Source organism: Mesocricetus auratus, unplaced genomic scaffold (genome assembly GCF_017639785.1).
Source record: "Mesocricetus auratus isolate SY011 unplaced genomic scaffold, BCM_Maur_2.0 Super-Scaffold_2245, whole genome shotgun sequence".
Taxonomy (NCBI): Eukaryota; Metazoa; Chordata; class Mammalia; order Rodentia; family Cricetidae; genus Mesocricetus; species Mesocricetus auratus.
In genome coordinates, this window is record NW_024429180.1 from 22,456,922 (window position 1) to 22,601,100 (window position 144,179).

A 144,179-nucleotide genomic window follows, 5' to 3' on the forward strand; every position below is an offset into this window, starting at 1 on the left:
AGTAGGCAAAGCAACAGCACTTTTTCCTCCTACCTCTTTTATATTTGTGCTGCAATTGAAAATGTTGCTCACAGTGGCAGAGGGTCTCCTCCCCTCAGTGAATACTTCTCAGTAATGCCTTCACAGATCTACCCAGTTTTGTCACTCAGTAGATTCCAGACATGATGTCAATATCAAGCTGGTATTCATGAAGAAACACGGTTGTATCTATCAAAGTAATGGTTATCGAGTAGTAGAGTTATAGAAGAAGAGGCTAAAGGAAGAGAAATGCCACCGTTGTTAATATCATAATAATCAAGGAAATAATGTTCCCATGGTCACAGCTCTAGGATTCAAATATTTCTTCCTAGGAAAAATATTTCTCTTGTATGGCAGTTTGAAGATATTGCAGGCAAAACACACAGTGCTCTGGATCTACTCAGAGGAAGGGTGTTTCCCTGGGCAAGTGGCTATATTTCATGCTATCATACTCTAATGCCATTAAACTATTCTGATATCAAATTGCCTTTCTACAATCCTATGCTTATTTAGTTACCATCAAATTATATTTTGATTTTCCACTTAGTTCTTCCTACAGGCTAACATCTGCTGCTTATGTAGATAATAAATATCATTGATATTTGTGCAATGACTTTTTTCCAAGACACTAAGTTACCTGTGATTATTATTTGATCTTTTCTCTTCCTTCTTCCCTTTCTTTCTTTCTTTCTTTTTTCTTCCTTCCTTCCTTTCTTTCTTTAATTCATCCTTTCATTCATTTTTTATTCTCTCATTCACTACTGCTCTCTCCTCCTTCTCCTTCCTCTCCTTCTCCCCCTTTTCTACTTCATTTTCCCTTTTTGTTTTGAACAAAGTTTTGCTGTACAGCTCTTTGTGTGTGTGTGACCCTACTGCCTCAGCCTCACAGATGTTTGGATTACTGGTGTGTCCTTCCATGCCTGGATAATTGGACTTTTCTGTTTCTTCTTAAATACATTGTTTACATTTAAAACAATTTTAAATTTAAATAGATTTTGATCATACTCTTCTCTTCCCTCAAGTTTATCCAGATACTCTCCTCTTCCCTACCTACCCAATCCTGCGGAGTCCAATATTCGTTGGTCAAGTATTCCTGAGCATGAGATCTGCCCTAGAGTGGTTGCTATACCCAGTGTCATTCCATTGGAGAAAATTGATTTTCTTCTTCTAGAGGTGTAAATGAGAGTTGTGTTGTTACCCTTTGCCTTAATGGTTAGGTGTACTTTCATTAATACATTCATTCTTTAAAATATACCAAAATAAAATATACAGAACCAAAACTATCATGTGGAAGTCAGACAAGGCAGACTAACAGAAGGAAAAGAGCATAAGAGAGAGCACAGATTCAGAGACCTCCTCTCTCACATACTTAGGAATCCCATGAAACCACTTAACCTTAAGCCACAATATAAGCACAGAGGATCAGTTACATAACTATGCAGGTACTTTGCACGCTGCTTCAGTCTCTGTGAGTTCATCGGAGCTTGCTCATGTTTGGCTTGAGGGTCTGGTTTTCTTGGTGTCCTTGAGCCCCTCTGGCATTTATTCTTGCCTCGTCCACTTCTATGGGGTTCCCTAAGCTCGGAGAAGTGGTATTTCTTGGCTACACCCCAATTAGGGTTGAATGTTCAAAGTCTCTCATTATCTGCATAATGTCTGTCTGTGAGTCTCTATACCTGTTCCCTTCTGATGCAGAAGGAAGCGTCTCTGATAACTGAATGAGACACTGATCTATCTGATCTATGAGTACAGCAGAATATCATTAGAAGTCATTTTATCGCTACATTTCTTTCTCTCCTTTTTGACCAGTATTATTTGATCTTGCCCTAGAGCCCTGGGTGGTATAATCTTACATTCTTGGTCACCCAAGCACTGTTGGGTGTGGATTCCATCTCATGGAGTAAGCCTAAAGTTAAATTGGTTGGTTACTTCCACAAGCTTTATGCCATGATTACTGTAGCATATCTTGATGATAGTACACCCTTGTAGATAAAAGGTTTGTCTTGATGTTTGTTTCTCTTTTTAATAATGGATAAAGTACCTTCCTATATTTTTAGACACCAGAACATGGAGGTGAAGGTTATATGTACACACTGATTTAATGTCTACATGTTCAATGAGTTGTGTAGGTGTTGCCTTCAGCAATGGAGTCTTGATGTCGGTTGTGGACATCAATCTATTGTTTTGGAAACAGCCTGGGTTGTTTGGGGATTATCATCGAGCCCCTTTGATCAACAACTCAATTAGATAGATATAGCCTAAACTCAGCACTAGAAAATCTTTTTTTTTTTTTTTTGGTGACAAGAGATGACCAGTTGAGGAGCTGAGTCTCTGTCTCCCACATTATTTGTGAATTTCATTTGATATATATACCAATGGAAGTTCCTTCTGCATTATGTTTCCATACTACCATTCAAATACCCCTTAATTTTAGTTGTCTCTTCCCATATTCCCTCCCACTACCACCTCCCTTTCTGTATGACGATTAGACTTTTCTTAAATCACTCTACACTTTAATATTTGCTTCTTGAACTTTTCTACTCACTGTAGCAGTTACACTGAAATTTAAGTTAGTATTTGTATGCCTTCCTGTATGTGAGATGGGAGGGGTCTTTCAATATCTGATTATCTGTTTCTCTGACCACTGTGAATAACAAGAAGTTTTCCAGTTGCTTACAGTTTTCCAAATTGACAAATTGGCTGGATCCTAAATATCTGCCCGTGTGTGTGTGTGTGTGTGTGTGTGTCTTTGTGTATGGGTGGTTATAAAATTAGAAAGAGAATAATGATGGGAAGAAAAGATAATAAGGAAGTTGGCACAGAGGGAAGGAAAAGAAAATAAAAAGGATAATACACTATATGAATACGGTAGCAGAAGTGGGACTATTGGAGAGAATGAAGAAAGAGGTCTAGGAAGAGGAAGCAGGGGAATAGGAGTGAACATGATACAAACAAGGCACATTATGAAATTGCTATAAGAAAAATCATTACTTTGCATGCTAACTTGAAAAATACAATAGAAGTGGAGAGCACATATTTATTGCCCCGAGCAGAAGCTCTAATGTGGCTTCCCTAACTGAGCGCTTGCCCTGATATGCAGACTCTTCTCTTTGTGGCACCATGAATGATTTAATCTTTCTGGATACATTTTTACTTTACCTTTTAAAAGTAAGAACTGAGCTTCTCTTTCTTACTCAGTCTTGAGTTGATCTATTTCTTTAATGATTGTCATTATTAGGATGTCATTTTGATGCCTAGAAACAAAACTCATCTAAACTTGATGGCCCCATAGCTGGTTCGTGGACTGTATGATAGCTACAGTTTGTCCTATGCCTTTGCACTTTTGACTGAAAGATTTTGATAGAGAAAGAGTTGCTATGAATAATATATCCTGTCCTCCTTGTGTGTGACAGGTCTCTGAATGTGCTCCTTTGGTGTCCCATATTACTAGAAATACATGTAGTTTTGTGTTCTAGTCATTGCTTTGCTGTATGACTGAAGTTTCCACCTCATTTGGAAATGTTTATTGGACCATTTACCTGTCCTCACACATGTGTATGGTTAGATTCACTTTCTCAACACTTTATTTCTATATGGTCCTATTTCTTTTCCCTTTCTAGTGGTCTTATTTTGAAGATAATTAATTCTAGTGGAGAAATATGTTAACTTAAGGTATCTCATGTCAGCAAAAGAGGCTATACCACTAAAAATCAATAATGCAGAGGATGAAAAATGAATTTAAAGGGGAGGACATTATAAGCAATAGACAATTAATTAAAACAGTGCTTAACAACCTGAATTATGAGCCACCACTTGACTAGGTAATTTAGTTAACTGGCCCATAATGAAGCTCATTTATTTGCATATTTTGAGGCACTTTTGTCCTATCACATAAGAGATGAGTAGTTGCAACAGAGGCCAGATATTATGCAAACCGTGAAACATTTGCTATGTGGTCCCTTACTGATAACATTTAGACTACCTGACACCCATGATGAGGATGGAGAATAAAGCTGAGTGAATAGTGAATGAGAAGCAAGGAACAGCACTGAAAAATTACATAGCAAATTTCTGATAAATGTTTGACAAGTTTGCATGTCCAAACCCATTCAATATTTAGAATAGTTTGCTACTTAGAGCTCCAAAATAAATGTCAGGGAAAAACAACACTATTTTATTCAACCCATTTGCTAGACAATAATAATAATAATATATTCATTTAGACACATTGCTTGTGATGACTAATATTGACTGTCAACTTGAGAAGATCTAGAAGTACCCATGGGGAAATATATCCCTACTTATAGTAATTGAAAAGGCAAATCCCGTCTGAAATTGAAGGGGCACCTTCTGCAGAGTCCAGATATAAGGAAGTTCTAGGGAAAAGTCTCTTTTCTTTATCTGCCTGCTTTCCTACCGCTGGTGGTTCATCATTTCTTCAGCTGCTGCAGCCACTGTTACTCCCATCCTTTGCTGACAACAGAAACCAGAGTATTCAGCTTTCCAATGTGGATTAAAGACCAGTGTTTCTATTAGAAACTTCAACATCCCAGTGCCAGGTTGGGACCAATAAGGTATCTAGTTTTTATGGACTGAGCATCTACAAGGTTCTCAGCCTCATTACTATGAAGACAGAGACTGTCAGACTACCCAGAAAATATTGTGTAAGCCACTCTAATAAATGCCACTGCAAGGTATCCATTGTATCAGTTTTGTTCTTCTAGAGAACTCTATGTAATACATTGTTTATCTTTCATATAAATTTCATGACTGGAGGTAGAAACAGAGCCACCCAATCAACTCAATGGCAAGTAAAATGCATTAACTCCAAAGTATTGAGGGCAGAGAGCGGTCAAATGTCCAGTGAGGGAGATCTCCATAGAACTGGAGGAATGGACAGACCCACTTCTCCGAGGGACAGAAACCAAACAAAGTCAAACCCCAAACCAAAAAACAATGAAGGAAAAAAAACCTTTCTTCAGAGAAATATGGCTAAGTAGGCAGGTGGGCCAGCAAATAGATGGTAGGCAAGTTGACTGACAGATTTAAGAGTTTTATTGTATTCCTTGAAATTCTCTGTTCACTCTATTTCTCTTTTTGTTGTGCCCTTTCCCCTGCTATGGCATTAACATGAACTCTCATAGGAGAGATTACATAGAACTCAAATGATAAACTGTGGATACTTTGGTTTCCAAGTTTCTAAATAGATTCTTGAGATTTGTAGCAGAAAGATTCAGGAAAGCCAGGGTTTTGACCCAGAATTGTCAGAGCGTTGTATTTTAAAAGGTTCAGCACAGAAAGTATGCAGTTTTTGCTCTCGCGGATATTTTGGAAGTAGAGTAGGAGCTTAGGTCTAGAGACCATGTAAGAGCCATCTAAGCTGGTTGAAGGGTGCTGCACACAGCATGATTCTGTTCCTGGAACTCGTGTGGAGATAGAGCCTACCTTTGGAATAAGGTGAAACTAAGCTCAGTTGTGTAGATTTTTAGAACCTCAAGGTGCAGTGGGACTAAGTGTTGCTAAGAGGTACTGTGTCATGTGTTTCAGAGATTGACTTGGTAGATAGGAAGACTTGCAAAGAAATCCTGTATTGATCGTGTTGTGCTGGTTTGAATAGGAATGGCCCCCCATAGGCTCCTATATTTGAATATGTGGTCATTAGGAAGTACTGCTACTTGAGAGAAACTAGGAGGTTTGGCCTTGTTGCAGTAGGTATGGTCTTGGAGAAAGTATGTCCCTGAGAGTGGGCTTTGGGATTTCAAATGTTCAAGCCATGCCCAGTGTCTGTCTGTCTGTCTCTGTCTGTCTGTCTCTGTCTGTCTGTCTGTCTGTCTGTCTGTCTCTCTCTCTCTATCTCTATCTCTATCTCTATCTCTCGCTCTCCCTGCTGCCTGATGACCTGAATGTTGAACTTTCAGCTACTTCTTCAGCACCATGGTTGCCTGCATGTCACCATACTTTCAGCCAGGAGGATAATACAATCAACCTCTGAAAATGTAAGCCAGTCACAAATAAATGTTCTCCTTTACAAGAATTGCAATTGTCAAGTTATCTCTTCACAGCAACAGAATGTTGAGAAGACAGATATACAGCAGCAGTCACCACTGTGTTTCATGAAGCTTTGTAGAGTTTTACGTGAGTAGCCAATTGTTTTCTTTCTCACTCAAACAGAGTGTGGTTTGACTCCCAGGGTCCCCAAAGGCCTTGTTCCTGAAAAGAATGGAATGGAGAAGTCATGTCTATTAGAAAAAGACTAAAGACTGTAGAATGTCTGCTTAAAGGCCAACAAGAATAAATGCAAAGTGGAGTATGCATGGATGACACACAGTACAGCTGTGCCTGAACTGATTGGAACAATTTAGATGCGATTGTGGAAATCAAAAAAAAAAAAAGACAGAAAACCAAACTGATAGATAAACGCTTTTTTGAGCAAATTTTACATGGGCTCTGAAATGTATGATGAAAATGATTAGCTTCTTCACTGAAGATGATTGTCCTAAGATTAAAAAACAATATTTAAAAATTATGTAGCAGAAGTTTTGTGCTCTCAACATTGGATCTTGCCATTTATATATTAAAAGGATTTCTGGAAGTTCTTCTCTAGCTAACAGGATTATGACCATTTTCCTGTTTGTATAGATTTCATTTCACACAGTAAGAAATTGACAGTGAATAAACTCTGGGGGTTTGGGTTGGCTGTGGGTGAGTTTGCACAGATTGTGCAAGAGAAATTGGACTGTTTTTTATGCACTCACAACACAACCCTCAGTCATGACTGTACTCTGGTAAAAAAGGAAGAGTGTTTTTCTTTGAGTGTTCAAAAAATAGGTTTCTTTTTAACCAGGAAGTGTGGGGCACTTGAAAGTGCACGTGCAATCCAGACTCCTGGGAAAGATGGTACAACAGAGGGGCATGTTTGTTGTTGCTGTAATTCATTCATCCAGTGAATTAGCAAGAGAGTATATGGATATAAGTGGATTGTACTTGTGGTTAAATTAAATGTTTGCTCCCCCCAAGCATCATTGTGATTCTAGACACCATTCTTATCCACTATACAAATTGACAAATGAATCACTTCATTGCTTCTCTATTCTAGCACTGAAAGCAACCAAAAAAGGAAATCTCATCTAAGCTTTTTTTTGCATGTGTGTGTGTGTGTGTGTGTGTGTGTGTGTGTGTGTGGTGAAGGATACACCTTTAATCCTTTGCTTAAATAATGAAAAGAGCCTTGAAGCTGAGCAAGAGTTTCTTTTTATGACCTAATAGAGAACTATTTTTCCAATAAGTATAAAATACCTTTATCAATATTAATTTTCACTCTTATTGATGATTATATGAGCAATTTGTTACTATATTGAATACAAATGTTTGAGGACACAGTAAAACTTCTGACATGCATGCTGAGGGGAAAGTGCCTATCCAGGATATTTAACAACTGATTCAGAAAGCTTTTCAGAAAAATTGAAAGTGTGTTATTTTTGAGTTGACATGATAACACATTTAGTAGGATAATAGAGTACATAGTAAAATGACATGAAATGTACATGTTTTGATAATTCATTCAAAATAAGAGTTTGTGCTGGGCTGAGGGCTAAGGAATTCACAACCATGTATTAGCAAGTAAGTATCTTGGGAAGTATAGAAATTTATTCTTTTGAATATGAGAACCAAGAAATACATAAGCCAGTTTTTCATAAAACTAAATGAAAAGACGCTGGAATTAAGATGTTTTTCTTTCTTCTACTCAGGTGCATATTTCATGTGTAATTATTACCCAAAGGAGGTGCATTACATGGCTGATTTAGGCTGGCCAAGTAGAAAGAATTTTATATTTCAAAGTTCAGTTGGAATAGGCAGCGGTAATTTATGTCTTTTCTGCCAAGGAAACAAGAAGATTTAGGAAGAATATTAGATGAAATAATAGCTTAAAATCTTCCAATATTACTAATAAAATTGCCAGCACTGAAAACTAAGACTGGAAGTAAGGGAACTTCATGAAATTTGTAAGACTGGAGTTCACAATAATTTTTCTGTCTTAGCAAATTCATTTTTACTATTTTATTTTTTTTATTTTATTTTTTATTTTTTAACACGGCGTCTCTCTTTTAAAAATAAATATAGAATTCCACTATCATATACACTCTCTTACACAATTCTTGCTCTATGCTAATTCAGTGCTACATGTGTGTAACAACACGCAAGCATACTATCTAGGAAAGTTCACCCACAGTAGGTACATTTGGTAACATGTGGGGCAGATATGGGTAATAGTACAATAATAAAAATACTAATATATCTATCATGTCATCATAACTTATTTTTGACAAACTGAGTGTTTAGTTGTATGACAAGAACAATTTGTGATATACACTATGTTATTATTCTACAGTATGTTAATGAAATCTGTAAAATGCATTGTAACCTAAAGTGATAATTAACACAATAAAGTAACATATTTCCTAAGGTGGTCAATAAATTACTTGCATTCTCTTTCCTCCTAATTAGTGACTAGCATTGTACATTGCTTGCTTTACTCTTTGTCTAACTAAGGTGTACCTAACCTACTTACTTCTTTTTTTTTTAATTTTATTTTCCAGTATAAATTTAGATAAGAAACAAGGTTGCTTCACAAGTCAGTTCCAGGTCCCTCTCCCTTTCCCTCCCTTCCTCCCGTGCCCTCCCCCCAACACCCCCCTCCCCGTTATCCCCTCATTTCCCCAGGGAAGGAAGAGGTCAAACTTTCACTGTTTGCAGACAATATGATAGTCTACATCAATGACCCAAAGAACTCTACCAGGGAACTCTTACAGCTGATTAACACCTTCAGCAAAGTGGCAGGCTACAAGATCAACTCAAGAAAATCAGTAGCCCTACTATATACAGATGATAAAAGGGCTGAAAGAGAAATCAGAGAAGCATCACCCTTTACAATTGCCACGAACAACATAAAATACCTTGGGGTAACGCTAACCAAACAAGTGAAAGACCTGTATCGTAAGAACTTTGAATCTTTAAAGAAAGAAATTAAAGAAGCCCTCAGAAAATGGAAAGATCTCCCATGCTCTTGGATAGGTAGGATCAATGTAGTAAAAATGGCAATCCTGCCAAAAGCAATCTACAGATTCAATGCAATCCCCATTAAAATCCCAGCACAATTCTTCACAGACCTTGAAAGAACAATAATCAATTTTGTATGGAAAAACAAAAGACCCAGGATAGCCAAAACAACCCTGTTCAACAAGGCAACATCCGGAGGCATCACCATCCCTGACCTCAAGCTCTATTATAGAGCTATAGTCCTGAAAACAGCTTGGTATTGGCACAAAAATAGACAGGTAGACCAATGGAATCGAATTGAAAATCCGGGTATTAACCCACACACGTACGAACATCTGATCTTTGACAAAGAAGCTAAAAATATACAATGGAATAAAGAAAGCATCTTCAACAAATGGTGCAGGCATAACGGGAGACTGGCATGTAGAAGAATGCGGATCGATCCATGTTTATCGCCATGCACAAAACTTAAGTCCAAATGGATCAAAGACCTCAACATAAATCCAGCCACACTGAACCTCTTAGAAGAGAAAGTGGGTGGTACCCTTGAACGAATTGGTACAGGAGACAGCTTCCTGAACATAACACCAGTAGCACAGACAGTGAGATCAACAATTAATAAATGGGACCTACTGAAACTGAGAAGCTTCTGTAAGGCAAAGGACACAGTCAGCAAGACAAAAAGGCAGCCCACAGAATGGGAAAAAAATTCACTAATCCCACATCTGACAGAGGGTTGATCTCCAAAATTTACAAAGAACTCAAGAAGCAAGTCTCCAAAACACCAAAGGACCCTATTAAAAAGTGGGCTGCAGAGCTAAATAGAGAGTTTTCAATAGAGGAGTCTAAAATGGCTGAGAGGCACTTGAGAAAATGCTCAACATCCTTAGCCATCCGGGAAATGCAAATCAAAACAACTCTCAGATACCATCTCACTCCTGTCAGAATGGCTAAAATCAAAAACACCAATGACACTGTGTGCTGGAGAGGATGTGGTGAAAGGGGGACACTCTTCCATTGCTGGTGGGAGTGCCAACTGGTTCAGCCACTTTGGAAATCAGTATGGAGATTCCTCAGAAAAGTGGGAATAAACCTACCACAAGACCCAGCAACTCCACTCTTAGGCATATATCCAAAAGATGCCCATTCATACAACAAAGATGTCTGTTCCACTATGTTCACAGCAGCTTTATTTGTAATAGCCAGAACTTGGAAGCAACTTAGATGTCCCTCACCCAAAGAGTGGATAGAGAAAATGTGGTACATCTACACAATGGAGTACTATTCAGCAGAAAAAAATAATGGAATCATGAGATTCGCAGGCAAATGGATGACACTAGAAGAAACCATCCTGAGTGAGGTAACCTATTCACAAAAAGAGAAACATGACATGTACTCTCTCAGATATGGATTTTAGACATAGATCTGGGGAGTGCCAGCCTACAATCCTATTGCCAGAGAATCTGGGAAACAGAAACTTTATTTAGTGGCTGATCGAAGAAGAGGCAGACTCCCTTGGTTAAGTACTGAGCTGAACTCAAGAAAGCCAGTAACAGAGAGGGAGGACTGATGATCAAAGGGATTAAGACTGGGCTGGTTTAACCCCCAGAAACAGCTGACCAGACAAAGGTTAACTCTTGAATCCCAGGCATCAGCCTGGGAATCCAGTATGGGACTGATCAAGACCCCCTGAATCTGGGTGTCAGTGAGGAGGCCTAGGGAATCTATTGAGCCTTGGGCAGCAGATAAGTACCCATCCCAAGTATACACTTGGACTTTGGACTCCCATAGAACAATGTGAGGTGCACTCTCACCCTGAACTCTTGGGGAAGGGTCTAGGCCCTGCCCTATATGAAATGACAGACTATTTTATTTTTGAGGCTTGTTTTGTAGGATTTTTCCTCTTCTTCTTGATTTCTTTATTTCTAGACTTCCTACCTTCTTTAAGACAAGTGAAAGTGGCTGGCAGGTATAGGCGTACATATACCAGCGCCATGACAGCTTTTTAGACAAGAGCGTGGCAATGCAGCATTTGGATACGGATGTCAAGCAAATGCTATTTTAATCATGCTACACTTAATGACTTCTTGCTCATGACAGATTTTGCAACTTTAATAATTCAATCCTTGATCTTCCAAATAGCTCTCTCAGTTTAAGAGTTGGATATTATTGTTATTTGAGGCATTGTGGATTTGGTATTATACATGCAGAAGATGTCAAACCAGACCAGGAAAAATAAACAAAAGGAAGTATGAGTTCTTACTTGAAACAGAAGACAAAGTGACAGAGCAACACCCAGACTGGCTCCAGTGGAGAGAGATTATGTTTACTGTGGGCACCAGTCAGTCAAGTGTTTCACTCCGACAGATCCTAAGGCATTCTTATCAAATGTTGACTATATTAAGCTTTTTCAGGCTAGTTTCTAGAAAGTTGAAAAAGAAATCCAGCGAGTCTAGACAAGAATCTGGTCTTTATGTCATCATTAGCTACGTTTAAAATGAAAATATCAATCATGACTATGTTTATTTTCAACTAATTTTTTCCTTATGCATATGTATCTTCCTTGTATGCATGTGTGTACACCATGTGTATGCTGGGTGGTCAGGGAGGCCAGAAGAGAGTGTCAAATTCCCTGGAATGGGAGAAACAGATAGCTGTAAGCCCCTATGTGGGTCCTGGGAACAGAACTTCGGTTTTCTATTAACCACTATTAACCACTGAACCATCTCTTCAGACCCATGCTTGAGTATTTGAAGACAATATGAAGTGGTTCCTGAACACTTAAAGGATAGCCACAGTACATCAGGGGTTGTGTTCAACATGAATACAGAACACACAAAAAGTAGCAAAGCCCTCTCTGCCTTCCTGGTGCTTAAACATGTGGGAGATCAAAAGAACACAAGTGAATTATCAAACTAATTTCAATGAGCAAGTGAAATCTAGCTGGGAATTAAGGAAAGCAAGTGTGATGAATTAATGGAGATGTGAGGGATTCGGGACCACTGGAAAGGGGCTGCCAAACTTTAGAGCTGAAGGACTCTTAGGAACTAGGCTGGATGCAGTAAGGATTCCAGAAAGCAAAGAGATGCATGTGCAGAGGCGGAAGTAGCACCAAGTTATCCAGACTCTCAAGCTAGGCTGACGCTCTGATTCATTTTCCTTGTGAAAGTATTGAAACAATTTAATTGGGCTGTTACAGGTTAAATGACCAGTGTTCATTAAGCCAGCTGCTAGAAGGAAAATGGATTAGAAAAGCATAAAAATATGCACAGACTTATAAATAGTATGGGGATTGTACAAATCCTATCTGGTGAGAGAGAGTCGTGAGCTTATTTGAGGTAGACCTGTGTTCCCATTGATGGGCCTGCTTGATGGACAAGTGGTTATACAAGAACCATGCCTGCACAAAGCAATGAATGCCCTCCAGGGTAGCTTTAACTTTCAGAGCCATAGATGCCTAATGGAAATGACAATTACTCTGGAGAGCATATTGGCTTCCTAGAACTGCTGTAACAAAGTCTCACAAACCAGGCAACTGTGTTGTCGAACAGTTGTATAAACACTAAACTCAAATCTATCATGTAGGATGTAGAAGGATTGGTTTCTTCCACAGACTGTGAGGCAGGAAATGCTCTATACTGTTGTCTAGCTTGTTGCAGTTTTTAGCCACCTTTGGTGATTCATCACTCCCAGAAGCATCTCTGTGATGACTTCTCTTCTCAGAGCACTTGCTCTCTACCGCCTTACAGACTTCTGTTCATGTCTCCATGTCCCAACATCCCTTTCAATAAAGACAGTGATCATGATGGATTCTGAGTATAAGCTCATCCTAATTAACTGAAAATGTAACAATTCTGTTTCAAATATGGTCATATTGTGAGTTTCTGTTGGTAAAGTTTCAACACAGAAATCTTTAGGATGACACAAAGAGTCCTCCAACCTTCTTAGAATGTGAAACAGGTTGACTCTGCATAACCAAGTCTTGACCGCACTTGCCTGTTGTGAGACCTGATAGAGGAATAGCATCACCCTCCCTTTCAGTGAGTATCAGTAAAGACACTGCCTAATGGTGAGAAATGGCCAAAAGCTTCCCATTATGTTACATTGGTTGTTTTTCTCATAATAATCTCATTGCTATATCTTGAGTGGTCCAAAAATTACAGGCTTTCTTTAAAACATATAGAGAACAATTTCCAGACATCTCTTTAAATGGATTCAATTGCCTATTGAACACGGTCATGAAAAAAAGTACACCTGAAAATAAAAATGTACCAACTTTGATCATTTTTCTCTCAAACATATAGCAATTTCTATAGTGCTGAATTTATGTCAGCCAGCACAAGTAATCTACAAGTTCCTTAAGTATCCTTGAGAATATGCATAAGCTCTATGAAAATGCTGTGCCATTTTATACAAGGGCCTTAAGCATCCCTTGATTTGGAAACTTCAAGGAGAGGGGTAGGTTCTATATACTAAGGGAACAATTTGTAAGAGCAGAGTATAGAAAATAAGTCATAATTTCACCGCCTAAAATAACTAGCCCACACAATGAAGTCATGCTTACTTAAAATAGAAGTCATGGGAATGGAAGATGACACAACTGTTTAGAGAACTTACTTCTCTGGCAGAGGACCTGAATTTTGTTCCCAGCACCCTTGTCATGTGACTCTCACCCACCTTTAACTCCAGCTCCATGGATTCTGACACGCCCTTTTTGGGTACCTGCTCTCACACATGCACACATCCTTCCTACATACATAATTAAATACACCATAAATCTTAAAAAATAAAATCAACTGTATAAACAGTTTATATTTTGTTTTTTCAACTGAATGCTATTATGAATCTTCTAAGATACAAGATGTTTCAATACTATGCTTTCTTTTCAGCGACTAAACATATGATATCTTGTTATCAGATAAGTTATAATTTATTTAGTCATTTTCTCTGGTTGCTACTTGGATGATTTCTATGTTCATATTAAATTAGACAGCGAGGGATTTTGTGCATAAATCTCATACGCTGTTCTAATTATTTCTATGTACATTACTAGAAGTGGGGCTGCAGGCCATATTTCTAAAGCCATTGATATTTACTGCAAATATAAGTCCCCTAAAGGGTGATTTATGTGGTGCCCGTTGTCAAATAATACTTATTTTGTTGATCCCTTGTCGACATGGAACAGACAGAACATAAATTCTAAATTGGGGAACAGAATATTTCATTGCCAGTTTTATTTGTTTTTCTTTATCTGAAGTTTCAGGGAATGTTCACTTTGTGATTTTAGCAAATTTCACTTCATATTCCACGTTCATTTAAAAATAATGCTTTTATCTTACTTTTATTGATTTATCATAGTTCTTTATCACTTTTTATGACATAATTTGTGCTTTTCCAGACTGTCTTATGCCTTCTAATTTTGTTTGTAGTTTGCTTTTAAAATATGGAAATGTAATTTTTATGCTGTTGAGTGTTCGAATCTTTTTTAAAATGATATTTTCCTTTGATTATTTGCTTATAATTGCTTTATCAACTCAAAATGTGTTAAATTGTTTTATTTTATTATTCTTGTGGTTAATTTCACTTCGAAGTCACATATTCAACTTTTTAGACTGCCTAGCAATCATGTTTGTGTGCAGAGCTAGGAAGGGAATGTCTTTCCCATGAAGATTTAGACAACAAACATATCTAAGGTTTATATCACATGATACTTTTCCTGTCTGTGTTTCTCCTATAATAATTCTTTTTAAATATTTGAATTTTTTAATTGTGTGTATATTCATGCCTCCTTGTGGAATGTCCATGTGAGAGCAGATGTAGGTGGAGTTCAGAAGAGAACATCAGATACCCTCTTGTGGGAGTCATGGGTCGTTATCAATGGCCTGATGTAGCTGCTGTGAATTGAACTTGGGTTCTCTGAAAGAGCAGCAATCCTCTTGACCACGGAGGCATCTTTACAGCCCCAACACATACAAACTCTTCAAGTAATAGAGTTGGGTTGTGGGTTCTACATTTTCATGGAAGGACCTTCAACATCTTTCATCCATATGATCATGAGCTTTATATTTATTGTAGCTGTTAATATCCCTTCTAGTTCCTGAAAAACATTACTTCTTGTTCCCTGTAGGAAACTTAATTTAAAATCACAATTAGCAGTAAGCTAATAGCAGTGCCTTCCTTTGCTCAGAGTGCCAAATGCTCAGACACCTCTGGAAGAGCTCTGGTACAAAATTGCTTTTGGACCCTGGAAATGGCTACAAAGTTGAGATCCCAGGAGTGACCATTTTGACAGAAGGCAAACATAGTGGCCTTTGACCGTAGAAAACCATCCATCAGGCATGGAATCATTAATTTGCTTTTTATTCTTACCATGTAACAGGAAGTTGAAGATGTCCCTCTCTTGAAGACTCCCTAGTTTGTCTCTGGTCTAAAATATGACCATAGTTACTGTAGAATTTTAATAACATTGAGTGACTTAACATTGATGCATTGACTATTACTGCCACTATTTTCTCAATGGCAAATAATTCCAAGAAGCTCAGTTAGAGGGTGGTTACTAACACAGGATCTTTGCTGCAGGCATCTGTTTCAGGAATAAATGGGTAAAGTTTCATGACTGTGTTTGCTACGGGAGTGCCTTTTTCCAGTCTTCAGAAATTAGACATCCCTGCCTTCAGCCAGACAAGAACAGCGCAGTAATTAGGAATCTGAGGTCGAATGTGATAGATTTTCTGGGAAAGATATTTAGTGACAAGTGTTTTTTGCACAGAGATTTGATTCCAAGAGTACTACAAGTCTTGCAGTTGATTGTAAAATGAGATTTTATAAGTGTATTTGTGGCACGTTGATACATTTCAAGGTTCTCTTAAAAAAGTCTTTTAAAACTTAAAATTGAAAAGATGTCTTTTCTTTCAAAGTAGTCTCCAAGTCTGTGAGACTGGCTTAGAACTTTCAATTCTCCTGCTTCTGATTCATGAGTGCTATGATATAACCCTATTGTACCGCAATCCTCTAAAATTAGGGATGTTTTTAACCAGTAATGAATGATTATCTGTTGATATGTTTGCTCTGTAAATAATGTGCCTAAGTGAAGAAAACCAGCTTTGGTGGTGTTATTGACATATTTATAGAAGACCTAATAATAAAACTTTGATGATTGCATTCATTGCTGTAGACAACCAATATATAGGTTGGTGCTCTATTTCCATTTATAGTTGTTATTCCATCTTTTATTTTTACTTTTGGTATGACTGAATATTTATTTGATTTGTTTATTGATTAATTTATTTTTTCTTGTCCCAATGCTGAAGTTTAACACATTTCAATACCTTTGTTTAGTTCGCAGACATTATTTTAGCTTGTTTTGTTTTGTGATTATTAGATAAATATATGGTTTTTAAAAATAATTTATTTATTTTTCTGTGTATGGGCCTTTTGCTTGCATGTATGTCTGTGTACCATGTGCATGCCTAGTGCCCATGGAATCCAGAAGAGGGCATTGGATCCTCTAGTTCTGGAGTTTCAAATTGTTGTGAACTGCCATGGAATAAAACCCATGTCCTACAGAATAATAGCAAGTTCTCTTATCTGCTGAGCCATCTCTCCATCTCTATGTATATTGCGGTTTGGGAAATTGACCTAGTGCTTCAAGCATATGAAGCAAATAGTACCCCACCATTGAGCTGCACTAATATCTAGTAATAAATTTGTCGAATAGAAAAGAAAGCCTTAAAATGTGTTATTCTTGGGGTTTCACATTTTCTGGATGTGTTCTTAGCTCTACAGAACACCTCTCAGGAGAAACCTGCCTCAATATTAGCGTGTCTGTCTATTGTCTTCGAGAGGTCTCTATTGCGTTTGTACCTTCAATACCTGATTGTGTACTGCCTTGGTCCTTTAGAAGTAAAGCATAAGGAGACATCTCTGCCGTGCCTTTCCAGTGTCACTAGGAACTTTTTTGTGTACATTTGAAAGTCAACAATGTTTCTTTTATGGTCATACAGATATCTGTCATACAGAGACTAATTTTCTTAGCATTAAATACCATTGTTTGTTTACCAACCTGCTCCCAAGTTTACATTTTGAAGACATTTCCCATGGAGGTATCTTTATAACATCTTATCTAGAAGCTGTACGCTGGCCGTTAAAACATAAGAAAGGATCATGGAGATGGGGAGAGATCACTTGCTTAGAACATGTAATCAGTACCTAGTTCTTCTTTCTTTCCATGGCAGATGCAAAAGTGATATATATGCCTTTCCTAGGGGTCCAAAGGAAACTTATCCTATGGTGCAACACTTAGGCTCCCCTTTCAAGCTATTGTTACATCTGAAAGTAAGAAACGAGAAAGTAATTTTATTTTCTTTGAGGAAACACGCACAGAATTTTAGGACTACACTCTACGGTTTAAACCCTTTATTTTATAGATTAGAACAGTTCAATTTGCAAGAAACTGGGTCACTGGAGTTAATTCTTCAAGATAGCCAAATAGTTGGAACTACAGCACAGATGCACTGCCTCATAATTCAGTACATTTTCTAATTGAGACAACGTGTGCTCCCTGTGACTTCACTCTTAAGCTTCCTTCCCAGTTGCTACCTTCTGGTTAGGAATGTCTCTAAACATCTACAAAACCCTCAGTGACTTTGCAGTTTTGCTGTTATCGTAATAAATACTTCAGATGATAGAGGGTTTGAAATGCACCCTTTGTGTCAAGAACAGAACTTTTTCTTTTCTTTCAGAGTGATATTGAAATACGTTTTCTCCATAGAACTGACCCTATTGGCAGGGGTACGGGTTACCCAGAGAACGTGAATGCACCAGATACAGCCCTGCTCCTCATCTTCAATATGGTGCTATGGGTTGGGGAGAGATGCCCTCCTCTCGCCTCACCGCCTGTGGTGGGTGGGAGAGCTGAACTTGAGGTAGTAAGATCAGGCGAGCTGTCCCAGTTCCTCACCAGTTGCAGCTCAAGATAGTGACCTTTGTACCTTGCCTCAGCAACACATTAGAGCTGTTCCTAATGGGAGTGCAGGTGTAGAAAAGCCACTCCTGAAGGCATGAGAGCAAAAAGAACTGTGCCTGCCCCTTGCTCGTTTGCTGCAAGGGGTGAACTATCAGAACAATGCTAGAGGGCTCACCCTGGTGGCGAAGATGGGGGAGAGCTGGTAGGCAGACCAGGCTCAGAACCAGGGTTATGGGTTGACCCACCAAAGTATCCACCCAACTACGAACTGTGGGAGCATGTGAAGGGGATGGTTCTAAAAACCCCAAACAGCAGGATCTCCACAAGAAAGAGCAGCAACAGGGCAACTAATTAATAAAAACCTAGTTGCTAATGTCTATTAACACTATTGTGGTTATTAAAAATGGTTTTCAACCTGACAGGGTGTAGCATCACCTTTTAGACAAACATCTAGGTTAGGTTAGCCTCCAGATATGTCTATGAAGGATCACCTAGATTACATTAGCCTCTGTGCATAATGGTAAGAAATTATCTAATTTAATTTAGCCTCTGGCTGTGCTTATGAGGGGTGGTACACATTGGATTAGATTAGCCTTTGTAAGGAATTGTCTGGGTTAGGTTAGCCTCTGGGTATGCCTGTAGAGATTATGTTGATTAAGGTAATTACAGTGATTAGGTTAAAATTAACTGAGCTCCAGCATTCATCTCGCTGTTTCTTTACTACGGTTTCAGTGTGACCAATCACTTCATGCTCCCATAGTCATGACCTTTTATCCATAGTAGACTATATCCTCAAAGTGTAGCATGAATAAAACCCCTCTTCCTCAAGTAGCTTTTGCCAATGTATGTTGTCCTAACAACAGGAAAACTAACTAATACAACCAGTAATCCCAAACTCTTTATTACATTGTAGAACTTTTCAAATTCAGACTTGAATAAATTCTTCCCTGCAGGGGGGTGATGTCTTTTTATTTTTTTAAAACTTTTCCATAAAGCCAGATTTTCAACATCTTCCCAGTGAAATTTCCTCTTTAGATACTCACATAATTTGTGTTCTGTTGTCATTATCAGTGATGGCTTAAAGCGAGGCCATCTCTTTCAGCCTGATGCCACGAACATCTGCTCTTTGATTGTAATATGCTACTTTTATGATTTTGTCTCAAGAATTCTGGGTTTTATTTACATATGTCAGATTACAACCTATAAAACTTGAAGTGAATGCTTAGCACTAACACTTTCAAATGATAATAAGATATATACAGGCACATGCTAATAAATCTCCTTCCTGTTAGATTATCCCCCGTGGCATACTAATTCATGGGCCCTCAGCAATTCCACAGAAGATAGGTAAAGACTGAGAGCAGGGGAGCTTGTCTCAGACCTCACTCTAATTTTCCACTAGAGCATAATTATAGTAGAGTTTATTGTGCAGGTTAAAAGGCATTATTGTGGTATGGAGGCTGTAGGGAAAGAATCTGATACATCACTATGACTATTGAGTTATTCAACTCAGAAGAAATGTTACTTTATGTCTGTCTTGAGTCATCTTCCTATAACATGGGTTCCCTTATTTTTCCATGTCTGTCTCTCTAACGGAGAGCTTATGATTCTCTTGCTGAAAACTGAATCCCAAGTTTGGCTTGTACTTTACTAAGCTCTAAATTACTTGAAAACACAGGTACAATTTGAATAGATATGCCCCCATAGACTCATGTTTGAATGCTTGGCCCATAGGGAGTGGCACTATTAGGAGGTGTGGCCTTGTTGAAAGGAGTGTGTTGCTGTGGTGATGGGCTTTGTGGTGACGTATGCTCAAGTTAGACCTAGTGTGGCAGTCTCCTTCTGCTGCCTGCTGCTCAAAATGTAGAACTTTCAGCTCCTTCTCCAGAACCATGTCTGCCTGCATGCTGCCTTGCTTCCTGTCATGACATTAATGGACAAAATCTGGGAAAATGTAAGCCAGCCCCAATCAAATGCTTTCCTTTATAAACATTGTCGTGGTCATTCTTTCTCTTCACAGCAATAGAAACCCTAATTAAGACACCAGTATTATAGAAAAATTCATATTTACTATTTTTATTTTAAGAGAATTTTTATGTTTATGCTTTGTACATTAATCACAGGTAGGGAAATGCAATAAACCATAGTAAATTTATAGAAATAAAAGAACACCCAAGATATTAGTGGCTACAAAGTAGATTTCAAAAATTTAATGAGTATAAAGTACTAAATAACAGCCAAGAAATTCTGTTTAAATATTGAGAGAGAAGAAGGAGCCACCATCTCTTTCCATTGGTAAACCTGGCCATTCTGTTTACAATACTTCTTGAGGAAACAAAGTTTTAGACAGGGTAACAGCATATATGTCAACCTGTCAATCCTCCTGCCTCCACTTTTCTGTCCCGGGGCACACCCAGCATTGAAAATATTATATTAACATAGGCTGTTTGATGGTTTTCCAGTTATTCATTATAAGAAATAAAGACTTCATGACTGAAAGCTCTTTTCAGGGATCAGTTTTGTTAAAATTCAGAAAGTGATATGATACATTGCTACCAATTGATCAATTATTGACTCACTTAATACGATTGTTGCTTCCATATTCGTTTTTAGTCCTGATATAAAGTTTTTTTGAAATCCAGTAGAACCTGGTGGCTATAGTCTACTTGAAACTTCCCTTCCTTATGGGATTTTGCTATAAATTAATCATTACTCAATCCACTGACTCAAAACCCAACTGCACAGCTCACACTTTCAGGCACAGTGCAGACAAGACTCATGTAAATTCATTCCTCAAGAATTTTCTTTAAGAGAGCCAATCCACAACTCGTATAAGAAAACCAAAGGAGACCAGGCGTTGGTGACTCATGCCTTTAATCCCAGCACTCAGGAGGGAGAGGAAGTCAGATCTCCAGGCCAGTGTGATTTATAGAGCAAGTGACAGGATAGGCTCCAAAGCTACATGGAGAAACCCTGTTGGAAAAACAAAACAAGGGTACTTAATAAAGATAGAATCCTGCAAATATCCTTCTCCTTCCTCACTACACCCCTACCCCTATCTCTGAGCATCTCACCTCTAGCTGTCTCATGCAACTTTCATCAATATACCTGACCTCTCTTGATATCACTGAGTAGTATGTTATTCTGTTTCACAATTTGGGTTATATTTTCTTTTATGTGTCACCTGACAATTTGCCTGAGACAGGTTTCCCTCAGTCCAGCTCACCTAATGAATGACTACCTTGGAATTTGACAATGATGAAGAAAATAAGCAGGACAAATTAAAAAGAAACTAAAACCTAATTCATGATACCCACAGTTAATAATCCACCCTACCAGGACAAGTACCTCCTTAATTAACCCCAAATGATGAGTTAGAGTCCTGTTAGTGAGGGTCACAGCAAGGATGATTTTGCATATTTATATCCAACTATAAACTCTAAAAGCTGTAAAAGAAGTATCACAGCCCAGCTTTAGCTATCAAAGAGAATTTCCCACAAATATTTTAACTCAAACAAATGAATTTTACTTAAATTAGTAAGTAAAAATTAGAATGACGTGAAAAGTTTTCTTTCGCATGTGCATTATTTAGATGAGCAGAATTAGAGTGGATACCTAAGCATCTGGCCATTTTAATATCATGAACATGAGATTAATAACAAATAGCTCATCTGAGCTTCAGTACAATATTTGTTAGTATGAAAACATACAACAGAATGAAGAACAATCTGGTCATGTAAATTCCCAAGCACTGTTTAGCCAAATAAAATGTATACACCCTGCATTTGATGCTTTTTGGAATTTAATAATTACAGAATATTAATGGAACTAAACAGAATAATGCTGGCCATGTCCATCATAGTTTACATTGTCTGTTTTGAAAGTAGACGCCTATTGGTTTCGCAAAAGTTGTTTTACCTAGGGTTTCAGTTGCTGTGATGAAGCACCATGAGCAAAACAACTCTGAGAGAAAAGGGTTGACTTCACTTACACTTCTAGGTAACAGTCCATCATTGAATGAAGGCTGGCAAGGACTCAAATAAAGGAACATTAAGGCAGGAGCTGATGCAGAGGCCACAGAGGGGTGCTGCTTACTGGCTTACTCCTCGTGGCTTTCTCAGCCTACTTTCCTATAGAACCCGGGGCCACAAGCCGTGGAATGGCTCCACAGACAGTGAAATTAAATCATCAGACAAGAAAATGTACCACAGGCTTGCCCACAGACCAATGTGGTAGTAGCATTTTCTCAATTGAGGTTCCCTCTTCCTAACTGTATCTAGCTTGTATCAAGTTTACATAAAACTAGACAGATAGCAGTTAACTTTTATGTTCAACTCTTCTGTCTGAGTTTCATATATCAGCAGGTGCCCTAATTGCCCTGCTTGGGTATCTTGTGTCAGGATCTCTAGATGAACAATTCTTTTTTTTATTTTTTAAAAATTCTTATTTAATCAACAGACCCTGAGGGAGAACAAAATTTATGGTTCTTGTCCACACAGTCAAATGAGGCCTACAATATTTAGTTTTAAAGTTTCTCTAAAAACATGATTCTAAGAATACAGTTCCTAATGATGGCTTTCAGCTTGTAGTTCTTAAAAGCTGAAAATATATCCACAGTGTTGATTTCTATGAACTATTGCTATTTTATAATACTGAAGTTTTACATATGTCTAATTAAACATATTGTGGTTCTATTCTCATACTTATTAAAATGCACACACACACACACACACACACTGAACACACACAAACACACACTTTAATTAAGAACATTTTTAGGGCAGTGAATGTAGCTTGGTAGTAGGGTACTTGCCTCCTGTATAGCCTTGGGTTTTAACTTCAATGCTGCAAAACAAATAAACAAAACTAAATTAGAATCTTGTTACACACAGATTAAATCATTTGCCAACATATTTTTCTAAGTGTTGTAAGAATGCACGCTGAGAGAATTCATGGAGTCTATGCAATGCTCAGAGTAAACTATGTGCTAACACACAGACGTGGAAGACGTGATATCAGACATATTGTAGAACAATTTCAGGGACACTGAAAATCACCAAACTGTGCAATAGTGACAGTGGCAAATGGGAGTGTATGGAAAAAAAGAAATGAAGACAACATCTAATTTAAGTTATCTTAAAACAATAAATCCTGCACTTGGGAATCTGAGGCCAGAGGCCAATATGGCCAAGTCTAGCCTGAGCTAAATGTCACACTCCTTCTCAAGAATAAAATGTATTGTTTAATGAAAAGGAAGCACCTGTTGTCACACTTGATTATTTGATTTGAAGCTTCCTGGGAATTCACATGAAGGAGAGAATGTAATCCAGCCAGTTGTTCTCTGACCTCAATATGATGCCTTGTTAAACTCGCATGCATTCATATAGACACACATGCACACGCGCAAGTGCACACACACACACTAAGTAAATAAATAAATAAGTGTCATTAAAATGTAGAACAAAGAAACATCTTTAAGGCTTTTTCAGGAAAATAGTTTGCCCTAAACAGACTCATGGGAAGACAGTGCTAAAATCATTATGATCTTCTAAATATTCTCAAGTGTCTTTGAAATGTTTGGGCCAGATTCATACTGACCAAAAGGTGTTTTTTATTGTTTTTGTTTTTTAAAAACTTTTCCCACAAATCCCTTTAATACTGTTCTGAATTCTCATTCAAAATAAGTTCGAAACCCTCAACTGCAGAAATTCCCAGAGACATCTTCTAAACATTTCTATTTAGAGTGTATAATGACCTCCTCCAGAGTCAATATATGTATTTACCCATTCCTTCTAACTCTGAGGAAAATTAATCAAGGAAAAAAATTAAACAGAAGTCAGCTTTTAAGAATTATCCATAGTATGATTAGGGTCTCTGTGAATTATTCACACCAGGTTTCAATCCATACGACACATTTGATAACTGCACTCTTCATGTGTTTATGTTAATAGTTACCATGACAGCAGGTGGTATAATCTTAGATGGAAACTTCAGGATATGTGATCAGCTGTTTACCAACACATCGCCGGTCAGCGCACAACTTCTTTAATGTCTCATAATACAGATCCTGCCCCTGCTACAGTGCACTGAGGAAAAGGAAGCTAGATTCATCCCATGATAATATAGACTACATAAAACTTCAGAATGCATCAAAATAATTTACCTGCTCTCTATTTTTTGGTTGCACTTGATGTTACAAAACACTACAGAAACTTAGCTTGTAGATACACAACATCAGAGGACGGGCTCTATACATTATCAGACAAGTATTTTGGCATCCTCCTTCCCTGATCAGTGCAGGAAAACATCTGCTAATGACATTGCCATGAGACTGACGACAAAAAGCACTGGGCTGGTGTTACTTCCATTTTTTTTTACTCAATTGCTTTCCCAGATTCCCTGCTGCTTTCCGTTTGCCTATGACCCATAAAGACTCCTATGCAGCTTCTTCCTGACACCCGAATCAGAAAGTTGTCCTGCAGTTGCCATCTCTGGGGATTTCCCCGTGGGTCCATTCTATAGATTCCAGTTGGGGTACTTGTTTTTCCTTCCACACATGCACTGGTCTGAAAATACCAAATGTTCACTTCACTATAGGATCTTTAAAAATACTTCCCACTGTAAGGGGAAATATGTATAACTTGATATGAAATCCATAAAAATGATTGAAGCAGCGAAAACAATAAATGGAAATATTAGAATGTCAGCAGTTGATGTTTATAGACATATTTTTCTTTATTCCCACATTATTTATGTATTTATATGTTTGTTTATTATTCGGTTTTCAAGAAATGGTCTACTGTGAGATCTGGCTATTTTGGAATTTGTTTTGTAGACCAAGATGGCTTAGAAATCACAGAGATCTGCCTGCCTCTGCATTAAAGGCAAGTTTGTTCCCTAACCTTGAAAAGTCACCTAAAACAATCATAAGATTACTTGATTCTTAAATGGACAAAAAGCTTCTGATTGTGAATGATATATAAGTTTTACATTTTAATTTCCTTTTGAAAGCTTAATAGCATTCATTATACTTGTATATTCTACATTCTATATTTGTAAATTCTCTCTGTTTTGTTTTATAAGATACATAGTGCAACACAAATATTATTTAGCTCAATTTTCTTATTCTGTATGAGAGATGTGTATATATTTAAAAACATGAAATAGTTCATGGCAAATATATGCAATTTTATTTTTCAGTTGAATAAGTAATTGAGATTAATTCTGATTTTCATTTTTTTAAATGATGAGTATACTCTTCACTCACAACTAAGTTATCCATCCTCTTAACCATTTGACTAGCTTGTCGTTAGTCACAGCTAAGTAAAGAACACTCTCAACCCTGTAACTAGAGTATCCCTCATCTCAGGCTCTCTCAGCATGAATAATATATCTCCACGCAAACAAGGCTCTGGAAACACCCAAGAACTATAAAGTGAAGCCGAATATACAAGGGAGCATCTATGCTTAGTCAGAAGTGTGGATGTATTAGCTGTGTGTTGTAAGGGAGCATTCTTGCCTGCTGTATCACACATCAGCAAGTCACTCCAGTCTTCAAACATTATCGAGAGAACTGATACCATTCCCTAGGTGACTGTGAGATCTGTCTCTCATTAATTTAGAACATATGACAACACTAAACAATCATCCACAAATTGAAATTAAAATTGGAATGCAACAACATAAGATGACTTTGGAAGATTTAGTTTTTTAAAATGTCTAGAGAATATAGACAATAATTTTTAAAGCAATAATAGTAACTAAGGCTTAAGAGAGGCATAAAGTAGGTCCTGAGGACAATTGACCCACATATTCACAAAATATTAAACCGAATATGAAGATAATGTGTTGGGGTTCTGTGTGTGGCTCAGTTACAGCTTAACATGGGAAAATCTCTGGATTTCATCCAAGTCCTGAAAAAAGGAAGATCATTAAGCTAGTATCTTCCTATACCCTGACAATGTGTACACCTAGTATCTACTTACAGTCATGTTATGACTTATTATTAATTCATAATAATAATGAATTCATAATAATAATTTTGACTCAGCAATAACATCACATATTATAAAGTATAAATTTTAAGGTGAAAATATATTCAAAATTTATTTCCTTAATTATTTATGTCATTTTGCTGGTTTCAAGTGGTCTTTTTAAGAAGACATCTTTTTTCATAGGATATGAAGACCTGTAACATGCTATTATTGGTATAAACCTTGACAATACTTACCCTTTTGAAGAAATGAGTATATGCTAAAATTTGAGAATTTCATTCAGAATATATTCTACAGTCACAAACACCATCACTCTCCCGCATGGTCAGTTTTCATCTATCTTCATAAAGGTAAAAGAAACTCAAGGGCTTCTATAAACATAAGCCTTTGAACACACTCTATTGGGCTATACATAAAATTAAAAGGGGAATTGATATAAGACAATAGTTTCACAATGAAAACAAATGACAGGAAGAAATACACCTGTAAGTGTTGTAAGTTGCATGAGCCCATATGACATAGAGCAACAGTGAGTGGAGATAATATGGAAAGGTTTACGAATCAGAAGTCAGTGAAAGAGAAAATACTGTGTATTATCCTCTCCTGATACAGCATCTTTCTGTTGCAATATGCACTTTCTTTCACTACTCAATCAGTCTTTTTGCCTAGGAGAAACTCTACTTTCCTGCCTTCATTTAGATAGTACCAGTCCTTCCTAAAAATGCAGACTAAGTCCTGTTACCTGCATCACTCTCTGGACCAGAACACTCCCATCTTTTTCTCTGATTTGATGTTTTTATTTTTTAGTATAAGTCTTTATAATTTTGTTATTTTTTATCTCATTTTACATTGCAATCACAGTTATCCCTCTCACGCCAGCCCTGGCACCTGCCCCCTTACCCCAGCCCTAGTCCACTCCTCCTCACTGGTAAGGGATTCCATGAGTAGTCAACATTGTCTGGATCATTAGGTTGGAGCAGGGCCTAGTCTCTCTCTCAAGCATTAAGACTGAGCATAGCATCCCTCCATAGGGAATGGGCTCCAACAATCTAGCTCATGTATTAGGTTTATATCATGGTTCCATCAACACTGAACATAGTATCTCACACTAAGGCATAGACTCCAACAAGCTATTTCATGTACCAGTTTTGTATCATGGTTCTACTGTGAGGGGCCCCTCTAATAGTCCATATGTCTCTCACATATGGAGGGCCTAGTTCAGTCCCCTGGTGTCTCCAAAGTTGTAGGTCTAGAGTTCATGAGTTTCCACAAGCTTGGTTAAGCTGCCTCTGTAGATTTCTCCATCAAGATCTTGACCTCCCTTGCTCATATGTTCTCTCCTCCCTCTCTGCCTGAATTCCCAGATTTTGGCCTGGTTCTTGGTTTTGTATCTCTGCCTCTAGTTCCATCAGTTACTGGATGAGGGCTTTGGCTTCTCTGGAGCTGTGGACTTTAGTTTGGTTATCTTTTTATTTACTTTTAATATCCAATTATGAGTGAATACATACTGTGTTTGTCTTTATGAGTCTATGTTACCTCATTCAGGAAGGTTATTTTCTGGTTCCATCCATTTCCTGAAAATTTCATGAAATCATCCTTTTGTACTGCTGAGTAGTACTCCATTGAGTAAATGTACCACATTTTCCTTATCCATTCTTCTGCTGAGGGCAATGTAGGTTGTTTCAAGGTTATGGCTTTCACGAATAATGCTGCTATGTATATTGTTGAGCGAATGTCCTTGTGGTATGATTGAATATCCTTTGGGTAAAGGTATATTTATTCACAATTTTCTTAGAAATCACCATACTGATTTCCAAAATGGCTGCACAATTAACTGTAAATGCAGTAGTTTATTGCTAGTTACATGTTGTGTTCCTATGACTGTAAGGACTGGATCATGCATAGTAGCTACATTGCATATTCTCTAAAAGTCACTAATGAAAAATTTTCTTGGAGTAATGGACAGGTTATAATACTATAGGTTTGAAAGAATAAATGACATAACCTTTTGATCCACACAGAGGTGAATCCTTCTGGGTTTTACACCGCATGAATTTAAGAAATATTTTTCTTAAAATCTTTTAAAGATGAATATTAACAATAATTTTCTCTCTTGGATTTTCTTAGTGTCTTTCTCCTTTGTCACTCACAAGGCAAGGAAAAGAAAAAATGCCAGTATACAGAATCATCCGGTCAGCTTTGCTATTTCCAAGTATATTGTTAAGTAATTAGATAAATGTTGAGGGTGTGATCCACTCTGAAGCAGGTTGCTTCTCTTTCTCATTACTGTTGAAATATTAATTTTCTGTGAAGAGGTTTTGAAGTTGCAAAGGAATTAGTATTGTACCCGACTTAAGTTAAATCTGCTATAAATTCTGAGGAATGTCCATAAACTCCCTCAAACAAACAAAAACTCTTACAGTAAATATCAGCTGTCAAACATGGAATGTAATGGTACCATGAGACCATGCTCTTCAAGAAATACATTTCCAATAATGCTTTATTAACAATTAAATAGAATCAAGTACAAATGAACATATATATGAATAAGAGAGGAAAATTAATCTAAAACCTTGCCACTTATGGGTCACTCAAGTCCCATTTCTTGCCCTTAGCATTTTAGAGTTTAAGTAATGAAAAACCATGACAACAAATTTGCATTACCTACACTTATCACCAAAATGGACATTAGCAAGGCTTAATTATATTAAAACTAAATTATCCTTGCATAACTTTTCATGTAGTATGCCTTCTCTTAGTTCTGACTAATATTTTTCTTAAGCAATAAATTTATACAAACTGAGGTTGTCTTTGTACCTCTGTCAAAGAGACCTGGGAAGATAATGAGGAAAAGCACTCAGAGAGTCATCAAAGACACAAATGGGCTCATGTTTCAAGTCAATGTTCAATATTTCTTTGACTGGAAAACTCAATACATTTTAGAAATGTAAAGACTAGTTTGACTTCTGAGAAATGCCAAATTTCAGCTTAAATTAACCAAAGGCAAAATATGACAATCTAACTAGTTTATGTGTAAAAACAAAAAAAACTAATAATATGAAAATAATTTGGAAATATTTCAGACCATCATATGTCACTGGTCATTTGGTGGGAAATGTTTTATAATTTTTAGACAAGCCAGAGTGCTGTTAAACAATGCTTCCTAATTTTTCATTGAAAAAAGTAAATAAATGATTCCTTAAAAGGAATCTGGATCATCTGTTTGAACTTTTAGATTGTTTTGAACTATATCGGATAATGAGCCAAATTGACAACACATTGGGATTTTTTTTAATTTGTCGGAATAACATCACATTAAATGATGCAGGCAATTGCATAAACATATAAACATTCATTGAAATCACTTTTATACACACACACACACACACAAACACACACACCAGTTTTTGGCAGTTAGAGGTAGACTTTAAACCAACAGTTCCTTTATTTGTGATCTAGGATACCTTTACACATAGTCAGGAAGTAAAGACAGCAAGGAAAGGAAGATCCAACACAAACAAAGTCTCATCCTGGACCCCCAGCTGGCCATGGTTAAACAGAGTTTTCAGTTTGCTGATGGTATGGTAGCAATTTTAATTTCCTCTTACTCTGTACAGGATTTTAATTGTAGTTTTACATTATTGACAGGTTGTTGAAAACTCTCTGTACAGCTTTTCTGTACTTCTAAAAAAATTCAGGTCATGAAGAGTTAAGAAATTATTGAGGGCAGCCAACCATGTTCATGGGTATCTATTATCATAGCACACCATTGCCATAGGTAAGATTAACTTGAATATGAGGCTAACCTATAATTCATTGCAATATCCTATCTCAAGGAAAAGAAGGATGGAAAGAAGGAAAGGAAGGAGGGAGGGAGGGAGTGAAGGAAAGAAGCTAGAAAGGAAGGAAGGAAGGATGACATAAGGGAAGAAGGAAGGGATGGAAGGGGAGGAAAAGAAGAAAGATTATTACACACATCAAAAACCTTTATGTATAAATATACCAATGTTCATCACCTTCAGAATATAAGGCTGGGGACTGGGGTTGGTAAGATGACCCAAGGAGAAAATACACTTGCCACCAAGTCTGACAACCTGAGTTCAAACCCAGAGTCTCCAAGGTGGAAGGAGAGAACTGGCTCCCACAAGTTACACTCCTACATCCATGGCACCATGGCAGGTAGGCACACCCACACATACACACACCCCCCACACACACACATACACACACACACACACACTAAATAAATACAAAGAAAATAGAAACAAAGAAATATCTAAGATCTTTATTAATTCATTTGTAATGAAGTATTTATCTAATTAATGGCAACATAAATAATACTGTATATTTGTAATATTTATGTGTCTGTTTTAAAATTTAACCAGAAGACTAACATCGCTTTACACTTTCACAAACCTTGCTAATGTCCGGCCAAATAAAAGGCAAGTATATGCATGTCTCCTTCTGTTTTAAGTCCACTATATGAAAGTTCCTTGTGTTAAATTCATGTAAGGTCTAGATTCACAGAGTGTGTTGGTTTGAAAGAAAATGGCCTGCAAAGGAGTTGGCACTAGTGGGAGGTGTGGCCTTGTTGGAGTAGGTATAGTCTTGTTGGTGGAAGTAAGTAACTGTGGAGGCAGACTTTGAGGTATCATATGTGCTCGAGTCACTCACAGTGAGACAGTTCACTTCCTGTTGCCTTTGGATCAAGATGAAGGATTTTCTAGCCCCATAAATGCCTGTACTTCACCATACTCCCAACTACCATGCTCCTTGCCATGATGATAATAGACTAAACCTCTGCAACTCTAAGCAACCACCTCAATTAAATGTTTTCCTTTATAAGAGTTTCCATGGTCATTGTGTCTCTTCACAACAACAGAAACCCTAAGACACAGAGGTATCTACTTTTTAAAAGAGGAGCATTTTATTAGAGTTTCCAAACAATACAGTTTTTTATTCTATATCAAATTTTATAAGTGGTAACATCTTAATTACAATGTGGAATTGGAAACCACAAGCACAATTTTTTTCTATTATTAAAATCCAGTGTTCTGTCTTCTATTTGGAGAATGTCTTTTACCACATATTTATTTTTATTATCAAGTATTAGTTATTTTAAAATGACATATTGACTGAGTTACTCAGGCTTTCTAAATGTTAAAATTTATAAGATTTAAAAAAAGAGGAGGAAAATCTATGTGTTGCCATTTCTACCAACTCATCAGAAAAGTCCTTATACATAGTTGCTATTTTAAGTGACTTCTGGCACATGCAGGACTTCAAAATCCCAAACTTTGTTAGAGTTGGGTTTCAGTACTGGCAACACATACCATCACTTCATCTCTTGAGAAAATGCTAAACTGCAGCCTCTTAAACTATAGGTTATGACCACAGATAGGATCACTTGATTTAATGTCGAGGATTCACAAAAATTTTGGTGATAGTAAAAGGTTTCTGAATACATAACCACCAACAATTACTTCAAAATGAAATATGTAATGAAACTGAAGTTTCTAAGGCAGCAATTGCTGTACTGTACCCTGTAAGTCTTATATTCTTGGTTCTGTGCCTGTGAGCCAGCTGCTGCCAGCAAGCAAGCACCGTGTGAGAGACTGCAGATCCACAATGACTGTAACTCTGAATCACAGTGTTCTTACTGGACACTCCATCTTTTCTGCTCTCATAGGCACACAATGTCTAATTATGGAAAACAAAGACAATGTTTCCTTAACATCATTCTTCAGCATATAACTATCAAATTAGTATGTCTTTAGAAGTTTTGTATTGTAATGCTCGATTTTAATTTGTTTCTTTTATCTCTTCAGTTTGCTTTTGTAGATGAGTAGGTGGGTTGGCCTTTTTATCTCTCTTGCAGCTTTTTATACGTACTCCTTGTCTTGTGGTTTAGGGATTCTGTCTATAATATGTCACGGAGAGTTTCTTCACTGCTTGTGTCTACCTAGGTTTCAAAGTGCCTCTTACATTTGGATTCCTTCCCCACTCCCATAATTAGGAACATTTCTACTCAAATTTTATTAAATTGATTTTCCATGACTTTAGTCTTATCCAATCTCTTTCTTTGACTGCATGCGTTCTTATCTTTGATGTGCTAGTCCTGTTACAGAGTACCTAGAAGCTGTTACGATGTTTGATTTCTTCCTCCAGTCATGTCTGTTTTTTTTTAATTGCCATCTACAGCTGACATGTGATCTTCTGCTCACATCATCTTATTGATGATGCTTTCCATTCTGTCCTTTTACTTGGTTCCATGACTTGCTCAGTTCCAACATTTCCGATATTTTCCAAAACTTCAAACCTTGCTGACTTTCCCATTCTTTACTGGGTTTCTTCCCTCAAGCTTGACTCGATGTCATCATTTCATTCCTGATTCTTCATATCCTTACTGAAGTTACTGATCATTTGTACTAGCAAACATATGAATACACTGTCTGGAACTTTCCCCCATTGCATGCATTTGTTGTCTTTGAGGAGTTCCCATCTTTGTGAGGTGTTATTCTACCCGGCTTTTTCACACTTCTTCCATATCTGTCATGTGATTTGTGTGTGTGTGTATTGGGTGTATTTCTCTTCTAGTTTTATGGGGGAGTCTTCATAGTGATGAGTTTTAAGGCACCCTAACTCAGGGATCAATCTCCAGTGCTTATGAGAAAGGAGGAGATAAAATATTAGAACAGCAACAGTACAGATTTATACCAGACACAGAAATATACTTGGTTGATTAAAGCCAGGCACTCTACCTCCAATTACCATCAATAAGATAACAGAAACCATACAGAGTAAGTTATGATATTCCAGTTACTTAGAGAAAAATAAAGAGAATACATGAATCAAAAAGGAAGGGGCAGGCATGGGGAAGGGGAAAGAAAAGTCTAGGTTAAGTGAAATTTTTGAAAAGCAGAAGACAGGATACTTGTCCATCCTATCTGCCCTGGGCAGGGAGAAAACTTGGGTCTGCTTGGTGTGCTGGGTGGTCACTTACTATCATGGCAAGCAAATATATGGTTGGGTATAGAAGAGAGAGCGATAGAGAGAATGGTTCATGCCCTACAGACAGGGGCAGATCGGGTGAGTTGAAGAGAGTGAGGAGTGGGCTGAGGTGGGTAATGTGCTTACCACCTGATAACATGGTAATGTTCAAGCCTGGGATACTGCCAGGGACATGTATGAGTTCATGGCCCTGTGGCAGTGTGGTCTAAGAGGATGTCCCTACCTCCTATGACCACAGAAGGTGGAAGGGATAAAGCAAATGAGTTGTCCCTGAAGAGATGAGAGTAGAAGTGGCCTTGCTCCCCTTGTCTGTCACGTGGTGGTGTTGGTGAGAGAAAGATATATCCTCCCTGCCCACACCCTGTGCCAACTGTGGCAGGTGGAGAGCTGGCTCCGCACCTCACCAACTGTAGCATTCAGGAGAGCGGGCCCTGCTCCTCATCTGGGCAGCATGATGGAGCTGACCATGCTGGTGGAACTGGCTCTGAGGAGAAATGGCTCCGCTACTCCTCTATCACGTGACTGTGTGGGCAGGGGAAAAATGCCTCCCTCTTGCCCCTTGCTGCCTCCACTAGGCAGGAAAGCGACCCCTGGGTCGTGAGAGTGGCAGAGCTGGCCCTGTCCCTCACTGACAACAGCACTCCAGAGAGCAGGCCACATACCTCACTTGGGTACCACGGTAGAGCTGACCCTGGTGATAAGGGCACAGGTAAGCCAACCCTGAGGTCATGAGGGTGGGAGAGCTGGTCCTGCCCCCTAATTTGTCATATGGTGGTAAGGATGAGGGAAAGACTTTCTTCTCTGCCCTTCCCCTCCCCCACACCCTTTGCCTCTGTCAGGGTCCCACCTCTCTGTGGAAGGTGGGAGAGCTTGGCCTGCGGTCACCAGAGCAAGAGAGCTGTCCCTGCCTTTTACCAGTTGCAGCACTCAGAAAAGTGTCCATTACACCTCACCTGGACAACACAGTTAGAGCTGTTCCTTGTGGTGTATGTACAGGTTAGCCAGCCCAAGGGAATGAGAGCAGGTGAACCAACTCTTCCCATTGCTGCTTACTGAATAGGATGAGCTAGCCAGGGAAGTGCTGGAGAGCTCACCCTCGTGTTGGGGATGGGGGAGAGCTGAGGAGATGACCAATCCAACAACCACCCAAGGCGTTGAGTTGGTCCATCCCAACATCCTCCCCATCTGTGATCTATAGGAGAACATGAAGAGGCCGGTCCTGCAGACCCAAAGCTGCAGGATGTCCATGGCACAGGGCAAAGACAGGATATCCAAGAGGAGTCCCAGGGAGGACTCAGTATCAACAGTGTAGCAGAAACCAGATGCCTCAAACCAGACCAATGCTCCATGCTATGAACACTTGCAAGTCAAGTACGGACTAAAGGTACAGGTGTGATTCATTGTGTCACACTACAGCTTCCACGATGAGATTTTTCTTTTCCTTTCTTCTAAATTTTATTGTTTGTTGTTTTGTTTGGGGGGATTTCAGGAGGGTAGAGGTAGGGGTACAAGGAAATGAATGGGATAAAGATTCATGATGTGAAAAATCCACAAAGAATCAATAAAAAGTTAAATTAGCAAAAAAACATGGAAGACAGAATAATGACAGCAAAGGGAAAGAAAACAAAATTAAAAATTAAAAGATGCATGAGCAAATTTAAGGAACAGAATGAAAATTTATAAAGCATATAAGCTTGTTTTTAAAACAATAAGAAATTAATATAAGATATAGTAAAAGAGAAACCACAAGGAGACAAAGAACGCGTGTAACATAGCATTACATGTGGAGGCAGCTTCACCACCAGCCCTCAGTTATAGGCAGAAGGGATAGCCGATGTTCTTGGAAATACTTCCCTTCTGTCCCGTTTAAATCCGAGCTGAGCACAGAGCGGGTGAGTGTCAGAGATGCAGCTGCATCACCATGACAGTGCTGTTCTCACCTCTCACAGCCTGTTCAGCCTTGAGGCAGAACACATGACCACTGGTCCAGCAACTCCCCAGTTTATAAACCATGCTGTCACTGATGTCTAAGTAAAGAGGGGTTTCCTGCATATGCTGGGCTACAGGGCAGCCTGTAGGTGCACCGAGTTCTGTCATTAAAGGACCTAGCTCAGTCTTTTCTAATCCTGCTCAGTATTAGCCCCTCTGAAGAAGGAAGGAGGCTGCATCAGCCCTGTGCTGTGAGCTCTCAGTCCTGAATTTGGAAACTGCATGGGAGAACGGTAGTCTAAGGGTTCAGACTAGCCCCTGCCTTCTGGTTTGTGCCTGTCTCGGCAGTGCTTATATCCCTTCCCAACGAGGCCACAGCCACCCTCAGGTGAGTCATTCCCAACTTGTGTCTCCTGCCCCCCAAAACGTCCTGTAACAGTTACATCTAGCCCTCTTCTGACTGGCAGCTACCTCGAGGAGCAGTCTCCAATCTGGGGATGTCCAGGCTCCCAGACTTGTGGTTGTTGAATATTTTCTGACTCCCAAAGTAGGTTAGTGCCACACATCTCCTTTCAAGACAGAACTTTGATATTGCCTTTTCAGGAAGAGAATGTATCAAAATGGCCTTTGCCAATGATGATGCACCACAAAGTTATCACTTATACAAGACACCCTCATTTAAGGCTTATGGAGCTTTCCTACAGCTAGAATTGCCGAGTAGCCTCTTTTTAAACATGGACTGCAAGGCTTACTTTGTGTAGGATTTAGCTTCCTCTCTCCCGAATGGGAGTTGAGTGGACTTGTTCCGCCGTATTTTGGTTTAGACTATTTATCCGAGTCCTTCCACCGTCCTATGGTCTCTTCAGGGGTTTCTGATGTCTTCCTTCCTCCTCTTTTAGTCTTGAAATAGAGTTTATCCTTTGTTTCTCTGACCTATCTCGGTCGTGTCAGCACAGTGGAGCGGTTTCTAATCTGTCCTTATAGCCCACCCCTCCTTTCTGAGTACTCATAACTTCTTTGAGCCCCCTCTAGGGAAGGGAAGAGGACCCTCCAAACCCACCAATCACGTGGGCAGGATATCATGTTTCTTCCCACACTCTTGAACACTATGGAAGAAAGGTTTTAGGAAGAGCAGACAGAACACAGGCATGTGTCCCCTGAACACTCTTTGCCAGAGGCATTGAACAGGGCACAGAACTGAACTCTCAAGGCTGGAAGTAGGCATGGAAACAATGCCTGGAGATTTCTTGTCAGGAAGAGTGTGAGCCAGAGGCAGATAATATAATCAGCAAGCTAGATTTCTGTATCTAACAAAAATACCTGTCAGAAAAAAAGTAAACACATTTTTAGAAAACCGAGGAAATATAGTGCCACCAGAACTGTGCAAAGAAAAATGTGGAAATTTCTTAAAATCAAAGAGAAAGGAAACAAGATGTGAAGTGGGTTGCTGGACATAAGAAAGGTTAGTCAATGGAACTAGTTGGTATCTGTTAACGTAGCTTAAAGAAAAGAAAAAAATTTTTTGGTTTTTACGAGACAGGGTTTCTCTGTAAAATTTTAACTCAAAATGTTAGAAAAGATCCAGAAAGCATGAAAGTACCCAGTTTCTCCATAATGAGCATGGTGGGAATGAGAACACTAAGATGCCCTGTGTAACGTCTCAGATTGGAAGAAGTCAAGAAGCAACAGCACATCCATCAGGGCAGCTAGAGAAGCAAACTCCCAAATGCAGCTCATGATTTTAGGGGTCTTTGGGGATGATAACTGGAAAGATTAGTCAGGTGCTGTTTCATTCCTTTAATCCCAGAACATGGGAAGCAGAGGCATGTGGATCACTGTGGGATGGAGGCCAGCCGTGTCCATAAGGCAAGTTCCAGAAAAGCTGGGGCTACACAGAGAAACCCTGTCTCAAAAAAGAAAAATTGAAAAGATTTAGCAAAACCAAGTATATATTTACATTTTGTTTAGCAATCCAACCTTTAGAGATATAATCTGGTATTGTTCTTTTAACAGTATGAAAAAGGCATTGGCTCATAGTCATCATAGTCACTTATTTGCTGATTTTGTATGAAACATAGTGACAATAAACCAAATACCTATGCTAGGATACTGGCTGCATGAATTATGATCTATAATTAGTAGAGTGTTATGTCACTATAAAAAAAGGATGAAGATCCTTTTAAGATAACTTGAACCTACTTTCAGGATATAGTGTAAAGCAGAAAAAAGCAAATTACAGAAGAATATAGGACTCTGCACTATATATGCATATGTATTGATGTATACATATATATTATAGATAGAAACATTGATACATTATATATATATATATGTGATGGATGGGTAGGTAGTAGTTAGATAGACAGTAGATGCTAACATGGCCAAAGCATAAAAGACAGATCATACCATGGTAGTAATAATGTGGAGAAACTGGAAACCTCTCCCAATGCTAGTGAGAATGTAAAAAATGATGCAACTGTTTTGAAAAAAATAATAGTCTGGTGATTCCGCTAAAGGTTAAATATAGAGTTGTCCAATGAGCTAACGAGTCCATTGCTAATCATGTATCCAACAAATAATATATACTTATTACTCATTTGACAAGAATAAAGTACTGATCTATGTCACAATATAAATAAATCTTGAAAATGTTGTAAGTACAAAAATCAGCAATTCAAACAAAAATATAAAAAGTAGTCATTACCTATAGCTAGATCAGAGGCAGTGAGGAATGGCCAGTAATCACTTGTAGAAACATTTGTATACTCCTACACATTTACTAAAATGTAGACTTTATGTGAGTGAGCATTGTAATAGCTACATTATATCAGAATTTTATTATGTTTAAATAAAATGAAAATTGAGCCTTGGGGAGCAGATCAGTACCCATCCCAAGTATACACACGGACTTTGGACTCCCATAGAACAATGTGAGGTGCACTCTCACCCTGAACTCTTGGGGAAGGGTCTAGGCTCTGCCCTATATGAAATGACAGACTATGGACACCCCCATGGAGAGCCTCACCCTCCCTGGGGGAATGAGGGAATAACGGGGGTGGGTGGGGGGGAGGGCACGGGAGGAGGGGAGGGAATGGGAGAGGGACCTGGAACTGACTTGTGAAGCAACCTCGTTTCTTATCTAAATTTAAACTGGAAAATAAAATATTAAAAAAATTATAAAAATTAATATCATTTATGTAAAATAAATACAGAAGAGATTAAACAGAAGCTAAAGAGGCTCCAGTTCAATAGCCGTTAACAGAAAGCAACAGACAAAGAGTAAAATGTTGATGGAGATGAAGATAGAACACACTGCTTACAAACCTTGAATGCCAGGAGTGAAGCTAACTTGGCCACAAGTTGTGTTCTTGAACTTGGTCCATAAATATTTTGTTGAGGAATTGTACTTTTATGTTCATTGTGAAATTGCTCATGGTTTTCCTTTGTTTAGTTCTTTATCCAGTTTCAGTATCAAGGTAACAATTCTGACTTTCTGACATCATAGGATAAGTTGGGTAATATTTCTTCCTTTTCTGTTTCATGTAACACTTTGTAAAATACAGGAATTAGATTTTCCTTAAAGATTATTCAAGGTCTGGTTTAATAGGCCAGTGGGTAAAGGCACTTGACATCAAGGCTAATGACCAGAGTTTGATTCCCCAGATCTCACATCATGGAAGCACCTAGGACAGAATGGGGTGTGAGGGAAATGAAGACATTAGCATCACTGTAACCATTGTTAATCATGGGAGTTACTAGAGCACAGATACTCTATGGGAGACTGAATTGTGACTGCTCACTGTTGAATACAGTTCAGGGTAATCTTCCATCAAATGCGTCTAAGCAAAAAGCACAGGTGAGTGTATTTCTGAGCAAGTGGGAGAGCCTTCGTTAATTTCCCCCATGACTTAATTGTTCTTCATTGCCCTTTTGCTACAATTTTCTTCATTTGTTTAGAATTGAACACATACTATTTTCCACAGAGTACTGATGCTGAAATCACAAGGGTATTGTTGCAGGTAACAATATCGAATAGTCCCTTTTGTCAAAGTTCATCTTTGATACTGGAAACAAAAGTGACACACGTGCTTCTTCTGTTTGCACTTGAGTGAAAAGGGCTCATTGATCATGGATCTTTTTACAATGAACTTTTCTGAATTGTTTTATTTTAGCTAGGTGTCTTATAAAACAATATACAGTTGGATTTTAAATCTTCTTCAGAGTGTCTGTCTTTTTAAAAATGTAATTTTACAGTTTCCTTTTTATTATTATTTGGATTGATGGCTATTCCTTTTTTCCCTTTGTTACAATGATTGAGATAAATAGATGTATAGATAGATGGAGAGACAGACAAACAGATATTAGATAAACAATTGATAGATAGTTTTTTAAGTATTTCCTCTTAGTGCTAATATTTAAGTAGCTCAAAAACAATAAGTTACTTTAATTATTACAGTCATTAATAAATAAATTAAAATGGCTAGACTTTTATAACTATGCATACCCCTGGATTTAATTTCTGTACTGGGTTAGCATAGTGTTTTTTATGTCACTACTTCTAACTATTTTATATGTTTATAATAGCAAAGTAATTTGTATGAATTGAAGGGAAATGACAATTTAACATTTAAAGGAGGATATAGGAAAGAGTCATTATCTTCCAGATTGCCAATAATTTCAGTTATTGTGTGAGTGACGCCATTTTTCAGGAACATGCCAAAATGACAAAGAAAAGAGAAGACTTTCCTATTATGGTTTCTAGGCTCTTTAGAAAACGCAAAGGTTTTTTTTTCTGCATGTGTACATGCCTATGAACATCTCAAGGGGGTAAACTGTAAAGACAAGAGGGCAATGGGTGGCGGCCTGCAAGGAAACTGGCTCTACAATGTCCCCCAGTGGGCTGTTGGCATCACTAGCCACAAAGATGGTAAAGAGCTAAAATCCTCGTCAGGAGAGCTGATGTGCGGATAAGGCAAATTAAATGCTCTAAGATCCAAGGAGGTTCCTTGAAATCTATGAAAGAACACCATTAGCAAAAGAAGGAAGCTAATGAGAAAAACACCTGAGTTCATGCAAACCCCAGTCAGATCACAGGAACTCACTCTGAGAAATAGAAAGGGCATAACTAAAGGAACCTGTTTTCTGTAGATTTATAGTGGAGAAGGAGTTAAAAATAATAATACAAAAATAGCCGCTTAATGATTGTAAAATATGTATCATTAATTATGTTTGTTTTCTTCTTATCTTGTTACTGAAATACATAGATGAAGTATCGATAGATGATAAATGATAGCTAGATGATAGACGAATGATAGATGGTAGATAGAGAGATGATAGAGAGGTAGGTAGATAAATAGATGATAGATAGATGGATAGATAGATACATGATAATGTTAACGAAGTAGTTGGATAGATAGAAACTCAGTGTTGTTTTTAGTGTTTTTCTTTTTTTGGTTTGGCTCCTGTGATTTAATTTAAAGAGGGATTGCTACAGAAAGAACATTGTTTTTATTCTACACCAAATTAGGACAGTAGTACTGTGACCACAGTTTAGTATTCAAGTAGCTGGCTTTGCTTAAAGAAAGAAAAGACTCAAGTTGACTTAACAAATTCTATTTAATGAAGGTTCATTCAAAGCTCTGTTTTAAGTTCAGACTCTAGAAACTGACTTAGTTAATTGGAAACATTAAGAATCACCAAGGGTTTAATTGCTTTAGGAAAAAAAGAAAGTGATTTATCTCTGAAAACAAGAGCCAAGGGGCCTGGGAGGAAAGAGAATGAGAAAATTTTGTTTCAAGAGAAACATCAGGAAAAATCTTGTCATCAGCTCAACTGGAGGGTTGATAAGAAGGCCTTAGTGTCTCTCAAGCACAATAGAAATTACCGTATGCCAAGAATCCATTTGTTAACAAGATACACAACCTATGGTCTACTTTGGCAAACCAAAAGATCTTATCAGACATGTCAGCTCAACCATGGTCACTGCTTACATACACACATACACACTCACACACACACACACACAGAGAGAGAGAGAGAGAGAGAGAGAGAGAGAGAGAGAGAGAGAGAGAGAGAGAAACAGCATCCTTTTTCCATGCCCTTTATATAGACAGCTAGCAGAATGTATGGTCCAGATTAAAGGTTTATCCTCCCATCTCAAAATATACAGATTAAAAATAGTTCTTCTCACCTCAAATGATTTAACTAAGAAAAAAATATCTCACAGGTGGGTCAAACTGCTTGGATTTTACTTAACTCCAGATTTAGTCAAATCGTTACCACACACATCCATACTGAGTTGCTCCAGTACTGAACCACAAGCACCGTTCTGGTGATCCAAAACACAAAAAGATGGGTAACTGCAAGAAGAGATCCAAATACCCACTAAACAAAGACAGGACAGATATCCACACCCAAAACTCTACCAGTCACCTAACTCAGGATGCCTAGGTCCCACCAAAACAGTATCTCTCCTGCTGCAGTAATGGTCTCTTAGAAAAACAACTTAGATGAAACCCAAGACAGTGGTCTTAAAATGTCAGGAGAATGCTCAAGAACTCCAAGAGGATAAGAATAAATGCTAGGATGAAGACAAGGAAAATACAGCAAATCTTAAAATAAAATAGGTAAAGCAAAGCAAGGGACATTTACTGTTCAAAATAATAGTATTTTAAATTTCACAGGAACTCTAAACATATGCATTTGAAAAACTTGAGTTACTATAGAAGCTTCCCTGTGTGCCCACTGTGCCTGCCTTACACCCAAGTACAAAATTTTATCAGCTCTTCTATTTTGTCTGCATAAGGCCTCTGCCTATGGAATCTGCTATATGTTCTTCCCATAAGAGAGAGTTCATTTTGTTTGAAAAATAAAAGCATTTTTATCTTTCTTTTTTTTTTCAAAACACTGTAATGAATTCATTCTAGTTTATTCCAATTGTAGTCAAGCTGACAAAAGTAGCAATCACGCATGCCATGGATTCAATCTTCATGAAGGAACCAATTTCATTTTTACTTTAGAAAAGTATGAGCCATAGACTGGATTAAGTCACATATGACATTACATTGAGAAAACTTAGTCACGATGCAAAAATATTTGCTGTGACCTCTGTAATGTTTTCAGCATGCTGTAACTGCTCAAGCAACACAAGCATTTAACTTAAATTCATTTTGCCTTGATGTTCCAAGCTCTGCCTTAACCTTGCTAGAGATGTCTGGTACTAAGTTATGAAAAATAGGCTTGCATTAGCAGCAAAGAAAGGAAAGTGTGAAATTGGTAAAGTCAATGTTTTTTTTTGCACAATTCCTGCTCTAAATCATTTGTTTTCATGAGAACTTCCAATGACCTTAAGGAAGGATTGCAGATATTTTAGTCTATTCACAAGAACTGTTCCTCTCTAGAAAATTACACCTTTAAATTCTTAGATCTTTATTCCATAATTGTTTGATCAAGAAAATGAATTTTGGCTATGAAAACTTGGTTAGACTTTTCAACTTTCCTATAATTTATTTAAATATCACTTTGAAATTAAATGGTACTAAAAATGGGATAGATGTTCCTGTAGGCACATGGTACCATACCACAATTATTTTTACTGCAATTCTTTCCAAAATTATGAGTATAGAACCACTAAACTGATCAAAGTATTTCAACATTTTTCCCTTGCCACAAAGGAACACAAGTTTGGTCCACCCAAAGGAAAATGGCTATATATAGGGAACAACCACCAGGAAGAAAAATCTGCACACAATTAAAATCATCATTTCTATGCAAATGAAAATTGCCAGCCATGTGTTTATAAGTTGATCTTAACGTCTCAGGTAAGATGCATTTACCACGCAGTCACCTCTCTGATCTTCACTCTTAATGTCTTGGCCTGGATTCTTTCATCAGAACATGGGTTTTGCATGTTGAACCTGAATAAGTGAGATGCAGAAATATGGAGATACTGATGCATAGAACGTTCATAAGAAAAGCAGCACTGAACATGATCGCTCTACAAGGTCTACCTGCAGCGACACCGGGGTTGCTGAGCATTGAGAAGGAGACAGGAGTCTTAAGAGATGCCCCATGTTTTCTTAAATCCAATAAAATTTTTCCTAATGTTGTTGATAAAACCTGGAATGAGACTGACTGTTTAATATTATCTTAAATTATCCATGCAGATATGCTAAGATGTGGTGACATGTGTAGACTTAAAGGAAGGGCTCCTTGTGCTTTTAAAAGCAAGATTCACTGGTGACTATACTATGAAAATTACTCAGATTTGCATTCAGATATCTCATTCCAGGTTCTAGCAAATGAACACATGCTTAGCCTTTGGGACAGAAAACTGACCTTTGTGACAGCATGCTCTGATTTTAGCAGTTTATCTTGATTTCTCTGGATTTCAGATGCTTTGGAAGCACTGCTAAAATGTAGCTTCATGGACGAATATGGCAGTGCATACATGCTACTCCAGAATTTGGGATCCCAAGGCAGGGAGAGGACAACCAGGCTACATACCAAGACTTTATTTCCAAAAAAAATTGTAAGTGCCTTTAGAATACACAAGTGGAGCTGGGGGATGTAATCAGTAAGGTACTTGTCTGCACAAGAATGAGGAACAGAGGGACAATCAAGTTTAGTACACTCTATTTAAATATATACACACATATATTGGAGAGTAATGACACCTAAGTTAATGATTGACCTCAACAGGCATGTGCAAACATGTGAACACACAAAAAAGCTTAGAAACACACACACACACAACACACACAATCATGTAATTGCATGTTCAAAGGTGCATGCACACAAAGCACACATAAATACACACAGACATGCACTTACAGGGACACACACACACTCTAATATCCTAGTGCACTTGTCCATGCTAATATCAGTCAACCCACACATACACATGCACACATTGATCCACACCTACATAACTACATATGCACATGCATAAGTGTATGCTCAAACGCATATACATTTGTACATCCTTATATAAGTGTGCACTCACACAACATGCATGTAGGCAGTCATGGAAGTGGGCTTGCATACAGACATGCATAACCAAAATGTTGCATGCACAAATGTATTGCACACTTTCATAAGTGCATATGCAGATACATGTAGGCATACACATACACACCAAGTGAATACAAATACATGTAGGAGCATTAGTACACACACATGAATGAAAGAGTGTAAATACCAACACATGCATGAGGTCATACCAATGTAGAAAGATCAATGAACCACTTGTGCACATGCTTGTACCTACACACACTCACATGAAAACACATATGAGTGAACATACAAAACATGTGTGCTCATGCATACAAACACACACTCAATTGTGGACGTGAATGTGCATAAACACACACATGTTCTCTCAAATGTACATACTTATGCAAGTGTCCACCTATTTCTGTATCATTCTCCACTCTCACCCACCTCTTAAGACAATAATAATATCTTAATTTTTTTCATTCTTCTCATTAAAAAACTAAATCCAGCTTGCAGTGAGAATTGGTGTTTGCATTCCCAAACTTGCACTAATCTCAGAAATCTTTTGAACAATGAACATATTGTGTGATGTCATTCCTTTTAATGATTATTTTTTAACTGCACTTGGAAAGAAATAAGTTTTACAAACACTTTAGTAACCACACTTTGTGCACTTCCAGATGATATGATTTATGTCTAGCTGGCATGTTTTATTAATTAGAGTGAGAGGTCATTTGCCTGAAGTAGCAATTATTGAAGTATATCCCGCAGAAGGCAAGCATTGTATGAGAAAGTGATGCATGCTACTTTGCATAGCCAGGTCTGAACTGTTCAAGTCAGCAGGTTGTGCACTCAACTTAATTACTTTTTATGACAAGCCAGAGAGATAGACTTCTGCCTCTCTTTTTACAGGCCAGTAATCAGAGGCTCTGAAAGTTTTGATAATTTCCACATCCAACAACACATAAATGGAAATCGGTATTGTAAATCAGGTGTTTTACCTCTAAAGGCTGTTTTCTTATTATTGCCATGGAAGGCTGTCAAATGAAGTGTGGTCAGGCACAGGGGTTCTCAGGAAAACATGTGATGAAAATTTCTAGCAATAACTTTAAATTCCTGCATAATAATAAACCTCATTTAACAGATTTGATTCTCTTTAATTAGAAGTACCACAGTATCATGTTGAGGAAACAACAAAACGCAATAGCAATCTGTAGTTTTATTTTTCCTCAATCAATATTTGTACATGTTTATATGTAACTGATATTGTACATGTTTTGCCTTTTAGCTATGGAATACAACTGACTGCCTGCTGCTGGGTCACTTTCCCATGCTTTGTGAATATTTACTGGGCTACAATTTAAAGCCACCATTGTTTTTAGATGTGGCCAAACCACTAAGCTCTTGCCAGTGGAATGTGGGTGAATATGATTGCCTCATTTCCAGGCACGGTCCACAAATTTTCTAGATGGCTACACCCAAGCCCATGGGAGCCAAGGAGACTCTGTGAGTCTGAATTCACAAATAATGGTGTGGGCCAAGATTCAAAACATCTGCAGATGCAGCAGCATCTTCCATAACAAACAGACAAGTGTTATAGGAGTTGAGGTGACTGGATGTCTGACTACACAGAAAACAGTCCTGATTCAGTGTCTGAAGAGCTCTCTGCATCATCATGTTGCTCTTGTGTGAATAAATATTGTCTCTGCAGTATTAAGACATTAATATATGAAGAAAATAAGATAATTTAACTAATAACGTTGTGTTTGGTCCATTTAATGCTGTTAATTTTCTTTTATTCCATTTTTCTTACTTTTTTATTTCATTTTATTTTCCAACCACAGTTCTCCCTTCCACCCTCCTCTTGACCCCCACCTCCTCCTACCCTTGTCACCTCCTCCATAGGCCACCCCCAGTCCACTCCTCCTCACAGATAAGGACCCCCATGAGGAATCAACAAAGTCTGTCACAATAGTTTGAGACAGAGACAGGCCCCTCACCCATGCATTAAGATTGAGCATGGCATCCCACCATAGGGAGTGGGCTCCAACAAGCTAGCTCATGTACCAGGTTTGTATCATGGTCCTACTGTTAGGGGACCCTCTGATAGTCTAAGCTTCACAACTGACTCCCACATCTGTAAGGCATAGTTCAGTTCCCGGGCATCTCCACAATTGTGGGTCTAGAGTTCATGAGTTTCCACGAGCTTGGAGCTGTCTCTATAGATTTTTCCATCATGATTTTGACCTCTCTTGTTCATATATTCCCTCCTCCCTCTCTTCAGCTGGATTGCTGGAGCTCAGTCTAAGACTCCTAGCAATAGTAGAGAGGATGCCCAAACTGGCTTACACCTGTAATCAGATTGATGATACCCCAACTGTCATCTTAGAGCCCCATCAAGTAATTATCGGAACCAGATGAGATGATCCACAATGAAGACCCAGGCTACTCATTTTCTTTTGTGGATGATAGGTAAGCAGCTTGTTTTTATGTTGCAAATTTAACCTACAAGTAAAGGCATACAAAAGAACTTTCAGTCTATGATTTATTTTTAATTTATTCCTTTTTCATACATTATATTCCAATTGCAGTTTCTCCTCCCTCTACCCCTCCCAGTCCCACCCACCACCTTCCATCTCCCCCAGATACACTGCTTCTCTATTTCTCCCTCAGAATTCCAGTGGTATCAACCAAACATTGCATAACAATTTACAATAAGACTAGGCACAAACCCTCATGCATGTTTTTTATATATATAGGACTATACCCATTATCCAATGCCTATATAAATGCTATTAAGTACACAGCGAGTATATATAGGGATGGAAAATAAATATATCTGCCATTAACTCTGGCAAGTATAATTCTAGGCTTGGTTCCCGACACAGAGTTCTATTCACTTAAATGCTTATTGCTAATGCTATTTTTAATATTTTTAGTTTTCATTTTAGCTCTATTATTTCCAGTGATTTGCTATAAAAGTATTAATGAATACAATTTTTAAAAATTGATATGATATTATTTAGTCAGTTATTTAATTTCTTACAGTCTATAAAGAATGGCTCTATGATTTGAAATAATTTATGCATAAGAAGTAGTCTTATTAGTGTGAGTACAATTTAAGGACTAATTTTACAATGGGCAGTATTTCTTAAGGAATGAATGAAGTTATGAGACATCTATCTTTTTTTGTAGCATTAACCTTTCTCCCTCTCTATACTGACATCATTCCGTGGACACTCCATTCACATGGTTTAGATGATATTCATTACAAAGCTTTATCATACCCTGCAGTTAAGCAATATCAACATAAAAAATACGTCTCCCCTGGAAGGACCAGCCACAAAGTCTCTGAAACCCTTCGAGTCACTGCTCATAGGACCAAGGACTATTTCCAAACCATCCCCATGCCATGAGATGAATTCTTCTGATTGGCCAGCTTGATGCGTTTGTCATTCTGGGGGAAGAGGGTTGAAGTCAAGGGTTCATTACAGTACATCATCACATTAGACAATGCAAAGAGAAGGAGATCGTGAAAGGAGGCAAAGCTAACTCTGTCTGCATATGTAGACATGTTGCCACGTATGTTTATTACAGGTAACCACAGTTGTTTATTCAAATGTTCATTATAGTATTGTTTATACTAGAAAATATTCATAATTTCTTATTGAAGAATAAGACAAGTAATTAGTAATATACCAATAATATTTGAGGATGTACAAGCAACAGAGTATGTCATATAATATTCTTGATGTACTAATGTGATGGCTAGTTTCATATCAACTTTACAGGGCCAAAGATGCTCAGTTATCTGGTCAAGCATTCTAGATGCATTTGTGAAGATGTTTTTAGATAAGATAAATGCTTAAATATGTAGACTGAATAAAACAGATTGTTCTCCCCAACATAAGTGTGTTTCAGCAATCTGTTGAATGATTGACTAGAACAAAAATTTGTTTTTTCTAGATTGCTGTCCATAGCTCTTCTCTTCTGTTCTTACCTTCAGTGTCAACCCAAGTCTCCTACTTGCTGACTGACAGTGATGTAAGTCTTCAACCTCTATAACCATATCAATTAATTTGCATTACATAAATTAAAATGTTTGTTTCTCAGTTAATTAATCTTTCATTTTTGAACTCTAGTCAATTTATTTTTAAATGCTTTAAACTATATTTCACAAATATATTCTGGAGTAACTGAAGAGACAGAAACAATAGAACATATAGTTATGTATTATTAGTAAAGGGAAATCCTGGAAATGAGTCATTATGTTGTTTAGTCATTGTGCAACCACCACCAAGTATATTCATACAAACCTAAATGGCATAGGTCAATCCCTCAATGTGATATATTGATGCAATCAACAGACATTACAAGCATCATATGGATGTAGCTTCTCTAAGCACAAGATACAGTACTAAAGGATAAAAATTGACTTAAACTTATCATATACCTGTACAAGTACTCAAATAATTTTAGATACAGTTCATCATATACAAATGAAAATGAACACTCATCAACACACACATTTCCTTTCTTTAATACATGGTAAAGTTATGTAACAAATAGATGTTTAAAAGTAAATCTGTCTATGACTGCCTATTCAAATGGATACACATTATTTTACAGAAGTCTTATTGCAAGTAAGCATGATCCTTTAAAATAATGGTAAAATTTGCAGAATAATAATCTTGTAAGTGATGTTACTTTTGCTAACATTGGTAAGTATCATGCATTAAACACAGTTTCTACTCTGTATTTCTATATGGTGGAACACTAGGTTTGCTTATACCAAATATGTGAAAATGCATCACTGCACAGCATTATAAGCAGGTCACTGTCCCACTAGAGGCCAGAATTCCTTAAGTGCTCTGGAAACTTAGATGAGCTTTTTGCCTGTATTAATGAATTAAAGGACACCAGGAAGGGTATGTGACTGTGTGGGGGTGTATATAGCATTAGAAGAACTTACCAGGAATAAAAATGCATGATTGCAGAGGACTAGAAGTCTCATGGAAAGTTCTCTATGATGAAAAACCAAGCAAGCCAGGAATATGGCTTAATCAAAATCCCGAAGCTTCAGAACTAGGAAGAAAGAGAATAGTATATTTATGTTCAAAAATAAAGACATGAAGCCTCCAGGAGACACTGATTCTGGATTCTTGGAGTCCAAATGGATCAAAGACATCAACTTAAATCCAGCCACACTGAACCACTTAGAAGGGAAAGTGCGAGGTAGCCTTGAATAAACTGGTACAGGAGACTGCTTCCTGAACATAATACCAATAGATCAACAATTAATAAATGGAACCTCCTGAAACTGAGTAGCTTTTGTAAGGCAAAGGACACAGTCAACGAGACAAAAAGGCAACCCACAGAATGTGAAAAGATATTCACTAACCCCACAGATGACAGAGGACTGATTTCCAAAACTTATGAAGAACACAAGAAGCTAGTCACCAAAATACCAAATAATCCAATTAAAAATTGGGGTACAGAACTAAATAAAGAATTCTCAATACGGAACTCTAAAATGGCTGATAGACACTTAAGAAAGTGCTCAACAAATCAAAACAACTCTGAGATACCATTGTACTCCTGTCAGAATGGCTAAAATCATAAACACCAATGACAGTTTATGCTGGACAGGATGTGTAGAGAGGGGAACTCTCCTCCACTGCTGGTGGGAGTGCCAATTCTTATATCCACTTTGGAAATCAGAGTGGAAGTTCCTCAGCAAAATGGAAATCAGTCTACCACAAGATCCAGCAATTACACACTTAGGCATATACCCAAAAGATGTGCATTCATACAACAAGGACATCTGTTCAACTATGTTCATAGCAACATTATTTAAAATAGCCAGAACCTGTAAGAAACCTAGATGCCCCTCAACTGAAAAATGGATAAAGAAAATGTGGTACATTTTCACAATGAGGAACTACTCAGCGGGGAAAAAATGGAATCTTGAAATTCACAGATAAAAGGATGGAACTAGAAGAAACCATCCTTAGCAACGTAACCCAGTCACAAAAAGTGCATTTTAGACATAGAGCAAAGGATTATCAGCCCACAATCCACACCGCCAGAAAAGCTAGGAAACAAGAAGGATCCTAAGAGAAACATATGTAGTTCCCTGGAGAAGGGGAAAGGAACCAGATCTCCTGAGCACATTGGGAGCATGGGAGGAGTGGAGCCAGAGTTAGGAGAAAGAGAAGGGGAGAAGAGTAAAGGAAAGGAGAACATGAGGGAGCAGGAAGGTTGAGTCTGGGGGGAGTGAGAATAGAGGAGAGTAAGAAAAGGGATACCATAATAGAGGTAGCCACTATAGGTTTAAAGAGAAATCTGGCACTAGGGAAATGTCCAGAGATCAACAAGGATGACCTCAACTAACAATCTAAGCAATAGTAAATATGTAAAACAAGCTTGTTTCTAATTTAAATTAAAAAATCCGAAAAAAATTCTGGGTTAGAGGGAGAGGGAGAGAATGCATGGGGAAGAGAACTTGCTTTTCCTCTGCCATTCCACTCCCTCAGGGTCCTCTCTTCCCATTGAATGATTCCCACCCACATTGGAGTAACATATCTTACAACATATGAGAACATATCTTACTCATCCCATCCTCGGACTACATATAAATATCCTCCAGCAGCATTCATATATAACACAGAAATATTGTGTTACCATGTCCGTGTTAATGTTACCTACCAACTTGACACAAACTAGAAATCATCTGAAAAGACTCTCGGTTGAATAAGTTTCTGTATCAGGTTGGTGTATGGACATGTCTGTGAAGAATCATCCCCATGGTTAATTGATGTAGCAGAGCTCCAATTCAATGTGAATGTTACCATTCTGTAGGCATATGGTCCTGGGATATGCAGGGAAGCTAGCGACCAAGTTAGAGTGAGCCATCAAGGAACATTCCTCCATGCTTCCTGCCTCCAGGTTCCTGCCTGACTTCCCTCATTAATGAACTGTCAACTGGAAATGTAAACTAAACTTCCCCAAGTGGCTTTCTTTGGAGTGGTCTATCATAGTAACAGGCAGGAAACAATAGCACCAGGTATCCAGATATCTCTTAATTGAGCCAGATTTTCATCTACCATGAATCATCAAAGTATAAGTATCTGCTTTTCATTAATAAGAACAGAATGCAGTAGGGAACCAGTTATTTTCATAAGGTAAGATAAGATTATTGAAAATGTATGAAATATTAAATTTGTGAAACATTTTTAAATTCCTATTTAGAGGTTGAGTTCTTAATAAGGGAAGAGAAAGGGTGTCATCCAGATTTCATTATCTGCAGTGTTACTCAGCAGTTAAAGAGAAGCTAAATGTCATTTAATATTAAAGTTAAAGAAAGTAAAGAGTCTCATCTCAGGCATCTCAAATTCAGAGAGACTGTTACATTTGTACCAGATGCATCCAAAGGAAAAGGACTTTTATATAGTTTCAAATTCCAAAAAAGGCTGACTAGAGGTGCACATTTGTGAACCACTAGTACATAGATTTTAGTTGAATCTCTAAGAATGTGTATATACAGTGAATCAGAGAACTCTGTACACACTGATGTGTAAGAGGAGAGGGTGGAAGGAAGATCCCCAAATTGTCAGAGGGAGAAGAAGGAGTGGCAAGAGAAATAGATGAGAGAGTAAGGACACCATTATGTCATCTAGAGAATAGAGAATTTCAAGAAAGAAAAAGTGTTGAGACTGCTATCTTCCTGTGTTTGCAAAATAAGTGCTTCCCTATCCTTATTACAACATTGTCAATGGTCCAGACATAACCATAGTTCCCACCCTTGTGTACTGTATAACTTTATTGACAGACTTTCTTTTGGAACCACTAGCCTCCAAATAATGATATGGAGATTTGATACTAGTTATTAAAGCTTGACTTTTACCTCAGGCTTGTTCCAAACTAGCTCTCATAACTTAAATTATCCTGTTTTTGTTAATCTACATTCTGCCATGTGGCTATTTACCTCTCCTTCATTCTATATGCCCGACTCCTTCCATGGCAGAGGGTGGCTGTTGGAAGCTGTTCACAAGAGGACAGAGATGCAGACTTCTGCCTGTAGCTCTCTAAGGCTTGTACTTCAGTCCTGCAGACAGTGGGTTCCCTGACCTCAGCAGTGGACAGCAAAGAGTTTGGCCCCCACACTCTTTGTGGGGTCCTGTTTTTCCAACCAATAAGCTGAATCTTTCTCATGTAGCCACTGGCTGCACAAAAACACACCTTTCCTTATTAAGAATTTGGCTGTAGGCAATCTAGAAGAGTGGTTTTCAACCTTCCTAATGCTGCGCGAACCTTTAATACAGTTCCGCGTATTATGGTGACCCCCCCAGTACCACAAAATTATTTCATTGCTACCTCATAACTATAATTGTGCTACTGTTGTGAATTGTAATGTAAATATATGTTTCCTATGGTCTTGGGTGACACTTATGAAAGGGTTGCAACCCATGTGTTGAGAAACACTGTTTGAAGACAACCCTCATTCTCTTTTCCATTAGATGGGGACAGCCCTACCTGCTGTCTCAGGCCGAAGTCAACAGCAGTTCCCCCACATTCAGGATTAAAATGTGGATTATCAAGTCCTTTGAAGAATCTTAAGATTCTGTACTATTCTTTAACGGGGACTAATTCATTCTCATTCTCAACCCCCATCACCACATCTCTCCCTTCCCCTTTCTCCCTTCATCCTCCCTCCCCACCACACACACACTCTTTCTCCACTTTTCAAAAATTGGCTGCCCTCAGCTCAATTTGGCATCAAAAAACTATGACCTGGCTTTTAATATTGGAAAATTTCCTTTTCTCTTTTCCATGCAATAAAGCTTTCTATAGATGTGCAGGAAGATGTCGCCACTGTCTTCTCCACTAACAAGGGCTTCACGTAAATGATGTTAAATCCAAATAATTTAGTGAACTGAGCAGCCTTTACAGATAATTCAGCTCTTCAATTTAAATAAGAAATTGAGTAATCTGTAGCACAGCTCGAGAACAGTCAGTTCTTGGCAGAGTAAAAGGCAGCCTTGTTCTCCAGCCAGCATCTCAGTTCGGGTCTTTCAGGAAACACAGGCAGTAGCCACACTTCCTCAGAGAGCACCTGAAAAATAAGAGCAGTATCCACATACCTCAAGGACGACCTGCAAATCCCACCAGTAACCACACTACACCCTGGGGGCACCTGCAAATCCGAACAATAGCCATGCTACCTCAGGGACCACCTGCAAATCAGAGCAAATTCAAATGGTCACTCTACAGACAAGTGGCAGAACACATCAATTGCAATTTTATTGAAACAGCAAAAATTTAAGAGTATATGGCTTTCATATACAATCCCAACCAAACTGGGCATATTGATTATTTGACTGAGTCTTAAATTCCCAACAGGGGTCTTTTAAGGAGTCTTAAAAGTAATTATTAAAAACATGAATCCCATCCTAGGAAGTGGCATTTCCATGACTTTGCCACCAGTAACTGGTTGGTGGTAATGTTTTCTTTCTCTACAGATTTTCATACAACTCTTAGCAGGAGCTCAAGGCTTTCTGTAGTAGGGCAGTTATACCACCAGTTTTTGTCAACTCTGCTTGTATTTCCTATCCTCTCTGTTAGGTTATGAACAGAATGTAGACATGTCAAGCCACTTTTATCTTGACATGTAACAAAAACAATAAAAGGGAAGTCAGTAATAAATTTACTGGAGAAATATGTCAAATTTTAAAGACTGCATAGATTCTCTCTGGAAACTATGACCTTCCTTTCTTTCAAGGATTTAAAGTTATAAAGTCTTATTTTTAAAATAATCAGAAAATCTCTGGTACCACCAGCATGTCACTGAGTCATTGAGTCTGTCAGAAGAGCCCTAGATCGAAAGACAGATTAGCAAGAGAGAACCTGGCAAATGTGTGTACATTTTACATGTTACTAGACAGATCAGATACTTCCCTAAAGCAGAGGGAAGTAAGCATGCTTATTGTGGTAGGCCTGATGAAGAAGAGGACCACCATAGAGAAATGTGACCTAAAGATAACCTAACCAGAGGCAACCTACAGAGACTTATTTGATCAGATCATTTTAGCATCCGCTTGTGCTCTTTAGTCCCTGAATTTGGAAGACAGTTCTGGAAAGACAGGCTTAGGGTCTGTTTCAGGGAACAGTGGAAGGGAAAGGTGGGCATGGTCTTCCAGTCTCTACTGTTTGCTCAGTGCCCAAGGCCTCATTTGAGAGTAACAATCCCCGAATCTCACCAAAGCCATACTGACTTAATCAACATGCATTGACTTCCTCAAGTAGCCCCTAAAAATATGAATCTTGAAAATTATAAAACATTAAAGGAATAGACTTTTAAGTTCGTTTAACAGTTGTGGCTCTTCCTTTTACTGGCTTATGTTTTGGGCAAGTTGAGTGAATATTTAAGTCTTATTTCCTCTTTGATAAAATGGAGATGTCAACATAGTATATGTCACGAGTGTTTAAAGTGCTTTGTCATAGTTATAGCTGCTTCCTCATATTTTTTGCATGAATTTCCCTCATACCAGAGGGAGCCATATTAAGAGTTGTTTGTTCATTTGTAAATCCCTCCTTGCTGTAAATCCTTCACTTACTCTCCAAAACTGGAGAAATAACAGAAAAATATCTCCAGGCTCTGCCACTTGCTTAGGTCTCCCCATCGGGTCCCCATCATCGCTGTTCTCCTTTATGCCCAGAGCTCTACTGCTGGCCTTAGAGTCGTTCTGTTCTTTCATAGTTTCATCCTTAGAAAGGCTTTCATTATCTAAAGCATCATCTTTTGTAACCCAAATTGTCTCAAGTGAAATATCGTTTTTCCTCATCTCTTTCCCACTCAGTTATTGTAGTCAACACACATAAACACATGCACACCTCTCCATGGTGTTTTCATAGTACACCTAAATAAATTGTCTCACATTGACATTTCTAATTATTCATGGCCACAATGACAATGCATCAGATATAACACCAAATATATCAGGTACCTTATTATATCTTCTACCCCAAACAAATCTGAGATACTTTTATTATTCTTATTTTACAAAAGGGAAGAAAATTATTCTAGCAGAAAAACACAGTGAGCAATGGATACAGTCCAGGGAGGGAATTGGTGGAACAGATTATGGCACAAGTACAAGAGAACGCTTTTCAGTATATTAAAGGAATAAACAAGCTCTGTCTGTAGGTATATGGAGTTATCTCTGAGTTTTTAATGCAAGGTATCTAAAATTTATTAGAGAAAACATTGAAAAGAAAAAATCAAATAATATTCTTCAATTGATAAGAGATATCCCTAATGATTGAAAGGTAAATATATGCTAGTATGCAAGGTGGTTTACGCTTATTCACTCCCACAATATCCTCTTTTGTTAACAGTCCCTCCTTTCCTGATCCCAGTCTTCTTCATAATCGTCCCTCTTCTACTTCCTTCCTTTCTTTTTTTATAAATCTAGATACCACATATGAAGATACAAACACACATGCCATGTTTCTCTTCCTGGATCTGTCTTATTTGACTTAACACTGTGATCACCAGTTCTATCCATTTCCTGCAAACTACCTAATTCCCTTCTTCTGTAAGTCTGACTACAACTTCAATGTGTGCATATGCTATACGTTTATGGCACACTCATTTGATGGACAGCAGGACTGATTCCATCCTTTGGCTGTTTTGAACATCTTAGCAATACATAGGGTGTTCAGACATCTCTGTTGTGTGCTGATACTGATTCTTCTATCTACCTGGGGAGTCATTCAGCAGAATCATGTGGTGGTTTTGTTTGGTTGTTTGGTTGCATTTTTCTTTACTCCATATTGACTCCACTAGTTAATAGTCTTAATGGTACAAGAAGTTTCCTTCTCTTACCTTTCTTTCAGTATTTGTTTTTGATTCCATCATGCAAGCCAATCAGGTTGGGTGACACATAATCTCAAGGTAATCCTGATTTACAATTCCATTGACGGATTAAGACATTCAGTGTGTTTCTCATATATTTAGTGGACGTTTACCTCTTTTGAGAAGCATCTGTGCAGTTCATTTGCCCCCTTGCTGACTTTGCTCTTTTCATATTTGTTTGATCACGTGTTTTGAATTCTTTTTGAATATCAATACCTCATTGAACAAAGACCTGGCAAAGATTTCTCCTCTCCTGTCATCTACCTTTTCACTCTGTTAACTACTTCCTTGTAGTTCAGAAGCTTTCCAAATTCATTCACTCCTGTTTGTCTTCTTGCTATGCTATCAATGCTTTTAGAATCCTGTTCAGAAATTCTCCGATGTAAAATCTCCAGGGATTTTACCTGCGTTTTCCTATAGTATTTTCAGAGCTGGGGCCTTATGTTAAAGAATTTGATTGACTTGGAGATAATTTTTGTTCAGGGCAGAAGTTAAAGATCTCCCTCTTATTCTTCTACATAAGGATACCTAGCTTTAAAGTTATATTTGTAGGAGAGACTGTTTTCTCAAATGCATTTTTAGAATAAAATCATGGAGTCTGCATACATTTATATTTTACTTTCTTATGTTAATTGTTGCATTGGGTGTTTTGGAGTACCCTGCTGTTTTTGTCACTATGGCTCTGTGGTGTAATGTGAATCCAAGGATTGTAGCACCACTGCACTCAGCTTAAAATCACTGTACCTTTTGGGGAGTTTTTGTGCCTTCTTGTAGGATTTTCTTTCCTACTAGAATAACCTCAAAAATTTTAGTGGGAGTTGCATTTATACAACTTTCAGTAATATTCAATATTAACATTGCTGTCCTCTTGTATATAAGACAGCAATTCAATATGGACTGCTAATCCATGTACATGGGAGAACTTTTCATCATTCTATTATCTTCTTCAGCTTTGTTTTTAGAGATTTCAGGTTAGAAGTCTTTAGCCTCCTTAGATTTATTCCTAAATTTCTTTCTTTGTTTTAGGCTATTGTGAGTTTGATGACTCACCTGGTTTTTTTTCCTCGGAAGTTTCATAGGGATACATAGCAAACATACTGTTTTTCATGTTGGTTTGTACTCTGTTGCTTTGCTGAAAGTGTTGATCAGGTCTAAACAACTGGAGTCTTCAGAGTTTTTCTGATTCTTATTGTGTGGAAATAGAAATATTTTATTTTCTCATTTCCTATTTGTATCACTTTTATTTCTTTTTCTTCCCTTATTTTTTAGCCTCAGGGTTTAAGTACTGCATTGAATATGAAAAGATATTATGGGCAACACTTTTGTCTCTCTTATTCCTTATTTTATAATAAATAATCCCAAAACTTTTTCATCTAGTATAATGGTGACTATATTTTTGTTTTACACTGAGGAATATACTTTCCAGTCTTCATTTCTTTAGGGTTTTTATCCTCTTTATTAATTGTTATTCAATTAGTATGTGCTTGTATAGTTTCTTATTTTCTCTTGCTGGTGATATCTAGTTTATTCTGTTATAAGACCCAATAAATTATTTCCCTTCTTGGATTATGATTTCTTTACTCCCTAAAATGTGTCCTGATTTGAAAAAAAATTCATGTGATTCAAAAGAATAAGTATTTACCTACCTGATGAATAGAAAGTTCAATGTCTATTCTATAGATGGCTATTAAGTATATTCGCCAAAGTAGCAATTTTACTCTGAGACATTTACTTGTTTTTTGTCTTGATGAACTGTTATTAAGAATATTGAATGATGCTCTAATACTATATATGCTTAATTATAGATATCTGTCCAATAGTATTAGTTTCATAAAAATTCTGTGATGCAGATGAATATGTGTTTATAATTTCTATGTGCTTATGATGGACTGTCACCATTGTCAGTGTGCAGTGGCCTTCTTTATACATTTTATCTTGAAGTTTGCTTGGTCACATGTAAGCATGGCTATTCCTGCTTGTTTTGGGATTCCATTCACTTAGAATATAATTTTCTCACTTTTGTTTTCAATGTGCATGTCTTTCCCAATAATATAAGCTTCTTGCAAAAATCAATGGTTTGGTTCTTGATTTTTTTCTCAATATATGCTTTTATTTAAATTAGAAACATGAATGTTTCACATGTCAGTCCCAGCTCCCTCTCCCACTCCTCCTCCCTTGTCCCTCCACCAGTCCCCCAGCCCCCCCCATCCCCACATCATTCCCCAGGGAGGGTGAGACCCTCCTTGGGGGGAATCTCTAAAGTCTGTCATTTCATCCAGGGCAGGACCTAGGCCCTTCCCCATGTGTCCAGGCTGAGAGAGCATCCCTCCATATGGAATGGGTAACCAGAGTTCATTCGTACTCCATGTGGAATAGGCTCCCAAAGATCATTCATAAACTATGGTGAACACTGATCTACTACCCAAGGCCCCAGTGATTTCTGTGGCCTCCTCCCTGGCACTACATTTATGGAGTCTGGATCAGTCTCCTCTTGGTCTCTCGGCCATCAGTCTGGGATTCAAGAGCTCCCCCCTTATCCGGTCAGTTGTCTTTGTGGGTTTCATCATCATGGTCTTGACCCCTTTGCTCATCACTCCTCCATCTCTGTCACTGGGTTCCAGGAGTTCAGTTCAATGTTTAGCTGTGGATATCTGTCTCTGCTTCGATCAATCCCTGGATGAAGGTTCTAGGAGGGCATATAAGGTAGTCATTAACCTTACCATCAAGGAGAGGCAATTAATGTAGTCTCTCTACTATTGTTTAGTTTGCAAGTTGGTGTTATCCTTGTAGATCTCACGTTTTCATTAGAAAGTGAAGGTCTTTTGATATTAGTATTATTATTGAAGAGTATTTACTAATTTCCCTTTCTTCCTATTAGAGGATTGTTATAATACTCCAGCTAATGGGCTCTTACCCATGAATATGTGGGCAACACAAATTAGATTCACTGGATTATAGAAACAAAAAACACATTATGAAGTTGGGAAAGAATATTTATGAGTGATGGATCTGGGAACACTTAGGGGAAGAAGAGCTGGAAACTCAAACATTATAGGCTTTTATGAAATTTTCAAATAATTAATACAAATATATTTTAATCAATGTTAATTCTTTGAAATTCTCATTTATTTAGCTATCCCAGTAATGTGATTGATTTTTTTCTAAGTCCTGATAGTACATAATTTATTCCTGTTTTGTACATACTAGCCTTTGAGTGTTTTCTGTGATGCTAGCTTACTGGTTGAGTCCATGCTTACTAAGAAGGCTTTTCTTTTTCTTTCAAAGGTTAACTTTGCTGACTACAGTAAGCATACTTGATAATAAATTTGTTTCACGTAATCAAATACATCCAACTATGCTTTCCTTTTCTGTAGGGTTTCCACCAAAAATTATGTCATGTTTGCCATAACTTTAACTCTCTAAGTTACTCATAATGTCTCTTTGCAGCTTTAAGTATTCTCTCTTTACTCTGTATTATTATAATTTTAACTGTAAACCAGCATAGGAAACGGAAGGCAGAAGTTATCTGAATGAAAATATGCTGGTATCTCAAACCTGAGTAGCAGTTAAACTGAAGTTCATTTTGTAATTCTATATTTTGTGTATTCCCAAATCCATTAAAACTTTTAACTTGATTACCTGATTCTTATATTTAGAAAGGTAACTACTTATATTTTCATGTATTATAGTTCTTTTCCACTAGTATGTGATTGTTTGCAGTGAAATAATGTTTTAAGAAATCTCATTAATGTTTATCAACTATATAATTTAGCATATATTAACTGTTAAGTAAAAAGAGTTATAGAGGAAACTATAAATAAGCTAAGGCAGAGGACATAAAATACCTGTGTGCCAAAGCAGGGCATGGTGGTGGAGATGTGTTTACCAACACTCGGGAGGGTGGGGAAGGAAGGATGGTTTTCAAGACCACCTGTCTCAAACACAAATAGGGAAAAGGGGAGTAGGAGGACAGAAAAGATGACAGAGGCCAACGAAAGATGGTAAGGAGGAGAAGTGGACCCTAAAATTTTATTAGCAGTAACTTCTCTGTTTTCCAAAGCATTGTTGTCTTTATTCTTGTTTTGTTGTATCAGTGCTCAGTCATTTTTTTCATTTCCCATATGGTAGTTTTAAAATTTGTAGAAAACAAAATTATTGCATTACTTCTGAGTCCTCTACCACCTAAGCGCTTCACCTTTGGTGACAGTCCAGTGTCTCCGAAGCGACTGCAGCTGAAGTAGTCGCCACAGGTCACTTGACCTTGGGTTTCAAGAGCTCTCATAAAGGATCAAAATGTATTTTTTCTGCACTTCCTAGCTGACCTGAGTAATAAGTGTTCTATAAGATCCCTCAAGTAAGGAATAGAAGATAACTAAACCACAGGATGGTATTTGTCCTCAATGTTACTATGACATCAGCAGAAATTCCAAAGATCACAAATAAAATGAAAATTAAAAAAAACTAAATGGAAGACTTGAAATAAATGAGCATAAGGGATTATAGAGATTATTTTCCCAAAGTAATTATTCATGAATGTATTCTGAGTCAGGTACTGTCAATTGTGAAAATACTATCCAAACATAACTTGCTAAATGCCTCAGGTAGTGATGAAATTAGTCACTCACTGTAGCTTTAATCAATAAATCGTTTTTGATTTATGAGTCGTGTATCACCTCATAATTGTACAGCATTTGACAGCTTACAAATCACTTATACATACATTACCCCATTTTCATTTCACAACAAGCCTTCAAGAGCACTTAGATTATTGTGTTCATTTTATGCAAAAAGAAATTGCTCCACAGATGCCCCACAGACCTCCCTGTGACACCACTGCTAATGGGCATGTGGAGATGGAGACCCACACACAAGGCCTCTGCAGACTGCTCTTCAGTTATGCTTTTAAAGGACAAGGATACCCAAAGTAAAGAAAAGTCACTGACACCGCTGGAACTTAATATGACTAGGGACAGTACCCCACCAATGTCTAATTTACTTTGTGTGTTACAAGCCAAACCAGTCAATTTCTCATAATAACGTGGGACAGCCTTGTGGGAATCCTAAATCAAGGCATGGTGACCCAGATAAATGAAGAAGAAATGCTAAATGGCCTACCCTGTTTTATGGTCAATGTTCTTAATTCTAAGAACCATATTATAAAGGAAAGGGCATATGCATATGTTACATTTATTAAATTTTCATACTTTATACTGTACAGATATTGATTCTGAATGAAATTCATGGTGGTTTGTGTTTCAGATTAATGAAAAGATTTTGTAATTTCAGAAATGGCATTATACTTCATTTTGTAATTAATAAGAACTTAAATTGTGTAAATGGAGGCTCCTCTCCCAGTCATCAATTCCCAAATAAACACTCTGAGGCCTAATATAAATTATAATTGTTTATCCAATGGCTCAGGCATATTACTAACTAGCTCTCACAATTAAATTAACCCATTTTTGTTATTCTATATTTTGCCATTAGGTTCATAGCTTGTTACTTCATATCCTGCTTCTCTGGTGACTACATGGCAGTTCCCTGACTCTGCCTTCATTCTCTCTACATCTCTGTTTGGATTTTTCACCTGGCTCTATTCTGCCTGGCCATTGGCCAAAACAACTTTATGAAAGCAACACATATTCACAGCATACAGAAGGATATCCCTTATCATCTCCCCTTTCCTGTCTAACTGAAAAGGAAGGTTTTAACTTTAACATAGAAAAATTGCATAAACAAAATAGATATCAAGCAAGAATTACAGTTACAATATTTAGTCTATTTGTATTTGACAAAATTTAAAAAACGAATCTATCATTTATTTTACCTTTGTGAGTCTAAGGTTTCATATCTAATTTATCTTGTATCATGACTAAGGAAAACTATTAGTATAAGTATCTGTGTTGAATTCCCACAACAAGATCATATTTTGTAGAAATCATTATAGACATCCTTATTTTAAAATTTTCTCAACCATGTGCTGTGTCATTCCAATATCAAGTCACCCATTTGTTGATAAATGCCATTGAATAAACTATACATGAATAACTTTGGGCTACTTTCTGTTATGGTGTGGGATGAAACAATTCCAAGGGATTTGTGACCTGGCAATATTAAGACTAAAGCTGAGTGAGTAACATAAAAAGTATGCAGCATACACCTCCCCTTCATTTCTCCCGTCTCTAATGACCTCGGTCATTCAAGAGTGTATCTGGCCATCAATGAGCCCTTCAAAGAAGATTCAGTCCTCTGAGATTCCTAGGACAAAACTAAAAAGTAACAAATCTCAAGGAGCTAGGCTCACCCTTGGCAAGACTTGATAGACAGACACATGTTAGCCTTGGTAACCATGTATTTATCCAGCCAGAATTTGTTGGATTCCTTTATGTGCCAGACCCAATTATAAACACTAAGAAAATACAAGTGAACAACACAGCAGAGTCCCTACTCTCATAGAGAACTGTCTTGGCAAACTAAAGGTACAAACTCTAAGAAGTGCTTTCGAGGACATATTTTTTGAGCATGTGAATCAATAAAGGCCTCAATAGGAAGATGGCTAGCCTGTTTGGGAGCTTTGGTCAAGGCAAAGAGGAAACATTTTGAAATGAGGGTGGATCTGTAGCCAGGCTTTCTTTTGACCGCCAGTCCCCAAGTAATGACACAGAGACTTATTATTAATTAGGAAATCTTGGCCTTAGCTCAGACATGCTTCCAACTAGCTCTTATAACTTAATTTAACCTGTGTTATATTAATGTATGTTCTGACATGTAACTTGTTCCCTATCCTTCTCATTACCTCTCCTGTATGTCTCACTCCCTCTGCATACGGCTCGCTTAACCCACATGCCTCAGATTCTTCCCAAGATCCTCTCTCTGCAAGGAAGTCCCACTTTTCTCTTCCGCTTAGCTATTAGTCATTCAGCTCTTTATTAAACCAATCAGAAGGTCCCTTAGGCAGAAACACATCTTTACAGTGTACACAAAGATTATCCCACAGCACGGAGCTGAACATGACCAAGGTATCAGGTGTTCCTGTTGGCCTCAAAAATCTCTGAAACCACAATGAAACTAGATAAATATACTAAGAAATAATGCCAGCATGCACACATACCCCTAAGAAACACCGTAGGATTCAGCTTTCTGTTAATTTTAATTCTGTGGGGCATCTGCTTTCTCCATCTCTAATCTGGTGTCATTTAAATTTATATTACCCAGAGTCCCTTTCTTCACCTTCAATTTTTCACCTTCAATTCTCTCCATAACTAACACATTCCTATTTCTGAAGTGAACTGAAAATGTGTCCATGTTCACACTCTATAACACCAAGGTATCTTGGGTGAAATCTCTGCCTCCCCATGTCTCAAATCATCGGAAGGAAAAATCAATTCTAAATAGTAAAGAAACCCATTGAAGCTGTGTTGACAGGCCAGTATAAGAGTGCAGATGGAGGGTAGCGTAGCTTCCCCGAGGAAAGGGAGTGTTTCACAGGGGCTGTGATTGTGAACCTGAGCCTGGAAGGCTGAGTACATGCCAGACAGCAAGGCAAGGACGTTTCAGTTACAGCATGTAACTGTTGTTTCCACTCCAGCCAAGGACATTCATCAGTGCTTATCCAGGCATGCACAGGCACTCACATACTCGAACATTTAACTACCCTTTTCCATCTCTTACTTCTACTTCAAGAAGCTTCAATTATTGATAGGAGAGACAGATGACCTACTAATCAGAGACATGATTTATATTGATTATTGAGAGTTCCAGAAGTGTGCAGCAGCAAAATTTCCTTTGCAAGAGGAGAGGAAACAGGTTCTTATCACTCCAGAGGCATGAGGAATCTTTGAATTTTACAGCAGACCTACTGAGCTGACATTAAATAAGACAGTTGCTCTCAGACTAGAGAGTCTCTCAGAATCTGCAGGGAGGCTTAATAAAACCTCAGAGGTATAGTCATTTCATCTTTCTCTGTCTTCATTTCTGAAGCCATGGGGACTCACTAAATCAGATCTCTTGTGACAGAGATTGAATTTAACAACTGGGGAATAAAATCTACCAACAGAGTTAATAGCCTTCTTGTTAAAAAATTTAAAATCGCGTGTATTCCCACTTACATTTCTTCAGAACAAAATTTTGCTATTATTAGACATGCCCTTAGAGACTAATGAGTTTTGATATTTACCAAGGGAAACAATTTTTTCTTAATATTACCAAATTAGTAATGTTCTAACCCTCAAAGCTACAGGTTGTTAATTTAGTGAGATACTTTTAAAGTTTAAGTATATCTAATTATAAATACTTTATGGCCACAGTTTCTTAAGATAAATTCCTCTTCTGAGCATTAAAAAGTAACTTGCAAAAATTATTAAAAGAGTTTTTCTCAGGCCAAAATTGTTTATTTTTCTCTGTACCTATTATTACAATTATCTATATCAAAGGGCAATAGCTAATTTAAAAGAGCAAGCAAAAACAGTTCAAAATAATTTTGTTGTTCAGATGACTATTTTTTAGGGAGTAAATTAGAAGAAATCTCATCATTAAAGTTAGATATCCAGATAGAGAGATAACATGAGATGAGCTGTTAGTTATTATCTCTGCTATATAGTTCAATTACATTAGTAGATGTTTTCATTGTTTTTACCCTGACACTTTAGCACAATAACTGTAAAGGCATGGGTATCTAGAACCAAATTATCTAGATCCAAAACTGAATTTGTTATTCAGCAGCTTGGACTGCTGCAGTGTTCTGTGTTTTGTTTTTTGTGTTTTGTTTTTTTTTTTCTTTTGCCTTTGTTCTCATAAAATACATCCCCGTGGGTACACTGCTTTTCAATGCTGTATAGAATTTTACCACAATCCTGGCAATGTCTAGTCACTCCCAGCTATTTATTGCCTGGTAGTGTATGTGCTTCAGGAGTCAGGCTCAGCTTAACTTAGCTTTCCAAGAGGCTGCTATAAAGGCAATGACTGAAAGTACTTGCATTAGAAAACTTGGCTAGGGAAGAATTAAAGGCACACCTGGCCTGCTTGTTGTGAGAATTTGTTTTGTTTCTTGCTTTCTAATGTAATTTTTTAAATTAAAATGTGATTCCACCACTTCCTCTTCCCTTTCTTTTCTCCAGCTGCTCCCATGTCATTCCCTCTCAAACCAATGGTCTACTTTTGTCACTACTGTTAGCTCTACTTGTGTAAATATACACAGACAACCTGCTGAGCCCATTCATTGTGGCTTGGGCGTATATGATTTCAGTATAAGAGAACTCCTGTGCCTAAGGCTCAGGAAACATCTTGAAAGAAGAATGGAAAGACTCTAAGAACCAAAAGACCATGAAGTCTGCTATGAGATTTTGTTGCCTAAAAATGACAGGAAAGTTGCACTCATGATACCTTAACAATATGGCTTCCAGAACATGGTCAAAAGAATGATATATGGTGAACAATACCTTGGAGAACTGTGAAAGAAACTCAAGGAAGACAGAAAGAGGCTCATTTTAATCTCAAGTGCATTTTGTTTCCTGGATTGTCCATGGGCCTGCATCCATGCCTCCTGTGACAAACAGTTACATTCAGTTTATAAGATTATAAATCTTATCATTCCTGTTGGAAGTCACAATATAGCTATAGAATCCAATTCGGCTGGTGTACTCTGAACCTGAATATGACCTTCTGCCTTGCTTTCATGCTTTCCCAGATACCATCTCTAGTACATGCCAGACAACTGTGTTTAAAGTGATCTGTGCTGAGAAAGATCTGGAAAAGGGCTGCTCTGTTAATAGTTAGTAAATTCTTACTGACATTTATTTACATATTTTTTCTGATCATGTTTTTCTTAACTCAAACAGCCTTCCTTACATCATTGTTTTCTTTGTTTAGTTCTAGTTCAAAAGTACACCGAAACTGAGGTAAAGTTGTCTACAGCATAGACATTGGTCCTCCTCATTGTTTTAGCTCCTCACATCCCAGGTTCAGCAGACAAGATCTGCACAAGTCGCACTGTGTTCCACAGCCAATGACTCCACACAACCCTTCCACTATTCAAAGTGGGGGTGTGTTATGGGCTCCCATGCCTCATTAAATATGTGTTCAAAATATGCCTTCCAAAATCAGAAACTTCATTACCCATTTATTAATCTATCCTTTAGTGTCTTCTTGCTTGGGTTTAAAAACATACATAAAAAAAAAATTAGTGGATCACCCATCCCCCCCCCTCCATCTTTGGGGCCGCTCCCGGCTTCCAGAAGAGCCGCCCACACAGGAAAGAGATCAGCCCCTCCAAGACCCCAACCCAGCGAGCCCAGCTTCAGGAAAGACATCAACCCCTCCAAGACCCAACCCCAGGGAGTCCAGCTTCAGAAAAGAGATCAGCCCCTCCAAGACCCCAACACCAGCGAGTCCAGCTTCAGCATCCCCAGCTTCAGCTGCAGTAAGGAAGGAGACCAGAGGAGACGGAAAGACCCCACCAGCACCCACTGGAAGAAGAGATGGGAAGAAGACAGAATAAGAGATCACTCAGCAATAGAAACACCAACATGACCCCACCAGAATCCAGGGATCCAACACCAGCAAGACCCGAAAAGCACTACATAGATGAACAAGAGGAGACAGACCTTAAAAATTATCTCATGAAGATGATGGAGACCCTCAAAGAAGAAACAAGGAAATCCCTTAAAGAAATAGAAGAAAAAACAAACAAAAAAATCCATGAAATGGGGGAAAAAATTCAAGAAATAAACAAATCTCTCGAAGAATCTAAAGAGCACCAAGAAAAAACAACCAAGAAAATTAGGGAAACAGCTCAAACAGTTGAAGGATTGAAAGCTGAAATAGAAACGATAAAGAAAACACAGAATGAAGGGATGCTGGAAGTAGAAAAGCTCGGTAAACGGTCTGGAACTACAGATGCAAGTATCACCAATAGAATACAAGAGATAGAAGAGAGAATCTCGGGTGTTGAAGACTCATTAGAGGATATAGAGTCGTCAACCAAAGAAAATCTAAACACCAACAAATCCTTAACACAAAATATCCAGGAAATATGGGACACCGTGAAGAAGCCAAACCTGAGAATAATAGGTATAGAAGAAGGTGAAGAACTTCAACTTAAAGGTACAGAAAACATATTCAACAAAATCATAGAAGAAAACTTCCCTAACCTAAAGAAAGATATGCCTATGAAAGTACAAGAATCTTACAGAACACCAAATAGGCTTGACCAGAAAAAGAAGTCACCTCGCCATATAATAATCAAAACATCAAACCTACAGAGTAAAGAGAAAATATTAAGAGCAGCTAAAGAAAAAGGCCAAGTAACATACAAAGGCAGACCTATCCGAATTACACCTGACTTCTCAATGGAAACGATGAAAGCCAGAAGATCCTGGTCAGATGTCCTACAAACGCTAAGGGAACAAGGATGCCAGCCCAGACTACTATATCCAGCAAAGCTCTCAATTACCATAGATGGAGAAAACAAAATATTCCATGACAAAGCCAGATTTAAACAATACGTATCCATGAATCCAGCTCTACAGAAAATGCTAGAAGGAAAACCTAGAGCCAAGGAAGATAACTACATTCACAAAGACACAGGCAATATATAATCATACTTTACAAAACACCAAAAGAAAAAGGGAGGAGAAACTACACAAAATAACTTCACTAACAATAAATCAAGCGCAAACAAGGATCACCAATCAATGGTCATTAATATCCCTCAATGTCAACGGCCTCATCTTGCCTATAAAAAGACACAGACTAGCAGAATGGATACGAAGACAGAACCCTTCCTTCTGCTGCATACAAGAAACACATCTCAACACCAAAGACAGACGTTATCTCAGAGTAAAGGGCTGGGAAAAGATCTTCCAATCAAACGGCCCCAAGAAACAAGCGGGCGTAGCAATCCTAATATCTAACAAATTAGACTTCAAATTAAAATCAATCAAAAGAGATGAAGAAGGGCACTTCATATTCATCAAAGGAAAAATACATCAAGACGAAGTCTCAATTTTAAACATCTATGCCCCAAATACAAAGGCACCTACATTCGTGAAAGAAACATTACTAAAGCTCAAAATGCACATAAAATCTCACACACTAATAGTAGGAGACTTCAACACTCCGCTCTCACCGTTAGACAGGACCTCCAGACAGAAACTTAACAAAGAAACAAAAGAATTAATAGAAGTTATGACACAACTGGGTTTAACAGACATCTATAGAACACTCCACCCAAATACAAAGGGATATACCTTCTTCTCGGCACCACATGGAACCTTCTCTAAAATTGACCACATAATAGGAAACATAGCAAATCTCCACAGATACAAAAAATTGGAATAACCCCCTGCATCTTATCAGACCACCATGCATTAACATTAGAATTCAACAATAACACAAATCGCAGAAACCCTACAAACTCATGGAGATTGAACAATGCACAATTGCACCATCCCTGGGTAAAGGAACAAATAAAAAAAGAAATTAAAGACTTCCTCGATTTCAATGAGAGTGAAGACACAACATACACAAACTTATGGGACACTTTGAAAGCAGTGCTGAGAGGAAAGTTTATAGCACTAAGTGCCCACATGAAAAAACTGGAAAACAGTCATACTAGAGAATTAATAGCACAGCTGAATGTTCTAGAACAAAAAGAAGCAAACTCCCCCAGGAGGAGCAGACGCCAGGAAATAACCAAATTGAGGGCTGAAATCAATCAAGTAGAAACCAGGAAAACCCTGAGAAGAATCAATGAAACAAAGAGTTGGTTCTTCGAGAAAATCAACAAAATAGACAAACCTCTGTCCAAACTAACCAAAAGACAGAGAGAGAACATGCTAATTAACAAAATCAGGGATGAAAAAGGGGACATAACAACGGACTCTGAGGACATCAAGAGAATCATCAGGGCATACTTTGAAAATCTGTACTCCACAAAATTTGAAAATTTAAAGGAAATGGACAATTTCCTGGATAGATATCACTTGCCAAAACTAAATCAAGAACAGATAAATAATCTAAACAGACCTATAACCCCTAATGAAATAGAAGCAGTCATCAAAAGTCTCCCAAACAAAAAAAGCCCAGGCCCAGATGGCTTCAGTGCAGAATTCTACCAGAAATTCAAAGAAGAGCTCATTCCAATACTCGTCAAAGTATTCCACACAATAGAAGCAGGAGGCTCACTGCCAAACTCTTTCTACGAGGCTACAATTACCTTGATACCCAAGCCACACAAAGACACCACTAAGAAAGAGAACTATAGACCAATTTCCCTCATGAACATTGATGCAAAAATACTCAATAAAATACTTGCAAACCGGATTCAAGAACACATCAGAAAAATCATCCACCATGATCAAGTAGGCTTCATTCCAGGAATGCAGGGATGGTTTAACATTAGAAAATCTATCAATGTAATCCACCATATTAACAATCTGCAAAAGAAAAACCACATGATCATCTCACTAGATGCTGAAAAAGCCTTTGACAAAATCCAGCACCCCTTCATGATAAAGGTCCTAGAGAGATCAGGGATAACAGGAACGTACCTGAATATAATTAAAGCAATATACAGTAAACCAACAGCTAACATCAAACTAAATGGAGAGAAACTCAAAGCAATTCCTCTAAAATCAGGAACAAGACAAGGCTGTCCACTCTCTCCATATCTCTTCAATATTGTACTTGAAGTTCTAGCTACAGCAATAAGACAACAAAAGGAGATAAAGGGGATACAAATAGGAAAAGAAGAAGTCAAACTTTCACTATTTGCAGATGATATGATAGTTTACATAAGTGACCCAAAAAACTCCGCAAGGTTACTCCTAGAGCTGATAAACACCTTCAGCAATGTGGCAGGATACAAGGTAAACTCAAAAAAATCAGTGGCCCTATTATATACAGAAGATGAAGTGACTGAGAAAGAAATCAGAGAAACATCACCTTTTACAATAGCCAAAAACAGCATCAAATATCTGGGGATAATGTTAACCAAGGAAGTGAAGGACCTGTATATCAAGAACTTTGTGTCTTTGAAGAAAGAAATCAAAGAAGATACCAGAAAATGGAGAGATCTCCCATGCTCTTGGATTGGTAGGATCAACATAATAAAAATGGCAATCTTGCCAAAAGCAGTCTACAGATTCAATGCAATCCCTATCAAAATTCCATCACAATTCTTCAAGGACCTGGAAAGAACATTAATCAACTTTATATGGAAAAACAAAAGGCCCAGGATAGCCAAAACATCCCTATACAATAGAGGAACTTCAGGAGGCATCACCATACCTGACTTCAAGCTCTATTATAGAGCTATAGTCCTGAAAACAGCTTGGTATTGGCACAAAAATAGGCAGGTAGACCAATGGAACCGAATCGAAAGCCCTAATTTTAACCCACACACCTATGAACACCTGATTTTTGACAAAGAAGCTAAAACTGTACAGTGGAAAAAAGAAAGCATCTTCAACAAATGGTGCTGGCATAACTGGGTACTGGTATGCAGAAGACTGCAGATAGATCCATGTTTATCGTCTTGTACAAAACTTAAGTCCAAATGGATCAAAGATCTCAACATACATCCAGCCACACTGAAACTTTTAGAAGAGAAAGTGGGAGATACTCTTCAACGAGTTGGTACAGGAGACCACTTCCTAAACATAACACCAGTGCCACAGGCACTGAGATCGACAATTAACAAATGGGACCTTTTGAAACTAAAAAGCTTCTGTAAGGCAAAGGACACAGTCAAAAAGACAAAAAGGCAGGCCACAGAATGGGAAAAGATATTCACTAACCCTACATCTGACAGAGGGCTAATCTCCAAAATTTACAAAGAACTCAAGAAACAAGTCTCCAAAACACCAAAGGATCCACTTGAAAGGTGGGGTACAGAGCTAAATAGAGAATTCTCAGTAGAGGAGGCTAAAATGGCCAAGAGACACTTAAGAAAGTGCTCAACATCCTTAGCCATCAGGGAAATGCAAATCAAAACAACTCTGAGATACCATCTTACTCCTGTCAGAATGGCTAGAATCAAAAACACCGAAGACAATTTATGCTGGAGAGGATGTGGAGAGAGAGGAACACTCCTCCACTGCTGGTGGGAATGCCGACTCATACAGCCTCTTTGGAAATCAGTATGGAGATTCCTCAGGAAAATGGGAATTAATCTACCACTAGACCCAGCAATTCCACTCTTAGGCATTTATCCAAATGAGGCAGGTTCATACAACAAGGGCATCTGCTCCACTATGTTCATAGCAGCATTGTTTGTAATAGCCAGAACCTGGAAGCAACCTAGATGCCCCTCAACTGAAGAGTGGATAGAGAAAATGTGGTACATTTACACAATGGAGTATTACTCGGCAGAAAAAAACAATGGAATCTTGAAATTTGCAGGGAAATGGATAGCACTGGAAGAAACCATCCTGAGTGAGGTAACCCAGTCGCAAAAAGACAAACATGGTATGTACTCACTTATATATGGATTTTAGACATGGATCAGGATAGTGCCAGTCTGCACTTCCACAGACTGGGAAACAGGAAAGAACCTAAAAGATATGCATATATGCATAGTACCCAAGAGAAGAGGATGGAGACAAGATCCTCTGAATGGATGGGGAACACGGCGAGGGGAGGGGGAGTGGGACCTGGGAAGAATAGAGGGGGTAAAGAGGAAGGGAGTTGGTCATGGGGGAACAGGAAGTTGAGGGGGTGGGGGTAGAATAGGGGAAGAGGGAATCATAGGATCGAAGACAGATCAGGCACCAGAGTGACCTCGAGTGATCTAAAGGTATAACATCAATTGGCAAGCTAAGCAATAGTGGAGGGACCACCTCGAATGCCCATTCCTGATAATGAACTTGATGTCTATAACCATCCGGGAGCCTTCATCCTGTGACTGATGGAAGCAGAGGCAAACACACAACTAATCACTGAACTGAACCCAAGGAACCCAGTGACAGAGAGGAGTGATGAGCAAATTGGCAAAGAATGGGCTGGCAAAACCAGCAGAGACAGCTGATCTGAACAGGGGAGTGCTCTTGGACCCCAGACCAACAGTGGGGAGGCCAGCATGGGACTGATCTGGACCCCCAAATGTGAGTGTCAGCGAGAAGGCCTGGGCAACCTATGGGGCCCTGAGCTGTGGATCAGTGTCTATCCCTGGTATACAAACTGTCTTCATGTGCCTATAGCACAAAGAGAGATGCTCTCTCAGCCTGGACTCTTAGGGGCGTGCCTTGACCCTACCAAGAGTAAAATGACAGACTCTAGATATCCCCTATGTGGAAGGATTTGGCAATAGGGTGGGAGGGAGGGGGGAAGGGGAGTGCGGGAAGAGGGGAGGGAGAGGGAACTGGGATTGACATGTAAAACAAGCTATTTAAAATTAAAATAAAAAATGAAAAAAAAATTAGTGGACCTTCATTTCTTGTGAACAAAGTCTAGCAACAGCAATTATTCAAATACTTTTTATAAGTTACTGATGACTTAACAGAGGCTAGAGGGAGAGACCAGTGATTAAGAGCATTTGTTGCGCTTAAAGAGGACTGGTTTCCCAGCACCCACGTGATAGCTCAAAAACCTGTAGTTCCAGGGAATCAAATATCATGCTTGGACTTTTGCTGGTACAAAGTGTGCATATGCACATACACACATACAGGCAAAAAATTCACACATGTAACATAAATAAGTAAATAAATAAATAAAATTAACTAACAAAAAATTACAAAAATAAGGTTTATAATTTACTATTTATATATTTAAAAATACTGATACTTATCTGTTTCCATTAGATTTTCCTGTGCAACTTTTTTTCCTTCTTTAAATTTAAATTAGAAAGAAGCTTCACTCCCAGTTCCTACTCCCTTCCCTCCTCCCCTGCCACCTACTGATCCCCTATCCTATCCCTTTTCTGCTCCCCAGGGAGGGTGAGGCCTTCCATGGGGATCTTCAAAGTCTGTCATATCATTTGGAGCAGGGCCTAGACCCTCCCCCAGGTGTCTAGGCTGAGAGAGTATCCTATGTGGACTGGACTCCCAAAGTCCATTTGTGTACTAGGGATAAATAGTGATACACTTCCAGAGGCTCCATAGATTAACCAGACCTCCAAACTGACATCCTCATTCAGGGGGTCTGGAACAGTCCTGTGCTGGTTTCCCAGTTATCAGTCTGGGGTCCATAGGCAATCCCTTTTTCAGGTCAACTGTTTCTGTGGGTTTCTCCAGCCTGGCCTTGACCCCTTTACTCATCACTTCTCCCTCTCTGCAACTGGATTCCAGAGTTCAGTTCAGCGTTTAGCTGTGGGTGTCTGTTTCTGCTTTCATCAGATACTGGATGAAGGCTCTAGAATGGCATATAAGGTAGTCATCAATCTCGTTATTGGAAAAAGGCATTTAAGGTAGCCTCTCCACTATTGCTTATATTGTTAGTTGGGGTCAACCTTGTAGATCTCTGGACATTTTCTTAGTGCCAGATTTCTCTTTAAACCTATTATGGGCCCCTCTGTTATGGTATCTCTTTCTTTTGCTCTCATCTAATTTTCCCCTGGCTCTATCTTCCTGCTCTCTCCTGTCACAGAATTTTTAATAGTCACAAATAAAAACTTTTAATAATTAGGATAAATCCTAAATGGACTGAACTAAGGAAAAAGTAATTCACAGATATATGTACAGCATAAATTTATTTCCCACCCTACATGTAAGCCAATGCAAATTTGCAAGACAGCATGGCTCTACTGACTCATTCACAGACTCATATTTTACTGTATCCTGTGTCATGGTACCCTAAGCTGCTTCAACAAAAGCAGGCCATGGACATGCCGATTTTCCATTAAATAGAGGGAAAGGAAGTATCAAAAAGTGAGGTGATGATAACTGCTAAATTTCCATTGGCTTAAGTAGCTACAAAATCACCCTAAGCTGCTAAAAAAGCAATGAAACATGGTCAGTAGCTGGAGAGCCATAAGTCCACGCTAAGGGCAAAAATACACTAGAGGATACAAGAAGCCTGCAAAGAGTGTAAAACTTATCAGCGTTCCAGGCTGATATAATGAAATCAACTTCAGCTGATGCTGTCCTCTTATGTCCTGGATTATTGCACTATATTTGCAGTCTTGGCTATTGCTTCACAGATGGGGAGTAAGTGCAAATCCCCCTTGAAACATACACATTTGATTACTTACAAAGCAGAATTATTATGAGTTTCCCATATAAGCCTTCCTAGATCTCTGTGATGAATAATCAGAGGATATAGTGTTTTCACTACTGCTCTCTTAGGCATCAATATGCAGTCCCTAACATTCCCTGCATGAAGTCACTATATAAGTATTTTCCTTCCTGAACAAATATGAGACTATTTCTCTCTACAAAATAATGTTAGTCCTCTTCTTTTTTAATATAACTGTATAAAATTCTCTTTTTGAATATTCATGGCTTTTAATTTTCAAATTCTTAATTTCCCAAATTGTGCCTAATTGTGATTTACCAACGGATTATACTCTTCTCTTTACAAGTCTCATTTGGCTTGTTATAGGAAGTATAAGCAAAATTCTCTCTCTAGATGCAAAATGTTGTTTTGAACAAATTATGTCCTTTATAACACAAGTTTCTAGAGGAACCAAGCAGGAAGAGTTTCTTTTTTCTCCCTGACACAGCAAATCTGTGTCTTCTTCAATTTGAATCATCTTAACATATCCTAGATAATTACAGTTATTGTGATAGACTGTATTCTCATGCAACAATTGTGTACTCTAAACAGTCCAGTGACTATCAAAAGAGGGGTTTTAACTATAGAAACATGAAGGCACTAAGTTCAGGACTATAGGTAAGACTTAAAGAATAAGTCAATATGAAAAAGGGGGATGACCAAAAGGACATTGAAAACCTATCAGTGATATCTGTTTATATCTATACACACATAATACTGTATCAGACTGTTCTGAGTAGATTCAAATTTGATAAGTCTAATAATCTAGTCTTCTAGATGATTCTGGGAGGGAAGGAGTTTGGGACCATGTACAGATGAAACTGAAGTTTAAATATGTTAAGTAATTTGCCACAAGTGCTAATAAGAGGACTAGTTAAGATTCTCATTCTAACCAAATCTATTTGTTCAAAAGTGTTTGAATTTAACACATATTCATAGGTTCTTTCAACAATTATAGTCATCATCTCATTGTCAACTACACTGCACAATGTACTATTGTTAGATACAAATATGCAATTTATCATTATTACACTGAAAACATGCTTTTTTAAGGATGATATTAAGTGGTAACTATGTAAAGAAGAGACACTTCTTATTCACTCCTGTCCATGTTATCACAAGGCATAGATCTATCATATCCTGCCTTCCTCAAACTCCTTTCAAATTACACCCCCCTTTTATGGAGGGGTAGGGTACAAGACAGTGTTTCTCTGTGTAACAATCCTGGTTATCATGGAACTCATATTATAGACAAGGCTAGCCTCAAAGTCATAAAGATCCTCCTGCCTCTCCCTCCCAAGTGCTGGGATTAAAAATGTGTGCCACCACTACCTGTCTAAACAACACCCTATTAAGACTTAGATCAAGCAAAGCCTCCAGGATTTCAGTGTGCTGCCCAAACTATCATACTGTAAATTTTAAAACCTGACCTTCACCACAAAAGATTTTATTGAATTTGTTTTCCCAAATAGACAAAAGACTTCCATCTATCAAGGATTATAATATATTTATATAGTAAATTTTATAGCACCTGATGCAAAACTGTGTGCAAATGCTCAACAAATACATTAGTTCACTTACTAATTCATTAAGTTCTAGATTTATTGTTCTTACTTTATGTGTGAGTGTTTTTGCTCCCATGTATGTATTGTGCCACATGTTTTCCTGATGCTTGCAAAGGTCAGAAGGGGAAATCAGGTCCCCTGAAACTGTAGTTTACAGATGGCTGTGAATCACCATGTGGTTTCTTGGAATAGAACCTAGATCCTCTGTAAGAACAACAAGTGTTCTTAACCACTGAGTCATCTTTCCTGTTCTTTATTAACCAATTTAATAATGTCAAATACTTCTCTGAGACTGGAAATAATACTCTGAGATTATCTAATATTTGATTGCGTAAATTATTTGTCATGTATTGCATTCACTTAATGTCCAAATTGCTTACTTCTCCTCAAAATAAACGTATTAATATCCTGCAGTTAGTTATTAGTACAGTTTTAAAAGTGAAGGCTCTAGTTTCAACTCTTCAAGTTATGAATGACCTAAACACAATAGTAAATCTGACGTGCATTTCTTTAGTATTAATTTCGAAGAATTCTCTGAAAGTCTTCTCAGTTAAAAGTTCCAGGAGCATCTGAATAAAAATTGAGTGTTCCCTCTGGTTTCTAGAAGGCTCATCATAAATGCTGAGAAGATAACCCCTAATATAGCACTACTCAATCTACTGTGCTTATAATGCAAGGCATTCAAAAATGGAATATTTTTATGTGCTGAACCAATTTGATTTCTATGTATGATTTGCCATTCATATTTTTTTTCATTTTCCACTCAAGTTTGATTTTAATAGTGATGATACATAATGGCAAACATGTGAAGGAAAGCAATTTGGAATTTCAGTCATTGTTATTCTACACAGAAACAATATGCAACCATGAAATTTTGTTATTAAATTTTACACTGTGATAATATTAGAGAAAGAAGAAACTGGCTTTCTTGACTCTACTTATTAAAGTAGCTAGGGAAGGTGATGACAACTTTCAGTGATTGTCTTTTCCCAGACTAGAGATTTCCAGACTGCAAATGCACTGAACATGTCCATTTTGTGTGTTTGTGTGTGTAGCTTTATATCCTCTAGGTACAGTCAGTACCCTAATATGCATGTTCTCCTTACGTATTTCATATGCTAGTCTTTGCATGTCATACACCGTTAACTGATGATAATTTCATGAATGATCAAGAAATATGTGGTCTCAACCATAATACTTGGGAGGAAATCCTACAAACAAATTGATCACACCTAACTTTAAATTTTAAGCCCAAGTAAGATGTTCATAGTATAAGGGGGTGCAGTAAGTTTCTTTCTCATGCTATCCTCATCTGTAGAGGACCTAAATGCCAATAGGGCCTTATGTCTGAGCTTCTAGAGGAATGAGACAAATCACTCTGGAATTCAGAATCATTGCCGTAAGTAGCATTGTGTAAATTGTATTGAATGCATATTACAAAGCCATTAATGTCACTAAGTTTGCCATACACATTATCTCATTGAGACACCATTGCACACCTCTAAAGCAGAAGTTTCCTGTCTACATTATAATTGTAAAGCTTGTGCTTAGAACCCTGGAGCTATAGTCTGATGGGGAAGTCCTGTGCATATGTCAATAAAGCACAGTTGGCCAATAGGGAAGCAAGATAGGTGGAACTAGGAGTTGAAGAGGATTCTGGGAAAGAGAGACACAGGCAGTCATGATGTAATTGCCATAGGACTAAGAGGTCCCGACCCTTTCTCTGATAAGGGAAATACTTAGATTAACAATTATGGGGTAAATACTTAAGTCAGAGATAGACAGTAAATAACAAGCAAATGGCCAACAGCTTCGTAATTAATATAGCCTCCTATGTATTCATTTGGGACTGATACAGCTCTGGAACCAGGCTGGCGGAAGACTTCACTCTACATATAGTGTCGGCATGTGGGATTGAATTTCCACATAGAATGACAAAAGCTTTAAAGGAATATTAGAAACAAAAGAATGGAGAAAAGCATGGGTTCTTAGTAGCAGCATTTTTCTCAAGTGGGCTCTGTTTTGCTAGCGACAAGCAGAGACTCACGCATCTTGCTTAATGGAGTCTTCCTGACTCAGCAATTAAAAAAAAAAAACCAGCAAGGTTCTTTTAGGAGGTTCTGCTAACAATTGAATGGTGTACACAAGCATCTGGCAGTGGCAGTGACCACCTCTCCAAGCCGGCACCATGCTGCTGGATGTCAGCATAGACTGAGACAGTGAGCAGGAGTCAAGCTTAAGCCTGCCATGTTGGAAAGCCAGCGGCTGTTTCTGCTTTAATTTTAGCAATGTTCTTTAGCCTATATACATGTGGCCAGAAAAACATAAAAGTTTTACAGTAAAGTCAGATTCAGATGAAGAAAAATATAGGTAGACTTGGGAGACTAAAAGAAACAAGATATTGGAAAAAATAAAAATAAAATAGCTGGGTCTGGTGGCACAATGCCTTTAGTCCCAGCACTGGGGAGGAAAATATAAACAGAGAGTAGCTGGGTGTAGTGGCACATGCCTTTAATCCCAGAACTCATGAGGCAGAGGCAGGTAGATTTCCAAAGAGATACCCTGTCTCAGAGAAATAAATAAATAAATAAAAGTAAAATAAATAGGCTAATATAAGCCACATATAGATGGAAAATACATAGAAAATCTGGATACTGTATACTATTGTGATTTTCAGTTGTTGAGTGGCTAAGGAAGGAACAACTGGAGTTGAAGACAGTTATAATCATATATAACAGAACAGAGAGGGACAAGTGATGAGCAAAGAGGTCAAGACCATGCTGGGGAAACCCACAGGAAGAGCTGACCTGAACAAGTGGGAGCTCACAGACCTCTCTCTGACAGCTAGGGAACCAGCATATGATAGAACCAGGCCTTCTGAACATGGGTGTCAGTTGGGGGGTGGGGGGCCTGGACAATCTGTGGGACATCTGTCAGTGTGACCAGTATTTATCCCTAGTACACAAATGGACTTTGGGAGTCCGTTCCTCATGGAGGGATACTCTCTTAGCCTAGATATACTGGATAGGGCCTAGGCCCTGCCCCGAATCATGTGACAGATTTTGGTGGTTCCCCCATGGAAGGCCTTACCCTCCCTGGGAAGTGAATGGGGGGGGTGTTATGTGGACTCAGTGGGGAGCATGGGAGGATGGGAAGGAGAGGGAACTTGGATCAATATGTAAAATAAGATTGCATCTAATTTAAATAAAAATATATTAAAAATTAGAGCCAGGGAAATTTTCTTTATATCCAACAACATGAAACAGCCCTGTTGTTTGTCCTTTAAGTTGTATTTCCAAAATTCATATGATGATACACTTGTTTTGTGAAAAGAGATGACATTTGTTGAGTACTATGTGTCTCTTCACTGTGAGCTCTGTTGTCCCATTCAGTTCCTAATGGTAGGCTATGATGGGTGACGATATTCTTGTCCTTTAACTTACAGGTAAGAAGCTGGGCTTCAGGCAAGAGAAGGTAGACACCAATATTCTCTGAAGTAAGTAATAAACCCAAAATTGGACCCTAGGAGTGCCTCCTCCCAACCATCATGTTCATTCATGCTGTCTAATTTAGCTTGTCACATTGGTGGAAATAGCTAACATGTTAGCAATTTTTTAGGCAATGATAGTCTAAAACTACCAAGAGTGTATCCTATCACTCACCTTCTAGTAACTAACATTATGTAAATAGGAAGTATATTTCATTTATGTGTCCAGTGTTCCCAAATCTGAGACCAAGAGTATAAGTATAAGATCATTCACATGGCTGAAGGTATGGTGTGTTGGTAAGAGGTTGAAATAATTAATCACTTTTATTAATTCTTTAAGAATTTTATACAAGTTTTGATCATGCTCATATTCCCTCCAGCAACTCTTCAATGGTATTTAGTCTGGGCTTGCATATGTCTTGTGCATACTGTCACAGATAATGTGAATTCATATGAATTACATGAATCTTAAAAGTGAAGAAATTTCCAGTCTCTTGTCAATGGGAGATATGTATAGAAAAAAATGTTAAAGGAAGGACAGAAAGTTATGAGTAGGTAGTCTCTTGCCAGGCAAAGCAAGAAAGTAGCTTTTCCTCAAAAGTCCCCAAAAAAGGAAACAGCTTTGTCAATGATGTGATTTTGGCTTATTGTGACCTGAATCTTAACTCTCTTTCTTGTTATTCTTTGACAAGTTTATACATGTATTTTGATTATATTTACCCTCCATTACCTTCTCTTAACTTTCTCCCACACTCTCTGTACCCCTTCTTCCCAACAAGGCTCACTCTTACGTTCTTGATTTATTTATTTATTTATTTATGTATTTTTACTTTACTGGCCCACTGAGTTCAATTAGCGTATCTTGCATAAACGTGAGTGTAGAGTTATTGACTAGAACATGGGCAACACATCAGTGCTATGTCGCTGAAGAAAAATGACTTCTTGTCTCCCAGAAGCCGTTAACTGCCTATAGATTACCCCAGACCTCTCCCCAGTACATGATGGAATGCTGACAGGCTCAATCTAGTGTAAGTCTTGTGTATTGATCACCATAGTTGCTGTGAGTTTATATGTGCAACCAGAGGGAAAGAAAATAGTACAAAAATGTGGAATGGGGGTAAGGAAAAGTTACAAGATGAGTATGATATTCTGGCATACTTATAGACAAGTTTTCTTTTTTACTTGAGGCAAAATGATTATTATGGTATTTATGTTTAAAGTTTATTAACTGTGCTGTGCATAAGTACATATACATGCATGTCACAGTGTTACGTGAAGGACAGATCACAGCACTCACAAGTCATGATCTACCACATACCTTTTTGAGGCAGCATGTCTCTTCTTACATCTGCTATGCTACATATTCCAGGCTAACAGACCTACAAATTTCAGGCCAACTCTCCTTTCATGGTCATTTCACTGAAGGAGTATGGGGGTTGCTGATGCACAATACTCCATCTAGACTTTTCAGTGGATCCGAGGGATAGAACAGCTTGCCAGGTTTACATACATGTGAACGCTTTACCTAGTGAGTCATCCCTCATCCCTATTATGATATTTATTAATGCTATTCACCAAATATTTCTTGTTCTCTATCAGAGTGCATGATAAGACCTGTTCAATTCTTGTCCAATAATCTCTGGTGGAGGTGATGTATTTCACCTACAGGTGAAAACTATAAAATTAGTGCAGAGAGCTGAAGACATAGATCAATTGGCAGAGTACTTGTCTAGTATGCATTAGGGCCTGAATTTGATTGCTAACACTACATAAACTAGCTACAGTGACATGTACCTGTAATTGTAGCCCTTGTGAAATGGAGACAGAAGGATGATCAAAAATTCAAGGTCATCCTTGGCTGTACAGAGTGTGATACCAACCTTAGTCAAAAGAAAAACAGTGTGTGTGTGTGCCCACCCGCGCATATGCATGTAACAGCATTTACAGGGTCTTCAGCCATGAAATGATAAGACATGAATCAGGGTCTCTAATAAATCTGTGTTGTGCATGTTATGGAAATAAAAAACAAACATTTGTAACTGAAAGCCAATAATATCCTAGATGTGTTTGCTACAACTGCATAACTTACACCAACTTCACATAAGCAAAAATATACCTTATTTGTCTTTATTTTTTACAACCTGTAGAGAAATACAAGTCTCAGTTCTGAACATCTATAAACCGAATACAAAGGCCCCCACATTCGAAAAAGAAACAATAGTAAAACACAAATCACACATTAGGTCCCACACACTTACAGTGGGAGACTTCAACACTCCACTCTCAGCAATGAACAGACTACCACACAGAAACTAAAAAAGAAACAAAGTAACTAGGAGAAGTTATGACCCAATTGGGTTTATAAGACATCTATAGAACATTCCATCCAAACACAAAAGAATATACCTTCTTCTCAGTGCCACATGGAACTTTCTCTAAAAACAACCACATACTCAGCAATAAAACAAACCTCAACAGACACAAAATAATTGGAATAATCTTCTGTATCTTATCAGACCACTTTGGCTTAAAATTATAATTCAACAATAACACAAATTGCAGAAACCCCACAAACTCATGTAAATTGAGCAATGCTCAACTGCATCACTCCTGGGTAAAGAAAGACATAAAAAAAGAAAAGAAAACAAAGACTTCTAGAATTCAATGAAGATGAGAGCACAACATACCCAAAATTTTGGGATACTCTGAAAGCAGTGCTAAGAGGAAAGTTCATAGAACTAAGTGCCCACATGAAGAAACTAGAGAATTAACAACACCTGAAAGATCTAGAACAAAAAGAAGCACACTCACCCAGGAGAAGTAGATGCCAGGAAATAATCAAAGTGAGCTGAAATCAATAAATTAGAAACAAAGAAAACAATACAAAGAATCAATGAAACAAAGAGTTAGTTCTTTGAGAAAATCAACAAGATAGACAACCACTTATCCAAACTAACCAAAGGCAGAGAGAGAGAACACACAAATTAACAAAATCAGGAATGAAAAGGGGGACTTAACAACAGACACTGGAGAAATCCAGAGAATCACCAGGTCATACTATCGAAACCTGTACTCTACAAAATTTGAAATTTTGATGGAAATGAATGATTTTTCTGGATAGATATCATGCACCAAAATTAAATCAAGAACAGATAAGCAATTTAAATAGACCTATAACCCCTAATGAAATAGAAGCAGCCATCAAAAGACTTCCAGCCAAAGAAAAAAAATAAACATTCAGGGCCAGATGGTTTTAGTGCAGAATTCTACCAGAAACTCAAAGAAGAACTAATACCAATGCTATTCAAATTCTTACACATAATAGAAGCAGAAGGATCATTTCCAAACTCTTTTTACAAGGCTACAATTACCTTAGTACCCAAACCACACAAAGGCACAACGAAGATAAGAACTGTAGATCAATCTCCCTCATGAATATTGATGCAAAAATACTCAATAAAATACTGGCAAATTGAATCCTAGAACACATCAGAAAACTTATACACCATGATCAACTAGGCCTAATCCCAGGGATGCAGGGATGGTTTAACATATGAAAATCAATCAATGAAATTCACCATATAAACAATCAGAAAAAGAAAAAACACATGATCATTTCATTAGATGATGAAAAAGCCTTTGACAAATTCAATACCCTTTCATGATAAAGGTCTTGAAAAGATCAGGGATAATAGGAACATATCAGGCAATATACAGCAAACCAACAGCCAAAATCAAACTAAATGGAGAGAAACTCAAGGTGATTCCTCTAAAATCAGGAGCAAGGCAAGGTTGCCTACTTTCTCCGTATCTCTTCATTATTGTAATTGAAGTTCTTGTTAGAGCAATAAGAAAACAAAGGGAGACCAAGGGGATACAAATTGGAAAGGAAGAAGTAAACCTTTCATTATTTGCAGAAGATATGAAAGTCTACCTAAGTGGCCCAAAGAATTCAACCAGGGAATATCTACATCTGATAAACACCTTTAGCAACCTTTCAGGATACAAGATTAACTCAAAAAATCAGTAGCCCTACTATATACATATACAAGGTGCTGAGAAAGAAATCAGAGAAATATCACCCTTTACAATAGCCATAAACAATATAAAATATTTTGGGCTAAGTCTAACAAGACAGGTGAAAGACATATATGACAAGAACTTTGAGTCATTAAAGAAATTAAAGAGGATACCAGAAAATGGAAAGATCTCCCATGCTATTAGATGTGTAGGACCAACATAGTTAAAATTGCAATCTTACTAAAAGCAATCTACAGATTCAATGCAATTCGTATCAAAATTCCATCACAATTCTTCACAGACTTTGAAAGGCCAATTCTCAACTTTATATGGAAAAACAAGAGCAGGATAGCCAAAACAACCATGTACAATAAAGGAACTTAAGGGGGCATCACCATCCCTGACTTCAATGTCTCTTATAGAGCTATAGTAATGAAAACACATTAGTATTGACACAGAAATAGACAGATAAACCAATATAGTTGAGTGTAAGACCCTGATATCAACCGACACATCTATGATCACCTGGTCTTTGACAAAAAAGCTAAACCCACACAATGGAAAAAGAAAGCATCTTCCACAAATGGTGCTAGCATCACTGGATGCAGACCCATAGAAGATTGCAGATAGATCCATACCTATCAACATGCACAAAACTTAAGTACAAGAGAATCAAAGACCTCAACATAAATCCAGCCACACTGAACCTCTTAGAAGAGAAAATGGGAGGTACCCTTGAACTAATTGGCACAGGAGGCTGCTTCCTGAACATAACATCAGTATCACAGACACTGAGATTGACAATTAATAAATGGGATCCCCTGAAACTGAGAAGCTTCTGCAAAACAAAAGACACAGTCAACAAAACAAAACAGCAGTCCACATAATGAGAAAAGATCTTCACCAACCCCACATCTGACAGAGGACTTATTTCCAAAATATACAAAGAACTCAAGAAGCTAGTCACCAAAACACAAAATAATTCAAATAAAAAGTGGGGTCAAAACTAAACAGAGAATTCTCAAAAGTGGAATATAAAATGGCTAAAAAATACTTGAGAAAGTGCACAACATCCTTAGCCATCAGGGAAACCCAAATCAAAACAACTCTAAGATATCATCTTACTCCTGTCAGAATGACTAAAATCAAAAACACCAATGACAGATTATGCTGGACAGGATGTGGAGAAAGGGGCATGCTCTTCCATTGCTGGTGGGAGTGCTAACTTGTACAACCACTTTGGAAATCAGTATGGCACTTTCTCTGGAAAATAGGAACCAGTCTACCTCAAGATCCAGAAATTCCACTCCTCGGCATTTACCCAAAGCATGCACATTCATTCAACAAGGACATCTGTTCAGCTGTGTTCATAGCAGCATTATTTGTAATAGCCTAAACCTGGAAGCAACCTAGATGCCACTCAACCAAAGAATGGATACAGAAAATGTGGTGCATTTACACACTGGAGTACTATTCAGTGGAAAATAACAATGGAATCTTGAACTTGCAGGTAAATAGATGGAACTTGAACAAACCATCCTAAGTGAGGTAACTCAGTCACAGAAAGACAAACATGGTATGTACACCCTCATATATGGATATTAGACATAAAGCAAAGGATTACCAGACTACAATCCACACCTCCAGAAAAACTAGGAAACAAGGAGGACCATTTTCCATGGAGGGATATTCTGTTAACCTAGATACAGAGCAGAGGACCTATGTCCTGCCCCAAATGGCATGATAGATTTTAATGATCCCTCATGGAAAGCCTCACCCTCCCTGGAGAGTGGATGGGGAAGGGCTGTTGGGGGGTATGGGAGGATGGGAGGGAGAGAGAACTAGGATTGATATGTAGAATAAGATTGTTTCTAATTTAAATACAATTTTTATATATGCATATATATAAATTTATAATAAGGAAAAGAAAAAGATATTGAAGCAAAAAAATAAATAATCTATATTTGAGATACCTCAATAAATCACCCCAAATGAAGTGAATACCACATTTTTCATATTAAATTAAATGAATGAAAGTGTACATATAAATATTATATCCCGTTTACTAACCCTATTGAATATTACTTCCTTGTAAACGATAATTTTACGGGAAATTTTCATTATTTTCATTGGCTTCTATGTAATTTGAAAAGTAAAAGGTAGGATTTTTTGTTCTCTTTTTAAATCATAGAACCAGTATATTGTTACCTCCTTCAGGAATTCCAGGATATATTTCAACCCAAATTAGTAAGTGGAATGAGCTGGAGAGATGGGCTCGGTGGTTAAGAGCATTTGCTACTCTTGCAGAGGACCTGGATTCGGTTCCCAGCACCACATGGCAGCACAATCATCTGTAAAGGCAGTGGGAGATGATGCTTCTTCTCGCCTCCCCAGGCACCACACACATCATAACCTTACACTCAAAGGCAAAATACTCAGACACATAAAATTTAAAAAATGAATCTTTTGTTAACAAAGAAGAAGAATTTTGCTGTATTTGCCAGCAAACAGAGTTAGTCAAATTGGATCATCTTCCTGTCAGGGTAAATTAAGAATACAATCATATAATGTTTCCCTGGATGCACCGTAAACATATTGACCAATTTAGATGATGTTTGAAAGAGATAAGTGTAACCATAATCATTCTCATTGACTATAAAGGAAAATTCAATCTTTAATCATATAACGAATGGGGTCTTGACATGTGTAAGAGACATGTACATATTTTCTGGGGATTACAATATTCTCCATGCTCAGCATTGAAAAATGGGGTATTTATTTGGTGGTGTCCTTGAATGTTACCTGGAGATTGGAAAATTATTTCCTGGTTATTTTGAAATCCTTCCCATTTAACATGTTTCATTGATAAAGACAATGCTTGCACAGCATAGCCCTCACTTGTCATAAACTTCACTGCGTTTCTGAAAAGAGCCCCAAGGCTACCTTCAAAGATGGGGAGGCACATACATAGCAGTGGAACAACCCAGAGTCCTCAGTTCATAAAGGTGGCACATAGAGTCACAGTTGCTAGACTCTATGTTGTCATGCACTAAAAGGTAGTAAAGCTCAGCCAATAGCTCAGGTTATTACTAACTGGTTCTTTCATTTTAAATTAACCCATATTCCTTATTTATGCTCTGTCACATGGTAGCAACTTTTTTTCAGTACAGCACGTTCGTCTTGATCTCTCTATGTTTGGCTGGTGACGCCAGACTCAGCCCTTCTTCCTCCCAGCAGTCTCAGTTTGGGTCTCCTGCCTAACCTTATTCTGTTAAGCTATTGGCCAGTCAGCTTCTTTGTTAAACTAAGCAACATATATTCACATTGTGTAAAGGAATATGTTACAGTAATTAAGAATCTGAATAATGGTTCCATCTTTTTACTGAATAGCAATCCACTTCATTCATTCACTTGTTTAATCTATTACTCAACTAAAAGAACATTTAAGAAAAGACATATGAGTTTTTTTCAATGGGAGGTTAGTTGCTGGTATCATTTCTTTGACTAGGGATAATAAAAATAGTAGAAAAGCATTTGTTTTACTTCAAGAAAATAAAAATGAACTAAGAAAAGGTAGAATTGTCTAGCTGAAGCCTAGTAAAGTCACAGCCAAAAGGGAAGTTTGGCACTCAAACTGCTTTGACAGAAAAAAATTGAATAATTTATGTAAAAACTCATTAAAAATGATTTGCCCTGCTGTAGACTACTGGTGCTGCCAAAGACCAATATTCCAATTTTGAAATTCCAATAAACGGATCTCCAGTTTTAGCCTTCACACACTTGAGTAAAACATAAAATTGCTTAAGTAGACACTGCTGAAAAGAGAAGTCTTACACTGAAAAATAGAGAGTAAATAATTACAAAGACTGAAAGCTGACTGAGTGACTAATACGTAGTAGAAAGAACAGGAGAATATAATAACTAGGAAGCTGCGTCACAAAAAAACAGAATACAAAACTAAAGGGAGACATCACTTTATAAATCAAAGTACTATTTTCTTATTAACAAAGATTCAGTAAAGATTGTATGTGTGAGTGTATGTATTTGAGTGTGCATATGTGTGCATGTTTTGTGTGTGCATGTATGTGTGTACATGTGTTTTTGTGTATGTATATATAATCCAAAAGCATTATCTTATAATTTCTTGTGTATTAGTATACAGAGAGCATGCTAAAAACAGGAACTGTGTATACTGGGCATATTGTATACTCTGCTGCAGCATATTATAGTTTTTACCATTTTTTCAAACACTAGCACTTTCATATGTACCTTATCGCACTGATCTCATAAAATCTTAAATTCCAGCTACTATCCTGACATTTATAAGTTCTGGGAATTTGTAGGATTTCTCATTATTTCTGGGTCTAAGTTTCTTTACCAAGATAATTCTAGTATAATAAAAAGTAATAGAATTGAGTATGTGACAGATATATTCAAGATCAACTTCTTCAAGGAATACCTCCAATTCTATAGCTCCACTATAGGATAATAGAATCTCTATGAAGATTTGGTGGGTTATCATGGTGCTGTCTCTGACTATGTGGTGATGTGAAAGTTAATTCAATTCTCTCTGCCTTAGTTTTCTCCTTGACAAAATGAAGACTATTATAGCATCAAAATTTTAAAGTTATTTTAAATATAGATGAGAATATAAAAATATTTGTAAAATAACATCAACAAATATGTAGACAATAAACTTAAGAAATGATACATTTATAATAGCAACATAAAACATAAAACACAGTAATAAATCTAATTTTAAGAGTAATACATTTATACAAACACTATAAAATATTTAAGAGAAATTAAATTATACCCAGATAGGAGTATACACCATGTTCTTGTTTCATAAGACTCAACAACAATTATCTCCAAATTGATTTAAAATTTAACTGCAAGCTTCCCCCCACAAAAAATCAGAAAATATATCATAAGAATTTTAAAACATTCCCTAAATTATGAAGAATATCTCGAATGTTCTTGAAGAAGAACAGCAAATGCATAGAATTTATGAGTTTTCCAATGAAGCTATGGTAATTTAAACAATGTAATATTGATACAAGGATAAGAATGGTCCAGAAGAGAAAGTTAAGAATTACACTAATGAATACATTAGCAAAAGCAGAGCTCTACAAAACCAGTGATAATGGGAATATGGAAGAACAGGAAAATAGTTGTTTGAAAACTATATGGTGGTTAAGTATAGAGGGAACATTTTTGGTTTTGTATTATTTAGTGATGATAACTTTATATTCATCACTATGGTGGTTGTTCACCAAGCTGTATCTGTTAATTCATTCTCTGATCTCTGATACTGCATAAATTAACCAACAAATAGTTACTGGAGATTAGCCTACATAAAATACTATAGAGAATTCAAAGACATGTAGACCTCATCTCTTCCTGGGGAATGGTGACTTTAATGGAGAAACAAGTTCCATGCTTGCACTTCATAAAAAAAAAATCTAATGCATTAAACAGTTATTCAAACTTAACACTTGGGATCGAGACCTGGAAGTGAGCAGTGTGGCTGGCATCTGGGTAATGAATACTTTCTGGAGGATGTGGTTTCATAAGATTATGAGGAAATTTGAGGGATGTTGAGGACCGGCAGCTAACAGGTATATGACTGGAATGCTTAGGTTTGAACTGTCATTGAGTGAATGAATGCTGGATATACATTTTGGATAGCTAAGAACAGTGAAAAACACTGGTGGTTTTTCAGTTAATACATGATTTGATTTGCACATTTAAAGATTTGATCAGTCATTCCTGTCATAATATGTGGCTTAATGTAATTATGACTTGAATTATCATTCATTCTCTTTGTGATTACCTTCCTTGGTCAGTAAGTAATAACAAGCCTTATTAGACTCACACATCCGTGGGCAGGTATCTTTCTTCTAGAACATCCACATCAGAGTCTTATAAGCAAATAACAATAAATAGCCGTGTCACGCCAACAAGTCATCAATTAGTAGAGACAGGTCTTAAGGAAAGAGAGAGGGCGGGAGAGAGAGATGGCCTGACAACTTGATGTGATATCCTATATAGGGAGAGAACCAGATTTCAAAGGTTTTCTTCTGACCTGTTAAGAGAAGCTTTTTCTTTGCTAGCCGCTTTGGTTTATCCCCCGCCAGTCGCCTGGGCTCTGCCGCGCCAGCCTGGTTCTAGAGCCGCATCAGTTATGTTAAGAGAAGCTTTTTCCTTGAGAGAATGCCTTCCCGCCAGCCTGGTTCTAGAGCTGCATCAGTCCCAAATAAACACACAGGAGGCTATATTCATTATGAAGCTGTTGGCCTTGCTTGTCTCTTACTGGCTAGCTCTGCTTTAAGTAATTACCCCATAATTGTTAATGTAAGTATGTCTCTTACCGGATAAGTTCCGGGGTCCTACCTCATGGCGTTACATCTCGACTCCTCGTGTTACTCCTAGCCAGAGTCCTCCTGGACTCCTAGCCCCACCTATCTAGATTCCTATTGGCCAGACAGTGCTTTATTAGCATAAGACTTCCCCAACACTGACCTCCACATGTTCAAGAGGCATATTTGCAAATAAATAAATGTGATAAAAATTTTAAGTAGAGACATATTGATAACACAGAGTTGAGGCAACAAAATAATATTGTGCATTAATAAATATGTATTTGCAGCTTAGACCATCAGCAATAAAACCAAATGCAATAAAAATGGTCTGCCTTATAACTGTGAAATTATGGAAGGAAAAGGAGATGATTGGAAATGAGGAATTTTTTTAAGTGAAGTAAGTTACTGAGGATCACAAGAGAAAGAAGGCTCTGAGTTGTCTGAAGCATCTACAGAACTTCAGATAAGTCAAAAGAATAAGGGGCAGAACTGCACTGGAAATGGGGTTATAGTGAATAGTGAATATCAAATATTGGTTATAAAGAATATAGAAAGAGTGTGCATTTCAGGCTGGCCCCCTTCAGAGCCAAGCATGTATATATGCTCACCATGACTGTACTTGCTTTTTTTTTGGAAAGTAGTAGATAAACCTCCTAATATAATTATTTTTGAAAGTTATGAGATGAAACATGATTCATAAGAAGAAGCAAATTCTGCACATTCCACCTGCAGTTAGCTGTGCTTCTCTTCTAATCACCACTGCTGGGACTGTTCTAAAATGAGGAGGGCAGCATTTGTCTTCTTAGAGCAGCTAGGCAGCTTCATAGTCTCTTCTGCTGCTTGGGGGTTTTCAATGGAGAGGCATTACCATAGAGCAGGTGTGAGGAATCCTGTGCTTTCATTCTGAGCAAGCTGCATCTCCTCTCTCCCCACCTCTGCTGAAAGCATTCTCAGAGCTGATGTGTTCCACAGACTCATGTCAAATAAGGATTTCATGTCATTTGTCTACCTATTCCCTACCAAGTGAAGCATCAGCAACCATGACAGAGTGTGGAAGGCTTGTTTTTTAACCTACATAACATGCTTCTACATAACTCCAACTCTACTAAGCAAATAGTATTGTTTACAATAATAATAGATTTTTTGATCATTGAGTTCTAATAAAAAGTATTTGTATAGCATGATCTTTCTTCAATATTTATCATCTTAGATTCTTGGAGTATCATACAGTCTGGGATAAATTTGCTCATTCTAGGAAGTCAATAATCTTGCTTCATGCACAAAAGAAACCACTCCAGATCTTTACAACTAAAATAACAAGAGTAAGAGCTCATGTCATGTTGGACATCACTTGGGCTAGCATGGGAATGTCTGATGGAGGCTCACTGTGCAACCACACTTGGACACTATGCATGGAAATAAGTCTACAGTTAGTCATAGTATCATATAAATTATTGTTGTCAAAGCTCCTATAGTCAACAAGTAACTGAAATTAACCCAAATGAGTAGCATCAGACATGGTTCTAACAAGAAAGGACATATTTGTGTGCTGTGTTTTCAGCTTTCATAGGAGCCAGTATACTACCCACAGTCGGTAATTACAGTGTCATAGCTATGCAAGTTTCTAAATGTCAAAAGTCTAATTTGTAGTCACCTAATTAGTCGTCATATTATAGACTACTTTTTCATTGATGTTTTGGTATAAATAAATAAGGAGTTATTAGAAACTGAAGCATACTGCCTCCAGGTAATTTCTGAAATCATTTGTATGCTGTGTTTTCTTCCAGGTCAGGCATTTTTAATGCAATTATTCATAATATGTATAGGAGAGCTCCATTTATTATGCTCAATAAATAAACCAGGACATATTCTATTAAACCACAAAGTTTTAAGAAATAAATTAGACTCAGTTATTAGTAGAAATTGGTCAAGCATCAGCCTTTTAGAATAGCCCATTCTGTCCAAGGCAATGTGAGTCTAGTTTAAGTAAACTGCTGGGTATGTGGAAAATATCTCTCTTCCTCTCAAGTCTTCTCTTTTCTTTTTTTTTTTTTTTAGATTTTTTTATTATTTGAATTTTAAATAGCTTGTTTTACATGTCAATCCCAGTTCCCTCTCCCTCCCCTCCTCCCGCACCCTCCTACCATCCCCCCAGCCTCCCATCCTATTGCCATTTTCTTCCACATAGGGGACATCTAGAGTCTGTCATTTCACTCAGGGCAGGGTCCAGGCACTCAACTAAGAGTCCAGGCTGAGAGAGCATCCCTCTTTGTGTTATGGACACACGATGTCTGTTTGTATTCCAGGGATAAACACTGATCCACTGCTCAAGGCCCCATAGGTTGCCCAGGCCTCCTCACTGACTCTCACATTCAGGGGGTCTGGATCAGTCCCATGCTGGCCTTCCAGCTGTCAGTCTGGGGTCCAAGAGCTCTCCCCTGATCAAATCAGCTGTCTTTGCTGGTTTTGCCAGCCCATTCTTTGCCAATTTGCTCATTGATACTGTCTTTGAGTTCCTTGGATTCAGTTCAGTGTTTAACTGTGGGTGTTTGCCTCTACTTTCATCAGTCACTGGATGAAGGCCCCAGAATGGTTATAGACTTCAAGTTCATTATCAGGAATGGGCATTCGAGGTGGTCTCTCCGCTGTTGCTTAGCTTGCCAATTGGTGTCATCCCTTTAGATCACTAGAGGTCACACTGGTGCCTGATCTGTCTTCTAACCTATGATTCCCTCTTCCCCCTAGTCTACCCCCCACTCAACCTTCCTGTTCCCCCATGACCTACTCTCTCTTCCTCTTCTCCCATCTCTCCTTCCCAGGTCCCACTCACCCCCACCCCTCGCAGTGTTCCCCATCTGTTCAGAGGTTCTTGCCTCATTCCTCTTCTCTTGGGTACCATGCATATCTCTCAGGCTCTTTCCTGTTTCCCAGACTCTCTGTCAGTGGAAGTGCAGACTGGCACTATCCTGATCCATGTCTAAAATCCATATACGAGTGAGTACATACCATGCTTGTCTTTATGTGACTGGGTTACCTCACTCAGGATGGTTTCCTCCAGTGCTATCCACTTACCTGAGAATTTCAAGATTCCATTGTTTTTTTCTGCTGAGTAATACTCCATTGTGCAAATGTACCATATTTTCTCTATCCACTCTTCAGTTCTCTTTTCTTGACTGCTGTTGTTTGATGGCTGCTGTGTGAGGGAGGATGTGGTGTTTGCTTGATGTGTCATGAGTAAAAAAATGTCAAAAATGCCTTCCTGACAAAAGAAGCGAGCATTGGAAATGAACTCTTACTGCACTTGCCACAGATCATATCTGTGCACTTAATACCTTAGTTTCTAAATGACCAAAACGTGTCCAATCGTCCCTAGGAGAGAACTTATTTCAGTTTCATGTGCCCCTTGCTGTGCTAACATTTGAACCTGTGAGGACACTTGCTTGTCTTATGTAGTCGGGATCTGCAGCTGAAAAATAGAATGCATATATAGTTAGCTATTTCTGACTATTTCTGAACATTGCGTCCCTGTTGGAGAGGAAGGCAATCCTTTCTGTTGAAAATTAGAGATCTGGTCCATAAAAAATATCTGCTTTGAAATATTCACCCTAAAATCAGAAATGATAAGACTTCCTCTCCAGAAAATGATTGGTGAGTCAAATTCAAAGAACAAATTCCAATTGCAAGGTATGAAACCTCATTCTGAATAATGCCTGGTGTGGAATTAATATCCGTCTACATACCATGATTCTAAAAAGAAATGATGCCTGGCTCTAGATTGAGCAGAGATGACTTGAGAAATAGAAGAAGATGAAAAGCTGTTCGAAACCAATTGCTGAGATGCTCAAAACTCAACCTCTGGTGAATAAATTCTTATTTCTTTCCAACTTGCCTGGTTTAGTCCAAATCTTTTAACAATTAAAGTCATGAATAATTTTGGTAGAAAGATGTAATAGCACTGTGAAAACTTCCAACACAACAATATATATTTTCTCATTTATGATAGGAAATAATTAAATTGAGTATAATTAATCTTATTTTAAATATCACTGTACCCTTTGGCATAGCCAGACACCATGTTTGCCAAAGCATGGTAGTAGGACTGCTATGAAAACATGAGAATTTTTGTGTTTCATGTAACCCATGATGCACCCTCGGTAACATTGTTTTTGCATTTAGAGACTCTACCTCCTCTAGGGACAGCTGCTTGGATGTTTTTAGGGATCTTAAAAAGCAAAAGTCATGAACACGTAAGAATTTAGAGTGAGACCAGTTTATCTGTAACAAGTGTCTTATCTTCCAATGAGTCACCTGACCTCTGAGCATAAAAGGATAAGCACATTATTTGGGTTCTAGTATTAGTTGCTTTCTCATTGTTGAGACAATATACCCAGCAAAAGGAACTTAAGAGGCCTAGGAAGTTCAGTTTGTAAAATGTTCACCTTGTAAGCATGTGTGGGAACACCAGACCTTGCTCAGAGACCCACTTCCCCATCAGCCTGGGAGTAGGCAGCTGTAAGACAATGTTTACTAAAAACATGTTTACTAAAAACAATACAATGCCCGGGGCAATAAGTTCCTGAAAAGGGCGTGCCCATGGGAACCACCCTGTCCTTGACCTTTTCCAAAGACTAACCGCATCCTCAGACCCTCCCATCCCCACCTCTGGTGTCAGGGTATATAATAACCAGCCAGAGTAGGAATAAAGGAGAGCCTTCTTGGGAAGCCTTCTGGTCTCTGTGTCATCAATCCCGACACCCTTGTCACATTCTCGGATACAGGCTGCGCGGCGGGCGTGGCAAGCATGATGACCAGAATTTAATATCTAGAACTCATGCAAACAATATTTAGAGTAACAGTAAGTTTCTCTGATCCCAACAAATCTGTGTGCACAGAAGTGGCTCTGTGATGTTGCAGTACCAATAGCGACTTAATCTTGAACATCCAGCCTGCATAACTACAAGAAAATAATTTTCTTGTTTAAGCCATTCACCCTCTTATATTTTGTTATGGATACTCTGGCTGTATAATAGTCCAGACATAACATTTAAAACAATAAATTCTGAACTTATCTTAGTCGTTAAAGGCTAAGCTCACAACCGAAAATCTATTCTTTTTCTCTTAATACCATGATCCAACACACTTATAACATTAACAACTCTTATCCCTGAATGTCATTGTCCTCTACATTAATCTTTCTCTTTGAACATCTCCAACTGCCCACAAAGGAGACCCACCCACTAAGAATTTAATGCTCTTCCAGGTGACGTTCTGTAACCCATATGTGTGAGTTCTTTCCATTCACTGTGGCAGATTTCATGGCAGCAACAACATGAGGAAGAAGATATGTGGAATCACAGTCTCGGTGGTGTCGGTCTGCCATTATGGGGAAGGTGCGGTGGAGAGAACATGTGGTAGAGTCTGTTCACATCATGATGGACCATAGGGCAGGAAGAGTGGGATAGGACCCAAGAAGAGGTGTCATGCTCAAAGGTCTGTCCCAAGCGACCTACTTCTACCAGCAAAGTCTTTCCTCCCAAGATGATGATACGGCCTGATGAATAAGCATCGCATGCAAGAGTGCAAGGCATGGGTGTTTAGAAGAAAAATCAGTGGAAAGCTTATTTCTGTCTCTGTTCACAAGCCCTCACCACTGCCTTTAACCTAGTCTGCTTTGTTTTTCTCCCCTACTGCGATGGCTTTACAAAACCCCAAACCTTACCCAGCATCGCTGCTTCATTTCTCCTCTCCAGCGATTATTCTACCAAATGCTACTGGAGAAAATCAGACAAGCTCAACTGGTTTTCACTTTGGATTCCTGCTGCCCATGTTTCTGTTCAATTTCCTCTCCTATTTTCTTCAATTTCAAAGGTTTCACATCCAGTTTCAAACTGTATAAATGCTATCAACTTGGTCTGTGCTGCACAGAAGCTTTGCCACTTGCTCACCACTGAATGCCCGCCCTTCACCCACTCTCTGAGGGCCAGTAAGACGACTCCATGGGTCAAGGCACTTGCTGCCAATCCTGACAGACAATCTGAGTAGATCCCAGGACCCTTATGGTGGAAGGAGAGAACCAACTCCCAAGAGATGTGCTCTGGCACGGGCATAGGCACATCCCCACACATGCACAAAATAAACAGATGTAATAAGACTTGGCCTTACCCAATGCCAAATCTTGTTGTCTTTCTACTAATGAAAACAAATGAACAGGTAGAAAACATCCTGAATCTGTGTCCAGCAGCCTTCTAGAAAATAAAGATGACTACATGCCACTGGTTCCTTTAATTCTTTATCATTCATCTGTGACCCCTCCCACTGTAACTTGGCATCTGCAGTACTATTTTACTAACAAGGGGGTAGTCAATTGCTTCCTTAAAGTTCTGACCTATTTCAGATAGATGGGGCTTCTGTTGCAACGGCTAAGCTTTCTCATTAAACCCTCAAACAAAACATAAGTATAGCTCCTATTGGCTATATTTTTTTAAAAATTCTACTGTCATTGAGTTGACCTTTAACATATTTTTCACAGATAGCAAGCTATAATTTACATTCCTTTCTTGTTTCAACCATCTAAAAATATAACAACAATTAAATATTAGTTACAAATAAAAAATGGGCAGGCCAGATGTGGTTCTTAGGTAGCGATTTAACCCCCTGTATTCAAACTGTTCTTTTACTACCAAATACTTCTATTCTAGAGAAGCTAATCGGAATGTCTTCCTTGTCCTTGCCCAGTTTGGATGCTCTGGGTCACACCCTTTGGAAGTGTGTTCACCTTGTTCTATATCACTGCTCTCTATGCTTCCTTTTCCTCCTCCCCATTGCTCACAGGGCCTTGACTCTGGCTACCTCTCCTCTATCACTGTTCTTCTCACTGCTCTCCCGCACCAGGTAATCCCATGCATGTGTCTGGAGGTAATGTCTTCCGTTGTTGATCCTGACTTTCTTCTGTGCTCTAGGCACAGCTACACCCAACTTTTCTGTATATCTATGCCAAAAGCTTCAAACAGAGCGTTTCCTATACTGAACCCAGAACATGGGAAGAAAACTGTTTTAGCAATGAAGGAACAATGATGTATTCACTGTGTGATTAAAGAAAAATCTCATGGGCGGACAAGATGGCTCAGAAGGTATAGTTCAAGCAGAAGGACATGAGTTTGATCCCCAGAACCTGCCCTGTGTAGAAAGAAAGAACTGTCCCCTCACCCCACTGAACTCTCTCTCTCTCTCTCTCTCTCTCTCTCTCTCTCTCTCTCTCTCTCTCTCTCTCTCTCTGTGTGTGTGTGTGTTTGTGTCTCTGTCACATACACACACACACACACACACAAACACACACCAACACACCAGTATTGCTGAGTCTACCTTCATTCACTTTCTGTGTATTTCTCCATGATTCTCTTTGCCTCAAGAAGCTAAATGTTATTTACCGAAACATCCACATTTCTGTGACTTCACTCTGAGGTTAGTTTCTGGTCATGAGCCTAGGGCAATAGCAGCTTCTTTCCTTTGAGGCTTGCTGTCTGTTTTGCTATCCTTCATTCATTTTCTTCTCCTGTTCCCACCCGTGGGCATGGCCTTTTCAGATACCTCTGTTTAGTCCAGTATTTAAACAGGGCCATCTGCTTCCTGCCACGACTCTTAGCTGAAACATAAGCTCGCTCGTGTTCCTGGGCCCACCCACTCTCATCTATCCCAGGCTAGGCTAGACTAAGACACTCACAAATCTGACTGTTGACCAGGGGCAACCTAGAGTAGCTTTGCAATTAATTTCCCATCTCTTCTTTTGCCTGACAAGACCTCCAACTCTATGGACCTGGCCTTCACTTTAACATCGTTCTTCCCTTACAGATAGAAGATTATCTTCTGTTTTGCACACAAATATCACTACTTGTCCCACCCACACTCTGTCCCTTGCTTTGCATTCTGTTTTCTTTCTCCTCCTAGAATGATGTTTTTTTCCTGTTTGCCTAAGCAACTCTTACTTCTTCAAACATAAGCTCTGCCATCCCTTTTTGTGGAGCTTCCAGTCCATTGTGATTGATAGCCCCCCACCCCATGAGTGTACTGTTATATTTTTATCCAACTTTGGCAAGGACCAGGAGACCAGTGCTTTCCTGCCTCCACTTAAAATTGAAACTATTTTTTCTTCCTTTTCCTCTGTTTCTTCCTCTCCCCTCTATATCATTCTCAAGTATACAAAAACTCAAATGGGGGCCTTTGACCCCCTTAATATTCATTCAGAAAATGATCACTAGTCAGTATGCGCAAGCCAGAGTCTAAGGACCAGTGACAGAAAGGCGACTTGGAAACCATATTCTCAGTAACTATGACTCTTGCAAAGGCAGGCTGGTCTCTTTCATGATATAGATGAGAATGGAAGTCTGTGGGGATAGCAAAGATATGTACAAAGATGTTAAGGCCTAGACAAATATTTGAAATTGATTTCTTAGCTGTCAGCTCTGAGAATTTCATGGGTGTTTTCAAGAGACTAGAGAATCAAGTAAGAAGAAGGTGTGAGCATTTTACTTAAAAAAATAAATTGAGCTCCGCACATGATGGCACATGGCTTTAATCCCACTCAGGAATCAGGGGCAATTCTCTGGTCTACATAGAGAATTTCAGGACAACACAGAAAATACCTTTCTTTCAAAATTCCAAAAATAAGTAAGTTGAGTTCTTCGTGTCTGAAGCCTGTCCCTTCTTTGCTCCCGTAAGTGTAAGATGGAGGTAGACACAGAAGCAGAGAACAAGCAGAAGCAGGCAGACCATCAGAGAGCGCAGGGAAATTGACAGTAACTAGTGATTTCATAATTCTGTTGCTTCCTAAATGAGAGATCTAACTGTGCAATAGTTCCACCTATTGTGGAGTAGTTTCTCCTTTAGTAAATACTTAACCCAGAGGGAGTAGGAATGGATGCAGAGTGGGGATGGGTACCATAGGCACCCTCACCCCATCTACTGCCTTCTGCTCTCAAATTACACATATGGTTTCAGTTTGTAAATCACTATGGTAATTGTGTGAAATAAATAACTTCTAGAGTTCAATGGAGAGGGAAATTTCTGATAATGAAAATGAATGATTGGGAACTGGGGGCTGAGTGTATTACTTACATTCAGAGAGCTATAAATAAATAAATAATATATGTGGGTATCTGTCCCTCCTCTTAGAGAAAAATAAATAAAAACTAAGAAATATAGAGAAATTCATTGATTCAAATAAGGTACTCAAAATAATAAAGATAGCCTTGAGACTAATCAGGGACCTTTGCCCTTCATACAGAACGATGCCACACACTTCAGATAAAACAAGCTAATGTTAAAAACATGCTTTAAAGGGAAATTTTAACAAGAAAAAAAACAAGTTCATCACAGGTTAGAGTTAAATATAAAACTAATGACTAAATTGGAGACAAACATGTTAAGAAATGGTTAACAATGTCTTGTCAGGTTGGCCAGGGCAGGATTAATGAAGGGAAAATCTTGCTCTCAGTACTTTAGCTGTAATCTTGATAAAGAAAGCCAACAGGGACTTTCACACAGCACCTTACAAGCCTGTGTTATCCTTGGGGCTTCTGCAGCCAATGAAAGTTTGTCACGATGATGTAATGCTCCTGAGTTCTGCTTCAGCCCCGAGTATGTGGTCACCGGGTCTCATGCCTGAGAGCTAGGTAAGTTTCTGAATCATATTTTCTTTCCAGCCTGTTCCCATGCGTAAACTAATTCCAGCAGAGAGATCGTTTGTTTCTGGTCTATTTTACTATCTCTGAACATTTTTTAAACGTGGGCTGGGTTATTATAGAATTGTAAAGACAGCTGGTAAACAAAATGATGGGATTTTAGAGTCAATTTTCATCCGTTATTAGTCTGAAGGCTTTTACTCCTCAGCAATTTGTCATCACTTCAGAGAAGAACAGCAATAGACACTGATGTTTTATTTGTTAAGGGGGCTTCAGTCATTTAGCAAACAAGTTTACTATAGAGATCTTTCCAGGGAGATGGAAGAGATCCTTTTGAAGGGTTGACACTGAATGTGGCTGATATCATTGCACTGTAAGCAATGGAGTAAAGTTTCAATATTTATTATAGACAGTACATAGATCTCACCCTTACAGAGTTTAAGCCTGTGAAAGAGAGACTATTTTTTTCAGTTTTTAAATAAGTTAAAAACAATTTGAAAATAAACTGAGTCTTTTGTGAGCCTTGGTGGCCTAGCAGATGAATGAAATTAAGTGGGGAAAGAAGTTAAATATAAGTAAATAATTCATTTATAATACAGGACATATATATATATGTATATATATATATGATAAAATGCCTGAGCAACTTTTAAACTTTGTATAGTATTTTTAAAACGTGAACTATATAACAAACACAACCAATGGAAATGCAGCTTTTTCTTTTCATTCCATGATGCTCTATAGATGGGAGGTTTTTAAAGTGTTATTAATATCAGTCAGGCCAGTGTCTCTCCTGGAAATATGGACTCCAGAAAACAATCACCCAGATAATACAGGATTGAGAAAGCAATGCCTTGGTGACCTCTTGTCATGACAGAAAGGATCAATGGGCAAAAGAAGGATGCTTAACTATGAATTCCCAGCCCTACTCATGGAAATACCTGGATTATACTCAAGTTTCATTATCACTAAGAATCAGAAATTCATCTACACTCAGAGTACGTGAAAATGTCTCCTGACATGACAAACAACACAAAATATCTACATGTTGGATAATTTTAACAAAAATGTGTGTTTTATAGACACTGATGTTAGTTTGGCACTAATACATGCTGTATCACTAAAAGCTTAAATTTCAGGCTTGAGGATTACTGTCCTCTGCTGAGTTAGTCAAGAACACATTGCTGTCTGCTTCATATATGTCCTTTCACTTTGTGCTAGAGTAGAGTTGGCCATTTCCCTCCCATGATTTCTAGATTGTTCCAAGCTACACTCTCCCTCATAAGAAACTAGTCTTCTGTCATTATGCTATGGTGAACACATTTTTCTCTCAAGTTAATAATCTCAATGCCAAGTAGTTTCTATTCTAAAATAAATCTTATTTAATTAAAAATATTAGTCAGCATAATGTAAATATGACTCATTTTCCTTTTATGACTGCAATTTTCCATATCGCTGCTCTAATGGAATGATTGGTCCTTGTAGAGCCTCAAATGATAAAACCACATTTCATAGCATCCTGCGCTCTGCTTTCCACTTCATGAGTTTTGAATGGGACAACATCACGTTGCAAGGAGGACCACAATGTCCTTGGATGAAGGGAATGAAGGGACTGTGCATTTGAATGGCTGATAGGAAAAGCATTTCCATCAATGGAAAATAGTGCAGAAAACGTTGGGAACCATGACAGCATCCCACGTTATTGGATGGCCCGCTTCTCTGATGCAGGTGTTATTTGTCCTAAGGTCCTTGATCTGCACTTGTGCCTTTATCACAGAGCTGTAGTGAGTCCATCTACTGTTCATTATACTTGGACTCCCAATGCCCACCATGCCCAGCAGGAAACAAAGGAGGGATGAGTCTGAAGTAAGCACAACTCATTAGTCTCTTGAGTTTTTCTTCAAATATGTCTGAGAGGCATATGTGTGTAGCTTTGCTTGATCTAAGAAGCCTCTTTGATCTTCAGTCTCAGATGCAGCTGTGTAGGAAAATTCAGGAAATCCAGTAAACAGTGCTCTTGAAGGCATCAGATAATGGTGGAGTGGAAGTCTAAAAGCATACCCTGACCCTGACCGGGACCCATTACAAATCCCTGTGACTAAGCCTGATGAGAGAGTGGGACCCAGAAAATGGATTCCAAGGCGCATATCTTTTAGCAATTGGCTTTAACAGTGGTCCTCAACCTGCGGACTGCAAACCCCAGAGGAGTCACATGTCGGGATATCAGATATTTACATTACTATTTATAAATGCAGCAAAATTACAGTTATGAAGTAGCACCAAAATCACTTTATCACTGTGATCACCACAACATGAGGAACTGTATTAAAGGACTTACTTCAGCTTTAGGAAGGATGAGAACCACTGGCTTAGAAAGTGACAGCCCAACTCAGTGGTTCTTGAAATCTGAAGGCTGTATCTCTCTGGAAGAGCAGCTAGAGACATGGATATTGACAAAACCCAAGAACATACGAAATGAGCTACTGGCTGATAATGATATATTGTAGTGACCTTCTACTTTTCATAAATAGATGCTCTGTGAAGACCCTTGATTTGTGTTGTTTAAAGATCTTTTAACAGATACCAGTCTTTTGAAATACATAAATATTTCACCTTTATGTTCACCAAAATGTCTTAAGTCACAGTATTTCCATAAACAGAAAAGTTGGAGGTCATTTAGATTTTTATCCATTTTACGATGCTGAGGTAACCATGCTGGCAACACCCTTAGAAGAAAACAATAGTAGGCAAATAAAAAAGTTCCCTACTGTGTCCCCTACTGTGATTTTTGGGGATAGCATACTTTTACACACATTGAAAAGTAGGGATGAGAGAAATTTAGTAGTTTAATTATTGCATTGAATGGTAAATCCGTAGTAATGGTTCATAAGTTACCTACCATGCCAAGAAGAGATGCTGGGGATATAGAGAAGAAGGTGGACTTTCACATTCTTTGAAGAACATTTGGTTTTCCTTAAATTGTCCAAGTCTGAGCAAGCTCGGTTATGAAAAATGATAGCAGAGCCACACACACCTTAGTTGGCAAGGATTGCCAAAGCCCACATCTCTTGTCCTGGTATAATTCAATACTACATCTGCTTCAAAAGTTCATTTGATGTTCACAAACTGGTAACCATGACTAGGTTGTCAATCCAAGTTAGCCTGGTATGGTGGCATATCCCAGCCATTCAGGAGGCTGAGGTAGTATATTTACAAGTTCAAGTCCTGTCTGCATGTCTCTCAAAGATGAATTTTGAAAGGAGATGGGGGCTTGTGTGTAGCTCAGAGGTAGAGTGCTTCCTTGGCATACATGAGGCTCTGGGTTCAAGCCACAATACTGAAAATGAACCGACTGATAGGAACGGATAACCATCAACCTAGGCAGGAAAATTATAGCAGTTCAATCCACAGCAGTAAACATGATCAATGGAGGAGAAAGGCCTTCTGATCCCCATTCTTTTAGAAGCAATACCATCATGTCCCGTGAGATCATTGTGCCCCCTGCTCCCTCTGCCGGGATACTCTGTGAATCAGCAAATTGAGGACTCCAGGTATTCAAAACCTTACAGGCATGTGCCCATTGACAAAGGGACACCCTACTGAGACTAAGGCCAGTTGAATACGATGAGAAGAGAAACAGCTGGAAGCTGGGCATTGTCCACCTAGCAAAGGCAACCGACAGTGCCAGCTACTGGGTCTACCAAAGAGACCCCAACATTGGCTGGCCCGTCATCCATGAGTCGCGTTCTTCAGCCTTCCTTTTTATTCTGTAAATGTCCTCATGGACTTTCTGTAAGAAACTAGCCAGAATTCAGTTTCTGCTGCTTCCGCTGAAGAGGCCACACTGAATCCACTGTCAGTAGCCTGTATTTCTTTCTGGAGGGAAAGAACTGAGGCACAGAAGGGTGGTGTGCCTTTCAGCACGTTCTTCCTCACTCTGCCCCTAACCCACTGATTTTTGTGATTAAACTGGTGATCTTTCTCCAGGGCATATTTCCCAGTCTTCCTTTACAAATACTCACCCAGAAATGGGTTTACTTTGTGAAAGATAATTACAGCTATAGCATTCAGGGGCTCCCCTTCTGCCACTGAGGGTCCAGCAATCCGGGATCTCTGTTTCCTGCCTTCTTACTTCTTAGGATGGTTCCCGTGTTGCAGAGGGCTGCAAAATAAACGGCTAAGATCGAATTTAAAACCCTCCAAATCAAATCAACCTTTACAGATACACCTTCCCTTGGAGGTTACCTGCCAGTGAAACAAACATGTGAGGGTGGCCAGAAGTCGGTCTTGATTTGGGCAAGGTTCTCCTTTAAACCGTTGGAGGCTTGCCTTTATGCTTTCGCAGTTGGATCAGGGTAGGAGGGGCCTGGAGGGCACTGGGCGGTCATCTCGCAGCTGCAGCACACCCTTGCTTCAGGTAGGGGGAACACAGGGAGGCTAAAAAGGAGAGCTAGGCTCCCCCTTGCTATTGGTTGGATTTCGATGCAGCGCGCACTCTCGAACGCCTGAAATATAGTCTGCAGAAGTCTCCACAGATGCTCCGAGCTGCAGTTCTGGAAAGGCAGGAACAAATTTAAACCGGGTTTTGTGAAAACAAATGACATCATTCCTACATAAACTCAAAAGCTTGCAGCCCGATGGGATACTTGCCCATTTTCTTCCTTTGCTCTTTCTGTGTCTTAACTGCAGGGGCCAGGGTTTTATGCTATTCGTTTCACTGACTAAATCTTTCAGAGAATAACCTTTCATCACCGGCATAGCAAAAAACAATAAAACCCAGGAACAAAATAGAGAGACATGTAAACATTCATTTAAAATCGCATTCAATCCACTGTGGCTGTTATCTGGAGGCATGACTGGGAGTGGGAGGAATTCCGGTGACTGGAAGGAGACAGTAGCAATCTGTGTGTTGGGGACCATCATCACTGAAACGCTGACACTGGGTTATTTTGAGTAGGCTTCATGGACTACGCTCACAACTGGGAATCCTTAGGGTTAAGATTTCCTTTTAGGGTTTTCTGGGTTCACATTATTAACTGCAAAAGTAACCAGGTACATAGTGTTCCTCACTTGAGAATCCTGCCAAAAATAAAAGTTAGGTTAGTTAACATGTTTATTTTTAACACAGCAGAGTTAACTGCATGAAAAAGCTCACTGTCATTTGGAAATACATGTGACAGTCAATCTGCAGCATTCCAAAACCTGATTGAGATTTTTCCTCTCAAGACATCATTGGTTTTATCCTTGTCCTAAGACACACGGTGGCCCAGGAAGCCCCCTGTTTGTTGGCAGGAACTTATCTGGAGAAGCATAGCAACTCTGAGGCTCAAAGCTTGCCTGAATTTTCAACCTCACTCCAGGAACCCACTAACGGGCTTCTCTATAAACCTCTATCCGGAGCTAAGTCTGAGATTTGCATTTCTTTATTGGACATGATTATTAAAAATCTTTTCAATCTTATTTTTCAATATCAATTGCATATAGCAAACAGAAGGTGAATCTCAAGTCACCAAAGATGAGTTTTATATAACAAGCAATGAGAAATGACGGGTCTAAGTTAAGGGCATGATGCCTCCTGCTTTTCAGGCGTTAAGGTGTTATGTTTAGAAAGGATGGTGGCCTTTATCTCTAAAGGAAGCCGTCTCAGCCAGAGTCTTAAGCAGAAACCAAGGAACAGGAGGATGTGTCTGCTGCCCCCCACCACCACCTTAAGCAGGAATTTTGCATATTTATTCTTGATTCCCCCTTCCCCACAGTCTCTTTGAACTTGGAGGCTGTAGTTAACAGTCCTGGTTGTATGCATGCCATTGTGAATTAAATACTGGCCACAGCGTAGACCTGAAGAAAGCCAAATGCCAGCGAATACAAACGATCTCTAAGGCAGAGGTGGACCTACTTGTCTGGAAGGGCAGCAGGTTTTTCAATTAGATAAATGTTTCATTGATATAATGATATGAAGCATGATTACATTTTGCTCATTACCTGCCTTTGCAACTGTTTCCTTTCATTCTAAAACATGTATATTTTAAGTGCTTGCACCATTGTCTTCATTCAGCTCTCTGTAGTGATTTCTATTTTGGAGAGGTACACAGTGGGCTTTTCTTACAGACATTTCTTTTCAGTAAGCATTCTGGGTCTGAGCTTTATACTCCCCAGCCTGGGTAAGGGAGAAACTGGAGATTTTCTGCGGGTGCTGATTTATTTCAGACTCTGGAATCCCACCTCCTCTTTCTTTCACTTTTGCTGAACAAAGACATGGAGGTAGGGATATGACATGTCCTGGCTACTGGGTCCCTCCTTTGGCCCAATTATACCTGAGCCTAAAATTAAGAAAAAAAAAAAAAAGAAAGAGAGAGAGACGGAGAGAGGAAAGAAAGAAGAAAGGAAGGAAGGAAGGAAGGAAGGAAGGAAGGAAGGAAGGAAGGAAGGAAGGAAGGAAGAGGACAGTTCCTCAGCTCTGCTCCTTGCTACATACCAGTCATGAAAGTTCAACACCCAAACCACCCATGTTATTTCTTTTACCAGTATAAACAGTCAGATAGTTTATTTTAAAGTGAAGTACTGGGAGGGGGGAGCAATGTTAAAAAAAAAACTGACATCCCTCTGGTTTTGACGATAATCGAATCATTAAAGACAAATTGAGGGGGATGGCTCCATGGGTACAGTGCTTGCCATGCAAACATGAGACCTGGGTTCCCTCTCCAGAACTCATGTAAACACAGACAAGTCAGGGTACCTGTAATTCCAGCACTGTGAAATTGCTAAAGGATCCATGGAGCTCCTTTAGCAAGGTTCAGTAACAGACCTTTTCACAAAAATCAAGTCCAGGCAACTTCCTATAAAATCTCACCAACATTCCTTCCATTTTCATTCACTCAGTTCTGCCAGACAAAATTTATTTGTCAGACGATCAAAGCGTGTGTCAACTTGAGGACCCTTGCATATGCCTAAAACAGAGTTCATCCAGGTGATGACATCTAAACTCCCAGGTTCCTTCAGCTGTTTTCAGTCAGTTCTTCTCAACATCATAGAACATAGCAGTCTTCATGATCAATTATCAATACTTGCTATTCCCCAATATTCTTGGTCTCTTTAGACTTCGATATTTATTCCAGAGCACATAAAAGCATCTAAAAGTCTAAGTATTTTGTTGATTTGCTGATTAGTATATTGTCTGTCTTCCCACTGGAAAGCAAGTTCTGTCCACAAGGTTGGCACAGATCATAGCTCCTTCCCCAGTGTCCACAGCAATGTTTACCACAAAGATGGGACTCAGCAAATATTTGTTGAATAATTATCCTCCAAATTTTAAATACTAAGGTAATTTTAGATTTCTAAAACCTCTTAATTTTTGTGTCTTCATAAAAAGATTGTATTTGACACCATTCCCAAATCTGAAATCAGCAAAATTGTAATTAGATATTTTTAACACTAAAATGTCAACTTTGAACTTTTTCATATTTAAAATAATTTGCTAATATGATGCTTTCTCACCATAAATCCTCTGATAATATACTTCGTTATTTTTCATACTGTCCTATTCTCTTATTTTTATCTACTTCCAATTGCCAGACTCCTCAGAATGAAATTCATATATCAACCCTGCTGTTAATTGAGCTTTTCATGGTTGTGGAGATAACCTAGACTGACATGTTACATGCAGAAACCAGTTGTCACATGTCCCATTAGAAGCATCACTAGTTCAGCTGAAGAAAGACATGCAAAAGAGCAAGTGTTATCTGCTCCATTTTGTAATCTACATCATTCTATGCGTCTAAGCCCGTGTTCCTTTCTTTTCATGGACACTATATTTATTACTCCCAGTATGTTTAGTGAAATTTTCTTATAAAGCATTCAGATACTACAAAAAACGGTGTGACATCTGAGCCTTAGAAGTGTAGAGAGAGAAAGACAGGTTTGTCAAGAATGCAATAGAACCAGAACATGCTAGCATATAGCCTTCTGCAATACTTCTGCTGCTACAGCAATAGACTGTTTAATTTAACCCCAAGTGACCACATGCAGAAGTACTTAAAATGCATGATTTCCACACAGTGACACAGGACCCTTGATAACTTGGTTGCTGAAATACCACAAATGTCTAAGTATATAAGACTTAAGTTTCCCATTTCTATCAGTGCCATTACTTGTGATGAGTTTATATTACTTGGAAATTAGCCATGTTAACTGTGAATAAAATATGAAATATGAAATGACTAGCTTACACAAAAACTCACCCAGCTTAAGTTTTAGAATGTGCTATGTAGAATGTTTTATTTTTAATTTTTTTCTTTATGTTTATATGGATCTGTCTGATTAGTGAGTCATATCAAAGTTTTCTTTATCTTTGATTATCTAGGATTCTTTACCACACTGCATATCCAGTCTGCACATGAATGCTACAATAGTGAGTAGGATGTTAGCCTCCTCCTAGCCACAACCTGTGGGAAGGGATGAGCCACAGATGCACACAGCTATGCAGCTCCTACACAGACATGTCTGTTTTGCATCTGTACAAATTTGCATTTGTACGTGCAGATACTGTGGGATTCTCCTTTTACAAAACAAACTGAAAACACAGCAACATCATTCTCTCTGGAGAGACAGGTTCCAGACTCTAGTAGCAAAGACACTGATTGCTTTTTAAACTCAGTGTTTATCTGTAGAGTATGTGCTCCTGTCTGGGTCTTAAGATATCCCTAGGAAATAATGTCCTATTTTCAAATAGTCTATCATATTCCAGATCTCATTATCTTCTATGTAAATCCTGAAGTTCTGTTGGAATGCTGGATACTTTTGGATTTGAGACATTTCCAAGATATTAATAAGAAAATACATGAATTTTTAATTCTGTAAAGAATGTAATGGGAATTTTGGCTATTAAATTGAACCTATAATTTGTAGGATGGTCATCTTCACAATATTAATTCTTCCAAACCATGAGCTATATACTATGTTATCTGTAAATGAAGATAATCTGAGTTCTTCTGCTGGCAGTGTGTGGGAGAGACTGTAAGAACCAGAGACCAGAAAATCTGTTTCTAGATAATATAGCCTGGGTATGGCAGGGAAAATGTACCCATGAAATTTAAAAATATGGTTTCCTAAACAAGATCAATATAATGCTGACACCAGTTGACATGCACACATGACAGGGAAATTGCACATGATCCCACCACTGGATGAAGAGCTACAAGTAACCAATGATTACTGAGAGGGGGATAATTAATTCTCTCTAGGGATAAGCTCCCACAAAGGATGACCAAAAACAGGTGGTTAATCCTGTACACATTTACATACATAGTAGCAAAGCTAAATGACTCAGTAGGTTATATATACATTTGTGCATATAAATACATATGTATATATAATAATTAAAGAAGAGACTGTGGTTTGGGGAGGGGGACATGGGAGGAGTTTTGAGGAGGGAGTGGAAGTGATGTGGATAACAGTGTAATAATGTACAAAGTTTTCATAAACTAAAATTTACCTCCACCAAAAATGGATGGATGAAAAATGAGTGAATTGTTCCAACCATATTTTTCCAGTGTTCCACAAAATGTTTTCTAAAAGTTTTAGTTGATTTACTAAGAGGTCTGAAACATTTCTTAAAATGCCAGGTGCTTAGCCAGCTACAAATGTGTCAATTATAGATGCAGTTGGGTACAGAATTATTTCCTGTAAAAGTCGGCACTTGTAGACCAAGGTTCCCATTGAGAGGAATAATGCAACATGTTAATTCCCATCATGGGACAACACAGAGATGTTTACAGGATTTGTCTTGCCTTTAGCTTGATTTCTTTTCTCTCAGTCTAGAGGAATGAGCTCTTCTGTGTGATTTGGTCTGCGTCGGGATCTCCTATGAAAGGATTGTCTGGCGAAAGTGGAAAGGAAATTTAAAAGTAAAAAAGGCACCCATAAAACAGTTTTCCTCAGAGGCAAGAGTGCTGCTCTGAAGTGTCTTCCAAACAAATAATGAATCAAAATAAAAGGATTTACTGGGTGTCCAGAGTTTAGGATCAAACAGTTCTGAGTTACCCTTTACCTCTGTCTGTACTGGTATCTCCAAGCCACTTGAATATATGACGCCTGCAAGAGATTGCCCTTGTCTGCTTCATAAATTCTCTACTCACACTTTGATCTATATGAAGGAAAATATTGTAACTAGATTAAGGCAACAAATTACATAAAATAGTTCTTAACACACGAAAGACATATGTTCACACCCTTGTTGTAACGATTATACATTTGGAGCCATGATAGCCTTCCAAGCTATCAGTTTCCCAGTCTATGATTTACATAGTATAACACTTGCAACAAAGAGTAGTCAAAGGAATAACCTGAGGTAGTCTATACAAAACATTCAAAATGAGTGCTAAAAAAATATTTAAAATTTGCTAGGAAGGAGAAAATTTTAGTTTAAACTAATAGGAATGCTCTGTAACTCTAGTAGTACTCTCAAAGTTATTTTTATATACATAGAAAAATTACAATGCAGTTATTTATTTGTATGTCTTGCTTTTTTTTTTTGATATGGGGTTTCTCGGTGTTGCCCTGGCTATCCTAGAATTCTCTCTGTAGACAAGGCTAGTCTTGAACTCAGAGATTCCCCCTATCTCTACCTCCCAAGCTCTGGGATTAAAGGTGTGCGCCATCTGAGTATACATCATGTGATGTCATAAGAACACATCACAACAAATGTAATATGCAGAGCTGTCATCACAGTGGTCAGGGAAGGCTATTAACAAAGAAAAGAAAAACAAGAATGATAAATGTTCCCCAGTACAAATGTTCACATTTTAGGGTGGTAGAAGGAAACAAATCCAAAGGAATTCATTGGATTGAGGATGGGAAGGGTCTTTGAATAGTTCAAACTAGAAATGAGATATTCAAAGCAGCCAAAGAATACATGTGTTCAGCCTGTAATACGAAGGAAGAGCTTGAAGAGGGGCCATATAATATAGAAAAGCAAAACCCACCATACATGACACGCTGGATAAGTTTTAAATATGCGCTGTGACTAGCTGATTTATTTTTTCATTTGTGTCATATGGTAACACTCTGAAATGAGTAGCAGTACTACCTCTGTCTTATGCATAGGGAAAGTTTGCCTTGCACAAGCTAAGTATCTTGTCCAAGGTCGCATACCAAGAAATTGGAGCTATTTGGATTCCAGCCCAACTGTGTCTGGCCACCAGGCCTATATGCCAAACAAACCTCTATTTTAAGCAAGAGAACCAGCAGGGGTCTTTAATCAAAAGAATGACCTCATGAAATGTATTTTCTTAAAAGAAAATATGGCAACAGGATATAAGATGATAAAGTACAGGGAAATAAAGACAGCACTTGGGGTATGAGGTGAAGGTCATTGTAATTTCACAGGGAAATGTCAGGGAGTTCTCAGCTAAAGTAGCTCCTGCAAGGAGGGGTCGATTCCTGCAATGAGACAATGTCTAAGCGGCACTCTCAATACTTGCTTAGCAATTAGAAATGAACATCACTTAGAGTAGGATCTCTGATCCCAGATACAATGAATATAGATCTTAAGAGCTATATTCAAAATCTTCTTGCAGATTTGAAACAGCAGATCCCAATTCGGTGTTACATCATCTACATTCTAAATTCCTACTGTTCTGAGCACTGAGGACAGACCAGTGCATGGTTTTAACTGGAACACTGGTGGAAACTCCAATACCTCCACTTCAGATATCCTAAAACAATTCATTGTATAAAAAAAAAATCCCCATGGCTTCTGGATGACTATATACACTCCATAATTTAGCCAGCACTCATCCAAAAGAACTAAAATAGAACATCATGCAGAGGTGGGTTTCAGAATATCACCAATTAATTTTAAACTGTAAGTATCTAAGCTTTCAAAAAAATAAAACATTCTACATAATACATCCTAAAACTTAAGCTGGGTGATTTTATTAATATATTAAGAAATTTCTTGGGCAGGACACTTAGCTCGGTGGTAGAACTCTTGCCTGACAGACACAAGGTCCTGGATTCAGTCTCCAATGCTGGACACTGGAGTGAGGTATCCTAGAAGGGGCAATCATAGGTGCTAACATAGTTGAGATGAAGGGCAAATGCTCCTTCTGATTTGGTATTTTAAGGGAGAAGTCAAGTTGAATCCGCCTTTGAATTGTCCATTTGGAATGTCAACAGAGATAATGTTTACTGGGGGAATAGAAATTCTTGAGTCCATTTTAACATAACAATTGATGCAGACAGGAGCAGAATGGGGGCATCTTAACTTCTGAAACTTGTATTCTTCTATCTATTACATTTGAATGTGTAGGTAAATGTGCTGAGTTGATTCTTGAATTTACTTCCTGGATGTACTTTTCTCTCTTATTGACTTAGAGTCCCTAGATAAGACCCCCTCCATTTCTGAGAACTGGAGCTACTATCAGTATGTCACACGGTAGTTCTATTCCTAGTTTTCTGAGGAACCACTGTGCTTGTTTCCATAATTTCTGCACCATCATCTTTTCAGTAGCCATAAATAAAGGTGCCTCTTTTCCATATCTTCACCACCATTTGTGGTCAAGTATGTCTCATTTATCTTAGTCATTTTGGGGAGGAATTACAAAGTTTTCATTCATATTTTCTTGGTGACTACAGATGTCCAATGTGATTTTAAAGATTAATTCTTCTTTTGAGAGTTCTCTTGTTGGCTCTTTAGCTCATTTATTCATTGGTGTGTGTGTGTGTGTGTGTGTGTGTGTGTGTGTGTATGTGTGTAATTTTTGTAGTTTTTTATGTGTTCTAGATATTAACCCCATTGTTTGAAATATGCCTGACAAAAATTTTCCCCACTCTATATTCTGTCTATTCACTTTGATGTTCAGGGTTTTTAATTTCCTATATTCTCATTTATCAATCTTGGTGCTATTTGTTATACTATCACATGTCCTGTGCTTATGAGGGGGGGAGTGTTTTCTTCCTCCAGTTCTAATGTTTCAGGCATTGTTTATTGTTAATATATTATTATTATTATTATTTTGTATCTCAGACAATTTCCTCTCTCTTCTCTCTTCCCAGTCATCTGACCAACTCCCTTCTGCGCCTCATTCCTTTCTCTTCAGAAATGGGCAGTCCTCTCCTATGGATAAAAAAATGGCATATCATGTTGCAGTAAGACTAAGCATTTACCCTCACATTAAGGCTGGACAAGACAGCCCAGTACAAGGAGTAGGGTACCTAAAGCCAGTAAAGGAGTCAGAAACAGCCAATGCTCCCATGTTAAGAATCCTACAAGAAGACCAAACTACACAACTGTAAGATATATGAAGAAGGCCTAGGTCAGTCTCATGCAGGCTCCCTGGTTGTAGCTTCAGTTTCTATGAGGCCCTGTGAGCCCAAGTTAGTTCATTGTAAGTGTTTTTTTGTGATATCCTTGACCCCTCTGGCTCCTACAGTCAGTCCTTCCTTCCCCATCTGCCATAGGATTCCCAGAACTCTACCTTATATTTGGTAGTGGGTTAACATGTGCCTCCACCAGGTGTTGAATGAAGCTCTCCTAATGACAACTGAGCTAAACACCAATCTACAAGTCTAGCAATATACCATTAAGAATCATTCCATTGAAATTTTTTGCCAATTGTGATGTTTTATTCTACTCTAAGTTTGTGGACTGCCCAACCTCTGGGCCCTGGCTCTCCAGGCAGTGTCAGGGTGGACCTCCTCTTGTGTCTTTGGGTCTCAAGCTGAACCAGTCATTAATTATTTAGTTTTACAATTTCTGCACCACCTTTACCCCAGCACATCTTGTAGGAAAGACAAGTTGTAAGGTGAAGGTTACGTGGCTGTGATGTTGCCCCAATCCCTCTGTAGGAAGTCTTGCCTGGTTATATGAGATGGCCAGTTCAGGCTCCATGTCACCTATTGCTAGGAGTCTTAGCTGGGGTCATCCTTGTAGACTCATTGGAGTTTACATTGCACTGGTTTCTAGCTTATCCCCGAGAAGACCACCAGTTCCAGCTGTCTCTCCCAGTATTCTCTCCCTCCACCCTGCCTGTATCTGATTCCTTCTTTTCCCAGCTCCCATGTTTCAGGTTTTAAATTCATGTTTTTGATCCATTCATGTTTTCATTCTTCTCAAACTGTTCTGCACATGAATTGACTAAGTAATAGAAGGAACACTACCAAACAGTCTGTGAAGAAAAAAGTAAAGATTGTGCACATCAAAACACCCCCAAAATTACAGAGAAATTTCTCTGATGAACATGGATGCAAGTTTCTCAACAAAATGCTTACAGACTGAATTCAAGAACATATTAAGAAAATTATATTTACCTCACATGCCAACACTGGGGAAGCAGATGCAGGTGACTAATTAGGAGCTCTGTGTTAGGCATGACTACATAGGGAGATATCATCTCAAAAAAGGTTGGGTAACATATCCAAATGAATAATTCTGGTGCATTATATAAATTGATTTTAGGACAGAAATTATATGTACATTTCAACAACACATGGAGAAAAGGTGTTTGAAGAAATCCAGCATGAATTCATGAGAAAAGTCCTGAAGAAAATTCAGTGTTTTCTTATTTTTTATACTCTTGCCAGAGTAAGGACCTCAATAAATATGCAATGTCCATACATGCATTTATTTATGGTATAAAAAATAAAAAAATTAAGGCTAGCATGCATGAGTGTTGCGTCTGCTGCGCGGCCTGTGTCCGAGAACGTGAGGAGGGTGTCGGGGATTGACAACACAGAGATTTGTTCAATGATGTAAAGAAAACTTTAAGCAGGCCCCAAAAAGGTTCAAGAAAACTTCCTAAGAAAGGCTCCCACCAGAGAAGCTTCTGCTCTCTCCTCTCCCCTGGCTGGTTCTGTTCTGACCCCAGAAACTGATCTGGGCGTGGCAGAAGAGGTGGTTAGTCTTTGGACAAGGTCGAGGTCAGGGTGGTTTCTGTGGGCAGGCCTTTTCCAGGAACTTAATGCCCCCAGGCATTGTATTGTTTTTAGTAAACATGTTTTTAGTAAACATTGTCTTACAGCTGCCTACTCCCAGGCAGAAGGGGAAGTGGGTCTCTGCTCAAGGTCTGGTGTTCCCACACATGAGAACTGTATTTACATCATTTCCTCCCTCCTACCAACCACCTCCCATGATCCCCCGCAAATGTTTCTCAAATGCATTGCTTTTTCTTTTGTGCAGTGTGTGTATGTGTGTGTAAACTCAGTCTGCATCCGTTCAGTTTACTCCTATGTTTATGTGTTTAGGACTGACCACATGGATTGAACAACCTGTGAGGAGGTTTGTCCCTGGAGATGACTGACTCTACCTCTCTCAGTAGTCATCAGTAGCTCGTTATCTAAGGGTGGAGTTTGGGCAAGTTCCACATCCATCTTTGACTGTCAACTGATGTTCTCCCTTGTGCATAGCATATGCTTATGCTTTCATAGGCACAGCTTCCCAGTCATATCTAGAAGACACTATTGCAAAGCAGATGCCGTGGTCTTCTGGCTTTCCTCACTCCCTCCTCTGTGATATTCTCTGAGCTTTAAGTGTAGGGGTGGTGTTAAAGATGAATATCATAATTTTGTACCATCCAGATAACCTCTCACCAGATCCTGAAGACAGTGAGCAATGGTGTAGTCAGCTATAGACCCTTCAATTTCAAAACTCGTTGATGTTAGCTATTGAACGGAGATATAGATATTCAACATGCTTTGTCTGCTAGTTACTTCTTTTGTCACTGAGTCAGAATACTTGAAAACGGCAATTTGAGGAAGCCGAGCTTCATTTTGGTTCATTGTTTCAGGGGTACAGTTACGAATAGCACAGAAGGCATGGTAGCTGAGGCAGCTGCGTTCTCTTTGGTAAGAGCTTATGGTATGACTTCTTCACATACTGCACTTGGATGCAGGGCCAGACTAAAACCAGAGGTGAACACAACCTTGAAAGGCTTGTGTGTATCAGCCTGTGTCTGCCAGCTGGACTCCACATGCCAAAGGCTCAACAGTCTCCCAGGACAGCCATGTTTGGAGGACCAAGAATTCAAACACAACAAGCTTGCAGACAGACATTTCAAACCCAATCAAAACACTTGGTATTTTCTAGTTCTTCCTAACTTGAATTATCTTTCCTAATTTGCTGTTTTTTTGGGGGGGGTTGTTTTTTTTTTTGTGGTTGCTGTTTTCCAACGTTTCCATCTAAATGCATATACCCAGTGAGGGATGTTTGCTGCAGGCATACTCAAGCACTCTCTCCTCCTCCCAAAGAAGCCCTTGCCTTGCTTTGTGCCTATTACAAGCTAACTGGTCCTTTAGTGCCCTGCCCTGCTCACCGGAGCATTTAATGTGCTGGCCTGGCAGTGCAATGGATTAACCTCCAAGTCTGCCTTCTGCTTTAGCAGCCGAGTGTGGACAGCTCATCTTTCTCTTCTCTCTCTCTCTGAGGATCTGACTTTGCCTGGAGAGACTTGCCCTGCCCGTCCCTCACCACCACAAACTCCAAGACTTTTGAACACTAACATTTACCTCTGGCCTCCCAGTCATCCTCGTGTCTCATGCTAACCAGAATGTTCCTCTGTTCCTTTAGGAGGTTGGTTAATTCCTAACTCAGGAACAACACATTCACCTCCCCGTCAAGGTACTGTGCTTTTCCCAAACTTATCTGCAGGAGTTTCCCTAGAAAAGCCCAGGGACCTGAGTGGCCTGAGGCACAAGTTTTAATGATATAAAATCTAATTGATTTAAAAATCAATGCTACTTAGGACAAAAATAGAGCATGTAGGTTTCCCTTTCTCTGGTGACCCCAATCTCCCCCAGTAGGGAAGTTTATATCTAGTTCAGTGGAAGAAAGCTGTGCTCTGTGGAGGATCACATTGTAAAATAAATGGCATAAATTGTTTTCCCAAAAGACTGGTGTGACAGTAAGTACTGAGACAAGTCTTCCCATTGACACACCAATGTTCTTTCTCATCCTGCTCCTGCTGCATAAAGGGACCTACTACCCTAGACTCTGCAAATCAATTCTGAAGTATAAAGTTTGCCATATTTGTTTTCAGAACAAATGTTTAAAATGGTCACTCTTCTGCAGTTGATACAAAAACTGAAGAAAAAAAAAAAAAACCCTGGGCATGTAAAGAAACCGCAATGTCTAAAACTCTCCAGAAGTACTCAGACTGGCAGGGCTCTTAACCAATGAAAATGTGACACTCAAGGAACACATTGTTACCATTCAGCAAATAATAAGAAGCAGGTATAAGTATGACATCACTGAAAACCGTTCTCATTGGCCACCCCTCTGTGTGCCCTTACTGTTCTATTTGTGGAAGCAGCAGCCTTATTCAAATTAACCTTTCCAGGCAGGGCGGGGGGGGTGTAGTGGTGAGTAATGCACTCTGCAGTCCTTTCCCTGAAGGTGATGCGCTCTTGCATCCTCTGTACACTGCCTCTGAGCAGGCAAAATAAAAATAAATTCAGCTGTGCCAGGGCTTCACAGACAGTCGCTGCTGGAATTAGATCAGGTCAGTCACAAGAATCTGTGGCTAGGTTACAACAAATTTCTGAATTTTCTCTTTGCTCTCCCTCATCCCTTCCTCCTCATTATTTCTCCGTGTCTCATTCCTGGTCTCAACTGGCTGCAGAAACTAAACTTGGTAGGCCTCCAACAGATCATTTGAGGGAGGAATGTCTTTGAATACTAATACCCATGCCTTGTGCTATGTGGGGGTCTAGCAGACAGGTCATATTAACAGATGGTTTTCTGGAATTGGAAAAATACTCAGGAGAACGAGGCTGATGAGATAATTTCATCACATTTACTGTAGACTGAAGAACTGTCATTCTGTATCCTGTGACGGTTATGTAAGACGGGGCTTCTAGCTACATCAGTGACAGGGAGGCTACACTCTGTCTTTAACTCTTAGAACTTTCTTCCAGCTTCCCAGGGAAATATCCAGCATCAAGGCTGGATGTTTTTCTTTTACCTTACCTATCGCTCTTCTTATTCTCTAGAGCTTTGCACAACTTTGCCAGAATAAATGGCGATGGGCACCTGGTCCTTTTTAATTTGACATCTTCCCACTTCTATCTCATCGGCCCTTTGCATCCATGAAGGCCTTTCATCTTAGACATCTTGTAAAGCTTTCAATGCCACCTTGAAGAATGGTTTCCGTATTTATGGACATTTCTTCCCTGGCCTATCCCGCCTCTTCTTTCCTACCCGAGTCCTTTTCCGTTTGTCAGAATCCACGCAAAAATGCAAGTGAGCAGTGTCCCCAGGAAGTGGGAGTTTGGCAGCGGCAGCTGTGTACTTCAGATCTGAACACAAGTTGGTGCACACGGAGAACCAGCTATCCCTTGGTCACACATACGATACCTTGTCGTGGTACTGAACGATGACTCCTTTGACAGGTGCTGGCATCTGAGAGCACAGTGCCTCTGCACTGCCCTGCCGTGACTGTGTGAAAAAACACTCATAAACAGCAAATAAAATATAAAAGAAAACGCGCGTTAGTAACCGCATCTCCCCGTTGTGTGTGTGTGTGTGGGGGGGGGTTGCATTTCCATTCTCTCACAGCCCAGCCTCATTCGTGTTTTTCGTTTTTTGTTTGTTTTCCTTTTTCCTCTGTGTTATAACCAGTTCCTTTATATTCATCTGGATGCTGTAGCTGTGGTTAGGTTTTGAAAAACACATTCATGATTCAGAAGGTAGCCTGTATAAGTATGGTTGCTGCAGGATGTTTTCCTATTTTGTTTCTAAAAAGGGCTCAATGACGCAGGAAAAGGTTGAATGCAGAGGATGTTTAGGAAGCTTACTGGTCAGCAGGAGCAGGTGTTATTGAGAGACAGACAGACAGACAGACAGACAGACAGACAGAGAGAGTAGAAAGGATGAGGCATGGTTTCTAAGTCCTTCCACCCTAGTGCTAAGGACCCCGCCCTGCCCCACCCTCCAGCTCTCTGCCAAGAGTCACCTTGAGCTGTTAGCTACTCTCTGCTGAGGGCCTGGGAGTCTGGACTCTGTTTACAAGAGCTTTGCGAGTCTGCACAACTCGCTAGCATTAGGTTCCTTAACTTCCATTCCTTGACTCGCTGCCCTTTCCTGCCTAACCCTAAGCAGCCTGTCCTTTGAAATGAGACTCTTGTTTCCTGGCACACCTAGCCAGCCGCCCCACTGAGAGGAGCCGGGAGGCTGGGCTTTGACCCGCCACTGCACATAGTTCCAGCTCCGTACGCCTGAATGCCGCATTGTTCCAGCGCTGAGTGAAGTTTTGGAAAATGACTTTCAGATGTGAGCGACCCCCTCTGGGGCTGGTTTACCCTCCTGCACTGCTTCACTGACATTTGGAATTCCACAAAAATTATCGTTGTTTGGCTCAGGATGAAAACGAAAAGACTCACGAGATAACATCTTAGATGACACAGGCTGATAATATTCGAAATGCTTCAGCTTGTGACCACTGCTGAATAACTTAATTATTGCCTTTGCACCGCACTTACCTTTTCAGTGTGCTTACGTGGTAACTCTCCCAGCCGTGGGGTTATTTTAGTCAGTGCCCGCAAATTGCTGTGACCTTCCTTATCTGAACTCTGATCAGAAAACTGCCTAGTTCTCCTCAGTTTGTTGGGTGTGTGGTGTTCCCCCCCCCATCCTCTCCCCTCCCCTCCAAGACAGAAAAGTAGTTGCTGAAAGCTGAACAGTTGCCATGGCAACCCCTTGGCAGCTTCCTCAGCTAGTAACAGTGTTGATTTCCCCGGCGGGTGGGAGGGGGTGGAGCTCTAAGGAGGTAAAGAAAGGTTACTGTGCACTTAGTTAATATGCAAAACCACTTCCGCAGTGCTGGGCGAGCAGTGAATAAGTGCAAACAAAGCCATGCTTGATCAGCTAGCGTGGACTTTGCACGCAAGTACATCTGTCCAAGGATGCAGATGTTGGCTCAGGGAGGAATTTTGCCGTTGGACAGGGAAGGACAGAAGTCACACTACAAGAGGTTCAACATGATTTTTGTAGTGGTTGAAGAGCGTGGACGAAATAAAGGAAGCGGGGTTCTAATTGCCTTGCTCTTTTTTTCTTTCTTTGTTCAGAGAAAACACGGCGATCTAAATTGCAGGATGGTGTTTTCCCTGAAAATCTAACATACTGAAGTTCAAGTTTGCATCAATTAAACTCTATGTAAGATAAACCAATATGTTCAGATATACGCAAGTATAGCATAATTTGGTTTGTGCCTGAATGAAACATAAGGCTGAAGTGGCATGGTTCACCCCAGAGTTTACAGACACAAAGAAGCAGTTTAGTAACTTAGGGATGGGCTAGGGGGTATCTAATGCTGGCTCTTTCTCTGCGCTCTCTGTCTCTCTGTCTGTATCTCTGCCTCCTCCCTCTCCCCCTCCCCTTTGGCTCTTCTTCTCCCTCCCCCTCTCTACCCTACCCAGAACCCCTTTCTGTCCTTGCCTTGCTAGCTCTTTATTCAACTCCTGGGGCCTAGGCAGGTAGGAAATCAGGGCCCCTGGAATCTGCTGCACAGGCAAGGGTCACCTGCTTGAACCTGAACCATGAGCAGAGTGGCTGACAGCAGAGGGGTGCAGCCAACCCCTCACCTCCTGACCAGCAGCTTTGCACTTTCAAGAACAGGCAGGCTGATGGAATGCAGCAAGGGCAGACCCCTGCCCAGAAGGTGTCACTAGGGATTGAAGGCTTACCAGACCCGGAGGACTAAAGCTAAGAAATGGCCATGTAATGATTAATGAAGCTTCCTTTCTGATACCTTTTGAGAACCAATATGTACGTTCTCCCTCCAAGGTAATTTATAGATGAAAGCTGGAGCTTAAAGACAAGCATGTTGTGGACCATTCTCTCCAAGGCTCCTGTCTCCATTTGGGAGTCTCCTTCCAAATATCAAAGGTCACGGGGAGAAGACTCAGCAAAGGCACATTGGGTCCAGGACCAGGAAAAATACACATGGCAAGCCAAAGCAAGCAGAAAAGTATTCTGATTCCTGCTCACTAGGTCAGCACCCTGCCTAACCAGATAGATGCTCACATCACGAGGGTTAGGATCTGAGTGTGCTTCAAACCCTTCAACACTGCACATTTCCCGAGAGCCCCGGGATAAATTAGGTCAGCTCACATTTTATTAACGCTTATGACTTTTTTGACAAAGCTATATGAAGACTCAGTTTCACTCTAAGAAAAACTGCATTGATATTATTACCTTTCTATAAATACCTAGGAATATGAATATATAATTCTATATTATGTATGTACATATGTATACATATGTATGTATATGTATAATACACACACACACACACACACACACATATATATATTTCCTAAGAGTTACATTTTGGGTAAACTTCATCTCCCTTAAATACTTTCACTGTTCCGGGCTTTGCTTTCTCAGCCTGGAAGTTCAGTGCTTAAAATTTTCATCCTGAATTGCAGTAGACTTTCTACCACACTTTCCTTAGATTGTTTATCCTCATGCTACTCTACTTGTACTGATCATTTTAGGATTTTAACATCTGAACTTCTTACAGTATGTGTGGCTTCATAACCTATTTTAGAATATACTCACGTATAAAGAATATGTAACAGGGAAGAAAGAATCACGATATGACCTGGCTTTCCCAGAGTTCGGCTCATGGTGAATTGATAGATCTTGCTTATTTATCGTCAGTTTTCTTTGGGGGTAGGTGGAAAGAGAGGGCAGAGAAATGGGTGGAGTTGGGGTACTCTGTATGCCCACAGAAGGCCCCCCTGTACCTGAGAATTTGCATAAGCTCAACAAAAGCAGAGTGATGACCCTGGAAACCAGAGCCTCAGGACAAGGTGAGAGTGCCAGGGGAACAGTCAGAGCGCACTTGGTAGAGCAACAGCCAGCACTGTTTCTCCATAATCAAAATCAAATTTCGACAAAGTAGACATTATCCTCATTTGACACATCTGAGAACACAAGCCTCACGGACATTGTCATAGGGTCTCCTGGCATTGGATAACAAAGTTGGGATTAAAAACCGGGAGACTGCTCATTTCCAGCCCTGATGGTAACTACAGAGCAGGAAGAAAAAGGAAAACCATGGCTTACTTAGGTACTTAGGAGCAGCTTGCAAATGATCCTTTGTTCTTTCTCCTGGGGAAGCCTCACCATAAGACATCACCAAGGACATTCCCACAAACAAAACCCCCAGGCCCCAGTTATGCAATTAGGGCAGAATTTTATTAAGCTCTTAATCGGCCATTATAACTGTCTCTATTTGATAAGAAAAAAACAAATGACTTCAGCAGGATTGATGTCTACAAGACCATTTTCTAACCACAATTCCGACCATTTCTCTAATCGCTTAACTGATGTTGTTTTAATGAGAGCTATTGTTATTATGTATTATTAATAAAAAATCCACCATTGCTATTAATACCACTTATGAAAGACTCTATAAAGAGCTTTGAGACTGCACAGGCAATTAACAGAAAGCCAATATTTTCCATAGAGTGAAAAAAAAATCAGGTCTAACTATGTACACTTGATCTCATAAAAATAATAAGTGGTCCAAGTTAATTTTATATTCTCACAAAGAAAACTATGAGCCCCACGAATTATATGGATCTCCTTGTACTTTCCCATATAGAAAGAAGTTTGGTGAGTTGAGAGAAATGTTCATAAGCCTCTAATCTCAGTCCTGTGCCTGTGGAATTTATTGGCTCTCATTTCAGAGAGCTCAGACTTACCAAAAGACCGTATTCAATATGAGTGAAAAACATATTTCTACTGTCAAATGGGATAGGGGATGATGACCAAATAAGAATGGTGTCATATTCTATGACATATTCTATGACATATAGTCTAAACGCTTCCCAATGTTTTTTGTGATCTGAGAACATGGGGGTTGGGCAGAAACCCACTTTCCTGTCCTCCCTTCAGTGGTATTCCTATGACGAGGAACACCCTGTACCTCAAAGCTGCTGTCTTCCTTATCTTCAAGCCCACTCTGCCTCTCTCTGAGGCAGGATTGAATGGAAGCCACAGTGCCCTGTTAAGAGAGGGGAGTGAGAATCCAGGAGCTCATCAATACTTGACTTACACAGAAAGGCCAACCTCTGCATCTAGCAAAGGGGTCACCCTGGCAGAATGAGACAATTTGCTCAGTATCCCAAACAAACAGCACCTTTATGAAAGGGGAACTTGTTCCAGAGCTCCTGAGTGCTAAATTTTGAAGATTATTTATATCCTTATCCAAGACTATGTTTCCGAGGTTTTGGATTTGTTGAACCCATATTATATCTGGTGTTAGGTTTTATGGTGGGGATTCCAGGGTGTATGTGAGCTGAGTGAGCTGAGAGCATAAAACGTGAAGCTAGTACTGATGAGCGGCATCAACGTGACAGGAAAGGAGTCTGCCTGCAGTCCTGATGACTTGAGCTGATCCCCAGGTTCCCTGTGGTAGACAGACCAGGATTAGGACCACACCGTGGCATGTACATGCCTACTGATACATGTAATCAGTAAGTAGTCAAATGTAATGAAATGAGTTTAAATAAAGATCATACAAGACACAACTTGAAAAGTTTAATGTTGTTTTGAGGCAGAGGGATTAAACGCAGCTCCTCTTGAATGTTGGACAGCTGCTCTACCACTGAACAATGCTTCCAGATCATTACCCCATTATCCCCGTTACCCCATCTTAAAAGATGTGGAGAGAGGGGGGACACAGGAGTGGAGAGTGCTGAAAGTAGTGCAGTAATACATGAATGAATCCAGCTACAACCTAGGCTCCCTGAATTCCTGCTGAATGCTTCATCTGATGATTAATGTATACTCTCTCATTAACTTGGAACTTTTCAAAATCCCCTCAGAAGGCTTGGCTTCATGTGACGGTGGTGTGAATTCTTAGCTGATACATCAAATGTGACCTTTATTTGGTTAATTTATACATCTTGAAAATACTATTGAACTTTATTTACCATTTCCAAGTTGTGTCGAAATGAGGATTTCGAATAGGTTTTGGACCTCACTCCTAGCTGTGCCAGGTCGTTTTATTGGTCAAGAGAAAGCATTCTGTTTACATTAGCAGATCTATTAAGAAGTATTGAAAGGGCGCTGTGAGTATTAAACAATGGTCTAGAATGCTGCATAAGAAAGGCTTTCCCGAGCAGGGAGTACTCTGTACCTCTCCAGCTTTCCAGGATTCAGCACATTAGAAGACTATGCAGATTGTATGGTAGGCTGAGGAATTTCTGGAGACTTTGGGTACCTTCCAAACTAATATTCTTGAGAACCCACTACAGTTTGTTGAAAAATAAGGCACGTTTTTATTTTGCTGTAATGGAATTGAACAACACCCTGAAAGTTAAAATAAGATAATAGAATTCTAGGTTGTTGGAATTCAAAAACATTCATGAATCCACAGAGAGAAACTGAGACCGGGAGAAGTTAAGAGCTCTGCCCTAAGCCACACAGCATCAACAAAAGGACAGGCACCTTAAATGGTGGTCCCCAAACTCAGACCTGCCTGGATTCCGTTACCCTTTCTACTCACCTTTGGGTTCTTTGCTTCATTTCCATACTTACATTTGATGTTTCTTCTCCCCAAGTAGTTAATACTTACACACACACACACCCATGTTGTTTTTCAGTCAGTCATAGATGGGTGTTGGCATCCCATAGAGTATCCAGAGGGATGCCTCCTTCACACTGAGGCCAGGGTGTTGTGCAAAGACCAAATTGTCACCACCCAGTTGTTGTGGGGAACTTTCAACTACTAACATGGTTCACTTGACCTCGGTCCCCATCTGTGCATGGTGACTCCCCCATGAAACCCTGACAATGCCATGTCATATCACAATGGAGAAAATCCACAGATCCTGTTGCCAATTTCCACAAACCGAATATGCGCAGATGACAGCCCTGGAGTTCAGTGTCTGGAAAGCAAGGCACTCCCTTAATCACACCCTACCTGCTTGAGTGTGCAGAATCTTAAGGCAGAATTTTCTCCTAAGCTGTGAGCTCTGAAGACGAATATTAAATTAGGCTTTGGAAATCAGTGTGTGCTCCTTCGCAGGAGCACACTTTCATTTTAACATTTAATTATAAAGCTGCCCCATGAGGAGCTCTTAGCTTGTGGCTGTCAGAAATTGAGTCATACATGGGAGGGCCAGAGTATAACTGTGGTTCCCTCCCCAGCCTCCTTCAGCCTTACCTGCTAATGACTGACCTTCTAAGGTTGACGGGGCTGGACTTGTAAGATAGTCCTAGGTCTGAGGTATGTTCTGGGAAATGGCCTAGAAATGGCAAAAGGGAGCCCAGCCCCATTGGTCAAGCTTTTCCAGGGCAAACCTCAGTGACAGAAGCTAGCAGTGTTAATACAAACAATTCTACGTCTGCCTGAAGAGATGTCAACCAAGTTTCCATTATTTCAAACTGCTGTGAGAAATATTGAATCATTGTGCAGGAAAAATAAATTCCCTACCTACCAAGAAGATTGCAACAATCTTCCAAAATGGAGAGTGTCTTGTAACCAAGCATATAGATCAAAAATAGATTTATGTGAGCCACACAACTTGTACATATTTCAGAGTTGTTCATTTTATAGCCTTATCCCATTACCTTGACAGAAGAAAACAGTTATCTGCTCCTAAGTTTGGCTTCTAGCTAATTTTAAACATATTTATAGTTTTATAAATATATACATATGCATATATAAATATCCTAGTACATTATTTTTATTTATATGATCTTCTCTGATTAATAACTATATATCACATCCAACATGTGGATGCCTTTCTATGTACTGTCATAGTAGGAATGTGAACCTTTTATAAGTCTACACTCTTCTCAAGGCGAAGGAAAGATAGGAGAGGGTAACTTTAATCATTGCTCTGGTGACAATCACTGCAAGAATACCATGGTGGCTAAATTCATGTCAATTTGGCACAACCTAGAGTCATTTTAGAAGAGGGAACCTCAGTGGAGAGATGCCTCCACCAGATGGCCTATGAGAAAGCCTGTGATGCATTTTCTTGATTGGTGATTCACATGGGAGGGCCCAATTCACTGTGGGTGCTGCCACCCTTGGGCTATGGGTCCTGAGTGCTACAAGGAAGCACACTGAGCAAACCATGAAGAGGGAGCCAGTTAGCAGCAGTCTTCAGTGGTCTCTGCATCAGCTCTTGCCTTCTGCTCCATTTGAGTTCTTACCTTGACTTCTTTCCGTGATGGGAGGCTACTTGGAAATGTAAATGAAATAAACCTCATTCTTCACAAGTAACTTTTGGTCATAGTGTTTTATCAAGCAATATAAACACTAAGACAGCCACTTTATCATCCTAAAACAAAAGTAAACGGCATTCACAGCAAACACAGCTTCTGCTCAAATAGTCCATGTAGTATAACCAGAAGCAGTACCCCTGTGGGTTATTGGAGATGATACTTTTTGAGTGATTGTTGGGCAGAGGATGCTGTTGGTGTTAGATGTTTGGTTGTTTGGGCATTTTGTTTGAGACAGTGTCTTACTCTAACTTATTGTGTGGCCTAGACTGGCCTAGAACTCACAGTAGTTGCCTTGCCTCTGTCTTCCTGTGCTGGGAATCCAGGCATGCACCACCACAACCGACAGATATTTTTAAAATATAGAATATAGAATAAAAAGTTTAATTTTATTTAAAATGGAAATTTAAGTGTAAAAAATGGGAAGAATAGAATATAATAAATCATAGGCATACAAGAGATCAAGTCAGAACAACCTCAATGGCCAGTTAGTCATGGATTACAGATAGTTGTTTCCTCAGTATGAATGAGTCATGGGAGAAAGTTTCAGCCATACTATGCAGAAAATGAAGAGGGTAAGCATATTCTTGAGTTTGTTTCCCTAAGACATTTTTCACATGGTTTTAATAGTTGTAATATCTAGCCAAAAACTTTCAGTGTGGATTCAACCACAGCTAAACTCTTCAGAAGCCTCTCAGAGGAAAAGGCAGATGACATAGAATAGTGTATTTTGTGACCTACAAAGGGTGATTGCAAACCAAATGCTCCCATTATTAACCATCCATCATGGTGCTTTGTGCTAACAACTTGCAGAAAATACAGAGTATCAACAGAGATCATGTTTGGATCCCAGCGGGATTGCATGCAAGTGTCTCTTTTGTTGACCTCCCTCTGATACCCAAAGCTGCAGTATTCACTGCAGTGGGATATAACTGTCTACATGCATGTCACTTCCACACATATCTTCTCTGCATCTCTTCTGAATAATTCAGGTCATAGGGGAAGCTCACTTCCTGGATCAGGGCTTTGACTGGTAATCTAGGGAACTGGTTTTAAATGTATGATGTTTCCAGTGGTTCCAGGGACCTTGCTTTGGCAGGTAAGAGAAGACAAACCTAGTCCTTAGACCATTCACATAAATAAACATTAGATTGTGTCAGTTTTCAGTCATGATCTTGGAAAGCTGGGTAGGCTTTTTACCTTCTCTGTGGATCTGAGCCCTCCAACATGGGGGAAGTGAGAGCTATCCTGAGGACGGGTAATTATTCACTGGGAAGACATGAAGAGAAGTGTGAATACGTTCACCAAAACCCAGCACTTAGAAAGGAAGAGCTACACGAAGGCTCATTTCCCCTCTGGGGACACTCCCCAGTGGCTGACAGAGAAGAGCATGGTCACTCAATTCCATTCCTCCTCCCATCACCCAGACTGAGGACATTTAACATATTCAACACTCCCAAGGGCCCTCTGCTTAAGGCCTTTCTACACCCCTTCCTCTGTCTGTACATGGTTGCCCAAGCTTTTCATTATCTTTGTCCTGTCCTCTCCCATGTTGCAGCTAAGCTTTTCACAAGGATTTGGAGGACCTTACAAAAACATCTTAATAATACTTACCCATTCCCATTATGTTCCCTGTGCTCTTTCTCTTTGAGCCATAGGTGGGGTGAGGGGGCAGTCTCTGTAATGTACTTTCCCTGCTCTGGGTTTTTGTTCCAGCTGAACACTCAGTCTGGAATGTCTCCACCTTTTTCGGCCATTGGTTGCAGACCTGATGTTCCCATTACTGTGTTTCTGTGCATACTATGCTGAATTAAGCTCTGCACTTTAATTACGTCCTCCAAAAGCACTTATGACTGAAGGACTGGAGGAAATGTCAACAAAATCCCTGTTTATATCTATCTATTGTGAAAGATGCTGGATAACACTGCAGAAAAGTACCCACGATGTCAGATCGTGCTTTACAACATAAGAGGTTTGGTTTCAGAAGCCCATTAACATTTCTTCCAGCCAGCCACGAGTCTAAGCACCAGGGCAGGAGCAAAATAGAATAGCATCAGGTAGAGCTGTCTAGTAACAACTGCAGAGCACAGTGGGCCTTCCGACCTCCCCTTATGGTTGACAATGCCAGTGCTGTAATGGCAGAATCTCCCCTCTAGCAGATTTTAAAGATGGGTCATTCCAAGAGGAAAAGATGTGTACAAAGTGGAAATTCTTAATCTTTTCCCATTTTATTCCCTCAAATTTTTAGATGACTCGGGATATATACTTCTATAAAATGGGTTTACAAATTAAAATATACTGATAAAGACCTAAGAATTTTATTTTAAAATAAATTTTGATATACCTATAATTTTGTTGTTTATTAAATACGAAGGCAAAATTTGCATAGTAATAAGTGGACATGCTTATTTTCTTTTACTTGAAGAAGTAAATCTTGGCTGAATATTCAGTATTTCAAGATGTAGGACACCTTCACCATTTTCAGAAATAATTGATACTTTTGTTTTATCACCAGTGTTTTAAAATGTTGGTTTGCATAAATATATACTATAAGACAGTAGAAGTATATTTTGAACCATTTCAAAAGTTGTTGGAAATTCTGTCCTAATCGCAAACCAAAATTTGCTTCATGATTTTTGATTAAAAAAAAAGTCAAAACCTCATATGACAACTTTTAAAAAAGCAAACATTCTAACCCAATACATTTCAAAGATGTATTAATATGATGCTAATGTGTACATGCTATGGAGTGATGATTATTAAAAGTATTAGTTTTCCATAAATGAACCATTATGTATATAAAAGCAGAAGCCTTAAATGCACAGTGAAAACATTATAATCTATAACATATGTCAGATATGAATCTGAGCCATGGTGTTGTGAGCAGTATTCATTGGCTTTGTGTGGCATGATGGCATAGTATATAAAATGCACATGTTGTATGTTTAAAACACAGGCTACATTGGGATCCTGAGATGCAATATAAGTAAGTATTGCCAGATTCAGCATTATAAATTTGATTTTGAATCGAGTTTTTCGTCATTGCATAATTAGAGCCTGCTAGTGTTGCTCAATTTTTTATACCCCCACATTGAGTTAAGTGACCTCAGATGGAATCACACTATGACCTCATGAACTAAGAAGCTCTGGTCCATATCTCCATTTGAGCGTGTAACTGATCTATTACCTAAGGACTGCTGTGGTGATATGTTATTCATTATTTATTAAAGCTTGCCTGAGGATTCAGAAAGCAAAACCAGCCTCAAGCTATAGAGCTAGGCAGTGGTGGTACACACCTTCAATCCCAGGACTCAGGAGAAAGGCAGATGGATCTCTAAATCCATGACCACCCTGGGCTACTAAAGAGTGAATCAGAGCTCACGCCTTTAATCCCAGGATTTGAGAGGTACAAAAGGTAGAGGCATTCAATCTGAGAATTAGTCACTAGCCACGTGAGGAGAACATAGCAGTCTAAGTGAATCTGAGGGGCAGTGAAATTGGGAGTAGTTTGAGGACTGCCCTTTTGGTCTGAGCTGAGGTAGAGGTAAGAGCTAGTGTCCAGCTGCTTTGCTTTTCTGATCTTCAGCTTGAATCTTGAACCCCAATAACTGTCTCCGCATCTTTTATTTATCATGCTACAGGCTGTGTCCTGTTTCTCTTCCAGAATTCACACTAGCAGCTTTCCTTGGGTAGAAGAGAAAAAAATAAGTACTTCCTCTTCCTCTCTGCGTTAAAAATGAGGAGCCAAGGGATGAGCATTCCTTCTTAGACACAACAGTCTAATATATTTAAATAATGTTATAGTGAGATACTGAAAGGTGAAAATAATAGACAGTATGTTTTGAAGTGAGATTTAAAACAAACTACCATAGCAGAAAGCTAATTTTCAAGCACTAAGATGACAACACACCTTTTAACAAGTTAGGAGGAAGCCAGCCAGATGTCAGAGTACACATCTGTAATCCCCTCCCTGGAGAGGTTGAGTCAAAAAGTTGTTAGTTGAAAGCACATACAAAATAGTAGGATCTGGGGAAAGTGAGTATGGAAACTAAGACACATTTTTAGAGAGAGTCATTAGAGGAGGGCATGTTGTTTCCTTTTTGTTTAGTCAAGAAATGGCTTTCTAAAAAGCAACTCCAAGGATTGAGTATCCATCCTTAACTCCCTATTTGGTATTGGTACACGTGTGCCTTCAATGTTGCTTAGCAAGAAAGTCTAAGAAGTGGGTCCACAGGCAGCATGGTCAATGAATGAAAGCATGTTGTTGCTGAATTGTCATTCATAGATAAACCAATCATTTAGGTAAGGTAGGAAAAAAGCAATGAATGAAGTGTCCATTGTACCAGACACGACCAAATGTGAGAAAGAACAATTAGGTCCTATACAAAGTATTAGAAACAGACTATTTTTTAACCAGAGATAAAACTGACAGTATCCCCAAACACCTACAGCTGAGAATAGAGAATAATCAGTTCAATTAGAAATCTTCAGGTCAAGGGAAGGATGAAGGGATATCAGAGAAGGAGACGATACCCAAGAAAACTGCAAGACTCTGTACCAGGAAGCATCATCACTGAACATCCATCAGGCAGAGAATAGCTCCACGTGGAACACAACACTAAGAGGATTGTAGGTAACAGCTTGGTCCAGCCTATCTTTACCCCCATTCTTTTCACACCACTTCTCATCTTAAAAGAGCAAGAAAATTCCATGAATGAGATGAGGCAGATGAGCCAAGTCTTGAACTTCCATAGTCAGGCAAAGCTGGATGTCAGTGAGAGAAGCATCATCTGAAACGCAAAGGTATTTGTTCACACTTCATGGTTCAGCCATCTTAATTAATAAAATGAGAGAGCATTCATGTATCCTAAGAGTGAGGGTCTTTTATGCAATTTTTAATTTTATTAATTTATTAAATTTGTTTTGGTTTTGGTTTTTCAAGGCAAGGTTACTCTGTGTAGCTCCCCCTGTCCTAGAACTCAGCTGGCCTTGAACTTAGAGATCTGCCTGACTCTGCCTCCCAAGCAATAAGATTAAGGGCACATGTCACCACATCTGGTTTCAATTTTTAAATTTTGGACATATCCTGCCATGACACTCTCTAGTTCCATTCAATGACCCACTTTTTTCCTTTCCTGGATTGGGGAAGTGAGTTTTTAAAATCATGAATTCATCCAAGGGAAGGAAATAACCTTATAGCATGCATTTTAAGGATCTTTGGAAAATAATTTACAGTTATTTGGTAGCATGCTCATAGTGGCTTTGCATGCCTCTCCATCAACTCTGGATTCCTTGGTGGCATCATTTCTGCCTTGCACAGTTTTGCACTCTCAATCTCTATTCTGGCACCAAACTCATGAGTAGGTACATATTGGATCATATAAGGGGGAATTCCATACTTATTGAGGAGCAAATACAGAGAGTTACATGATTATGAGGGAAGAGAAACCACATACTGTTGGGTGGAACAAGAAGACTTCACAAGACTAGTCAAATGTGGTGCAACCACATAAGCATATATCATTGTACCAGCTGCTTATCTGGACTAACATAATTCAAGAAAGATAATAGCAGGAGGAAAACTTACAGCTGAAGACCCTTTGGCCTTCCTAAATGAAAGATGTGACCATTCTGTGGGTCCCAATGTGGAGCCAGGTGTTACATCTTCTAGTAAATGAGAATAGAGAGTAGAAGGGTAGCCGTAATGAGACTGGGAAATGCCAAGGCCATCAGACTGCTGGCAGGTCCTGAGACAGAAACAGATGAAGCTTATTGGAGGAAAGCAGATGAGAAACCCATCAGAAGCTCACCCAGGCAGTGCTGAATACACCATCAAATCAGAAGAACACACACTGTCAAATCAGAAGAACACACACTGTCAAATCAGAAGAGAGTACTGTCTGTCTGAAGTTTAGAGTGAATTCCTGTTGCTGATATACAAGAACGTTGCTTCTCTGATCATCACATTTTATGAGCATGAGAATTAGCTTACACTTATAGTAGGAGCTAAAGGCAAAGTCAAGGGAACCGATCATCAAATTCCAATAAGGAGAAGCCAACTGGAAGAGAACGAAAATAGTATACTCCTTCCAGATGAGTTTAGCTGAGTCAAACTGACTGGGTTAAGTAAGATTAATAGTTAACTGTCCTGTATACCTTTGATACTCCAAACCCCTAACCTTGTTATAAATATTGTTTTGTTCATCCAAACAGTTGACCCTTACATCCCGCTGAAACCAATGCTACCTCAGGGAACAGAAGGGCGAAGCTGTTATTCCAAGGCAGTGAAATCTTCTGAGAAAATGTCTCAATTTCCCTAGTTGGTGTAAACAGAAAGTATGGGAATAGCATAACAGATGACTGGAATGCCTGAGTTCAGAAGCTCATTTCTATCATAAAATATCACATTTTACATTATTATTTATGAACACTCCAGTCTGACTTAGAAAAAACTAGGTTATATAAGATTGAGAAGATGGAAAAATGAAGTGTGAGCTGAGCATAGTAGTACATGCCTTTAACCCCAGTACTCAAAAGGCAGAAGCAGTCGTGTCTCTGAGTTCCAGGTTAGCCTGGTCTATGGTTCAAGTTCAAGAACAGCCAGGGGTACACGGAGAAACCCTGTCTCAAAACACCAAAAAGTAAATAATAATAATATGTAATGTGTGATTTTAAAAAGTTAAGCCCCTTCTAGAAACATAATCTGTTTTTTTTTGTGTGGGGGGGTTATTTTTGTGTGTGTTGTGTGTGTGTGTGTGTGTGTGTGTGTGTGTGTGTGTGTGTTACTGTGGATCTGGCATGGACAGTTAAATAAAGATTTCCAGCCTTCCTGGAAAACCCAAGTTGTTACAGAAGTCAGAGAAGGAGAATATACTGGAATATACTGAGTGGAGACTTTGTGCTATAGCCTACACAGCTCTCCTCATTCCATCCCCATAAAACCGCTGTAAGGGATGATTAGCCGCTACCATCTGATAATCTGAGGCTCAGACACAACACGTTAAACAGACATGGAAAGTAAGACCTGTGGCCAAGCCTGGACTGAAATCCAGATGTGTCCAAAATCAAAGCCTCATTGCTCCCATAGGAGGATGCTCTGTTTATAAAGAGCACGTAGCAAGAGAAACATGAAAACATGAGGTCTCCATAGGATGATTTAGTATGGGGTAGGTACTATTTATAACACTCTAGTCAGGTTAGAGATACAACACAATATCTTAAAGCCACAGGATAGACTTATAAGATAAGGTGTAATATGCAAGACTTTAAGATAATGAAACCTACCAAAGGAATTTAGGACTGGATCACTGGCAGATGTACAGCATGGTTTATTTAACTCATATTCAACAAACTTGTTAATTTATAAAAATCAAAATCCAAAAAAAATTTTAAGCATGCTCCTAATGAAGTTGAAATAGAGAAAATAAGTACCCAGGAAGCAAATATTACTAGAAAAGAATACAATAGAAATTGATATGTAAAATTAATATTTTTCTAATTTAAATAAAAATTAATTTAAAAAGAATACAATAAAAGAATCTATCCAACTACATTTTAAATATCTGTTAAAGCTCAGTGATTAAAATAGTATTATATTTATGCAAGAAGTAACTAAAACAGAAAAAGTGAAAATTCACAGATTAAACGTGGTGTATATAATAATTTAATAATGTATATGTTATTATAATGGGCTTCTAGCTCTGTAAGATATAGATAAATCAGCAAATAACTTAAAGACAAGTGATTACACTATTTTTACAAAATTTCCCCTATCAAAGTGAAAGCTAGGTCTCATTGCTCCCCTACTTAAAACTCTCATGTTCCCCATCTCTCATGGTAACGGGTTCAACCTACCATGAAGGCCCTATGTAAACTAGCCCATATTTTCTCTTAAATTCATTTCATATTGGTCTCATGTTGTCTCAGACCTCAAACGTATTGACCCAGATGCTGGAAGGGCAGGACAGAAAAGTTCCAGGCATGTAGAGCTTTGGTGGCTCCTTTTGCCCAAGATACGTGCACCTCCTTTAGAACTTTGGCCAAATGCTACATATTCAAGCCTGCCTTGCTCCATCACGACAACAAAAGCACCAGGAAAATGTAGTGAGGGAATAAATGGGTGTAAACAGTGTCCCTATCCACTCACTCACAGACTGCCAACTAATAAATTTAGCAACATAAACATGAAAAACATCTGTTTGCTCCAAGTATGACTGGACTTCAATAGCTAGTAACAGCAGGAAGAGTAGTAGTGATAATATGCTGAGTAACGGTTAATTTCTTTAAAATAAAACTAACCTCTATTACATATAATAGAAATACCAATGCAAATGTGAACAAAGGTGGGCAAATAAAATTCCTGCCCATGTATGAAGATAAATGGCTAATATCTGAAAAAGCATCCCACCTCACAGAAAAGAATGTGTTAGAAAAAGCGTCTTTCTCCACAGTCAGTAGATGCACAAACAACGTTCATCAAGAGTAAATAATCTTTAAAACGTGTTTACCTTTCAACCCTGGAATGTCACGTCTGGAAATTGGCCATGAGGAAATAATTAGAGGCACGTGGATAGATTCATCTCTACAGATATAATAAATGAGTAAATGTGCAAGCTAAGAGTGAAAAAGGAGTCCAGGTGAAGCCTTTTCTTCTTGCTGGTGGGGTGGAGAGATAAGGACAGTAGAAGCTGGCAATCTCTAAATGAGCCCAAGGTGTGTGCCTGTGAGTGTGTGTGAGTGTGTGTGTGTGTGTGTGTGTGTGTGTATGTATGTGAGTGGTATGTGTGTGTGTAAGAGAGAGATTGTGGTGTGTGTATGGTTCTGTGTGTGAGTGGTGTGTGTGTGTGTAAGAGAGAGAGATTGTGGTGTGTGTATGGTTCTGTGTGTGTGTGTGTGTGTGTGTGTGTGTGTGTGTGTGTGTGTGTGTATTAATGGCCATCTGGTAGTGGCAGCTGCATCGTATCTTCAGTACAGCTATAAGAGGAAGCAGTGGGCTTAAACTTCCACACAGGGATTTAGATGAAATATAAGGAAGTATTTCCTTACAAGATTTGTCAACACATATACCAGGCAAAGAAGGGGACATGCTATCACATTTCCCACAGGCCTTTGCTACAGAACAAATTTCCTTCAAATTAAGATGCTTGATTTTTGGTGCATGCCTCCAAGAGGTGGGGTTTGGTCTCAAGGTCATATTCAGCTTTCTGTTTAAAATGTGCTATAATGCTTGATCAGTGCATTTGTGCACCATGTGACAGGGACTCACATTACACTAATTTTGATTCCAGTTTATTAAAACAACATGGAATTTCATTTTGCTCTGTCCAAGTGAAGTAGATGTCTTAGTAAAATGGAAGGAGAAAAATCTGGTAACCTACCAGCTGCCATGCATGACATAACCACAATAATATTTGAAACCCTCTGGGTGATTTTAGCTATTCCAGAAAACTGTGAGTCTGGAACCAATTCATTAACCTTCCTAGAGGTCAAATATATTCCAGTTCCACTCCCCAGTTTCTAGCTTACAACTCACTTAGGCTTCTTATGAATACTACCGTTAAGGTATTTTTACCCAGCACTGAGGACTGCTCATAAAAATTATTGGGTACAATCTTACTACACTTTAATGGAACCGGAAACAACCATAGTGAAGCTCTGATGTGAAAGAAACGGTCACAACTACAAGGAACAGATTTTTACACGCTCAAGAAAAAAGCTGGATATCAAAACTGTGTTGCAGGAATAGATTAACATTCAGTCAATTCTAATCAGTTTTCAAGGCAGCAAGATATATTTACCAAGGAAAAAATGAACCCAAGGAACAAGACTATAAATTGCTTATTTGGAAAACAGAAAGGATATTACTGCATTATTTACAACTTAAAGACTCATATTTTCATATTTAATAAACTTCAAATATTCTCATTTTTCAAACAAACACAATCTGGCATTGTTCCTCCAGGAACAGCATAGAAGTGTACAGAATTGTAGGCTACAAATAAATTTTAAAAATGAAAAAGAATTCTGTAATGACTACTCACTGATATTTCTGTCTTCAGCTTCTTCCAAGCCGGGGGAAAACAAACAAACTAAAACAAGCACCATTTGAAAGAAAGCCAATGGAGCACTCCCCTTCCAGGAGGAAAAGAATCTCGAGTCTGTGCTTTCCCAGGCTCATCTGACCTAGTTTGTCCAGTTTACGTGAAGGCAATGTGAAGTTGCTCCTGATGTCCTGACCTCTCCAGCTGGCCTATCTTTGTCAGAATCCCCTTTTGCCTGATTTCTTCGCCATAATCTGGCTTGTCTCATTCAGTATCCAGACACCTGCTATATCCAGGACTTCTCAGTCTACACAGGAGACCACTCTCATAGCTTCAGAAAAATATTTCTTCCTGATTGATTGAATTCAATATGACAATAATCTGTGGATCACTTCCTCTTCCTCCTGGACACGAAGCCTGTGCCTAAATATCTGTGGCTTTAGTCTCCAAATTCTTCCTCATTCCTGCCCATCTGGTACAGAAAAAAACAAAACAAACAAACAAACAAAAAACCCTCTTGTTTGTTCCAGCATTTGAATCTGGTACAGAAAAAAAAAATAACTCTAGTTTGTTCCAGCATTTGATCTCCAGGTGCTGCATAGTGTCCTGATTTTGTCCCTCACAGGGTCACATTACACTTTCCCTCTTCTTCCCAGAGTCACATCTAATGCCTGTAGTTCTGTTTTGAGGTGTGTGTGTGTGTGTGTGTGTGTGTGTGTGTGTGTGTGGTAGATACATTCTGTTCTCCAAAACATTGACATGATATGCTTCACACACACCATTTATATAAGAGAGTCTTATTCAAAAGCATGGTTATTTCCCCATCTTTCCATTTATAATACTGTAATGCCATCCTCCAGGAAGTTTTAATGTGATCTGTGGTGATGATCTGTAAGAGTGAATTTACACCAGAGGAACATGATGGGGGTCTTAATTTCCTCCTGCATGACAATTTGGCCATTGCATAAATGGCTATTCAATTGAATATACATGTATAAAAACCTGCTATATTGTTAGAAATAAAAAATAAGTCCTAGATAAACATCAGCTTATATGCCGAATGTCAATATAAAGAGTTCACTGGAAGTTAAAAAAAATGCCAACTTTCTTGCCAACTCTAATTTTTATTTGTGATGGCAATGTGTACAGCAAATGATAGACTATATTCTCAAATTTCCTTGTTTCTAGGACTTGCAAAGGCCATTTCTGGCCATTCAGATGTAAATGGAAATCACTGAAGAGGCTTCCATACAAGCTTCTAGAAAGGGCTGAGAGAACACAAGAGCTCTTTCTGCCTTCTCTTTAATCTCCTTCCCATCTAGAGTCAAGTCAACAGGACCACCAGCGTGCCATATCACCTTTCCTTCCCCTTGAGAGAAAAACTAACTCCTTTTAATGCCACTGTTGTCCACGTTTCTATGGTCAGCAGCCCGACATCTTTTTGACTGATATAGCTGAGAAAAATCAATTTGATATGCAGTTTTAAAGGCAGATATTTTAGAAGGTGCAGTGCAGCACTGGGAATGTAGCTTTCATGTGGAGCAATCATTACATTACCATAGATGTGGCTCATGGCTTTTCCTCTAGCAGTTCTTCTGCTGCACAAGTTCCTATTCTCCTGGATATGAAAATACAAAACAGTACCTTACTGTTGCTTGACATTTTTATTAACTATTGATCATAAGTTTGCTTAAAGAAAATTATTTGAATAGTGATATTCCATGAATGTTCTAAGTTTACTTTTTTCCTTTTTTAATTTAAATTAGAAACAAGCTTGTTTTACATGTCAATCCCAGTTCTCTCTCCCTCCCCTTTTCCCCTGCCCCCCACACCCTCTATCCCATCCCCTTTCTGCTCCTCAGAGACCTTGGGGACTTCCCTGTGGGATCTTCTAAGTCTGTCATATCATTTGGAGCACAGCTCAGGCCCTGGCCTCTGTGTCTAGGTCAAAACTTACTTTTGCTCCTACTAAAGTTTAATATAGTTCTGCTCTATTATTCTTTAAGGTATTTTGCTTTCTGATAACTACAAATAACAGGAAGTTGTTCTAACCTAAGCAAAGGAGGAATTTAATGAGGTAATACTCAATGATTCCCTAAATTGAAAGGCAGGTTAGATGGAATGCAATTTTGATCCTCACTACCCAGACTGAGGTCAATTTTCCATTTGAAGGATACAGTACTTCATAGGACACTAAGTTCAGATACCAACATACAGGCCCCAGGGATCCCAGGCCTTTTGCATATTTTCATTGATACCTTTGCTTATTGCTATGGCCAAATACTTGATAAGAAGTAATTTAAGGATGCATTTTTGGTTCATGGTTTTAGAGGATACTGTTTGAGAGGATACAGTCCATCATGGTGGAAACATGCAGCAATGGAAGCAGGAGACTGCTTCTTCATCCCTCCTCAAACTAAAAAGCAGAAGGATTAGGTCTGGATGAAGAGCTGGGCTACCTACCATCCTCAAGACCCTTCTCCTCTCTCCTATGTGATGACTTCTTTCCTTCAGGTGGAGCCCACTTTGTTAAGGTCCCAAAACATTCCTGAAACAGCACTGAGAATTCCATGCTAAAACAGACAAGTCCATGGGCATGTTATACTTATGAATATAACAATATATAAACAACTAGTTATAAATCGGAGGTTATCACTACCCTTTCAGGTTCAATAATTTCTTTTTTAATAAGAGAAAGAAACAGCGTGGATTTGTGTGGGTGGGGAAGTTGCGGAAATCTGGAGTAGTAGGGGGAATGGAAATTGTGCTCAGAAAACATTGTGAAAAAAGGAAATATGCATTCAATAATGGGGGAATGGAAATTGTACTCAGAATATATTGTGAAAAAAGTAAATCTGTATTCAATAATAATAAAAAAATAATGCCTATAAACTAGGACCCACGAAATGAAGAGAGATCTATAACAAGGCCTGATGATGTCCCAAACACAAAGCTTCCCTGATTTTAGACTGTCATTCTCCCTGTGTGCTTACATGTGGTTACCACACAGGTAACTATTTTGGGTGAGTAGAGTTTTTAGAGGGTTTCCATTGTTTATTCTGCTTGGATAAATTACTGATCACATAGCAGAACCAAATAGCTAGCTCCCCCTTCCTCATAAGATGTAAATAGATTGGACTGTTATCAATATATCTCTCTGATCGTGTATTTGGTGTTTTTGGCATTGTAAATCTTCTCCTGTCAGTATCAAAAGGTCAATCATAAGCTATTACATCAGCATAGACTATCTGGCATGATCTAAAGAGCCCACCATCACTGAAAAGATACTCACATAGGACATTCCAATGATTTCTAGGTTCCCAACTAAGAGCCAGGTCAATAACCAATCAGATTTTATAGTAAATAATACATAAGAATCAGGCTCAGGAAATTAACAAGAAAAGGTTGGAGTCAGGATCTTTCTGCTGGAATGGTTACCTGAAAACATTAGCCATCTCTGTAGGTTCCCTGGAACCCCAACAAATCACCTCACAATGTGCTAAGCGCTAAAGGCACTGATGCCTCCCTCCTGACTGGACACACGTTAGCCTATTTATACTTCTCCCAGATCAAAAAGTCCTAGGCATGAGCAGTCCACTGCATCCAAATATATAGGTCAAGGCTGACCCTTGGCTCACAGAGAAAGAGGAACATTTATCTTTCTCAGGCTTCTTACTGAGACTTCTGCCTGAATTAATGGGATTCCTATAATAAGAAACTGGGCCCGTAGCAGCCAAAACATGACAATTTCCCTTCACGCAGCTCTTACAATAATTAAAATCCGTGTACAATATTCCCTTCTCCCAAAAATGTGTTTGTGTAAAATATCATGTTATCGTTTTTTATATAAGTAAAGCCTGCTTTTTAACTTATATCAATAGAGGATTATCCGAAGTTATTACAAATCCAGATAAAGATCTCCAGTCTGGTAGTAGCATCTATCCCTCCTTTAATTTTTTTCTCCATTCTATAAAATATCATTCATTCTACAACCTGTGTCCTGAAATGAGTTAAATATAAGCATGTGTATGTGGGTAGGTACCAACAAAAGCAGGGAGAAATACTTTACTATAGAGACACCTCTGTCCAGCAAAATCACTAAACCAACCTCGGTCTTGGTCAATGTTGTAACCGCCATCAAACTTTGTATCTTTAGTGTGTGTGTGTGTGTGTGTGTGTGTGTGTGTGTGTGTGTGTGTATGTGTGTGTGTGTGTGTGTGTGTTGTGTGTTCATGTTTCTGTTCATGTATGCTGGCGCTCATATGCATGTGGGTTGCATCCACATGTGCTTGGCTGTACCAGGAGATCAGAAGACAACCTTGGGTGTCATTCACTTTTTCCCCTTTTATTTTTGTTTCCTTTTTCTTTTTTTAGCCTACAACTCAACAAAAAGGATAGGGTGGCCAGTAAATAAGCCCCCATGGTCTTTTGTCTCCTCCTCCCCAGTGATGTGGTTACAAGTATGCACTATGATCCTGCCTTCTTGCGGGTTAATTTCATGTTGTGTGCTGCCTTTGCACACTTTACTAATTAGGTTGTGCCCAAGCCCTCATAACACTTTTCACTTTTCAGTGGATTTAAGGTCCACTCATATAATCCAGATAACCTCATCTCAAAATTTAAATTTAATTACATCATGGAAACCTTCTGTCATATAAGACTACAGTTCTAAGTTCTGGATATTGGAAGATAGACATACATTTGAGGAAGGTGGGGGGCCTATTGCAGTTGGTTTCATAGCTATCATCATTGGTGCATAATTAATGGGACCATTAATCAAGATCTCAGTAAAATAGAAGAGAAGAATGGTTAATATCTATGAAGTGGGTTACCATCAATCCTGACTCTTAAAAGACTTCTGACAAACATTTAAATAGTACAGAATGTCTTCCTTCCAAGAACATTATCCACTAGTCTCGAGCTAGAAGTCTTACATTTCTAAATTTCCAATCGTGTGCTCAAATGATTAACTTTACTCACTGCTTTATTCATTACTTAAGTCAATTCTTAACTTTTTCAAGGAGATATAGACAAAATATGCCTCCTTTTAGGACCAACACTGGATTAAGCAGACAGTAAATTTGGATAATTTGCTGTTGGTCCCAGGAAATCAACAAAAAGTATTTATAAGCCAGGCTTTCTATGGACCTACTATCTACCTACCTGCATGCCTATCTTGATTAGTTTGCTTCTTAGGCTACTGCCTAATCATTGAAACACCTCCATAAGTCCACTTTTAATATTTTGAGAGAAAGTGGCAGGGTAGTGTAAAGACTTGTGGGAAGAATGAGCATCCATGTTCAGTTTAACTTAAGCATTCAAAATCTGCTTGGGCCCATTCCTGCAGGTGCAGGTGGATTCAGTCTTGATAGAAATATAATGATTATATTATATATATTATATATTGCTTATTTATTTATCACTTTTGGTAAATAGTCTCAAGATAAGTTAATTATGAGAAATTAAAGTCACAAGGTTAGTCATCTAATTCCTCTGAATGTAGAGCAACAACTCAAGAGATGTCTTGGAAGAAAGAAAGAAAGAAAGAAAGAAAGAAAGAAAGAGGGAGGGAGGGAAGGAAGGGAGGAAGAAGAAGGAGAGAAGGGAGGGAAAGAAGGAAGGGAGGGAGGGAGGAAGGAAGGAAGGAAGAAAGGAAGGAGGGGAAGGAAGGAAAGCAAATAGTCTTCTGAAGAGCCTGTAGATTTTATTAGAAAAATAATATTTGGTATCTTCACTGTGAATTTACTGCTGGGGCTCCATAAAACATCCTAATCTGCTACCAACTGTTCAAGCTTCATTGGATCTGCTGGGTCCTATGGACTGCCAGGTAGAGGTATTGTACTGCAGTCTGGACTGATTGCCAGGGGCTGTATTGATTAGAGTTAGCCAGGAGACAACATCTGGAACAGCAGCTGCTCCTGGAAACACCACCTAATTAAGCTTATGATAATCTACTCTCATTCTCCAAGACCCATCTGTCTTCTGCATCAGCCTAATTGGGGAATTAAATGGAACTGTGATGGAAATGACCACTCCTTATCTTTTCAGTCATTCTTGCTAGAATTAATCTATGGGGCCCTATAGAAATGTTGTGTTGCTCTAGAAAAGTGACCATTCTGGTTCTTTCCTTGAAGATAATTTTATTTATAAAACAGCAAACAGTTGTGAGTAATGGACAGCTGCCTGTAATGTCTTTTCCCAGAATACACGCAGAAAGGAGAGGTGAGAGTATTTGTATCTATAGAATCTACTGTGCTTAATATGAGACGGATTTGGGTCAAGGTTCCTTTTGTCATCAGAACACCATAAGTTGTGTCTCTGACCATGAAAAACCACAATTCCATTATTCTTTGCCAAAAAAACTTGTTTATTTTGCAGTCTATATCCCAAAACAAGTGAAAAGTTTACATGCACTCCCTTTTTCAGGATATGTGTATACCCAAAAGTGACAAGAAGCAGAAAATAGTTTAATGGCTCTGTCTTCTGGCACGGAGAATTTATTAGAATTTGTAAGTAGTTTTGCGAGTTTCCCACACACTTGCCATCTGTAGGTTTCAAGATCAATAAGTCAAGGTTAGGGAAAGCAGAAATACCCAGTCCCTAGATGCTGACTGTCGGGCATCCTCTGCATCTGCCTTCCTTCACCAAAGGGTCTTTCACATTTCCAGTGGAAGGAGAAAGGACATCTCAATATCAGTGTTTCCCTGAACATATCCCAAACAGAAGTCCTCACCACATGGTGTAATGATACCTCTGGTTTCATCACTGAGGCATTTCTCAAAGCATTAAAGGAGGGGTCATCTTCTGTGTCCATTTCTGAAACACAGGAAAAATGTACAAGGTATAATCATGTCTTTCAATTATGCTCCATATATTATGACAAAAAAAGTCAGTTTAACTTTTGTTAGGCTGATCATACTTCAGGATAGATTCTAGTTACCTAATCTTCTGAATCATTAAAACTACTATGTCCATTAACTTTTCATTGCTGTGATAAAACACCATGGCCAAGGCAACTTGTAGAAGAGAGAGTTTATTTGGGCTTATGTATCCATAAAAATAGAGTTCATTGTGGCATAAAGGCAAGAGGCTAGAGCTAGAAGCTACAAAATCACATCCTTTACCACAAGAACAAGGTAGAGAGGGACCTGGAATTGAAGACAAGGCCATGTAATGTCAAAGCCATCCCCACTGACATATTCCCTCCTCCAGACCTCCTACACCTCCTTCAAACAGCACCACCAACTGAGAACCGTGCATCGAGGTTCTAGAGTACATGGGGTCACTTCTCATTGAAACTACCACAATTACCTTGCCTTCTCCTTGAATTAGGATAATGGCCTTATGTCTATGTTTAACAAGAAAAAAGTATTAGACTAGCCTAAATCTATTTTTTCTCTGCTCTTTGATTGAGCAGGTTCAGTATTTAGTATTATCTATCTTCCTCTTAGGTATTTTATTACATAAATTGGTAGATGAATTTGTTTTGTTATATAAACCTATTATAAAGATTGTCATCATAATTGACTCTGCTGAAATCCAAGTCTAGTTATTGATTTGAGATGAACACGAAGGACAGAGGGTTAGGAACTGACAAGAACTGACTCCAGCAAGGGAGGAATGGCTCTCTGAGACAAAGTAAAGGAAGTTTAGGGATTTTTAGCATTCACAACTGTTTAAAACATTAAAATCTTTCCAGCTATCCCTAATTCAATATTCCGTGTCTCATTTTGTCCCATCTAATACTGTAATACTTCTACCAGAAGCCTGGAAAGAAGATATCCTAAGTAATGTGCTGACTTGGCAGGCTATAGTCAGCCTTCCATTTGTTTCTTAGATCTTTCTGGTCTCTAACTGTTACCATCAAAGGATTCTATCAACACAACCAGCCACAGGCCTTGAGGTGAAGGTTTTTGACTTAAGAATACCATATTTCTCTTTTTTCTTAACACCACCCAGTGTGGTTTAAAGCAGCTACTCCCCCAACACTTGAATATCTCCAGCTGTTATTCACCAGCAGCAAGCTGATACCTAAAGCCTTTTCTTTGTGATGGATTCCAAGGGTGATGACAGAAAAGTTCACTGTTTTATTGCCCACCACCATCTGTCATTTGTCTTTCACAGGTATTATGACATGCTCTCTGCTTTTAATTCCAATTATACCAGGTACAAACCAGATTCTTACTTTCCTGAAGGACCACACACACTCATAAATGGAGCCTACATGCAAGCTAGTTAAGGCATTTGACTTCCAAGGAAAATATACACTGACCACAAAGAAAAAAGTCAAATTAACTAGAGATATGTATTGACTACTCTGGATTCAATAGAGGAAGGACCAGGATATAAAAATGATCAATATACCATGGAACATTGTGTGAACTGTTTATGGAGCTGCATAACCAGAACTGAGGCGATGGGGTGAAGGAAACATCTGTTCGCCTCCACTGTTCATCAGATTTCTTAAAAGGAAAAGACAGGATGAAGCTGTATTCCATAAGAAATATGGTGTGGAAGCTAGATAAAGATGGATATTAATGCCATAGTCTCAGACAAGTGAAACACAGGCTAAAAGTATATCACCAGATATTTAAGAAAGTAATGATCCCAACTTAATTCTCTATGTATGGAACTATGTGAACTCACAGAGTGCAGGCTTTTACCTCATAAAATCTCTTGTATAGAGAAGAGACATGA

The 144,179-nt window shown here is 38.7% G+C and overlaps 1 long non-coding RNA gene across 5 annotated transcripts; it reads right to left on the reverse strand.

Annotated features, from left to right (window-relative positions):
* Nucleotides 1-22,852: 22,852 nt before the first annotated feature.
* Nucleotides 22,853-118,813, reverse strand: LOC106021149. 5 transcript variants are annotated; one of them, XR_005879462.1, is made up of 7 exons: nt 118,677-118,813; nt 103,452-103,759; nt 102,106-103,368; nt 53,112-53,204; nt 48,941-49,053; nt 38,299-38,657; nt 22,853-22,885 (listed from the first exon to the last, which is right to left on the reverse strand). It is a non-coding gene; the product is annotated as an uncharacterized LOC106021149 (long non-coding RNA). The 5 variants fall into 5 exon arrangements; XR_005879455.1 differs by lacking the exons at nt 22,853-22,885; nt 38,299-38,657 and adding exons at nt 45,874-46,473; nt 47,256-47,425; XR_005879466.1 differs by lacking the exon at nt 38,299-38,657.
* Nucleotides 118,814-144,179: the final 25,366 nt, after the last annotated feature.